Source organism: Mytilus trossulus, chromosome 3 (assembly GCF_036588685.1).
Source record: "Mytilus trossulus isolate FHL-02 chromosome 3, PNRI_Mtr1.1.1.hap1, whole genome shotgun sequence".
In the NCBI taxonomy this organism is placed as follows: domain Eukaryota; kingdom Metazoa; phylum Mollusca; class Bivalvia; order Mytilida; family Mytilidae; genus Mytilus; species Mytilus trossulus.
In genome coordinates, this window is record NC_086375.1 from 41,499,801 (window position 1) to 41,643,979 (window position 144,179).

At 31.5% G+C, this 144,179-nt stretch overlaps 3 protein-coding genes and 1 long non-coding RNA gene across 5 annotated transcripts; 1 reads left to right on the top strand and 3 right to left on the bottom strand.

The window, feature by feature from the left end:
* Window positions 1–25,657: 25,657 nt before the first annotated feature.
* Window positions 25,658–75,001, top strand: LOC134711496 (uncharacterized). 2 transcript variants are annotated; one of them, XM_063572124.1, is made up of 11 exons: window positions 25,658–25,774; window positions 26,214–26,357; window positions 26,895–27,023; window positions 28,688–28,819; window positions 29,298–29,426; window positions 29,899–30,012; window positions 30,584–30,712; window positions 31,761–31,877; window positions 32,333–32,455; window positions 73,201–73,247; window positions 74,953–75,001. In XM_063572124.1, the coding sequence occupies exons 1-10, from the start codon at window positions 25,729–25,731 to the stop codon at window positions 73,212–73,214; spliced, it is 1,077 nt and encodes a 358-aa protein (XP_063428194.1). In that variant the 5' UTR covers window positions 25,658–25,728; the 3' UTR covers window positions 73,215–73,247; window positions 74,953–75,001. The 2 variants fall into 2 exon arrangements, with proteins under 2 accessions (XP_063428194.1, XP_063428193.1); XM_063572123.1 differs by lacking the exons at window positions 73,201–73,247; window positions 74,953–75,001 and adding an exon at window positions 33,756–33,810.
* On the bottom strand, window positions 43,281–53,153 carry LOC134709435 (uncharacterized). Its single transcript, XM_063569596.1, has 11 exons — window positions 53,103–53,153; window positions 52,495–52,656; window positions 51,583–51,711; window positions 50,352–50,507; window positions 49,691–49,819; window positions 48,981–49,100; window positions 48,344–48,472; window positions 45,513–45,632; window positions 44,994–45,122; window positions 44,316–44,378; window positions 43,281–43,333 (listed from the first exon to the last, which is right to left on the bottom strand). The coding sequence occupies exons 1-10, from the start codon at window positions 53,146–53,148 to the stop codon at window positions 44,323–44,325; spliced, it is 1,176 nt and encodes a 391-aa protein (XP_063425666.1). The 5' UTR covers window positions 53,149–53,153; the 3' UTR covers window positions 43,281–43,333; window positions 44,316–44,322.
* Window positions 75,002–84,084: 9,083 nt separating the features above from the next.
* LOC134709436 (uncharacterized) lies at window positions 84,085–85,919 on the bottom strand. The gene is made up of 3 exons (XR_010105966.1): window positions 85,795–85,919; window positions 85,117–85,179; window positions 84,085–84,137 (listed from the first exon to the last, which is right to left on the bottom strand). It is a non-coding gene; the product is annotated as an uncharacterized LOC134709436 (long non-coding RNA).
* A 357-nt stretch (window positions 85,920–86,276) lies between these two features.
* LOC134710788 (uncharacterized) lies at window positions 86,277–113,641 on the bottom strand. The gene is made up of 14 exons (XM_063571187.1): window positions 113,596–113,641; window positions 112,862–113,023; window positions 111,890–112,018; window positions 111,026–111,181; window positions 109,742–109,870; window positions 109,076–109,192; window positions 106,781–106,909; window positions 106,216–106,350; window positions 105,314–105,442; window positions 104,607–104,741; window positions 88,745–88,873; window positions 88,047–88,166; window positions 87,390–87,518; window positions 86,277–86,434 (listed from the first exon to the last, which is right to left on the bottom strand). Exons 1-14 carry the CDS (start codon window positions 113,639–113,641, stop codon window positions 86,277–86,279), a joined length of 1,803 nt encoding a protein of 600 aa, XP_063427257.1.
* Between the last annotated feature and the right edge of the window lie 30,538 nt (window positions 113,642–144,179).

Below are 144,179 nucleotides of genomic sequence, written 5' to 3' on the forward strand. Positions count from 1 at the left end.
TTATATTCCGGAGGTAATAAACTTGCTATGTTTTTTTTTGTATTATACTCCCCTATTTTCAAAATGTTTTTACAAAAGAAGGACGAAAGATACCAAAGGGACAGTCAAACTCATAAATCGAAAACAAACTGACAACGCAATGGCTCAAAATGAAAAAGACAAACAGACAAACAAAAGTACACATGCCATAACATAGAAAACTAAAGAATAAACAAAACGAACCCCATCAAAAACTAGGGGTGATCTCAGGTACTCCGGGAGGGTAAGCAGATCCTGCTCCACATATGACATACATTTAAAATAAAACATGACATTGGTTACATTTTCCTTCTTATCGCCAGTGTATAAAAAATGAAATATCTAGTGTTTTATTCCATAACGTCGACTTGCAAACATCAATAACGAAAAAGGAAAGACAGATCAAAATATTTCGTCGCATTTTACGTAATAAAATGTAAAAAAAACCCGACAACTTACACATTTCAAGACATAACAGGAACATAAAAGGCCATTACTCGTTAAGAAAAAGCACAACATTATCATATCATAATGTCTCATTTTATTGTTATTTTACATACCGGTATTTTTTTTGTATTGAAGTTGAAAACAGTTGTGATAAAATTATATAAATATATAAGACAAATGCACACAAACACATAGATAGTGATATAAAAACCACGTCTAGTCAACCTCTTAGCGAAATGCAAATGTTGATCAAATACTTAAGGTTCATCATAACCTTTTGTCTAAAATGGCCGTATTTACACCCCAAATTTTACTCTGAGCACAGACTAACCTATACACCTGGAACAGTTTTAAGAGATGGCAGGAACTAGATATATAAATTTTAAATGCATTTTATGTTTCAGAAAATTATAAACTTTTCTAGATTTTGCTATCCTTTTTTTTTCGTTCCTGCAGAAGGTGCAAAAATTAACTAAGTAGTGAAAACGATTCAGAAGCTCCCCTCATATAATCAATGTTGTGAGTAGTATTGATTTAAATGGACAATAGATGGACAATAGACACTTGTAGACACTAGGTGATTTAACAGGTTTAAACTGTGTAACTGAGTGGACCGTATCAAATGAAACTCGGGTGTTTGTTTATTTTGCTATCTTCTGCAGACTGGAAAAAAATGCACATCAAAATGCAGGTAAGTTTTTATTTTTCTGAAACGTAGACTTCATATAACTTTTATATATCTAGTTCCTGCCATGCCTTAAAACTTTCCTGGATGTACTAGTTTGTCTGTACTCATAGTAATTTTGGAGGCGTAAACACGGCCATATTTTTCAATTCCTTATGATGAACCTTAATATACAAATTGATTTCAAAAACATATTCGCAACAAATTTGGAGAACTGATACAAAAAATACGTCTCTTTGAAAAAAGCTTAAAAGGCCGATCGGAAAAAAAATTCAACTGTACATCATTCTTTAATAACAGATTACGACAATGACTACTCTCCTGGGGCAGTAGTTGTGAAGAAAACAGTCTATGGTGGCGGGTATCATCTGGGTGACAGCCATGTGGTAACTTACATGGACTACTATAAGAAATACCATGGATTCAAAATCAGTCACAGTAGATTTACATACGGAGGAAAAGGTGATTCAGTTTTATGAACAGTGCATACACATCAATAGCATGTACATACCAACTTAAAGCGTTAAAGTACAAATATATATGATGTAAATTACCAGAAATAATATGTCTTTGTATTGATTTTATTTCATCAGTGTTAAACGAAGAACTAGCAAATAAATGACTATTCGAAAACATGGTATGATAGCCAATAATATGATTATCCAGCTGATTTCGAAAATCTTAGAGGTTATCAACTATAGGCCGTTGTATGGTTGCCGACAATTAACATATCACTTACCACATACAAAATAAGCATCAAATGGTCCCGACAATACAAAATGAAAAACTTATACAGATGAAAACATAAAAAGATAAATAAAAAACATACAGCGAAAAAAAGATGATATATAAAAAAGGACAGCAAATGAGATAATAGGCACCTGACTTAGGACAAGAACATACAGACAGTGGCAGGCTAAACATTTTGTGACGCCCAACTCTCTCTTTCTCTTGAACAGTGAAACAATGGGAAATATCTGACTATCTTTACTTCTATCTTAAATCAGCGAACCCGGACATCAAACTTAAACTCTTAGTTGTTCATGAAACATGCTGAACGCCGAGAACAATTCAAAATGGACAGTCCATTTTTAAAAGATAAAATCAAATGATAAAACACATCAAAAGAATAGAAAACAACTGTCATATTCATGACTTGGTGTTATCATTTTCTCTCGCTGTTTACAATTGTTAAAATATATTTGCAGCATACACACTGAAATGTGGATTACAACGATTTTATAATGTATGGAGTGATTGCTGGTCTAGTTATCATAGCAGAAGTGCCTGTTTTGGTCGACTCCTTAACCAACACATCTTTTCAGTATACCATGGAGGTTAATGTTTTTCATATTTTACATCATGATTTTTTGTTTTTGTGTCAAATTTATTGGAAATTTATTTAAATTTGTGTAAGCTCTGTTGTGTATTTCTTTGTTAATATAGAAAAAAGTATGTGGTTTAGGTATAAAAAAGTAATCAGCATGACTAAAGGAGTAGGTTCAGTAAGACCCCCTTTTGGCCACAAAATATAGCAGTTTTAGAAAATTGTGAAAATGTAATCTTTAAGCTATATTTAGGAAAGTAGAATGCTTCTGCTACACAAATATGAACTGTTTTTGACAAAACAATGCACACATATCGCGTTCTAGCATCATTAAGTTATGCTTAATTACTGAAATTTTCAGAATTTTAGCATTTTGGTTAATTTTTAGACGGTTTCAGTCTAAAATGAAAGTGGCCGCATTCGTGTTCATTCATAATATTGAAATGGAAGTTGTATTTGATGATACTACAAAACATATATAAAGGTTGAGGATGAACACGGATGCGGCCACTTTCATTTTTTGGCAAAAACCATCTGAAAAGTGGCGTTTTTTTGCATATTTGATAGATTTGTCATATTTAAGCTTGAATCAGAGCGTTTTTTAATGACCAAATCAGTTAAAGTCTTTCATATAAACTAATCGAATCAATTGAAATATACACTTAAGTGTTTAAAAAGTGTCCAAAATCGGCCCGTACCGGACCTTCTCCTTTCAGAAATTGAAAAATACAAATAAATATTTTTAATTTTTTTTTAATACTATTAACGCGTAATTTTAAATCATTTGAAAAATTATCTGATCAATATGTTGCAAAAATATACATTAGAAAGGTAATGCAAAAAATGTATATTTCAAGATGAGAATTGCTACAGTTTGTTTTATTTAAAACAGATAACGACGCTGGGTACTCTCCTAAAACGGTGGTTGTGAAAACGGCTTCATATGATGATGATTTGTACTGATAACTGAGGTAACTATAGGAGACAAACCTGAACTCTCCTGTCAATATTTGCACCGTACTGGTCTTCTTCTCTTACTCTTTCCTCTTTATTTATACACCTTGAAAACAAGTTCACTTCTATAACACTTTAGTTTGAAACTGGAACCGTTTTTTAAAGTTTAAATTGTTAGGTTATGTAGTTACCAAGTGACAAGTATACTTCATTAGGACGTTAGAGTAGTTTTCTACGGAATCGAGAAAATATGAAAGAATAATAAGAATTCAAAGAAAACCAAAATTATCACTATTATTGGAGAATAAAGCTTGAAATGTGTAGTGCAATGTAGACTCTTTGTCTTGTGTTCTTTTTTTTTTTTTTTTTTTTTAAATTCAAGAGATATTAAAAATAATTCACAGTTATTAGAATCAAAAACGTGTATGTGAAAGTGCTTGATTCAGGATATTTTTAAGTGTTATTACCTACTGTTTTTTTGTGTTTGACAATAGAAAAACAAAACGCTCATGGTTTCAAAAATTGATTACCATAAGCAATCTTAATGTGTTTATATAGTGTAATCTCAACTCCGAATTTGATATGTAATTGCAACATATGGTGGTTGTGAACTAATTCTTTTCTTATCTTTTTTTGTAGGAAAAGGACTAGTCTGTATATATAGTGAACAATAAAAGAACATAATTCATGTATTCGTTTTTGTGATATATACACTATTTAGACCGAAATACAAAACAAGTTTGATTATTGTGTATACTTACCCTTCCGGAGCATATGATATCAACCCCAGGTTCTAAGTTTTGTTTGTCTGTCTTTTTCCTACTCAAACTATGGTTTTAATGTTGAAAGTTTTTTTTAGAGGCAGTGATATCCGCCAACCGGTTATCATATGTTTGTATTGTGTATACAAAGCTGGATTTATTGAAGTCGAATTCCTAAAATATATTCTGGTAAACTTTTTATGTTATGACATTTAATCACTTTATGATGTTAAGATAATCATGTTCAGCAATTTTTTCAAATTAAAATAAAAAGTTAAAAAAACAAATAAAACTGAAATCGAAGGAAAGTTCGAAACAGAGAGTCGCTTATCGAATATCAAAAACAAATACATGAACACAACAAACAAAAGGAAAACAAAATGTCACATTCTTGACTAGGTACAGGAATTTTCTTTTGTAAAAAAGACAGATTAACCATGGAAAGTAAAGTAAAGGATACCGAAGATACAGTTTTTTTTCTCTCTTTCCTCCTTGACACACAATGAGACATTATCAGTTACAGTTGGCCAGAATAACAATGGTCAGCCAAAAAGAGTTTACCACGGATTTATTTTTAAATTGCATTTTGTGTAAACCGAGATAATAGTTATCAAAGGTACCAGGATTATAATTTAGTACGCCAGACGCGCGTTTTGTCTACATAAGACTCATCAGTGTCGCTCAAATCAAAATATTTATAAAATCAAACCAGTACAAAGTTGAAGAGCATTGAGGATCCAAAATTCTAAAAAAGTGGCAAACATAAGTTGGTTTATATATTTATGAACTTAAAACGGATAATTCATGAAATATATAAAACAAACTGTGTTAGTTCCTATCAGTGATTACATAGCTGGGGATATCCCCGAGGACTAACACTCTACATGCAGTCGAATCCACCCACTGCTAGAAAATTAAAAGATAAAAACATTTAAAAACGTTTCACTTCACATAATAAGTAAGATAGACATAATATTCAAGGAATAGCAAAACTATCAGTCGAAACAAACAGACAATGCAATGAAAATAGTTATCAAAGGCGTATAATTTCATAATTATCAAAGGTACCAAGATTATAATTTAGTACGCCATACGCGCGTTTCGTCTACATTAGACTCATCAGTTACGCTCAGATCAAAATAGTTAGAAAGACAAAAAAAGTACAAAGTTGAAGAGCATTGAGGACTCTACATTCCCCTCAAAAAAACGTTGTGTCAACACGACTTACTCAAGGTTATCCATGCCTGAGATAAGAAAATCCTAAGTATTTCGAAAAATCGTACTTTTGCTAGCATGAAATTTAAAAAAAATGACCATATCATTGATATGCATGACAACAACGAAGTGCTGACTACTGGGCCTGTGATACCCTTGGGATGGATACTTCCACCAGCAGTGGCATCGACCTAGTGATGTAAATAGTACCATGATTATAATTTAATACACCAGACGCACAATTTATTTTAATAAGACTCATTAGTGACGCTCAGATCAAAATAGTTAGGAAGAGTTGAAGAGCATCGAGAACCCAAAATTCGAAAAAGTTGTGCCATATACGGCTAATGTAATCTATGCATTGGATACGAAAAACCAACCAAATGAAAACCAACAGTCCACATAACACAATACAGAAAACATAAGGAGCAACATGAATTCAAAAATTAAAAATTGGAATTATATCAGCAGCTCACACACCAGTCTTTTGTTCAGTTGTCCATGTTTTTATAGATTTCATGGAGAGTTGTCCTTGTTTTAAAATTTGTTACAGAGAGTAGAATATGAGTGTTACTGTAAAACTTTACCTTGAATCAGAGCGTTTTTTAATGACCAAATCAGTTAAAGTCTTTCATATAAACTAATCGAATCAATTGAAATATACACTTAAGTGTTTAAAAAGTGTCCAAAATCGGCCCGTACCGGACCTTCTCCTTTCAGAAATTGAAAAATACAAATAAATATTTTTAATTTTTTTTTAATACTATTAACGCGTAATTTTAAATCATTTGAAAAATTATCTGATCAATATGTTGCAAAAATATACATTAGAAAGGTAATGCAAAAAATGTATATTTCAAGATGAGAATTGCTACAGTTTGTTTTATTTAAAACAGATAACGACGCTGGGTACTCTCCTAAAACGGTGGTTGTGAAAACGGCTTCATATGATGATGATTTGTACTGATAACTGAGGTAACTATAGGAGACATACCTGAACTCTCCTGTCAATATTTGCACCGTACTGGTCTTCTTCTCTTACTCTTTCCTCTTTATTTATACACCTTGAAAACAAGTTCACTTCTATAACACTTTAGTTTGAAACTGGAACCGTTTTTTAAAGTTTAAATTGTTAGGTTATGTAGTTACCAAGTGACAAGTATACTTCATTAGGACGTTAGAGTAGTTTTCTACGGAATCGAGAAAATATGAAAGAATAATAAGAATTCAAAGAAAACCAAAATTATCACTATTATTGGAGAATAAAGCTTGAAATGTGTAGTGCAATGTAGACTCTTTGTCTTGTGTTCTTTTTTTTTTTTTTTTTTTTAAATTCAAGAGATATTAAAAATAATTCACAGTTATTAGAATCAAAAACGTGTATGTGAAAGTGCTTGATTCAGGATATTTTTAAGTGTTATTACCTACTGTTTTTTTGTGTTTGACAATAGAAAAACAAAACGCTCATGGTTTCAAAAATTGATTACCATAAGCAATCTTAATGTGTTTATATAGTGTAATCTCAACTCCGAATTTGATATGTAATTGCAACATATGGTGGTTGTGAACTAATTCTTTTCTTATCTTTTTTTGTAGGAAAAGAACTAGTCTGTATATATAGTGAACAATAAAAGAACATAATTCATGTATTCGTTTTTGTGATATATACACTATTTAGACCGAAATACAAAACAAGTTTGATTATTGTGTATACTTACCCTTCCGGAGCATATGATATCAACCCCAGGTTCTAAGTTTTGTTTGTCTGTCTTTTTCCTACTCAAACTATGGTTTTAATGTTGAAAGTTTTTTTAGAGGCAGTGATATCCGCCAACCGGTTATCATATGTTTGTATTGTGTATACAAAGCTGGATTTATTGAAGTCGAATTCCTAAAATATATTCTGGTAAACTTTTTATGTTATGACATTTAATCACTTTATGATGTTAAGATAATCATGTTCAGCAATTTTTTCAAATTAAAATAAAAAGTTAAAAAAACAAATAAAACTGAAATCGAAGGAAAGTTCGAAACAGAGAGTCGCTTATCGAATATCAAAAACAAATACATGAACACAACAAACAAAAGGAAAACAAAATGTCACATTCTTGACTAGGTACAGGAATTTTCTTTTGTAAAAAAGACAGATTAACCATGGAAAGTAAAGTAAAGGATACCGAAGATACAGTTTTTTTTCTCTCTTTCCTCCTTGACACACAATGAGACATTATCAGTTACAGTTGGCCAGAATAACAATGGTCAGCCAAAAAGAGTTTACCACGGATTTATTTTTAAATAGCATTTTGTGTAAACCGAGATAATAGTTATCAAAGGTACCAGGATTATAATTTAGTACGCCAGACGCGCGTTTTGTCTACATAAGACTCATCAGTGTCGCTCAAATCAAAATATTTATAAAATCAAACCAGTACAAAGTTGAAGAGCATTGAGGATCCAAAATTCTAAAAAAGTGGCAAACATAAGTTGGTTTATATATTTATGAACTTAAAACGGATAATTCATGAAATATATAAAACAAACTGTGTTAGTTCCTATCAGTGATTACATAGCTGGGGATATCCCCGAGGACTAACACTCTACATGCAGTCGAATCCACCCACTGCTAGAAAATTAAAAGATAAAAACATTTAAAAACGTTTCACTTCACATAATAAGTAAGATAGACATAATATTCAAGGAATAGCAAAACTATCAGTCGAAACAAACAGACAATGCAATGAAAATAGTTATCAAAGGCGTATAATTTCATAATTATCAAAGGTACCAAGATTATAATTTAGTACGCCATACGCGCGTTTCGTCTACATTAGACTCATCAGTTACGCTCAGATCAAAATAGTTAGAAAGACAAAAAAAGTACAAAGTTGAAGAGCATTGAGGACTCTACATTCCCCCAAAAAAAACGTTGTGTCAACACGACTTACTCAAGGTTATCCATGCCTGAGATAAGAAAATCCTAAGTATTTCGAAAAATCGTACTTTTGCTAGCATGAAATTTAAAAAAAATGACCATATCATTGATATGCATGACAACAACGAAGTGCTGACTACTGGGCCTGTGATACCCTTGGGATGGATACTTCCACCAGCAGTGGCATCGACCTAGTGATGTAAATAGTACCATGATTATAATTTAATACACCAGACGCACAATTTATTTTAATAAGACTCATTAGTGACGCTCAGATCAAAATAGTTAGGAAGAGTTGAAGAGCATCGAGAACCCAAAATTCGAAAAAGTTGTGCCATATACGGCTAATGTAATCTATGCATTGGATACGAAAAACCAACCAAATGAAAACCAACAGTCCACATAACACAATACAGAAAACATAAGGAGCAACATGAATTCAAAAATTAAAAATTGGAATTATATCAGCAGCTCACACACCAGTCTTTTGTTCAGTTGTCCATGTTTTTATAGATTTCATGGAGAGTTGTCCTTGTTTTAAAATTTGTTACAGAGAGTAGAATATGAGTGTTACTGTAAAACTTTACCTATAGCTAAACCTGTTTTTAAAAATGGCAACACAGTCACTGGGGTAAAGCTGATGACCGTAACTGCATTCACGGTCATCCCCAGATGTCGGATGAAAAATTAGGTCAGTATTTTTATTGTCTGTTAAGGTGTTTCTACATCATTGTCTTTACAAAGCATACTTTGATACGACGTAAATTTATAAAAGATTCACACGGAAGTCACAAATCTCTACCAAGGAACGTGTATAAAACGGGAATTTGGATTTGAAAAATTCGCTAGGATGACCGTGAATCGTAATCGAGATGACCGTAACAGGATTAGCGATTCATAACAAGGCTGACCGTAATTAGTTATTAGATGACCGTAAATTGTTTAGGATGACCGTAATTTATAAAGAATGACTAAATTTAAAAGGATTTTCGTCAATTGAAAGAAATATCCATATGTGTATGTATTGTTTTTGTTGAGTTTGTCGCAATAGGGGCTCGGTTAGTTCTTTTTAACTATTTGGTGTATTTTGAGTTTATATGAAAATGATAGTAAATAGTATAATCGATGTTGTGAGTATTTTTGATTTAAATGGACACTATAGACAATAGACACCTGCAAACAATAGGTGATTTTAACTGTGTAACTGAGTGGACCGTATCAAATGAAACTCGTATGTCTGTTTATTTTGCTATTTTCTGCATATTTAAAAAAAAATGCAACTCAAAAACCAGTTAAGTTAGTTTTTTCCCCCTCAAACATAGACTTTATATAACTTTTACATATCTAAAGGTCCTGCCATGCTTTAAGGTTTATGTGCCCTTCTATATATATTTGTACGAATTTTTTAAACATCAATTGTATCAAAACTACAGATATAATGAATAATAGATACAGTCCATTTTAAACATATACTCGGGGGAAAACTTAATGCAAAGCATTATTATTTACTGTTGAATTGCATTAAATAGAAAAAGAGTACTTTGTGGCAAATAAACCAAGATTTTTTTAGAATATCCACAGCCTTTAATAAAGAGTTTTTTGTTATAAAATTTGAAAATTAGATTACTCACATGCTTTTCTATGATGTGCTAGTGTCTATTTAAAAAAACCGTTCTAACCAACCTGTAAATTTCAAAATACCTCGTGCAGAGTAACTAAAGTCGAGCGCACCCTAAAAGGTGTACTTGATTTGGTCCATATTTTTATTTGTTCTAACCAATAACTACATTAATAAACTTGTTTTAAGGTAATCAATGCTAGCACTGCATGCAATAATCCTATATCTATCGGTCATCACATTGCCAAATATGATAGAACAAGTATAAAAGCTGTGTATTTTCTATAAAATTTCCATATGTTTAGCATTGAAGCAACATAAGGGTACATAATCCTTAATACTTTCCTAGATGCATCAGTTTATCTGTTCTCTTAATAGATATGTGTGTTTAAAAACGGCCATATTTTTCAATTCATTCATATGAACCTTAAACATTATGAATATCCGGTAATTGAGCCCATGTGTATGGTTCCAGAGGAGCAGAATAAAATCTTGATTTGTCTTGATATATAAAAAAAAAACAATTCTGTTTTCTGTTTATACAATTTACAAGGCTCCCTTTGAAATTCGTTATTTATACAAGACTATTTTGGGAATCTATTTTGCTGGAGCTCACCTTAACCAGTTTAAAAGTATTTTAAAAACATTTTCTATTATTTTACTTACAAGATAAAATGGAAGACCAATCAACAGAGACAATAAATGACGGTTTTACTATGAAAGTTACGGTCATCCTTTATAAATTACGGTCATCCTTTCGAAATTACGGTCATCATTTTACCAATCACGGTCATCCTTATTATATGTTACGGTCATCTTGAAAATATTTTAAAGATGATTTACGGTCATCTTATAGAATTTTTCAAATCCAATTTCCCGTTTTATACAATCCTCGGTAGAGATTTGTGACTTCCGTGTGAATCTTTTATAAATTTACATCGTACCAATGTATGCTTTGTAAAGAAAATGATTAAGAAACACCTTAACAGACAATAAAAATACTGACCTAATTTTTCGTCCGACATCTTGGGATGACCGTGAATGCAGTAACGGTCATCAGCTTTACCCCAGTGACAGTAGGGACATTTAAATTGACCACCTGGTATTGTTAGATTTAAATCTACCTTGATGCTACCTGTAAAAATTTTATTCATCTAACCCAAAGTTTCAGCATGCTTTTTTCGTGATTTTTTTTTACCAAGGATTATTCTATTGAGAGATTTATTTTACTGTCATTCTAAATATTATGAGTGATCAAGCCAAACAAGAATGACTATATCATATATTTTTTTTCCTTGCAGTTTATTTAAAATTGCATGGCCTAAAATGCACTACATTTCATCTTAATGTTTGCATTGCCACTACTAGCAGTGTTTCACACCCTAAATAAACCAGTCGTAATATTTTACTCATTTTAATGAAATATCAAAATCATATTTGAATAAACAATTTGATTTATTTTTTTACACTTATATTTGATATCTCATCCAGAATTCCAAAGATTTTAGATAATTCCCAATTTTATTCATTTTTCAGTATTTCACTAGACTTTTTTCTAAATCCATAGTATAAATTCTGATTAACTTCCAATGATATACATCCTAATTTAACAAGTGCAGAATGTATACATAATTCAGAATCATTTCCTCACTTTACAAATATTTTGTTATATCTGATTTATATTTTTAATATATATATATCACTTGATTTTACTATATCCACAGTAAACATTTTATTTCATTTCCCATAATAAATTTCCAAATCAACAATATTTGATCCAGAATTTTATAATGACTATTTCAATTTCACATTCACTTAAACCATTTCCTCACTTTAGGAATATTTTAGAATATTTTACTTTCATTTTTCACTTTATCACTAGATTAGACTATATCCACTGCATTAATTCAACATTTTATTTCATTTCCAAGATCCCATTTAAATGGTAAATCATCTTAAGTTTGTAATAGATCCCAAAATTAAAGATGAATGTTTTTAAAATCACATTTAAAGCCACAGAAACATGTTGGATGAACTCACTACTTGAATTCCAGTTTGAAAATTTTAAATCTTTAACATAACTAAATCCCATCGTATGAACATTTGAATTTCCTTGAATGAACACAGCATTTTATGCACAAAAGTCCCACTAATATAATAAGAGATTTCAAAGAAAAAACACAGCAAGGTATACTCCAAAATTATTTTCGAATTTTCATGTACAACATCATATGTAAGCCCCACAAAACAGTTTGAACAAATTATTTCCTCCTTGATGTCCTTCATGACAATAAAATTCTGAAAAAAACACATCACATTTTGAAGCAAAATTGTTATAAAAAGTCTGAGAAGTGAATTCAAATAAAATAAATCCAATATTGTATGAACAATGACACCAAAAGATTTCAAACATTGCAAATAATAATCCAAAATGAGAATCTTGAAGGGTCATGTGAAGAAATGAACAACATATCCCTCTGAAAATTTAAACTGTAAACACCTGAACAGCTATTTCTTGTTTCACTGGCAGCTGGACAATACTATATATAAGGGTTAGAATTTTAAAGAAGCATTTTGGTGTAAAATCATTATTAATTTTCAAACATAGTAATACATATTTAATTAAATCTTTTACTGATTTGGAATCTTAGGTAAAAAATAGATAAATCATATATATCAGGGATTTAAAACAATGAAAACCAAAACTATTTTCTTACCTATCAATTTTTTTTGATAGAATAATCCTAGGTAAAAAAGAGTTCAGGAAAAAAACATGCTGAAACTTTGGGTTAGGTGAATCACTGTAAGATATTTCACTCCCTTTCAAACTGTTCATGTTGAATTAACATCCCTCTGCATGTAGGTACACTAGTTTCGGATATTGAACAAAACGTTAATAAATCGTGGCAATATTACATTGAAATCTATGTAGGATGTACAACATATGGTATTTAATTCTATTTTTACATTTTCATACCAACTATAATTTGTTTTACCAGAAGATTTTGTCTATTCATAATGAAGTTATTAATAAGGTCTCTGTCGTGAAATCGTAGATAACAAGTCTTACCTAATAGGTTTAAACTTATTCGAATGTGTCTACTTTTTGTGTTGCAAATGTCTGATTATGTAATATATTTCAGTTGTTTCCTGTAATTAGTTAATACTTCAGTTTTATCATGTACATCTTTTGAATAGTCATTTTATAAAATTTACTGTCTACAAAAGTATAAATTTTTCTAAATAATAGTGATGTTCTGGTAACTAAAAGAAAACCCTGGCCCTTTTTGACACAACTTTTTTGATCTTTTGGTCCTCGATGCTGTTCAACTTTGTACTTGTTTCGGCTTTCAAACTTTTGTATCTGGGCGTCACTACTAAAGTCTTGTGTGGACAAAATGCACTTCTGGCGTATTAAAAATTTGAACTTGTTGCCTTTTGTTGGCTGTTGTTCGTGTGTTTCTTTGTCAATTGTGTTCTCCAATGTATTTATATTGTAGTCCTGTGGTGTTGTGTTGTCAATGTGATGCTATATTTCAAATGGCCATAATAGAGGGAGGTTTGGCATGCCACAAAACCAGGTTCAACCAACTATTTTTTCCTTTAAAATTGTCCTGTAACAAGTCAGGAATATGGCCATTGTTATATTATTGTTCGTTTCTGTGTGTGTTACATTTTAACGTTGCGTCGTTTGTTTTCTTTTATTTTGAGTGAAAATTCACTTTGCGATATGACGTGTCACGGTACCTGTCTATCCCAAATTCATGTATTTGGTTTTGATGTTATATTTGTTATTCTCGTGGGATTTTGTCTGATGCTTGGTCCGTTTCTTTGTGTGTTACATTTTAGTGTTGTGTCGTTGTTCTCCTCTTATATTTGATGCCTTTCCCTCGGTTTTAGTTTGTTACCCCGATTTGGTTTTTGTCCATGGATTTATGAGTTTTGACAGCGGGATACTACTGTTGCCTTTATTTACCACAACAGCCATGCATTTGTTCATAGCAGTATCATTCGCTGAGATATTAATGGAATAATTTTGAACAAGATAAACACTATACAGATTTAAAAAGTAATACAGATTTAAATTATGTTGTCGAATTAGGAGTAGAGCATCTGACCAGTTTCCGCAAACGGTCAACTTGTTTTCTCAATAACTAAAATTGAGAATGAAAATGAGAAATATGTCAATGATACAACAACTCCACCAAAGAGCAAACAACAGCCGAATGCCACCAATGAGGTTTTCAACGCAGCGAGAAAATCCCGCACCTAGACGTTGTTCTCTGATGGCCAGTTTATCTACCTTGCTACGACATTTTAAACATAGGACCTAATTGCGCCAACTGAAACACTTTTTAAAACGCTTTTGAGATAATTGTCAGAGTTAGTTAACAATATAGATAATATGTTAACTGCAAACTATCTAATGTAGTAGAAATCTAATTTAATAGGCGTTCAAACGGTGGATTTAGTAATTTTACAAAATTCGCTTTAATCGTGATTTTTGTTTAACGAAATAATATGAGGCAGGCATAACCTGTGAATGGGGACGAAGTCTGTATGTATTATTTTTTTCATTCAAAATGTTGATAAAAGAAAACGAAATACCTTGCGTAACGTTCCCGATTTTGGTTCTGTTGTTAGGGAATTAGCTGTGACGTTCTTTAAGTTATGACGTCATATTCGATGTAAACAAAAGAAACGCTTTCATCAGGTTACGTTTTTTTCATATCAAACAATTATTAAAATTGAATTTGTTTTGAGATCCAATGTTATATTTTACTAGACTGATAAATAAAAAAAATATTCAAAGTCTCATGCAAACAAGACAGTTATATGCGAAAATGCGGGGAAAACCGGAACAGGAAGTAGATCTGAAAAAAAAGTAACGATTTTGAGTTCATTAGTACAATGAAAAATTCGGGAAATTTTCCCGATTTTTTTTTTTTTTTTTTTTTTATTGATTTTTCTACCGTATTTGGGGACTTCGTCCCCATACTACTTGATAACAGTTACTACACTTAATTTTACATAACTTCACTTCTGCATGACAATGGAATAAAAAAACGTGTACATAACGAATACATATACTAATCATTTAAACATATGCACACATACTTCATATACAAGTGCGTCCTCGATACATGAGTTCTGCAACAGCTCCAGAATAAAACATCTACTACACTTACAGCACTATCGAATTTGTAAGAATTATTCATGCACTTAAATTGTTTTACCCAATCGATTTATAGGTCAGCAGAAACATACACAAGAGGTGAATTTTCCTCGGAATTCAGTATTTTTGTAATTTTACTTCTTACAAGGTAAATTCATATTTAGCCTCCTATTTTCATCATATTTTATTTATATTCACTCAAATGTATAAACATTTTAATAAAAGAAAAATCCCCAAAATACTGAACTCCGAGAATTATACAAAACGAACAGTTCCTAATCAAATGGTTAAATCAAATGACAAAACACATCAAACGAATGAAAAAGAACTGTCATATGCTGACTTGGTACAGGTATTTTCAAATATAGAGAATGGTGGATTGAACCTGGTTTTATAGCGCTAAACCTCTCACTTGTACGACAGATCAATTTCAATTATAAAATCAATGATGCGTGAACAAAATGTCACATAAAGGGGTACAAAAACAACACGCACTCCTTAAAAAATCGGGATGATTTCAGGTGCTCTAGAAGAGAAAACGGTTTCTATAAAAATACTCCATAACATTCAACTAACTCTTCCGTAATATTTACGAAGTGATGATTGCAGCTGTACCATTTGTATCTCTAGGTAACAATTAAGGAATCTGAAACCAACTATTTTGTCGTAAAGCTTTGTTTTCAACCTACCTTCATAGTCAATTTCAAGATATAAGTCCTAATCAAATGGTAAAATTAAACGCTCATACACATCAAACGTATGGATAACAACTGTCATATTTCTGACTTGGTACAGGCATTTCCTTATGTAGAAAATGGTGCATTGAACCTTGTTTTATAGCGCTAAACCTCTGACTTGATTGACAGTCGCAGAAGAAAACCGGCATAATAGGTAATATTTGGGTACAGCAGTCATTATTGTGCCACAATCTAAATTAGAACAAAACCAAATGTATAACAAATAAGCACAGAGGTTATCTATCCAAGTTAACATCCAACTGTAATTGCAAAGACTGGTGTGTTTGGCGTCAGAATTTAAACTTCAATATAACATAATTTTGTGGTTGAAAGTATTTCAAAATCATAATTCCACATGGGCTTGTGTTGGTAAATTGTGTTTTAAAAATCAAAAGTTTTGTTAGAAATAATATCAGAAATAGACCGAGATGTGAAATTATCCAGAATTTCTTAATTGTTTTTAAAAAATCGACATATGTTTAATTCTAGTACGCAAGTAATTTTGTCGTTTAGAGTATTTAGTATTATACAAAACAATTAACATAATGGCGGGATCTTTAAAAGAGCCATTTCATATGTTCTAAAGAAACACAAAATCTCACAGGTACTAAATAAACAGGCAAAAATTAATAAATAATTAAAAAAAAAAAACCACATTGACGGGATGTATAAGTACTGGGCCACATCAAATGGATATCACAGAAAACAGACGAAACAGTAAAAGTGACACTTAAAAAAGAACAAAGACAAAACAAAGAACAATACAATAGCAAGTCTCAGTGTATTATAAAAGTAGCATCATCTACATGTAGTAGTTAAAAACTAGATGCGTCAATCAGGATCAAAACATGTCCCATTCGTTTCCATTCTAAAGTGTAAACAAAAAAAAGTACCGATAATTTTATTTTCGAATCGAACGAAAAAAGTTTCTATAAATTTTACATACCGTATATTCTCTTAACCGGTTTGCTTCAGATCAATATACTTATGGTCGGATATGTGGTATATGCAGTTACGTAAGAAAACATATCTGCTAAATGAATACTTTATTGCAAAAGGCATATATATGCTATAGCAACGAAAAACATATTTACAACATGACAAATGATAAACAGCTGAGAACAATACATATAAATCATTACAAGAAAGCAAATAACATTAAGTAATAATATGTGATATGATTGACCACGCAGACATGACTTTATAGAACAATAAAACACATATTTCATCAACCGTAGATATACACAGTTTTAATTTGTATAAAATGCAGCAAACTTGTTTAAAAATATGTACACTGCAATAATTTTTTATCGAATGAAACTCATTTTGACTGGAAAAATTAAAAAAAAACATGATTTGTTTTCTAACTTCTGTATTCTTTAATTTTTCATTTGTATTTACTTAATACAAATGTTGTGTTATCCATGTTCACCTACATTTTTTTTTAACTTTCTTATCATACACAAAAATGGTTACTATTACGAATTGTTTATTGCTGATACATTACCTGGAAATTCATTGCCATCTACTGTGTGTGTAAGATAGGGAGATGTTACATGTTTGCAAATGTGAAAACACTTCGACTGTGAATGTTTGACATATACTATAGATGTAAGCAATAAGAGGTCACATTATGGCTTGCATTGATTGTCTTTATGATTTAAAAAAAAATTAACGAAAACTCGGTATTATGGTCTCTCCAGGGGCAAATTGGTAACAACAAAAGTGTCGAATGTTGGGGATTTGTATTTGCTTTTACGGTTTACATTTGATTTGATACGTTTTAAACGGTTTCAGAACAAATATTAACAATTATTCAATCATGCGAAAACAAGGTAGATTCTTTAATCTATAGTGAGCATCTGCTCTATTACCCTTTCATCTATGTGTTATTTGGTATACACTACTTAATACTCTGTCTTTATATTGTCTTTTGAATTTCAAAATCTAAGTAATTAACTATGAATTCATGTTCATTGCAACGTTAAAGTATTAGAAAAAATTGAAAGCTAGGTTAATTACTTTTGATGTAAATTCAATTCATTTTCCTTTGGATTAATTGATTACGATTGGTCAAGATAAGATGAAAATTTTCAACAAAATGTCTCCCGCTAATTTATGAGATAAAGTATTCTACATCCCTCGTATAAGCCAATCAACATCTGTCATTTGACATGAAGGATAATGCAAAGTTTTGATAATTGATTGAATAGATATTTCAAATGATCTTATCGGGACCTTTTATAGCTGACTACTCAGTATGTGGTATGGGCTTTGTACATTGTTGAAGTTCGTACGGTGATCTATAGTTGTAAATGTCTGTGTCATTTTGGTTTTTTGTGGATAGTTGTCTCATTGGCAATCATACCACATATTTTTTATACCTCCGACACAAAATCCACCAGATAAGCCAAACATAAACCTACATATGATACAAACAAGCGTGTAAATTAAACAGTGTTAAAGATGATGGGTATGCCAGGTGATCAATAAAACCTATTTGCAAACCATTGTCTTTCCTTGAAATGTTGTACATAAAAGTAAAAGAATATATTACCAACAAGAGCGCCACAGTATCCTATTTGATAAAATTTAGGGAGATAATAGTGCATAGTAGGAAATGTATGTGTGCCATTTGATTTAAATTTAATAACATTCACCAGGTTTAATCCACCATTTTCTACATTTGACAATGCCTGTGCCAAGTCAGGAATATAACAGTTCTTTTCCATTCGTTTTTGATGCGTATTTACACCACTGGGTCAATGCCACTGCTGGTGGACGTTTCGTCCCCGAGGGTATCACCAGCCCAGAAGTCAGCACTTCGGTGTTGACATGAATATCAATAATATGGTAATTTTTATAAATTTTCTGTATACAAAACTTTGAATTTTTCGAAAAACTAAGGATTTTCTTACCCCAGGAGTAGATTACCTTAGCCGTATTTGGCACAACTTTTTGGAATTTTGGGTCCTCAATGCTCTTCAACTTTGTATTTGTTTGGCTTTTTAACTATTCTAATCTGAGCGTCAATGATGAGTCTTATGTAGACGAAACGCGCGTCTGGTGTATAAAATTACAATCCTGGTACTTTTGATAACTATTTGTTATTTGATTTTGCCATGTGATTATTGATTTTCCGAATTGAATTTCCTCTAAGTTCAGTATTTTTGTGATTTTTCTTTTTTCTAATTTGAACTTTGGTGGATACTTGTGTCATGTTTTAATCATTTTTCAAAAAAAAGTAAAATCACAGAAATACTTAACTACGAGGATATTTCAAAAGGGAAAGTCCCTAATCCAATGACAAAAGCAAATGATATAACACATCAAATGAATGGACAACAACTGTCATATTCCTGACTTGGTACAGCCATTTTCAAACGTAAAAAATGATGGATAGAACCTGATTTTAATGCGCTAAACCTCTCACTTGTATGACAGTCGCATTAAATTATGGTTTTTTTACAACGATGCGTGAACAAAACAGACGTTATCGGTAAAATAGTCAAAATATGGTTACAGTAGTCATCACTGTGTGTTAATCTGTAAACAAACAAACATTTACATAAAAACACAAAAAGCATCTATCAAATTAAAAACACAGTCATTGTTTAACGTGTTTGGCGTCAGAAAATTTAAACTTCACAGAGGAAGAAATTTTGTCGTATATTCAAAACAATTGCGGCAGTTAGAATTATTATGTCATAATTATTTTGTTTAAAACTATAAATTTCCTATTTCTTCATTTGATGATTTAGATGAAGCTTATTCAGTGTATATTGGTTAAATTGCATAGCTTTTGATGTTTAGAATCTTTGGTTAAAGATATTTATTTATATTGTAAAGTTTAATATTTGCTCTGTCGCAACAACTTTGATAACCTTCTGTGAGAAACCTGGTATATATGATGAGTTTATTTATATATTCTACATAACTGTTTTGAGATTATTATGTTGAAGCATCTGAGGACTGACAATCTGTCCAACCAAGGAAAGCCAAGCTTTCAAACCATCCTTTAGGATAGTGTATTTGTTACATGCCTTCTTAGTACGGGTAATTTGAAGACCTTGAATGCTCCATTTCTACTTACTTTTGGCATATCATGATAGAAGTTGTACTTTATTGATTTAATATATATTGTTTTCAGTTTTTGGTTTTCATTTACTTAGATATATTATAGCACATCTCATTTGGCATCCATCGTCTCCGTTAAATCAGTTCACAAACCAGAACAAGCTGTGTTCCGCATCCCGAATCTCCAGCAGATTTGTTCCTGCTACACAATTATAATTGCACACGGGGCATGGTGGGGAGCAAGATTGAAAAATCCAAAGTTATGTTAGAATAAATTTCAGAAACAAATCCAGATTTAATTAGTTATCAAAAGTACCAGGATTATAATTTTATACGCCAGACGCGCGTTTCGTCTACATAAGACTCATCAGTGACGCTCAGTTCAAAATTTAAAAAAAAGCCAAACAAATACAAAGTTGAAGAGCATTGAGGACCCAAAATTCAAAAAAGTTGTGCCAAATACGGCTAAGGTAATCTACTCCTGGGGTAAGAAAATCCTTAGTTTTTCGAAAAAATCAAAGTTTTGTAACAGAAAATTTATAAAAATTACCATATAATTGATATTCATGTCAACACCGAAGTGCTGACTACTGGGCTGGTAAAATTATCCAGACGTTCTTTAGAATTTTGAAGAATCCATATATGGTCAATACCACTACGCGAGTAAAATAATTTTGTCGTTTGTCGTTCATAGTATTATCAACTTTATGATAGAACAGTAATACAATGATATATAATAGAACAATAACATATTGACGGGATCTTTAAAAGTACAGAGTCACATTTTAAAATGTCGCATATATAGAACACACCAACAAAAATGAAAGATAATACAAACACATTGACGGGATGTATAAGTACAGAGCCACGTCAAAAGAATATCACATAAAACAGACCAAAAAGTAAATGGAATATTTATGATTGAACACAGACAAATAAAAGAACAATGTAACGCGTAGTTAAGATGACGTCAAACAGTTCATTCAAGGCTCAAAACAGTTTCTCGTCATTAAAATAGTATTTATTCATAATGCATTAGGATTTATTTAGTTGTTTGGTTACTAATCAAATTGTTAAATGTATAGACGGTCTAGCAGAAAATCAGTGTTATATCACATCATACTCTGCTAACGGTCATTGCGTTTCTTGACAACTGAACCATGATTATTGCCATATCTTGTATGCAACATCACTAGATATTTCTTGTAGGATTAGAGAATGCAGTACTCATAAATCAATACAAGGAAGTTGTGTCTACAGTATAAACCTCGAAGAAGAAACATATGGTGCTTATGTTGTTTAATACGAAGTGCTTGATTTCACCCTAATTTTATCTGTATTTAAAACAAAGACATATGGCACCTAATGGTGTAACTGATGCATGTATCTGGAATCATAATCCTGTAGTTAGAACATCTTTGAACGTTCAAGAATGTAAGAGAAGGAAATATAACTTTGAATTAATCTGAAATATTGAAACAATGAAAAAAACTGATGGGGTAAAAAATAGCTCTGCCAATTAAAAATGAATTTTAAGAATTCTAAAAAAAGAACACAACGTAGAAATCTTTATATTGTATAACAATAACACAAGAAGGGTGATACCTGGTGCTCCGGAGAGGTTAGAAGATATTGTCCTACGTGCTGAATCAACTATGCTACTCGTGGTCTGGTGAAATATGAAAGTAATATTTTGTGTCATTTGGTCTCTTGTGAAGAGTTGTCTCATTTGCAATCAAACCACATCTTTTTATCTTTTATACTAAGCTGATGTTGTCTGTCGTCGTTATACTATCGTAGGAACGACTTTCACTTTACTACCAGAAACCGGAGGTTTAAAATGATAAAGCAGTAACCCTCTACCAAGGAAGTTACGATACTGTATGTAAGCTCTGGGATAAAATTTAGATATATGCCAAATGAAAAATGAAAAAGCTATGACAGCATGATGTTTCACAAAAGTTAAATGTATATAGCATCTATGTCGTCATTAAGTTTGTTCTGAACCAAACACTGAACTATAAAATTAAAGGGCATCTTATACATGTTATAGGAAGTCTGCAACATAGAAATATAGGGCAAAAGATATAAGAAGATCTGATATGAGTGCCATTGAGACAACTCCCCAACCAAGACATAGTTTCTCCTTTATAAGTCACAACAAGTCCACAAGGAGATTACCACACGCTGTTTTGTTAAGACAAGAGTACTTTGTGAAAGTATGATATTTCCATTCCTAAAGAATGTTCTTCGAACTATGTCCACTTTTTTTTCGAAAAAAGTATTTCTTTAAATCTGACCTTAAATTCGGAATGAGAAATACCTGGGTGAAAGATAATAAATGTTTTTAAAATTTGTATCGCCAACAGCGCAGATTCATCAGTAGATATTTGATAACACAGTTGGAAGGTTATATGAAAACAATGATGAAGACGAAAAGTTATAAAAAAGAAGTGCTGAAATCGGTATATATGCTGCTTAGATAGAGAAATATTTGTGTTTCAATTAATTCAAAACTAAATAAAAGAACATGTAAAGACAGTTACCTGATCATTGATTTGTTATATCAACCAACATATATTGAAATAGGCTTGTGTTGACCTCTTGGATGACGTCTTCATAATTAGTTTCTTCGATAGTTCGCTGAAGCAAACGTTATCATAACACAAGACACGTTTTGCGTCTAAAGAAGTTAAACAGTTACACATTATTTATTGCACAAGACCCCAGTTATCTACCAAGAATGACTATATGAACTTGTGCTAAAACTAAAGGCACACAAAATCAAAATCTGAGCGTATTGAAAAACAACAATTTGGGAAAGGTTAGATGAAAATGATTTCAACAATTAAGTATAAAGACATTTTTCTATACTTGAAAGATCACACTCAAAAAGACAAATTAAAAGAGTTATTCCCGATTTTATTCATAAAAAATTTAGAAACAAGTCTTTCGTGTAAGGGAAGGATAACACTTTGTACAAAATCGCTCAGATTGAAATAAATAAATTCTCTGAAACTGACTTTATAAAGATGCTTGACATTTTGATTGACAACATATTTCATATTCTACATTTGAAAATGCCTGTACCAAGTCAGGAATATGACATTTCTTGTCTATTCGTTTTTTTTTTTATGTGTTTTGCCATTTGATTTTTTCATGTGATTTTGAACTTTCCGATTGGATTTTTCTCTGAGTTCAGTATTTTTGTTAGTTTACTTTTTTAGTTTAATAACCACTCGGCATTTCAATGGAAACCAACTGCCATCGTCTTCTTTGCCAACTTGTTCCGCAATTCATATGAGGATAACTTCATGCATACTATCTTTAGAAGTTCGTAATATCATTTAGATTTTCTTTCCATTATATAGACAGATAGATGGTATTCTCTTACTAAATAATTCAAAATTTGGTGGCTATGTTGAAAGCACCTGTCTGCTAGAACTTCAGATAAAGAATAGATATGTCTTTACTAATTACGTTTAGTTAGCTATTATCTCCGCAGTTGAACAATCAATTTTGTTTCCTTTTAAGTTACACTCCAATCCGTAAACTTTAATTAAAATAATTGTGCGGAGATTACTAAATAGGTTGATCGGAAAGTCGCATATCAAAGAATGTTGGTGTGCTAGAAAAAGAACATACTCCTGTGTAGAGTTGTCTCTTTGCAATAATGATACATCCTAATTCTATATTTTTATTGCAGAATATATATATGGTCCTTCATAGTACCTTTAATGCAAACATACAAAAACAACAGGACGCTTCACATTAGGACCATATAACTATTTCATAACTAAGCGTATTAAATTGTATGATTGGTACATTTGATAACTACTTATAAAATACATATGGAAAAAAGTATTGCAACACCTTGATTTTTTCAAAACCAGCCTCTCTTTTTGGATGATATATAATACGATATTTGTATAATATTATTGAAACATAGTTTATGATAACATTGGCATTGAAACGAACACAAAATGTTTGAAAAGAAATGATTTATATAACCACAATTTTAATAACAAAATGAAGTGTTTTTTGTACAAAAAAAATGCATTTTACAACTTTGACTGTAGTCGAACTTTACAATGTCAGACATTTCAAAATTAATCTTCAGATGACTGTTCGCATCATGGTTGATCGTTATACGCCAAAGAATTAGTACTTTGTGCGCAGTCTCCATTCAAACGGATAACCGCATCTTAACGTCTTCTGATTCCTGCCAAAAATCGGAATATTTGTTGCTACGGTAGCAGCTACCATTTCAGGTGACGGGCATTGTTCATTTCATGAAGTGTTTGAACTGGGGTGTCCTTTCGCGCACTTTCCGACCAATAATGTCCCATTTATGCTCGATATGGTTCAAATCTGGGCTACGATCCGTCCAAGGAAGATGACCTGAATTCCATTGGATCAAAGAATCTTCCTCCACGATGCTAATTTTCAACTTTAGCGAGCTCTACACTACATTGGATACGGATAACTGTGTGTCTGTTCGTAAGCAAAGGTCTCCGAAATGGTCTTATCGCACGATAACCAGGCGATGAGTCGATCTCGAACAGTTCTTGTTAAAAGGCTCCTGTATGCCCACCACTCTCCTTTTGGGATTGTATTGTTTGCAATGGGTTTCCGTCTGACCAACCTTTATTATGCTTAATCTTCCCTAGCAAATGGTATAGGGGGTCTTCTTTATCTCGGAAGGTCTTTAATATCGTTTAGGGCCATTTTTTATTCTCAAAACGACTTATAGTGGAATGGTGATGACCAACAATACGTGCAGTTGTTACAGCGACATCCCTGCTTCTCTCATGCTGATAAGCTGTCAACTTGCTGCAGTTTAGAGTTGTCAAGAACCAATTACAAGGTGGCAATCACATAACTTTAAAAACTTGGTAATTTGTTTTGCTGTTTACGGGTACAGTATCTGCATGTGCAGATAAAAACTTACCGAGTCGATATTTATTGATTAAACTCAGGTGATACTTAAATAATGTTTAAGTTATTCTATTTTACCAAATTATATCACAAAAAAATAAAAAGTGTTTTTTTTTAATTTCAATTTCAATTTGGTGTTGCAATACTTTTTTCCATATGTATAGATGTACACGATACTAGCAAGTAAAACATGTTTTTCCAAACTCCGACGACAGGCACGAAATATCATAAAGCTACGAGACTAACGCAACGTTGAAAAGAATACTGGATTATGGTATGTGGTCCTGAATTTGCTTTCTTGAAAGAGTTCAGTTCTGCAGTTCTAATGTTTAATATAAAACACCACAATATACCATATTCCATCAAAGATCGCTATTATTTTAAATTGAAATAATTAAAATCTATGAATGGATTAAAGAGGGGTAAAACAAACAAACTCACAACGCCATGGCTAAACTTTCTTTAAATAATATACATGTATTCAACGAAATAGAGTGGTAGAATCTGTTTTCCCTAATTATTTTAAGGAAAATGTGGAATGCAATATTTCCAATGGACATGCTACAAGGTCTCATGACACAAGTTATCTCAAACAAATTATCTAAACTGGTGTACACAGAATAAGAAAAAATATCATGTCTAGCATAATAATGAAGCGGGAAACAAATCATGTTTCTTTTCATTACATTAAAGTATGAACAATAGATTACATATAAAAATTATATAAGAACCGACAACAAAACTGTTTAACCGTAATTTAACAAGTAACATGGTAACATATTGTGTTTGCAATTACTATAAAAAGTGGCAACTTAGAGTCAACATCACCTATCATCCTTCAACATGAGTCGACTGATATGCTTACTGCTCCTTGTGGTTGCTGCAACAGGTAGTATTTTAAATATTTTCTGCCTATTTCTACTTTCAAAGTGTAAATTCTTAAATAGATAGTTGTAACTTGAACATTGAAATCACATCTTCTCATCTTGAGATCTATGTTATTTAAATGTATTTTATTAAACAAAATTAAAACAAACTTGACCTCTAATGGTTTACTCTAAAGAAAAAAGTGACTTAAATTGGCATTCATATCACATCTTTTTATATCTATAATGAATACTTTTTAAATATATATAAGTATAAATTCAAAAAGTGAAGAATTGAGCCTTAACTATAAGCTTACCTCGATAGGCAAGCTAAAACGTAAGATTCTTTTTATTTGGATTGCTTACATTAACATGATTCCTTTTAACATACTACACAATATTGTAGTGTAGGAGAGACATTGGTTGTTCTTAATAAATTCAACTGTTTATCTTTATTAACAGCTTACAGGTATAACGATGGTTCTAAGACAGTGATAATAAGGCACCCACTTTATGGTGACGATAATGTAGTCAGTTACGTAAATTACTGCAACAGATTCCATGGATTTAAAATCAGCAACAACAGATTTTCTTATGCCGGTAAAGGTGAGGAAATGTTTGAAATTGTTATTTAAAAAGGGTACATATCTCCCTTATGCAAAGTTCAGATTCTTGGCGGGGTTTTAGTGTTACTTTTTTCCCTTTATAACGCTCTTCATGTTTTCAATATTATTATCACATATGTCGGCCTCAAGCATATAATTTTATAAATAAAATCATATGTGTTTATTAAGTATTTTTTCTTGATTTATGTTAAAATCATATTAAAGGTCATTGGATCAAGTGATCGACTTATTGCACAATTTAAATTTTATACATATATATTTACTTTAATCTTAATGTAATGTCCACCAAGATCGTTCACCTATAAAACTAGGAAATACCCGTAATACATAACGAACATCTAAGTTCAACTGTGAAATCAATATCCTTATAGTATATATCATGTATTAAAATTGTTGTTATGTGCCTTTTCATATTGGATTATCATACCACACATACAAACATAAGCCTACATGTTGTCTATATATGCATTATTCACACTGCTGATAGTTATTAACAAAGTCATGAAATAATTTGTAGCATACCTTCTGAAATGTGGAGCTCAAAGATTTTACAATTTATGGAGCAATTGCTGGAATAGATATCATAGCCAACGTATTTGTTTTGGTCGACTCAGGAAGATAAATCTATTTGCAGTTTACTCTGGAGGTAATTAATTTATTTAATGTTACCTTTTAATTTACAATTATTGAAACTTTCGAGACATAACTATATAAATTTACAATTTCTTAAATTAGTTGGCTTTAGTTGTATAGATCATCTTTAATCGAACACAAAGTTCAAAATGTTTATTGCCAAACAATCCATGTTGCTTTAAATATGGAACGGGACATTTTAAAAAATCAAGTTATGATAGACGAGAAACTAAACAACATCTGAAATCTTTATCAAATAACATAGTTACAAACCTTTTCTTGATTTCTATCCAATTTTTGGAAATTTACCTGCCATCAAAAGGTTATTTGTGAAAATTTAGTAAGAGGTTTATCCAGCTAAAAAGCAGGTTTTATCCGTCATTTTCTACAAATGAAAATGACCGTACCAATCAGTAATATGACAGCTGTTATCATATGTGTATGAGCTTTTAATTTTGCTATTTGATTTGGACTTCATATTTATTTCATTTTATATATTGTATGTGTATCACGCTTTTAAGGTAGATTCATGATATACCGCCATCCGTCATTGTAAATCCCAGTACAAAATCGGTCTAGTTATTTGCCTAAGTCTGCAAATTTAGAGACAAATTTCAATTTATTGGTTAAACTGTTTATTTATATAACGAAAAGTTGGCGATTTATGGATGATCAAAATATTTTAAATAATATCAAATTGTATGTTTTTAGAATCAATTTGTTCATATAAGCCATTTACCGGGAGATAGTTCTTTTAGTAACAAATATATACTGGACTGATATATACATTTTTGGTTTTTGCTTGTAGCAAGAAAACTAGTTCGGCGACACAATTGTTTAATTTTTATTTTCTAAAATCATATCATTAAACCTATCTTCCCACAATTTATTTCAAAATTTTATCTCATAGATTTTTTTTATGCACACAAAAAACAATCATACCAAATTTAGACAATTTTCTTGGAAAATAGCACGGTGAGCCATTCGTTTTATTACTTTTTTGAAAAAAAAGCATAGAATGAAATTCAAAACAGTGTGGCTGTGGCCATTGATTGACACATTAAATGCATCCATTGCCTAGGACAATTTAGGTGAACGTTTGTATGTAACGACCACTGCTCACTATGCACTTTTAAAAGACTCTTAAACTATGGGGTCAACAAAGGTTCTCAACACCTAAATAAAGTAATTCAAAAAATTAATCAGAAATAACACGGTTTTGATTCAATTATATCAATCAAAACATAAAGATTATTCCTGATTAATTTTTCGAATTATTTTATAATTAAAGGCGTTTAGAAACCTTTGGTGACCCCACAGTTTAAATGTCTATCGTTGGTACGTCGTGAACAGTGGTCGTTACAGACAAACGTTCACATAAATTGTCCCAGTCAATGGATGAATTTAATCTGTCAATCAAAAGCCACAGCCACACTGTTTTGAATGTCATTCTAGTAAAATCTTCATATTGGCAAATTATGAGAAAACTCCATTTCAAGAAATTTATACCTATAAACTCTTAAGAAAGAAATGTCGCGTTGATCTGTTTTACAAATACGAAAAGCACATATTCGATATGCTTTCACACGTTAGACTTGCAAAAACATTCAACAGTAGAAAAATAAATAAACATTTTTGTATTAACAATAAATGCAATTTTTTTTTATTTGATAACAGATAACGACTCTGACTCTGACTCTGACTCTGATGATACTGTAGGATCTGTGTCCGTAATAAGTTATTTGGATTACTGCAACAGATACCATGGATTCAAAATTAGAAATAGTAGATTCTCATACGGTGGAAAAGGTGAGAAAATTCATTTGTATAGTTTGAATCAAAAACAAATTTGTCTGTCCCTTTGGTATCTTTCGTCCCTCTTTTAACATATGATAGGTTAGAGGATTAAGTAATCTAGTAATTGCACAGTTTAAATATTTTTATATATTTTGTAGCTTAATAAACATGTAAAAGGTTCTGCAATAGCGTTCGCCCCTACAAACTAGGAAGTACACCTAATTCAACATGGAAATCAATACCATTTTAGTAGATAACATGCATCGAAATAGTTGTTATGTTTCCTTTCATCTTGAATAATTATACCAGAAATAAAAACATTAAAATAAATGTTCTCGATATCTGCATTATTAAAGTATTAAAGTAATTGTTATATGTCTTTTTATCTTGGATTATCATACCATGCATACAAATATAAGCCTACATGTTGTCTATATATGCATTATTCACACTGTTGATAGTTATTAATAGAGTCATATAACATTTGTAGTATACAGACTGAAATGTAAGGCTCAAAGATTTTACAATTTATGGAGTAACTGCTGGAATAGTTATAAAAGCAGAAGTGTCTGTTTTAACCGATTCAGGAAGAGAAATCTATTTGTACTTTACACTAGAGGTAATCATTTTTTTCTTCATTTCAATTTACAATAATTGATTCTTTTAAGAAAGAGCTTTACAAATTTTGAATATATTTAGTTCGTTGACTAAAAAATAAACAAAAAGGTTCAAATAGTTTTAAAATCCTTTTTTTATTATTGTCACATAAATGAGAAGATATACAAATGCGTAAAATTAAATTAGTATGTATATCACACTTTACAAAAAAATAATATCGTGTTGATCAGATTTTTACATATGTGATATAAATACAATGAATTATATTTCATACGCTTGCACATGTAGGACAGACAAAGATTACATAAGTTAGTGAAAATCTATATAGAGAACGATTATTTATCACCAAGTTTCTCGCTGCGTAGAAGACCCATTGGTGGACTTCGGTTGTTGTCTGCTCTATGATCGGGTTGTTGTCTCTTTGACACATTCAGCATTTCCATTCTGAATTTTATTTTATAATTTGACAACAGGTTGGGACGCTGACTATTATGGTACAGGATCATCCGTTGTAAGCTATTTGGATTACTGCAACAAATTCCATGGATTCAAAATCAGAAACAGTAGATTCTCATACGTAGGAAAATGTAAGTAAATTGAAAAAAGATAATTATTGACAAGTATTCAATAATATCGTTATGATTAAAATAGAATTATCGTTCAAAAAGGGGGGCTACAAGAAACATTGTTCCTTCATTCGAATGTAGTTTGAACCCCCCTCCCCCCCAAAAAAAAATAAAAATAAAAAAAACAATTGATGCCACATTAATGGAAGACGTGGATTAATGAATGCACACTTTGTTACAATTGTTTTAATGGTTTTTGAAGCTAAATACGAAAGCTTCTTTTAGTAAACAAAGTAAAGTGATCGAAATATTGGGCAATATACATATTTTCATATGAATATTTTAGCTAAATGTAATTTCCACCAATACCGTTCACCTAACCAAACTAGGAAATAACCATAATGCATAATGTACAACCTGATTCAACTTGGAAATCAACACCATTTTAGTAGATATCATGCATAACAATAGTTTTGATGTGTTATTTCATCTTATCATTATACGAGACATACACACAAAAACCTACATGTTCTCAATATATACATTTTTCATACTGTTGAAAGTTATTAACAAAGTCATTAAATCATTATAGCATACAGACTGAAATGTAAAGCTCAAAAATTTTACAATTTATGGAGTAATTGCTGGAATAGATATCATAGCCAACGTATTTGTTTTGGGCGACTCAGGAAGATAAATCTATTTGGAGTTTACTCCGGAGGTAATCAAGTTTTTTATCTGTTTTATTTTAATTCATAGTTATTGAAATACTAAGGATTTTCCTATCCATAGCATAGATGTCCTAAGCCGTATTTGGCATAATTGTTTGGAATTTTTGGTCCAATATGTGTTTCAACTTTATATTTTTTGGTTTTCTAACTATGCTGATCTGCACGTCACTGATGTGCCATATGTAGACGAAACTATCAAATTATAAGCCTGGTACCCTATTATAAATATTGACCCTTTATAGAAAAAGCTATACATATTTAAATAATCTTCAATTGGTTCTCTTAATTAAGTTGAATGAAAGAGGGACGAAAGATACCAAAGGGACAGTCAAACTCGTATATCTAAAACAAACTGACAACGCCATGGCTAAAAATGAAAAAGACAAACAGAAAAACAATAGTACACATGACACAACATAGAAAACTAAAAAAAAAAAAACTCGAACCCCACCAAAAACCAGGGGTGATCTCAGGTGCTCCGGAAGGGTAAGCAGATCCTGCTCCACATCATTCTCAATCGGTCACAACGTTCAAAATTGAAATTTCCAAAAAAATCAAAGTTTTGTGAAATTCTTCAACTGAAAATTATACAGGCAAGTTATGAAAGACGTGAAACGGAACCACGTGTTATTTCTTATTATATCAGACATGATTAGGCGTATACTGTAATGACAAGTTGCATTTAGAGGTAAAAGCAATTTTTGATCAGATTAAATATTTGCTTCATCAAAAGAAAAAAAAAAAAAAGAGAAAAAAACCAAACCGATTAAATCGTTTTAAAATACTTTTTTTTATATTTTCAAACAAATGAGATGATATAAAAATACATTCCCAAAGTACCGAATTTAAGGTAAAGAGATGTCCTATTAACTTGACAAAACTGAGTAATATCAATGCAAAGCTTTATACTTCAGACGCACGCTCATGTACAACTATCAAAACTTCCGCTAACAGAAATTTGTACATATAAACATGATAAATAGAATTGAAATGTTTTATTAACAATTAAAAATGTAAACACTTATAATTTGATAACAGATTACGACTCTGATGAGGATACTGTAGGATCTGTGTCCGTAATTAGTTATTTGGATTACTGCGGAAAATACCATGGATTTAAAATCAGCAATAGTAGATTTTCATACGGAGGAAAAGGTGAGTAAATTGAAAAAAATAATAATGTCAAGTTACAAACAATATATTGATAATTCAATTCAATAATCGTTTAAGTGATATTGTTCTGCGCATTCGTATTTAGGTTGAAAACAAATAGAATAACATTTAAGCAACATTGGATTGAGTTGACAAATTAGAGTATCTCGACCCCTTACAATTGTTTAAATACATTTCTAAAGCTAAATATTATGTTTTTCAATAATGGTATCATAAAAAACAAAGCAAAAGTTATTATTAACACATTCAATTGTAATTCGCTTGTGAAAAAAATCAAAAACGTTCGAGAGAATATACTTTTTCAGAAAAACATTTGATGTTTTTTATCGTCGATCTGCGTACATAACATAAAAGCGTGATATAAGTTGTTTTCGGTGTATTCATTTATAAAACTTCTGATTTGTGTTATTTGACTCTATCTTGAAATATATTTGTAGCATACAGAGTGACATGTGGACTACAGAAATTTTATAACTACTGGGGTAACTGCTGGAATAGTTATAAAAGCAGAAGTGTCTGTTTTAGACGACTCAGAAATTACTATAAACTTTATCCCAGAGGTAATCGTTGATTAGATTCAATTGAAATCGCATTTGTTAGAACCTGCCGAGAAATTTATTAAAACATTACAAGGAACATATTTTGAACCAAACGAGAAATGTCTTTAGATTATAGCTACATCAATTTAAATATATCTTTTCGCAGGCATTTAAATAACATTGCGTTAAACGCTCTTGGCCACTCACAACATCTAAATCATAACAAAAAAAAAGCAAACACCAATTCTTTGAATAAGGAAACCGCAAAGAACAGCGGTGTGTTATGGAAGACCAAAGACTTAATGAAATTGGGAATGGATATGGGAATATTGTAAAAGAGACAACAATCCGGAGAAAGAACATATTACATATAATTTTTTATTCTATTTAATATAATGTGGCGGCAAATACAACAAAATTACGCAGTTAGATACAAAGAAAGGATACGAACAATTAATATAATGAATACTGACATTTAAGTATAATACAATGAGAACTATGATGTAGCAGCAAGAATATTAAAGTGTTATATCTGACATCAAATTATTATTTGAGACAATTCGTATGCTTAAACACCTTAATATCAATGAAAGCCTTTAGGATTTAATCGCTGCAGCTTATGGGAATGAAAACAATTATGGCAGTAGAACTCATCACTATCAAATATATATTTTGTTATTAACCAAAATGACTATGATAACACCTTTCTTTGATAAAAAAAGAATCGAGACGTACAAACAAGTGTGTTGTTTAAGAAGATAATACATTACAATATGTACAAACCAGTCTAAATCACAAGAATTATCTGAAACTTACACAGTAATGCTTGTTTTTTTTTTATTGACAACGTATCAGTAACGTTCAATAGCACACATGCAACCTTTGCCTTGGAACCAACTGTGCTCCTAGCTTTTCTGGCCTAAATAATATGTGTTATTCACATGAGGCAGGCTTTATCCCGGAGCTTCTTATTTCTAATATATTTTGTTTCAAACAGATTATAAATTAGTATAAATATGAATATGACTGTCTCACACACCAAACAAATTGTTGTATGTTTTAACAAATGGGCATTTGTAATGAATCATACAGTTTATTTAACAATTATCTGTAGACAAACATCTTAGTTATAACTGAATATCTTGATCATCATTCTCAAAAATCTCAAAATCATGACATTATTTGATACTTAATCCTTGTGCTGCATTTATTATAAATCGTTCAAAATATTAAGACCGAAAACACTAACGTTAGAAGAAATATCGTAACAGAAAAATGTAAGATACTTGCTAATAAATCATTTGATATCTCTTTAAAACAGTATACGGATGGTGAGAAGTAAAACTGTCTATAAAGATTACTAATAAGGTAGGTAATCAATGCATTTTATACTGTCAGCCTTTTAAGTTGGAATTGTAATTTTACTCAATATCTTTTCTCATTTTGTTTTATCTACTTAGACAGTAGGCTTTAGATACCAACGGAACTTTATAAATCCTAAGTTGTAAATAAACTGGACACATCTGGGGAATAAAAAGAAAAAAAAGAAACAAGACAAACGGTTTACAAGGCACAGCATGGGAAACTCTATCGGATTTATATCTAAAGCGAAATTAACATTAATCAAAATTCAATTGTTACTAAAAAAGAGATTCGTTCCAACATTTCGATTGCTTTTTATATTTGAAAAATTAGAATAACATTCTTTGGATTGAGTATTTGTCATTGCATACCAATGTTCGTGGATTAAAGGGCTATACGTTAGGCGTGAATCTAAATTCTAAACCTCAATCATCAATTAAAAGGAAAATTAAGGAAAAACTGGAAGAATCTCATGAACTCAAATGACGAAATACCGGGTGTGTCAACAGAACAAGGATCTCCTGCATCACCTGGCCGTCAGTCAAAATGTCAGATCAAATAATCACACTGATATCTAGAGATATAAGTGCACGAGTACATGTCACTAGATAGTTTAATAACCGACACATCGAATTTGTCAACCAATTCCTGATGGTGACTCTGAACACTAATGTGTTTGATCTTCTGTGTAAGGAGCACATATCTGTTATGAAGCCTGCATAGTATGCAAACTAACGAGGTAGACAATTTAACTAATATATTAGTAAAATTACGGTTAATGTAACTAGCATTTCACATCTTTTAAGGTATTTATTTAATTTAGTCTTCCAGCTGCATTGATTCGAGAGCCGACGATGAGTTTTTTTCTTAAGTCAAAAAGTCTGGCGACCTCAGTTAGAAATCTGTTTCTTTCATGAGAATTTTAATATAGTGCATTATCAGTATCAATAAATATATAAACTGGTGACATTGTAATGGATATTAGATTTTATAATCAACTTCCTCCAGCACCAATATTAAGGATATAAGCATACAAAGTTCAAGCAAACAAAAAAGGAGTTAACTAATAATGTTTATATTTTTTGTAGGGTCCAATGTACCAGAACCTTTGAATGACAATAAACATATTTAAATGTTCATCTGTATCTTGTAATTTTTCAACTGTCAACACATAGTTTTGTTATCTCAGCCGAATGTTTTGATTGGATTCAATTAAAGCTAAATAAATAGTGTGAAAACTGCACTTTCCGACAACTGGGATGAGTCTAGCTTTCCAATTGTGAACTTTCAAATTTTATTGGGTTATATGACACTACCTCCTATTAAAGGAGTATATAAATCACGTTGAATTACTTCTCGAGCTTTTGTTTCCTATCACAATTTCTCCGATAAAATGTTCTGGACGAAAATGAAAAAAGTAAAATCACAAAAATACTGAACTGCCTATTCAAAACGGAAAGCCCTAATCAAATTGCAAAATCAAAGAATAAATTACATCAAACGAATGGAGAACAGCTGTCATATAAAAGGATGGATGAATCATAACAAACACCAAAGATAAGGCAAACATACTCAACAAGCAATTTCAAAAAGCATTCACTACTAAATCATCTGCAAACCCGATAACAGTACAAAATGCACAAATGAATGAAATTAAAATATCACCAAAGGCCGTCAACATACTAATATATACATCAATCCAAATAAATGTAATAAACTATGTGGAAAGGTATTAAAGGAAATGAAAGATCGTCTTATTTATTGCATCATACTCATCTTCCAAAAGTCAATTAACACTTAAAAAATACCCACAGACTGGCAACATGCAAATGTCTGTCCTGCATTCAAATAGGGGACAAAACCAATGACATAAATTACAGGCCAATTTCACTTACATGTTTACTTTGAAAAATAATGGTTCATATCATAGCTAGTCAAATAATGAAACATCTCGAAACAAACAATATTCTATTTGATTTACAAAATGGTTTTTGATCAAACATGTGATACACTATTAGTATCTTTCATACAGGACCTTGCAAAAGAAAGCAATAACAATAACATAATGAATTCATAGAATACTCACCGCATAGCACATTAGGGTTATTTGCCGATGACTGCATCATCTATAGAAATATAAAAAACCCACAAATGATGCATCCACATAACAATAGGATTTAGATTCAGCGGCACAACGGGAATACCCGATGAACAGTTTAAATATTTGGGTCTCATTTTAAGAAAAGATGACAGAATTCTGCTAACGACAATTGTAATCAAAAATTTCAACGAAACGAAGAACAGTTTATAAAAAAACTTAAAATAATAAAAAACCGAGCACCATGGATCTGCACTAAACCTATGGGTTATATCAGATGTTCCAAACCGGTAAGCAGTTGCTGCTATACATATTGCACCTAATAGATTGTTTATGGTTGAAAGCAGCTACACACATGATCAATAGTTAAATTCTGTGTGTCAAATGTTAAGAAAAAAAGGACTTAATTCTGGTTACGAAAGTTGATAAAAACCCGTCCTCAGTTGTGAAACATATATTTAATGACACTCAATCAACTCTTGATTTTTTACGTAAAATTTTCGAAGGGATGATTTTTACTTCAAAACTGTGAAGTTTTCAAGCTTACTTGTAAGGAACATCACATTAATATGGAAACCGTAACAGGAAATACAAGCCCTGGATGTCTTATTAACACAGAGATGAATAACACATAGTAAGAAGCTGCCTACAAGTTTCTACATAAACAATGAAAAATGTCACTTATACCAAAGTAAAACAGCTTAAATGAATAAAATTGACACAAATGATTCTATAAAAAATGAATATTTTTTTAGGGTATATACAACTTGATGTTGGACTTTAAGTGTCTTTTGCTATTTATTGGTATGTGTGATGGGGCTTCATGGACGAAACACCCCCTTTTTATTTGATTGATTGATTTTGAAATAGAAAAGAAGTGTTTAGTTCTTTTGAACTATCAAAGATATGCAAGTATAAATGTATATTCACTGCGATTTATTTTCCCTTCAATAATCGATAACTGTTTATTTTCAATAACTAGCACTATTATTGTTTGTTATTGTCCGAGATTATAATTAGTTTATAAACTGTTACTTCGGAACTGAAATGAATTGTAACATACATTTCTTGTTATATAATTAACAATTTTAGATATTGATTCTGCAGAACTTTGATCGACACATCTTTATATTTAAGAAATAATTGATGCAAGCTATACTTTATTGTTGTTCTAACATGATTAGGCATTATTTTCGTGATTATATTTGCCCGAGCGATAATAAGGACTAAAAAAAACACTTATATAATGCCGACCCATACTAAAACTAAAATAAAGTATAGCTTGCATCAATAAATTCGATTCTGAATAGGACATTTAAGGTAATTCCGATGTCCAATGTGAATAAGTGTTCAGCGTTTTTGTAGGCTCTTCCATGAACCTCCTTTTTTTGTTTGTAAACAAGCAGACGACTAGAAATGTTATTTTTTTGGGGATGAATCTTAAACAGCCAACATAAACTGTTGTCGTATCTAGGTCAACTAAATCAATTTCGAATTGCAATGCATTACTGTCATAATTAATGAATTAGTTTTAATATGAGCAGCATTTAAGAGTTAGGACGTGTTTTCAATTAATATAATGCAATATATCAAATGCATGCCAATTGGATAAAATTCATTATTCTACAGTTGTCAATAAACGCATGTGCAAACAAATTTAATTGGATTTAGAGCACGGGTTTATTCACGAAGCGAAAGAAGCACGTCATCTTAGAATTTTGATTTATTATGGTCTTTTAACATCCGCGTGCAGTTCTATTTTATAACGCTTAATAATCAAGCAACAAAAAACGTTTCTATCAACGTTAGCAGTAACTCGATGCCATTGATTACATTAGCTTTTATGTCCAAATATCATAAAAAGATTGTAGATCTACAAGATATATTTCGTTCTTATGTTGTCCTGTTACACCACTGTCCCATGTATGGCGGGATGGGATCCCGATAACATGTTTAACGCCCTCGCATTCTATGTGTATGTGCCTGACCCACACCAGGAGCCTGTTATTCTGTTTTTAACGTTTGTTGCTGTATAGCATATTTGTTTTTGTTTAATTTTGGTACATTTATTAGGCTGCCAGTTTTTACCAGCATCATGTGATCAATATTTTGTAATATAATTACAATAAAATACTTATAGTATGTACACGGAGTCTTCCGAATAAGATTGTTAGCTATCGGAATTCGGATTGATGTTGGAATACGTGGATGTTAGGTGTCACTTTTATTCAAAGTTCATAAAAAAAAATATATGTTTAAAGTCTAGATAAATTGATTACAATATAATTACATTGTAAAGCAATTTATAATTTCATTTGTGAAATTTATTTATCTGTGTATCGATTTAGCCACACTCATACATATTTGTATGTTATATGTGCTCTTTCTGGGGGTTTTCTCATCGATTTTGCCATCGGATTGAGGACTTTCCTTTTTGAATTTTTCTTTGAGTTCATTAATTTTGTCTTTTTACTTTTTTATATTTACTTATATATGTCTGTAAATGTATATGTGTGATTGTATTTTACCAAAACATTTAAAATATAGTAATAAAACAAAATTGAATTAGTTGGAAAGACCTAAATGTCTTATTCCATGATTTAGTTTTATCATCAACCTTGTACTTTTTTTGAAAAATTGCCAGACACTAGTCTATTGAACCAGATCAAAACCCCCGGAAAACGTAAAAAGATTGATTCTTATTGGGATAGACGACTTTTCTGTGTAGTTTGTTCCAAAAACTAAAATAACATTAAAATAAATTTATCTGTATTGAATAAAAATGACAAAGTTGCGGTTTAAGAGTACATCAATTTTATCTTGGGTAGCTTTGCTCGACTTAAAAAAGTTCTCTACTAGAAAAAAGTGAATCGATTTAATCGAACAACAAGAATGTGTCCTAAGTACACGGATGCCCCACTCGCACTATCATTTTCCATGTTCAATGGACCGTGAAATTTAGTAGAAAATCTAATTTGGCATTAAAATTAAAAAGATCATACCATAAGCAACAAGTGTACTAAGTTTCAAGTTGATTGGACTTCAGCTTCATCAAAAACTACTCTGACCAAAAGCTTTAACCTGAAACTCGCACTTCCATTTTCTATGTTCAGTGGACCGTGAAATTGGGGTCAAATGTCTAATTTGGCTTTAAAATAAGAAAGATCATATCATAAGCAACAAGTGTACTAAGTTTCAAATTGATTGGACTTCAGCTTCATCAAAAACTACCTCGACCAAAAACTTTAACCTGGAGCGGGACGAACGAACGGACGAACGAACGGAGGCACAGACCAGAAAACATAATGCCCCTCTACTATCGTAGGTGGGTCATAAAAATAAAAAAAATAAACTTTTCCGACCATTTATATAACTTCATTTACCTGAGTGTTACCAAATGAAGTGATAACTCGAAGAGAAATAACAACATGAATAAGATCATTTGGCTAATAGATGATTTAAGGTGTAACACCACTAATTCGGGCCCGGCCAGAAAACATATACCAGAAAGTAGTACATATCCAACACAAAATAGTCCCTACGCATTAGTGTATCTTTCAAAATATGTAAAATATTTAAGTATTGTTGGCATCAAATGAAAGCTGAAGGACTGGTGATCATTGTAGAACACATTTGGACTTATAATTTTAAATATTAAAAAAAATGCTCCAAATTGTAAAAAGAGGGTACATTTTCTCTGTTTGTCAAATTTGAAGTACCTGTTTTGGTACATCGGAAATTCCGGCAACCAGTTCTTATATGCCATTGAGGTATGTTGATTTTTTCAGTACAAGACACCATAAAGTGTATGCTTTGATATGCAATGATTGCCACTTCATTTGAACTGAAAATGAAAGAGGTGTGCCTGCTTGAAATGGAGGAATTTAACATAGAAGGCAATGGGATCATGAATTAGGGTTGTACATCCTTAATCACATTGGATATCAATAAGATGATGATCTCATCGAACAGCGGTACACTACTGTTGTCTCTATTCATCAATTTGCGTTGCGTTACTAATGTATGATGTCTCATTGGACATCGAGTAAAAATATAAAATATTTTACTATATATTGATTACCTTAAATTTTGACGTAGATTAGAGAAAGTGACGTCGATTAAACTAAACTACATATGTATCCTTACAACCAACTGTATATTGCTAGGTCGTGCTCCAAGAAACCTTTTTCAAATAATTGATATCTATTTGATCAGAAATCAAAGCCGGGCTTCAAAGTTATTGTAATTATCTATTCTAGAAGTGGCGTGAATCAGATGTGGAATCTAAAATATTCCTAAGATATTTCAAGGTACATACATGTAAGGCCGTGTTCACACCATGTACAGTAAACATGTTTAAAATTAGTTTAAAAGAGGGACGAAAGATACCAAAGGGACAGTCAAACTCATAAATCTAAAACAAACTGACAACGCCATGGCTAAAAATGAAAAAGACAAACAGAAAAACAATAGTACACATGACACAACATAGAAAACTAAAGAATAAACAACACGAACACCACCAAAAACTAGGGGTGATCTCAGGTGTTTAATGTATTGTACACTGGTTTCACATTAAATTTGTTCACGTCTATTTATGTTTTTGTGTTCTGTTAAATTGTTCCTTCAAAAATTGTTATACGATGATGACTGATGTACCCATATTTTGACTATTTTATTTATTGTGTCTGTTTAGTTAACGCATCAATGTAAATATAACGGAATTTTATGAGACTGTCATTAAAGTGAGAGGGTTAGCGCTATAAAACTAGGTTCAATCCTCCATTTTCTACATTTGAAAATGTCTGTACGAGGTCAGGAATATGACAGTTCTCATCCATTCGTCTTTCGTGCGTTTTGTTATTGATTTTGCCATGTGATTACAGACTCTCCGTATAGACTTTCCTCTAAGTTCAGTATTTCTTGGGATTTTACTTTTTACCTGCTTTATCTATCTGTGCATAAGTTCTGTTCACACTTATAAACTATGTGTCATTTTAATGTGCATTACATAGAATCGAATACAAATTTTTTGGACAACTTTTCTTGCAATGATGAAAGCTATTTAAATGATTCGCAATTATTTCAAAGATAACTAAAGATGTCTCGATTACCAGAGGCTGATAACGGCATTTATGAATTGCATGGGGTTCCAAACATTAATCGCCCGAAAAGGGGGATCCAACCCCTGGAATCCACCCCATCTGAATCCGCCACTGATCACACATTACATCAGGTAGGCTACAAACGAAGACGAAAGATTGAGATGTTTAGGGCGTTAAAATAATGCATTTATAAGTGAATCGTTGATTGACCTTTGACAAATATTACAATTTACGTCCAATCAATTCGGGAAGACATTTTCAAATGAATTTTGTGGTTGTCTATGATTATGCTTTGAGTCTGGATTAGGGGTAAAGGGGATGACCATTCAACTAAAAAAAGAGGGGGTGGGGTGGTGTTTCCATAAAAATATTCTGATTATATAATTAAAATTCATGAAAACATATTATGTTCAAAAAGGAAAAAAAACTAAATCCAGATTTTCCTAATACCTCATAGTGTTAAGTTTTGAACAAAATTATTTGATTAATAGCTTTGAAAAACTTAGAAAACATGTCTGTGCTATGCGTGAAAAAACTCTGTGTCGAACTTGAAAGCAATAACCCCCTTTCCCCATGTAGATAAATAATTGCTACATAGTTAGGCTATTTAAAATTTTTTTTTTACAAAACAATTAAAATATCGAGTAAAGACAAATAATTCGGTAAAAAAACTACATAAATATTTGTTATTAATATCATTTTCATTAAACAAAAGTTTTTTTCTTTAAATATACATTGCATGTTCTAAATACCTTGTTTTGTGAATAATGAACCACACAAGTTGTACATTGACTATCGACTGCATGTAGACAAAACATGATTTAAACTACATGTAAACATGTTTTATCAACGTGAACGTGATTGTGTTTAGTTTACGTGTGAATTGCACTAACACATCACAGACTTTAGGGCTATGAGAATGGAAATGGGATAGACTCTTTTATCCTGCAATAGTATTTTAACATTAGAATTTTCTACACTTTACACAAGTATTCCCAATTCCAAACTGAAAGACAAACTGAAAGATGTGTATTGCTTTGTTTCATAAAATGAATGGCCAACGATACAATAATCTTGTCATAGGGAGGGATAAATTACTCTAATTTAAACCAAAAAATCTCTGAAATTGACATAATCAAATGCTTGATTCCTGATTGACCACATATATTGGTTACGTTTGGAGGACGTTTGTTTTCTACAGGTATCGGCATTCTAATGGGAATCAATTGTACCCCTCTTCTTGTCAACTTGTTCCTTCTTTGTGAGGCTGACTTCATACAGGAACGTCTTACGAAGACTTTACTTTCCGCTATACAGAGGATGTTATCTCACTAATCAATTCAACAATTAATGACTATGATGAACGCATCAATCCCATCGAACTAGATATAAACATGATAAAGTATACAACTGATACAGAAAAGCCATTCTCATATCTTAACATACATTTAGAAACTGACAATGAGAGTCGGTTGAAAACTAAATTTTTCGACAAAAGAGATGATTTCAGCTTCCAATGTGAACTTTTAATTTATATGTAGCAACATAACAACAGCGCCTGCATACGGAGTATATATCTCCAAATTGATACGATATTCCCGGCCTTGTATTTCCTATCATGATATCCTTGATTTAGGGTTGCTGCTCACAAGGATGCTATTAAACAAAGAGTTCCAAATGGTGAAGTTAAAAAAATTCCTACGAAAATTTTATGGACGACTTCGAGAGTTGGTTGACCATTATTGAATAACCGTTTTATAGCTGATACGACCCCTTTTTCTTTCACGAATGTAACGTACCGAATTAGACTATTTACTGGGTTGTAATACCATGAGTAACACTACGGGTGCCACATGTAGAGCAGGAACTGCTTACCCTTCTGGAGCATCTAAGATCAACCCAAGTTTTTGGTGGGTTTCATGTTTCTCAGTCTATAGTGTTCGATGTCTTGTCTTGTGAAATATTTATATATACATGTCTATTTGTATTTTTCTTTTAAAGTCATGGCATTGTCAGTTTATTTTCGATCTAAGAATTTGACTGTTCGTCTGGTATCTTTTGCCACTCTTTTATGGACAGGACTTCGCTCATAGTATAACATATAAATACGTAGCTGTTGATGTCATGTTGATAATTGGAAATAGAAAGTTCACAATTGAGAAGCTAAAGTCGATCAATTTCTAGTAACCTCTTGTTCTTAAAATATTCTCTAGTCTTGCATCTAACCAAGATATCTAACTCATGTCATATAAGACAGTCTAATTAAAAACAAAAAAAACTCTTCAACATTGAAATGATTTTATTGTCATTTAAATTAACTTGATACTCTGTACTCTACAAAAAAAATAAAGTAGTAGTAAACCGGTGTTTTACAGTGTTAAAAATAGTTCAACGTTTTTTCTCGCTTGCATTGTACATTCTTAATTTTATACTTTAAAGTACTAGTGGAAATTTATTATAAATAACTGTTATATTTTTAGAGTATTTTTTAACGGTTTTTAATTAAAGGGGAATGTTTTACTAACCATCTAAACAGGTTCAACGCACCATTTGTTCTCAAAATGTCAGATGTTATCAAATAGTTTGTTTCTATGTATGTTGTCGTTTGTTTCTGTTGAACTATAGTAGTCATTTTTTTCTTTTGTCGGTTGCAGTTTCTTACCCTGGTTTGTTTTCTCTTAATCAATTTATAACTTTTGAACACGGGCATGCAACTGTTGCCCTTAATTATCACGTACGCTTACAATATTAAGTATAAATACATAATGTTATACACGTGCGTACCTTTAACACAAAAAATCAGAATGGTGTATGGGAAAGAACGACTGAAACTAACACAACACAAGTGAAAAGTAGACAATGACGCAGTAGTTGACTCATACGATGTATTGGTGTCTCAGCCACCAGTTACAAGTTTTCTAATATGAGGTACCAGTTAAGTCGTAGTATAATTTTTGATTTAACCAATTATGTGATGTTACCGATTGTGACTATCGTGGCGGATTATTAATGCAAAGCATATGACGCTTTTCCTATCGACGCGATCAGTGTCGTTAATTTTTAATTCATGCGATTTACTTAATTTGCCTTCATTTTTTGACGATGGTTTTTCCGTAATATATTTTGTGCATTTAAATCTTAAAAAGCGTTACGAACATATGACATTTATAAGGTTTTGTTTCCTTTTTTTCAACATGAATGAACAAAAGTGCAAGTAAAATGTTCATTCTCCTTAAGTTTATTGTGTTTCACTGTATAATGTCTGATAGTTTTTAAAATGAACACAAAGGCTTTCAGAATAAATATATAAAATTACCTTCGTTTTAGTATAGACCATTTTTCAAAACAGTTTTCACAGCACTGCCATCGTAGTCATAATCTGTTTTTAAGAGAAAGCATTGTCTGATTTTTATAAGCAAACATTTGGTTATATTTCAGCTATGGATTTCTTCGTACGTAAAAGATTTTAGCTCTAAATATAACAATTCAATAATCAACACCTTAATTCATAACAATTTGAATTTTGTAAAAGATAGTCAAGACGATTTATATGATTTATGGAACTGTCATTCAAGTAAGCTAGCTTTACAAGCAATTAAATCCATTACACTTTACTTAAGAAAATGAATGTACCCATTCAGGAATATGATAGTCGTTATCCATTCGTTTGATTTATTTGAGCTTTTGACTTTGCCATTTGCTAAGAAACTTTTCGTATAGAATTTTCACTCAGAGTTCGTTATTTTAATTATATTCTTTTGTTTATTTGTTTGTTTTCAGATGCTGTTAACAACCAGTTTGATTTATTACTAACAACCAATTGTTGCACATTTTGATACTGTTAATATCGATGAAACACAGGTATTGCCTTCCGAATGCCAAAATGAACCATTAATTTCCCCCTATTTCTGTTGTTAGAGTGAAATTACCAATAACTCTTTTAAGATAACAATAATGGTTATTTCTGGTACCAGGATCCAAAAAAAATACTTACCGCCTGAGTAAACATCAAAGAGATGTTGCTTCCGGAGTCTACTAAAACAGACACTTCTGCTATGATAACTAGACCAGCAATTACCCCATAAGTTGTAAAATCGTTGTAGTCCACATGTTAAGGTGTAAGCTTGAAAAAAACATGATAATTGTATTACAATCAGCAGTAAAATTAAGCGTTTCTTTAAAGGCGAAGTTAATATGACACTCATTAATCTGCAAGATACAGTTTATCAATTATATTATATTTTATGATTCTCAAGTTATGATGAAAAATGATAGTCATTTTTTTGCATTTATGAACACACCTTCTTCAAATGCGATAAATGAACCTGACTGTCAGCCCAAAATGTTTGTTTGTCAATATAATGCAGTCATCAGCTTACTTTGCCTTTGAACGATTCATAATCAAACTAAAGATTGGATATAGATGCATTGACATGGATAAATACATTTAATTTCATATTCACATTTTACTGATCCTAAACAATGATGATCAATACCTTGTACATTTACTCACCTGAACCTCCGTATGAAAATCTACTATCACTGATTTTGAATCCATGGTATTTGTTGAAGTAATCCCCATAACTTACTACGGAACCTACACCAACATCGTAATCGTCACCATCGACTACATCTGTAATTTAAATATGAAAGATTAGATTTTTTTAGGACTATAAACTACATGTAGGTTCTCTTTATAGGCATAGATTTATACTGCTAATTTATTTTTTGTAATCGTCCAGCTAATGGACCCTCGAGGGAATAAACATTTCTGAAAAATAATAAACATTTATTTTTCATTAGCAATTTTTTTTATTACCTTTATTGGTTGTTACTTTATCATATGGTAAACAAAAATCATTCAAAACATTCAATCCGTGTTGGCCCCAGATGACTTTTAAAATGTAAATATCATTGTAAAAGCTTCAAATTATCTCTCTTTGGTGCAAAAATACCATTTTTTGGCATTAAAATTAAAATATCTTTTTCAAGTCAACGGTGACTATGTTTTTTATTATGATCTTTCAATAAGCTGTACTAAAACTGAACTATTGTAAAATTTAAACGATTTTTGTAATTTAGTTCTTTTTTTTATTTCGATATTACCTCAATTTCTCCTATTAGTTCTACAGAAAAAAGTACCTTCACAAAAATGTATGCTTCTTTCGAGCAAGATTGTTAGCGTAAATGAACCGTGACCCCATTTTTTATTTTATTTTATTTTTCTATTTGGTATAAGCTAAAGTTCATTTCAAGAAAAATATATCGACATTATATATTAAACAAAAAAATAATTTAGGCCCGGAAGCCCCCTTAAGCAATTAAAAAAATAATCGATATACATATTTTTGAAGATACAGATGGTCACAAACAACCATTTAATGTGACATAGGACAATTTAAAATCATTGGCTCGATGTCATATTTATCATAGTTCTACTTTATCAATGTTTTTTAAATTCGGTTTTACAAAATGTAAAAACTATTATAAATTACGGAATGTATCTCCCTCATGCAAAGCTCTGATTCCTTTCACAGAATTGGCTATACTTTTTGGACCTTTTGGATTATAGCTCTTCATCTTTTATATAAGCTTTGGATTTCAAATATTTTAACCACGAGCATCACGGAAGAAACATTTATTGTCGAAATGCGCATCTAGTGCAGGAAAATTGGTATCGTTAATGTTATTATCACAATATATGTGATCTCATTCATTTTAAACGTTGTCTTGTCTCTTCGGTTAATTATTATTGTCGTGTATAGGTTACAATAAGACAGAATATGTTGTCTAGTCTCATGTCCTCGATAATTTTGCTTTGTCATTTGTTGATAGAATTAAACCCATTTTTAAATTCTTCCTAAACATGAACGTTGTCACAGGTCGAAAAAGTTATAAACAATGTTAGCAAACCGAATGAGTAAAGTTATATATACATGTTTTTTCGGAATTTTTTAAAACTGTTTCCTCCGCCTCAGTTTTAGACTAATACCTCGAATTTGACCTACACAGTCATATCAGTACCAGAATCTATGACAAACGAGACGATTTTAATTTTGAAATTATCAATTTTCCCCATCTTAGTAGTAATATACCAACTTCACCTTCATATGGAATATACATTTCCCAATTTATTAGGTTTTCAAGAGCTTGCATCTCCTATTCAGACTTTGTAAAACGTCACCAGTGTCTGAGCAAAAAGTTGATGAACCAGTGGTTTTTATAAAGAACGTCTCATTCTTTTTCTAAAGAAGTTCATCGGAAGATATCCAGAACTTGTTGATAAATATGCCGTATCAACTTCATAAATAATACAATATGGTCTTGAAGTATAGAATTTGCGTACTGACGTTGGTAATCATCTTAATAACGTGTTATAGTATTCTTTTATTTGTCTTTATTAATATTACTTGTACTGTTAAGTCAGTTTTTTGAGATATTCTTTTGAAGTGACTCTGTGGTTATGTAAAACATCATACTTTGAACGACAAAATTATTTCATTTACTAATATTACTTTTACGTATGGATCTTGACATACTATGAATGACAACATTATTTTATTCAATAATACTAAGACTTTTTCTGTTAAGTCTGTTTTTTTATGATAAACATTTGACGTGAAACTGTACTTATGTATCCTGTCATGCTTTGGACCACACAATTAATTTATTTATTATTATTACTTTTACTATTAAATCTGTTTTTGTTATAACTACTTTACGTGACTCTGCATGTATGCATGACGTCATACTTTGAACGACATTTTTTTTTAGTCTACCTGTGCGAATTTCAAACGCGCAATTTTACACCAGTACTGAAAACCTTCTATCCTTTACGGGTAGACTTTACATACATAAATTAAGTCGTATAAGAAAAACAAAATTAGTATTTTAAATTTGATGTATGCCTTTTTGTGCTTCTTCGTTTCATTTGTTGTTTTTACAGTGATATTAAGATGATAACACATTATTGACTGCTGTACCCTTATTTTTGACATTTTTACTCTTTGAGTATGTTTGTTTTGTTCATTCATCGTTGACAATGTAATGGAATTTGATGCGACTGTCATTACAGTGAGAGGTTTAGCTAGCTATAAAACCAGGTCAAATCCACCATTTTCTACCTTAGAAAATGCCTGTTCCAAGTCAGGAATATGACAGTTGTTATCCATTCCTTTGATGTGTTTGGACTTTTGATTTTGCCTTTTGATTTTTGATTTTCTTTTTTGAATCTTCCTCGGTGTTTAGTATTTTTGTGTTTTTACTTTTGTTTCTCGTAAGGTCCATTAGTCACTTAGTTTCGAAACACGATGAGTTCAAATGAAAGTTAAAAAAGTTTATTACCTCCGGAGTAAACATCAAAGAGATGTTGCTTCCTGAGTCGTCCAAAACAGACCTTTCTGCTATGATAACTAGACCAGCAATTACCCCATAAGTTGTAAAATCGTTGTAGTCCACATGTTAATGTGTAAGCTTGAAAAAAAACATAATAATTATATTACAATCAGCAGTAAAATTAAGCCTATGTTAAGAACTTTTCTTTAAAGTTGAAGTTAATATGACACTTATTAATCTGCAATTTACATTTTATCTATTATATTACGTTCTCAAGTACGATGAAAATAAAAAAAAAAATCTTGCATTTAGGAAAATTATATTAGTTTATACACATTTTACACAACTTTTTCAAATGAAATAATTGAACCTGACTGTCAGCTCAAAATGTTTGTTTCTTAGTATAATGCAGTCACCAGCCAACTTTGCCCTTTATCGATTTATAATCAAACTAACGTTTGAATACAGATGCAATAACATGGACAAATACTTTTTTTATGTGTTTTGTTATTTGATTTTGCCATGTGATTATGGACTTTCCGATTAGATTTTTCTCTAAGTTCAGTATTTTTGTGATTTTACTTTTTCATATGCATATTTTACTGATCCTAAACAATGATGATTAATAAGTTGAACATTTGCGCACCTGAACCTCCGTAAGAAAATCTGCTATCACTGATTTTGAATCCATGGTATTTGTTGAAGTAATCACCATAACTTACTACGGAACCTACACCAACATCGTAATCGTCACCATAGACTTCATCTGTCATTGAAATATGAAAGATTAGATTTTTTGAGGACTACAAACTAGGTTCTGTTTACGTCTAGGTATGGATTTATATTGCTACTTATTTTTTTGTAATTCGTCCATCTTAAGCAATTAAAAACAAATCGATTTACATAGTTTTGAAAATACAGATGGTCAGAAACAACCATTTTATGTGAGATAGGACAATCTTAAATCATTGACTCGATGTCATATTTATCATAGTTCTACTTAATCACAGTATTTGCGATCTCATTCATTTTAGACGTTGTCTTGTGTCTTCGTTTGCTTATTATTGTCGTATATATGAAACATTAAGACAGACTCGGTTGTCAAGTCTCATGTCCTCAATAACTTTGCTTTGTTATTTGTTGTTTAAAAATTAAACCCATTTTTAAATTCGTACTAAACATGAACATTGTCACAGGTCGGGAAAGTTCTAAACAATGTCAGCAAACCGACTTAGTAAAGTTACATTTACATTTTTTTTCGGAATTTTTTTAACTTGTTTCACGTAGTCCATTCGTCAATTTCGTAACTTTCTAAACTCGATGAGATCCAATGAAGCACATAGCAAAGTGTATTACCTCCGGAGTAGACATCAAAGAGATGTTGCTTCCTGAGTCGTCCAAAACAGACACTTCTGCTATGATAACTAGACCAGCAATTACCCCATAAGTTGTAAAATCTTTGTAGTCCACATTTCAGTGTGTATGCTACAAATATATCCCATGATATTATTATCAGCAAAAAGCAGTGTGAACTAAGTATACATCGATATCACCTTATATATATATATATATATATATATATATATCGTTATGTCCAGTACAGCGAAACACGATGACAAATAACATTTAACCTATTATCTACAAAATATAATATCACAGAGTAATGGTACTTTTTTCACAAACAAAGCACGATGAAATGGATAGTGTACGGTTATTTACTAAGGTTTAATGTGTAATTAGTATGTGGTGTCTAGCGCAATTACAAACTTTCAATCATGGTATCTATGATGATTTAATAAAAAATATCCCGTTTTAATCTTTTACTTTAAACTGTTTAGAAAACATGGCATTCAGCTTCACAAATGGGTTTGGACAAATCTAAATGAATCAATTATCAATCCGTTTGGTTTGTTTTAACATTTGTACAGATATATATTACTTGATGGATTCTTTCATTTCATTGATGAGATACAGTTTATAACTGATCAATAATCATTAAGTTTTAAAATTTTCTCACCATGTCCGCCGTATGAAAATCTGCTATCACTGATTTTGAATCCATGGTATTTGTTGAAGTAATCACCATAACTTACAACAGACCCTACCCCGATATCGTAATCGTTACCGTAAACTCCATTCTTCACTACCACGGCCCCATCGTCAAAGTTGTTACCTTTTATATAAAAATAGAAGCTTACAGTTATGTTTGTGAGTACACTCTTTAAAACTACCAATGTCTTCTAGCATACTTACAACAGACGCTACCCCAATATCGGAACCGCTATCGTAAACTACATTCTTTATTACCACTGCCTTATAACCATCGTCAAAGTCGTTACCTTTTTTTTTAACGAATAAAAGTTTACAGTTATGATTGTGAATTCCGTGTTTTACTCTCGTTATAAGATACAATGTGTACTATCATAAGTTACTTGTCGGTCTTACAAGTTACCAGTGATTCAAAAACAACGATTTTAATTTTTTTAGAAAGTTACATTACTAATACCACAAATGCCAAATGGGCTGTATCTGATTATATCTCCGAAATACATCTGACCTCCTCTGGTTTTGAGAGGGATCGTGTTTGTAAGTCTTCATTGTTAATTTATGACTTGTATACTGTTGTATCTTTTCCTGTGAGCGTTTATGTTTTTGTCAAAGCAATCTGAGTGAGGTTTTGACTTCTGAGTTTAATTATCCCTTTTATATCTTCTTCTTTATGAAACAGATCAACATAATAATTTTTATTCAATGGTTATTGTACATACATAATGCTACAAATAACCGTTTGAGGTCGCATATGACAATTTCACTTCCTTGCTACGACCGACAACATAGTTATCATTGTACTAATTTTATGTGAATACAGAATCAGTTCGTATCGGAAAATAATACTTCGTCAGGTAGATGACAGTTGCTGCAAGTCGTGAAATTGGTTGATATAGTCAAATGTTAAGTGATGTCTGTGTCTATGCTTTCGTTATTTTTTGTAAATCAATTACTTATATTATCTCATTCATTTGACAATCAAAGTGAAACTGTTTTAAAAGGATTTTACCTGTTTTTTTACAATTTTCTTTTCATAGCAAAAATGACTAAAACCTCAAAACATGCAATATTTCCTAGGCTTAACGTCTTTATTATTATAGTATCTGTCACATACCATCTATTGAATTACAGCAACATATTTTTCTTATAAGGTTGTACTTAAAGCTAATTCAAATGAAGAACTAAACAAAATGTATTACCTCCGGGATAAACTACAAAGAGACTTTGCTTCCTGAGTCGATCAAAACAGACACTTCTGCTATGATATATAGACCAGCAATTACCCCATAAATTGTAAAATCGTTGTGAGTCACAGCTCAGTTTGTATCCTAATAATATATTTGATAATATTGATTATAACAGTAATCATTGTGAATGTAGAAAATATGGGGATTTTTTTGTTGTCCGGTATGCTTGTACAAGATACAATTTAACATTCCAACTTCTTATCTGCTTTTATATTTTCTCAAGGTTAGTTGTGATCACAAACAAATCACAATGCATCGATTACTTTAAATCATTTTCTTGTGTTTAAAGTTTTTAAGAAAATGATAGTTCAGGTAGTTCAGGATCTGCTTACCCTTCCGGAGCATCTGAGATCGCCCCTAGTTTTTGGTAGGATTCGTGGTGTTTATTCTTTAGTTTTCTATGTTGTGTCATGTGTACTATTGTTTGTCTGTTTGTCTGTTTCATTTTTAGCCATGGCGTTGTCAGTTTATTTTCGATTTATGAGTTTGACTGTCCGTTTGGTATCTTTCGTCCCTCTTTTTTTAACAGTATTGGATGATATGACGGTTCATAAAATAAGTAACTTAAAATAATAAAAAAAAGGTAATTGGATTCTCGATCAAATTACGATGATGTTTCGGTGTTTTAGGTAAACACTATAAGTGAATATCAAATAAAGTTTCCCATTATTAACTATACAAATGAAAAATGTATAATCTAACGATGCATTATATGTCTATTCAATGTTAAATACTGCAATATATATGTTATATGTTTTTCAACTCAAATACTTAAATATATTTTTTGATAAATACATTTAGTTCGTTTCATACGGATATTGGTAGTATCTTAACAATGCTTATCATGATTTGAAACTGACCTACCTATACCTCCAAAAGTAAATCTACTGTCACTGATTTTGAATCCATGATATTTGCTAAAGTAATCCGAGTAACTAACAACAGACGGGGACCCGATACCATACACGTCACCCAAGGCTGAATGCTTCAGAACTACAGTTTTAGGATTACCGACATAGTCGTAAGCTGTTATTAAAGGAAAAGAAAAACAAATACTAAAATATATAGTTCTAATAGGTATAGGAAATCCTCTTCTTAAATAGTAAAAATATCATGCCACAAAATATAAAACAAAACAAAACAATATTTTGTTTAATTATTTCAAAAAATTCTCAGTAGACACTGAAATAGAAAACTAGATTACGACTACCGCAAAACGGGTTTAATCATATACAATATTGAAATGATACATTGTACCTTTTGGTTCATGGATCATTCGATCACTTTTTCAAAATATAGTAAAGAAAAAATAGAATCTTAATTAGGACATGATTAGCATTTAAAAAAATAATACAAATAAGGAGATGTGATGTTGACCTTAAAAACTAAAATTATATAACAAGAAATTTAAAGTGAAATTAAGATTCATTGAGAAACTTAATGTTACAATCAGCATATATCGAACATGTTACCTGCAGCAGCAACCACTAGGAATAACACACATATCAATGGACTCATGATGAAGTATTAGTGATTGTTAACCTATGTTTGCACTTTATATAGTAAATGCAAACAACCACATGTTGCCATGTTGCATGTAAAATTAATGTTGTTCAGTTTTGTTTTCCTTTCTTACATATTTAGGATCTCTAATCTACAGTTAATACTTTGATAATATGGGAAAAAACATGATTTGTTTCTCACTTCATTAGAATGCTGGATATCTTTTGCTGTCTAACTTTATACACACCAGTTTTCACCAGTTTGATAAGTTTGTATAGGCCACGCATTGGGATTTTCAACCACTTTCATTCAAGACATTGAACTCGATTTTTTCCCTTATAAAATTGTCAGAACAGAAAGTTTAATAACCTGGTTTATGTAAAAAAACATCTTATCCTCTTTCCTCAAAAAGTTTTTCGAACGATACTAATCGAACGATGAATATAACATCAATATGCAGATAAAAGAGAGACGAAAGATACCAAAGAGACAGTCAAACTCATGAACCGAAAATAAACTGACTACTATGGCTAAAAATGAAAAAGACAAACAGACAAACAAAAGTACATTTGACACAACATAAAAAACTAACGAATAGGCAACACGAACCCCATCAAAAACTAGGGGTGATCTGAGGTGCTCCGGAAGGGTAAGCAGAATCTTCTCCACATGTAGCATCCGTCGTGTTGCTGAAGTGATAACAAATCCGGTAAATAGTCTAATTTGGAAGGTCACATTCATGAAAGGGAAGGGATTGTTGTTACGACGTAAGGAACATATCCGATATCATTTCTGAAACGGTCAACCAACTCGTGATGGCGTCCGTAAAATTTACGAAAGATGATTTCAATTTCAACATTTGGATAACATGATACTCGATTTATCGGGCTGTTTTGCGTCTTTTGAAAGTGTTTTCGTTGTTTCATGCGGAATCAGAAGATGACTTGATAAATTCGGGTTAAAACTCATTATCGTCAGTTCCAACATTATGACGTCGCTGATATGTCAGGGTCAGAGTTATTATTGCCGGGTCAACGTGTAATTTGATAATACAAAGCCGCGATACGAAATTTCATTAAGAACTGGGCAGAGTAATATGGACAGTGGGATGACAGATAAATACCGTATCAACTTTAAAAATAAAACATGATGGTCTTGCAGTTTAGCTTCTATGTACCGACGTAGTTTATCATTTTAGAAATATGTTATAGTATTCTTTTATTTGTCTGTGTAAATTAAACATTGTTGTGACGTCATTCTATTGTTTAACCTGTTCTTTATTTCAGTGATTGTACTATCATTTGTCTGGAAGAAATCATTATGTTATCTTAAACTGCCCAATATTTTAAAGAAAAGCCCTCAACTTTTAAAAACAAATATTGGACAGCAGAAGGTAGAATAACTGATTTGTACAAGTAAATGATAGTTCAGGTAGTTCAGGATCTGCTTACCCTTTCGGAGCACTTGATATCACCCCTAGTTTTGGTGGGGTCCGTGTTGTTTATTCTTTAGTTTTCTATGTTATGTCATGTGTACTATTGTTTGTCTGTTTGTCTTTTTGATTTTAAGCCATTGCGTTGTCAGTTCTTTTTAGATTGATAAGTTTGTCCCTTTGGTATCTTTCGTCCCTCTTCAAGAACTGACAAGACATCATTCCCCACCATGTTTTTCTTCATGTGAATAAAAGAAATACAACTAACAAACAAATGACATGTAAACAAAAAACAACAACATTTTATTAAAGGCAATCTAATTCCAGTACACAATTATGTTGTAAGTAATCAAGACGGTTTCTTAAGAAAAAAAATCACTTTCGAATTAAACACAACTATTTCTTCAATAATTCCGTATTTCTCATCTTTTGGGTTGTCTCCTTTAGGTTGCACTTTGTAAATTCAGCTGTTTCTCAAACCACGCGTTTTTTGGGGGAGATTTAGTATATTCATAGATAAATCATTTTGTTTACATACTGGTTCCAATTTCTGATCTGTAGGTTTAATTTCATAGAGACATAACTTGTGAATGTGACCAGTAAATATACATGTGAATATTGTTTATATTGAAATCTGTGGTAACCCAACAGTCGAGGTAGCGGTAGTTAATAAAAGCGTAAGTTTAAACTCTTACGAGTTCGTGGCCTATACATGTTGAAAATGTGCCGCACAGCCCTATATTTTGACCTTTGAAACAAATAGTAGTCCATATGATCTTTCTATTCTAGGATAAGATTTTTTTCAAAATTTCATAGTAGAAGTGGTACAGTTTTAGCCGTAAGGAGAGTTCCTATGGGCAAATGCATTGTCAATATTTACAGAAATGCAACCTATATCGGGTGAAATAAGAGAACATACAGATTCTAGTCAAATTAACTCAAATATGAAGTTTTATAAATATTTCATGAAGATTAATAAAACCCTGTGCCTTAAATATGATGACTCAGCATAAACTACAGTTTACAGTATGTATAGTTTACTTAAAGGCCGTAAAGCAAAATAAAATTCTTATTTGTAAGTTAAATTGTTTAGAAGTGCTTATAATTATTCTTCACAGTCATTGAAACTCATAGATGATTCTTGAATATTATTTGTGTGGTGTGTTTGTCCTGTTGTTAACCAAAAAAATAAGCCGTTGTACCTAAATCTACTTTTGTGTCACCACGGCATACAAAATACCAGCTAGATATATAAAAATATCTCAACAAAGCTTACAAGAGTGTGTTCTATCCTGAAAATGTACTAAATATTTCATATTGCTAGAAACAGCAGAACAATTTAGGAAATTTGAGGCCCAAAGGATAAAAAAAAAAGAGAAAAATTGCCTACTCCCTGGGTCATAAATCATATAATTTAACTTGCAAACGCTATAGTTTTATGATTTTAAAGGTTTTTATATAGAAACCAATAATTGTGCATGGAATTTATGAAAAAAATAGATGTTAGAAGTCATGTCTATTACATTTTAATTGAATTTTTACATCAGACTGGTATCTGCATACATACAAGTATTGCAAATAAGGCTTTGTTTTAACACTTCTAGTTCATATATTAGCTTAATTGTGTTAGATATATTGTTACAGATGATACTGTTGTGACTAGAATTCTAAATTAACCATTTGAGGCAGAAACTGTGAACTTTTATTGACAAATAGGCATACAGTAAGATGTGGACTGAAGCCAGGGGTAGGATTGGCTAATTCATATACTAATAATCTTTAATGTTGGAATGATTGACTGCTAAACAACACATTTACAGTATTCTCAAATGCTTTCAATATGTTATTAAAACAGTTTTAAACTAGTTCTAGGCATTTTATGTAAGAAAACATGCAAATAGGGTAAGTTAGCAATAATTAAAGTCTTGTTTTCAAATTCTCTAAAAATATGAAACAGGGGAGGGGGTACAAAATTAACAGTGAATAATAATCAGAGTATACGCAGTGATTTCCTTGAGTCTATTTTTTCTGACAAGTGAGTATTTATGTGAAAAAAAGTGTTTTTATAGAGTTTTCTATTTGAATAAATGTTTGCATAGGTTGCACTTTGTTTATACAGCTGTTTCTCAAATCACTCCTCTTTGGGGGAGATTTAGAATATTCATAGATTATTAATTTTATTTACATACTGCTTCCCAGTTCTAATCTGTAGGTTGCATCTCATAGAGACATAACTTTTGAATGTAACCAGTTTTTAAATTGAAATCTGTGATGACCCTACAGTCGAGGTAGCGGCAGTTAAGAAAAAAACTCAAAACAATACTGAACTCAGAGGAGAATCCAATCGGAAAGTCCGAATTTAGTGTTAGTTTAAACTCTTAGAAGTTCGGGGAATATAAATGTTGAAAATAAGCCGCACAGCTCTATACTTTTTCCTTTGAAACAAATAGTAGTCCATATGAGCTGTCCATTCTAGGATATGATTTTTTTTCAAAACTTCATAGTAAAAGTGGTACAGTTTAAGCTGTAAAGGGAGCTCGAATTCCTATGGGAAAATGCATTGTTAATATTTAGAGAAATGCAACCTTAAGCATTAATTTGGTGGTAATGCTCGTTGGTAGTATTAAGTCATATTTTTATTGCTTTCAGAGATTTCTTTTTTAAAATGGTTTATCCTCATCTCGATGTACTTTGGATAACAAAAGCAAGCACTTATTCTACCTCATATTATTTCCAGTAACAAATAAAAACTAAAATTAGATTAAAGTAATGGTTCTGTCAGATGTTTGATAGGTCATACCGCAATACAAGGACCATAAGTAAAATAATTGTTTGATAATAATCAAGATAAAATTGTTCATCTGAGGTAAATATTTTTTAAGTGTTAATGTGCAAGCAACTGGCATATTGTTCCTTGAACAAAACAAAAAAAATAACCACGAATTTGGTTGACAATCTTAATCTCACCTTGCGTACAAAGTCCAAATCGTAAACTTGCTCAATGAACAAGGGGACTACAACAGTTTCTATAATTTTAAGATGTGGGCGTTGATGTACGGTGCAGGAAATGCTTAACTTCCGAACACCTGATTTCACTCCCGATTTTTTGTGAAGTTCGTGTTGTTTCTTATTTCTTTATTATAACTGTTGATGTAAATATCATTTGGTTTTGCGAGTCTATGTTTACTCCTTGGTTTTGATTGTCTTTTTGCACTTTGTTCGTAGTGATATCTTTAACTATTGAAACTAAATAAACGTAGATGCAAGATTTAATCATATGTTAATATATAACAAGAGGATACCAGAGCGTCAGCTAACCGTATTTATTAAAATTTGTTTGTGTCCTGGCATTTTTCAATTTCACAAGAACCATAACTCCTGACTGGTGAAAATGAAAATGGTCAATATCAAATTTAACCTCCATTTGTCATCAGTAAAAAATATTCAAATTTCAAAGCTTTGGTTAAACGGTTTATGAGTAAATGCACGGAAACGACTGGAAGCACCAGTTTATAATCTTCCAAGAACCATAACTCCTGAACAGTAAAGGTAAAAAAAAATATGATTAAATTTGACCGCTATGTTGTTGTCAGTAACAACATATGAAAATTTAAACAGCTTTGGTTAAACGGTTCACAAGTAAATGCACGAACTGCCCGGCCGCACGACTGACTGCCCACCGTACATTTCTAAATCAATAACCGACATTTTTTGTCACATAAATCCGGTTGATAACACTATATACTATAAATAACGATACAGGTATGCAATGGTAGTCGTTTGTTTATGTGTTTCATATTTGTCTTTCGTTCATTTTTTTTTAACAAAAGTGTGGCCGTTAGTTTTTTTGTTTGCATTGTTTTACATTGTCATTTCGGGGACTTTTATAGCTGAATATGCGGTATGGGCCTTGTTCATTGTTAAAGGCCGTATGGTGACATATAGTTGTTTAGAATGAACTTGTCTGCTCAATGTCAATTTTTTTTGATTTAAAATATGATATTTGAGCTATTTTCAGAAAATGTCAAAATACAGATTTTTGCACCTTTTTGAATACCATTTTAGCCTTATATAAAAAAAAAAATTTCACAACCTTAACATCAAAATATATACTGTAAATAATGCCTAATTATATGTTGAAATTATTTTTTTTCTTGAAATTGTCATTATCATAAAATTGATGCTACCAAAAAGTCGACATTTTCCAATTTTCATGCCTGATTTCATCATAAATTCCTCAAAAAAATGGCTGAATGTTTCCATAGCAACCGTTCAATAAAATTGAAAAAAAAAAGCTTGCAAACTTTATTTCAATCTTAACTGCCTATTATATAAAAGAATAAAGCAGTTCTGAGACATACATGAATCACTCCTTGCCTGGCTCTTACAAATAGCTGTACTTAATTTCTGTGTCATGTTGGTCTCTTGTGAAGAGTTGTCTCATTGGCAATCATACTACATCTTTTTTTTTTATAATTATTATGTAACAACACTAAAGAGTGTAAGTACGTTTTAGTTAGGATGGGATTGTGTTATATGAATTTGAACACTTTCATACATTTCAATTTACATGTAGTATAGATCTCAAGGGTTAACTTGAATTAGGGCAAATAATACAGATAAACATCAAACAAAAATATGTACACCTGCAATACTTTGGTATTAACGAAAATAAGAAGCGATATTTTTGTAAATGTAAATCGAGAGACAAAAAAAAATAGCAACACGGTTTTGCAGGAAAAAAACAGAAAACAGAGGGGATACTCAGGTGTTCCCTTGTGTAAAACATAACGTCTTTTGTAAGACAACCACTAAGATAAAATTGTTATGAACTGGACACAAATGGGGCCGTAAAGTCATGCTGCCATACGGGAGATAAATGGAGTGAACAGAGAATTAAAGAGAGTGCATCCGTTATATTGATATAACTAAAGGGAAAATAGCGAATATGTATATTTTTCATGCACAGTACGTGATTGATTTGTTGATTACGTGAAATTTCAAAGCACATTTAATAATACTACGCAAGTAAAAATACCCATATACGAAATCTGTAGAAGTTTCAAAAACTTTTATCTTAAATCACTTTGATCTTTCAATGAATTAAATTCTATCAAAACCTTTGATCTGTCTAACCCTTTATATAACCATTATCCATGTCAAATGATTGTTGTCTAAAGGATACAATTCGCAATGCATTTGTTGCTTAGGAAATGTAAAGTGTTTCCCTCGATTTAATTTGGAACTTGGATTCGTTTTTTCCCAATCAGTTTTTTTTTTTCGAACACCTTTATACGTCTGTTGCCTTCAATCATTTACCATACGGTTATTATCAGTATGCTGGAGTTTCGTTTTTGTTGAATCGTAGGTAGATGTTTTAAAACATTATCGGCGTACAAGTGGAGGTTATGCTAGCTATACAAAAAATTTGCTCTATCATTATTGATATAAGGAAATGATTTTACCAAGTAAGAAATAAGACATTCCTTTTTCCATTTGTTTGATGTGTTTGACCTTTTGATTAAGACATATGGAAAGGGATTTTTCGTTAAGAAGTTTTATTGGACTTTGTTATTCTTGTAATTTTACTTTTATGCAACATTTTACTCATTTTCATCCTCAAATTTGTTTTAAGCATCGTTTTTATAAAAATTTCTGTCAAATACTATCATCTCTCATATCTGTACATAACGACACCTTTCTTTTTAAATTTTGAATGAAATAAGTACTGCAGGATCTAAATAGTGATGACTTTAATTGTAAAAACATTCTGAAATCACCTGTTCTATTTTTCAATATTATTGGTTTTTATTTAGATTGCCACTTTGTTACTGATGATCAAAGCAGTATCAACAACTCCTTTTTGGAACACGAATTTACCAAAGGACCAAAACACTGTGAGCATTCATAAATTCATTTAAGCTTTTATATAATAACGGATTCAGTCGTAGATTATGTAAAACAAGGGTTAAACATGAAAAAAAGACAAAAATACTTCAATTGTGTAGTTTTAGGAATTTATGCTATTAATACAAATCAGAATGTTAAACATTTAATTAGTTTATGAACACTAATGTTTCATGCTGCATGTATCTTCAAAGACACATATCTTTGCTCAACTGCTGTCCAAAATTTCCATGTTGTTCTTAATGTAGATAAACACTATTGTCAAGCTATCCAGCAATTCTCATCCTGCAATTCTCTTGCGATAAAGCTATCCTGCAATTCGTCGTCCTGCAATTGCGTTCGAAAAACTACTTAAGTGACAATTTTATTTTTAGTCAAAATCATGGTTTTTAACTTGTTTTGTAAATAAAAAAATATAAAAATAAACATTGAGTTTTTTTTTATATCCAATTCGCATTTCTAACTTTAGTTTACAATTTTCTAACTCATCATTACAGTTTTATAACTAGAGTTTACAAATAGAAAAATCATGACGATTCATATAGAGTTATATATTTGTACAGTCCTAGATATGATTCGTATGTACATATATGCATGTTTAACAATTTCTTGTGTAATCTTTCTTAAAGGCCCAAAATTTCGTTCGAAACACGTGAAAAAACAAATTAAAAAAGTATCCACTTTCCGACTCCGGCATTGTTTGATAGTTCTTTATATGCTTTATGACTAGGGATTAGAAACTCTGCTCTAATAGGCAAGTACTGGACAGCACTACAACGGGAGGGTGAAGATTTTCTTTGGGAATCATTCTTATAAAAGCCGAAAATTTCGTACGAAACTTGGAAACAAAGCCAAATTGTATAAAATACGTCTCTGGGGTCACTAACTTTCCAACCAATTGTCTAATGTAGTTCTTTTAGGCTAGGGATTATAGACTCTTATTCAATGCTTTTATAATATAAAGTAAAACATCGGTATAGTAAAGAATTCCTTGCGTAAGGTTTCTTAAAGGCCCAAAATTTCGTTCGAAACACGAAAATAAAGCCAAATTCTACAAAATACACATGGTTCCCACTTTCTGACCCTTATGGTTAAGGATTATAGACTGTGCGTATATAAATAGCCATTGGATAGTTCTACATTTGAAGGGTACAGAACTTCTAGGGTAAGCATTCTTTAAGGCCAAAAATGTCGGCCGAAACATTAAAATAAAGTCCAAATCTATAAAATACGCTCTGGGGTCACCAACTTTCAAACCAATTGTCTGGGAAGTTCTTAGTGGCTATAGATTCGAGAGTCTGCTTCATTGAATAGATATTATGTAGTACTACATCGTAAAAGTAAAGAATTTCTGGGGTTAGCTTTCTTTAAGGCCGACAATTTCGTTCGAAACACGGAAAAAAACAAATTCAATAAAATACGCTCTAGGGTCACAAATTTTCAAACGAATTGTCAGACTCTGCTTCACTGAATATCTATTATATAGAGCTACATCGAGAGATAAATTTTTTTATGGAAACGTTTTTTTAAAGGCCCAAAATATCGTTCGAAACAAGAAATTGATGTTAAATTCGATAAAATACGCGCTTTGGATACTAACTTTCCAGCAAATTTTCTGCGTAGTTCTTAATGGCTACGGATTATATGCTTTGATTTAATAAATAGCTATCATATTGTACTACATTGTGTAGGTAAATTATTTCTGGAGTAAGCTTTGTTAAAGGCCCAACATATTGTTCGAAACACGGAAATAAAGCCAAATTCGATAAAATACTAGCCTTTCCAGCCAATTGTCTTGGTAGTTCTTAATGGCTAGGGATTAAAAGCTCTGATTCAATGGATAGCTTTTATATAGTTCTACATCGTGTAGGTAAATTATTACTGGGGTAATATGAAAAAGAAGATGTGGTATGATTGCCAATGAGACAACTATCCACAAAAGACCAAAATGACACAAACATTAACAATTATAGGTCACCGTACGGCCTTCAACAATGAGCAAAGCCCATACCGCATATAGTCAGCTATAAAAGGCCCCGATAAGACAATGTAAAACAATTCAAGCGAGAAAACTAACGACCTTATTTATATAAAAAAAATGAACGAAAAACAAACATGTAACACATAAAAAACGACAAGCACTGAACTACAGGCTCCTGGCTTGGGACAGGCACATACATAAATAATGTGGCGGGGTTAACATGTTAGTGGGATCCCAACCCCCTAACCTGGGACAGTGGTATAACAGTACAACATAAGAACGGACTATAAAAATCAGTTGAAAAAGGCTTAACTCATCAGATATACAACAAATAATAGTGGACGTGGCCGGGTACTTATACATCCCGACACAAAAAGACACAATGAACAAATCTGAGAGTACTCGCAGTTATCTGACAACTAGTTCAAAGCCATTAACAACTAATAAAAAAGCATGCCTCTAAGACTAAGCAATCAATCCGTACACATCCAACATACAGTGGATTTAGTGTAAAGACGTCATAAACAGCCAAAGAAAAACATGACCTTGTGCAATGCCAAGTTAAAGGTATCGACAGATTGTAGATCCATGAAAATGTATATGTATATAACATACTAGTAATATTTAGTTAGCTTTTAATCTACTGATAACAAAGTCAATATTTATACCAATAAAAACAATATTCAATTATCTTATCACAGTGTTGAAAATGTAACCTTTAAGAATAAGTTTATTTAAAGGAGCAACAAGTTTACATGGATCATTTCTAAATTTCCGGGCACGGTTAACAACATTCCCTTAAAAATGAGGATGTGCTATCCCGTTTGAAATAAGTTTTCTACAGGTACAACCAGACTTCAAAACCAAATCTTTATATCTATGGGAAAATTTAGTAAAGGTTTAAAGTAATTTATGGTAACGATATCCCTGGTTTAATAATTTACCAGTAATACATAGGTTACGTTCGTTAAAATCAAAACGTCACAACAGACACGGGCATAGCGAACAAGTTGTGAAATATAAAAACCGTAAGATGGTGCCAAAGGAACATCACCATCTAAAATTGGCAAATTAACAATGGGGAACGAAAAATCATCTCTTTTGTCGTAAATTTTAGTGTGTAGTTTCTCGTTTAAAACCGAAATATCTAAATCCTGGAAAGGACAGTTATTACCGAATACATTTGATTTATTTAAAGTAAGTTCCTTGGGGTATTTCAGCAGTATATTGAGAAAATTCTTGATTATTTAACGAAAAAAAATCATCAAGATAACGGTAAGTGTTGTTGAATTTATCAATTAAATGCAATTTCGACGGGTCTTTACTGAGTTTAGTCATAAACTGTGATTCGTAACAGTACAAAAACAAGTCTACTGTAAGCTTTTTAAAAAGACGAAAATATCGTTCGAAATGAGGAATTAAAGCGAGATTCGATAAAATGCGCTCTAGGGTCACCCACTTTCCAACCAATTGTCTTAGTTGACTAGGAATTATATACTCTGCTTCAATGTATAGATATTATATTGTACCACATGGGGAGTTTAAAGAATTATTGGGGTAAACTTTTTTAAATGCCCCAAATTTCTCGTTCGAAACACGAAGTTAAAGTTACATACAAATGGAAAGTTTACAATTGGGAAGCTGAAATAATCTTTTCTATCATAAAGGTTTGTTTTCAATCGACCCTAATTGTTAACATCTAGATGTATTTCAAGATATGAGGCAAACTTAACTGAATCTGTTGTATCCTTTATCTCTAGTTCGATGGGATAGATGCGTTCAACAGACTGAGAGTCAATTAATTTTGAATTATTTAGTAAGAGAACATAATATATATAGCTGAATGTAAAGTAAAAGGATACTGCTGACTTCTTTTCTTCCTTCCTAAGAAGTTCAAGTATGAAGTAAGACTCATAATGACTGAATATGATAATGTTAACTGAGGTCAGCTTAAAACAGTAATTCTTTCAGGTTAACTCAGGTCACCACTGTTTTACTGTATCGTGTTAAAAAAGAGAGGGGTTGCAGTTTTACTGTACATGATCAGGTTACATTAGGTCAGCACACTCTAGGTCAGCACACTCTAGGTCAGCACTACAATACTGTGCATGGTCATATGATAATTTATGTCTGCTCAACAAAACAGAAATAATTCCAGGTTATCTTAGGTCCTCTCATTATTACTGTACATGGTCAAGTTACATCAGGTCACCACTACAATACTGTACGTGGTCATGTGACCCCATGACAGATTGACAAAACACTCATATTTTTAGGTTACCTCTTGTCACCACTGTATTGCTGTACATGGTCAGGTTGAATCAGATCACCATTGCAATACTGTACTTAGTAATGTTACCCAAAGTCAATTTTACAATACACTTGTATATTCAGATTACTTGAGGTCAATATTGGAAAAGTATACATTTGCATGGTCAGGTTACCTAATGTCACTGTAATACAACATTTGATCGTGTTACCCAATTTACTTTTGCAATGCAAAATTAGACAAGGTTCCTTAATGTCACATTTACAATACCATTTCTAATAGAGTTACCACAGGCATAATTTGCATATACAGTACATCGTCATTTTATTCAAAGTTCACCTTTTAGTCCAAAATCAATTTTATAAAACACAAATATTACCAGGTTACCTCAGGTCACCATTAGAATACTGTACATGGTCAGGTAAACTCAAGTCACCACTGTTATACATTGCATAGGCATACTATTCTAGACAAGCTTTACAAAACACAAATATTTTCAGGTTATCTTAGGTCAGCATTGTATTACTTCTGTGCGTGGTCAGGTTACCCGAATTCAAACATTGGCTGATCACGCCCAAATCCCCTTTCATGGGAAAATTGTTTTAGCGGAAATCACTTAAGCATGACTGTAGCAGGTTTATCAAGGCATTCAGTAAACCCTCTCTTTTAAAAAAAAAAGTTCTGGATCAGCAACTGTCATCATTTTAATACTGTGCATGGGCAGGTTATCTTAGGTCACTATTGCATAACCTATACGGTCAGGTCATTTTTATAATTCTATTTTCCCTGAAAATCCTATCCAACCCCAGTAAACACGCACGCATACCTTAAGATAAATGATCGTTGCAATAGGTAAAAAAAAAATGATTAAATCGCCTGACAATTTGGTTAACATCTTTGGTATTTAGCCACATTAAAATTGAAATAAAGATTGAACAAAATAGGGAACTATATTTTCGTGCAAATTAATTGATGACAAATCCCCTACATTACCTAAGGGCGTCTATTAAACGAGATCATAATTCAGCGGACCTTTTATCCATCTGCATTTAAAGGAGAAAGATTTAATTATAGATACAAACAAATCTGAACATTACTATTAGTTTCAACTTCATTTATATGTAAGACAATAAAATAAATGACATATTCAAAAGGAGAAAGTATTTATTTTAGAAAGAAGACCACATATCATACAGTACCAACATTTTGCACTGTTCATTGTTTCGTTGACAGCAAACAAATTATTCCGATCGTGCCTTCCGTATCACTTAGACTACTTAAATGTCATTTAATGTGCTAGATCTTCATGAAACACATAATAAATTGCAAGGTTCATATGTTCGCATCCGATTATATCTAAATGTAGTGTTAATAAATAACTTTTTCACTATATATATATTTTGACACTCATACTATGAAATGGCCCTCCATACTCTCTGCATCCTGTAAAGTAGTTCCTAAACAATAAGAATATGCCTGTGTTAGATGAATACCTGATGTTATCTGTATTATAGCATAAGTCTTGTAAAACAAAGCTGAAACAGTGTTATACGCATTCATCGTGCAAGTTAATTGCGTTTAAATATAATAAGACGGTGGGTTTATTTTTTGTAATCAATGTATGGCAAGCAAAGAAAAAAATAAAAATTGATTTCACACTATGCCGTTCTAGTTGTAAAGAGTTACCGAGACAATGGGTCGGAAAGTTGGCGCCCCCAATGCGTATTTTATCGAATTAAGGCTTATTTCCATATTTCGGATATTTTCCAATAGCTACTTATTAGAGCAGAGTCTATAATCCCTAGCCATACAGAACTGCCAGGGCAATGGGTTTGAACAAGTGAGGTGACCCCAGTGCATATTTTATCAAATTTGGCTTTTTTTCCGTGTTACGGACGAAAAATTCGGCCTTTAAGAATGCTTACCCCAGAAATTATTTACCCTCACGTTTTAGTACTGTCCAATAGCTATTCATAGGAGTAGCTGCTATAATGCCTAGCCATAAAGAACTACCGAGACAATGGGTCGGAAAGTGGGCGCCCCCAATGCGTATTTTATCGAATTAAGGCTTATTTCCATATTTCGGACGCAATTTTCGTCCTTTAGGAATGCTTACCCCAGAAATTCGTTGTCCTCTCGTTGTAGTACTACCCAATATCTACTTATTAGAGCAGAGTCTATAACACCGCAAATGTGGATTAAACATGCGTTCGTCACATCCTGGATTTAACAGATAATACTTTGTTTGAATTGTCATCATGATATTACGGCAAATTTAAATTACAAAACTGTAAATATGAGTTAGAATTTTGTTAATGGGATATAAAACTTGTTTTATTCACTTTATAATCTTGCAGTGAACAAAAAAGTCAAAAACTATGATTTTAAAGAAAAAGAAAATTGTCGCTCAAGTAGTTTACCAAACGCAATTGCAGGATGACGAATTGCAGGATAGATTTTTATAAACAGAATTGCAGGATGAGAATTGCTGGATAGCTTGACACTAGTGTTAACCACATGTTTGAACTGATGTAGATAATAACACTATTATTCCTTATTTGTAACATAAGGGAAGATTTAAATATAGTTTGTTTGAAAGCTAATAATGCCAGCATAGATACAAATATCTTTTTTTCGGAATTGGTCATACAGATTTTTTATTTGAAATCAGTATCCCGCAGCATATGCTTATCCTTCTTGATCACCTTAGCAAATATAAAAGAGAAGATTTCAAAAACTATCATAAAAGAATTACACAATGGCGGAATGTACAGATCCAAGCAATATATATCAAAGTAACACTAAACGTCGTAAAAACAAAGCACATTATCAAAAATGAAAGATCAATAACACAATGATGGGATGCATAAATACATTAAAATCTCGTTATATGGATATCGTCAAAAGCAGACTAAACAGTAAAAATAATATTACTCAAGATAAACAAAAGAATACTTTAGCACGTTATTAGAATGTTTAACAACCTCAGTACGCAGAATTTATACTTCAAGAATATTGTGTATTATCTGTGAACTTGATACGGAATAGTTATCATCAAGGTCTAGGTACACTATTTTATTAAAAGAACGAGACATTCTTTGATATACCCCTGGTTCAACAAATTTCTTCTCAATAACGTTTTACAAAGTCTGAGTAGAAGCTGCAAGCTCTTGATTACCGAATAGTTTGGTATATTGCTACTAAGGCGAGGGAAATTAATAATTTCAAAATTCACTCGGTCTTGTTTGTCATAGATTTTTGAACTTAGATGACTATGTATGATAAATACGAGGTATAAGTCTAAACATGAGGTGAAGGAAGCAGTGTCTGTTCTTTTGATTTCTAATTCTGAGGAAAAGATTAATGGAACCCAATAAGAAAAGTTCAAATTGTTAATGGAAAGAATATCATCAATATTACTGAATATGAAATTAAATGACCTCGCTTCTTTGATCTTTTTGAAGACTAAAGGAACTCCATATTATATAACATTAGACGTGGTCGACAAGGAGAGGTGCACAGTTCGTTCCCATAGGAACGCCTCCAAATTCAACAATTATGTTGCCTATAGAATCCTCCAGCATACTGATCACTTGTTAATCTGTGTAGCATGTCTTACCCAGTTTTCATTATTAACAAAATATGCCTTATTTTATTCAAAAGTAATAAAGTTATACCATTGTTATGTTGAAAAGCAACGTGGATTTTTTTTTTAAACGTTTCACATGGGGAATGGTGGTATACAGAGTTAAAAATATCAAAAGTTTTGATAGAACTAATTTCAGAAAAAAATACCTAAGTTAAAAATTATCCAGATTTTTTAAATTTGTTTTTTAAGAGTTTTTTAAGAATCCACATATTGTTAATACTAACCACACGAGTAAACAGTTCCATAGTATTTATGAAGACCCTCCTCCGATTTTTTATTCAACGTTATTTTAATGAGGTCACGCTGAACTTATAAAAGGCCTTAATCTCATTCTTGTCAAATGAAATGTTTTGTATGGAAAATTACTTTAGTGCTAATGTATTCCTTAATTTTTTACTAGACACTCGTAGTAATACGATTTACATACAATGACAATATTATATTAAAAAAATTCTGCAGGAACAACACCATACTTATCATAAAGAGATGATAAACATTTTTCAGCCTCTTCAACTCTAAAAAATGGACTTTGGTAGATCATTTACATAGTTTAACAACTTATGAATGCAACGTTTTATCAGAAACATGATTGTTTTGACCCATTCTGACAAAGTGTCAAGTTCAACTTATTCTTGTTCAGCCAATGCTCTGGCGTAATCCTTTATGGAATCCATAACTATTTTTGAAGTTATGTTTCCTATTGATGTGTTGGGGTTCTCTCATTTTAGGACCATAAAAAAATCATCTTTTGGAGATTTTCATGTTGAATTATGTTAAGATCCCCAGTAAAAACATAACAGTGGCGGATCAAGAAAGGGGCAAAGACGGCGTACCCCTCAGCTTGGATTTAAAAAAAATGTAAAATAATTATTCAGACTAGACTTCGTGAACTCTGCTTTTCACCGTGTATTTAATTTTTATGCGACCACTCTTTACTTAAAAAGATATCTTTTGCTGGTATTTGCTGATTATGTCAAAGTCATGTGATTCGCTATGGTGGAGTTGACCATTGCGTCGGAAAAAACGTCACTCAGTCATTTTGAAATTTTAATAACAGTAGCACATTGCTTAGGCTGAGGATGACAATTATGACACCTTCAAAGCGACACAGGATTGAACAAGAACGTTTTTACTTCTATTTCACAATTCCATAAAACTGAAAGTAATACCCTATTACACTCTCATGGAAAAATAAGGCTTCCACAACAGTATTATTTACCTACGAAAACAAATTTATTCGTTCATTGTGTAATCATACGTTTTTTGATTGAGTTAAGTCTGCCAATTGATATTTTATCGTATGTTTTTCTATGTTGTGATGTCATGCTATTCGGAAAAAGGGAGAAGGTTTGGATCCATTAAAACGTTTAATCCCGCTGCAAATGTTTGCACCAGTCCTAAGTCAGGAATCTGATGTACAGTAGTTGTCGTTTGTTTATGTAATATATACGTGTTTCTCGTTTCTCGTTTTGTTTATATAGATTAGACCGTTGGTTTTCCCGTTTGAATGGTTTTACACTAGTAATTTTGGGGCCCTTTATAGTTTGTTGTTAGGTGTGAGCCAAGGCTCCGTGTTGAAGGCCGGACTTTAACCTATGATGGTTTACTTTTTAAATTGTTAATTGGATTGAGAGTTGTCTCATTGGCACTCACACCACATCTTCCTATATCTATTAACCCCAAACGCCCAAGTATATTTTAAAATAACATAGCTGAACAATGATTCTCAGTATAATCTCTAGATAGATTTATAGTCTAAGGTACGAACCATTTGATTTGAGGACAGTCTGAGATATTTGAGAGAAAAAAGTCTGACTCTGATTTTGTCTTTAACAAATTACTATAAACTTTATCCCAGAGGTAATTGTTGATTAGATTTAATTGAAATCGCCTTTGTTAGAACCTGCCTAGAAATTTATTAAAACATTACAAGAAACATATTTTGAACCAAACGAGAAAAGTCTTTAGATCCATGCAATTATAGCTACATCAATCTAAATATATCTTTTCGCAGTCATTTTAATAACATTGCGTCAAACGTTCCTGGCCACTCACAACATCCAAATCATAACAAAAAAAAGCAAACACCAATTCTTTGAATAAGGAAACCGCAAAGAACAGAGGTGTGTTAAGGAAGACCAAAGACTTAATAAAATTGGGAATGGATATGGGAAGATTGTAAAAGAGACAACAATCCGGAGAAAGAACATATTACATATAATTTCTTATTCTATTTAATATAATGTGGCGGCGTTTCAGTACAATACAATGAAAACTATGATGTAGCAGCAAGAATATTAAAGTGTTATATCTGACATCAAATTATTATTTCAGACAATTCGTATGCTTAAACATCTTATAGCCTTTTCATCTAAATTTGGGTTTTTAATGTAAAATTAGAAAAGAAGGTGAAACAGTCTTTGTGAGACCCCGAAATTGAAAGTATTATCCTTTTCCTTTATTAAAGTATTGTCAATCAATTAAAAATCATCAAACAACAAATCTTGATTTGGAACTGGCTGTTATCAAAGGGAAACAAATCAATCTCAATCTCAATGTGTTTAAATCTCAGGAGAGATAAATCTTGTTACACGAGGGGGTAGCTCGTCAACTATAGACTATTTCTAAAACATATTTTGGATATTTATTTTGCTTATCTAAATTGTTTAATAATTAATTCATCACTTTGTGCTCGATAGAAACCCTGAGTATGTATTTGTAATGCAATCTTTGGTGTTTTGTGAAAAGATAGTTTTTATTCTGTGCGTCGATGCCATATAGTTGATAATAACAAATATGCATGGGAGTTAAAAACTGAGATGTGTGAAAAACAAATGTCCATTCACATTAAAGCAAAAAAACCTGACTCGTTATTTGTACATATAAACGTCAGACGCGTTTAGTCTACAAAAATACTCATCAGTGACGCTCGAATCCAAAAAAGTTAAAAAGGCGAAATAAAGTACAAAGTTGAAGAGCATTGAGGACCAATCTTCTTAAAAGTTTTGCCAAACAAAGCTAAGGTAATCTATGCCTGAGGTAGAAAAGGATCCATTATGCATGGGATACAGATCACAGATTGGTCTAATTTGACGACTGAAAATAAAAATACGATGGATGCCTAATGAAATAGCGCTATCTACATAAAATAAATGAAAACAAATTTTTTTTTTTCAATCAGTACAATTTTTATTATGTAGACCAAAAGAAGAGAAATAAAGCATTGTATGACTCCAATAAGAACGCAGCTGGCAGAGCGCAGCTTCCAATGGTCGGACTCCATGGTCGGACTGAACGTCAGGCCACAAACATCTCAATCATTGGATGTTGTCAATAACTACATACAGGTTTACTGCTTTCAATCAACAGGATATTTCCAAACAAGTTATATAACATGATTAAGTCTTTCAACAAGGGTTATAAATGATAAGCAACGATGCAAAAATTGAATTTAAGAACATAGATAAGTCTCTTTAAAAAATGATTTCAAAACAGTAATATCTATTCAATTTAACAAATATGTACTGAATAGTGTTATGTACCAGAAACAACAATGGTTTGGAACAAACTATATCACTATGAACGACAACTCGACCTAGAATGTTACTCACATTTGTTGATAATGTAAACAAACATCGATTCACAAGAAATGATAATATGTAGCAATTTACAACAATCAGAATGCTGTAGTAAAGATCATCAGGAAATTAATATGGTATGCCGCCCGGAGATGCCGATAAATGATATTTTACAAAATCATGTTTTCAGTGGACGTGATGAACTGTCCTTGCCAAAATTACAAATAATTGAGGTATCTAACATTTCTAACATATATTGATACCACGATAATACATTGATAATTCTGCCTTGTTAAATATACCTTATTGTCAAAGAATACAGCAATATTTATGTCGTCAACGGCCAAAGAAAAAATCGTAATGATCAAGCATGGAATTCCGGAAATTGACCGTCTCCAAAAATATTAAATTCTAAAATTGAGTTATCGTCCTTTTCGCGCCAGACGACTATTGAAAAGGCTACATCTTAATATCAATGAAAGCCTTAAGGATTTAATCGCTGCAGCTTATGGGAATGAAAACAATTATGTCAGTAGAATTCATCACTATCAAATATATTTTGTTATTAAATAAAATGTCAACTTTTATATTTGCAAAACATATTACGACTTTGATAAGCCCTTACTTTAATAAAAAAAAAAAAGAAGAATCGAGACGTACAAACAAGTGTGTTCTTTAAGAAGAGAATAAACTAAAATATGTACAGAACAGTCTAAATCACAAGAATTATCTTAAACTTACACAGTAATGCTTGATTTGTTTTTTTTCTATTGACAACATATCAGTAACGTTTAACAACAAACATGAGACCTTTGCCTTGGAACCAACTGTGCTCTAAGCTTTTCTTGCCTAACAATATGTGTTATTCACATGCGGCAGGCTTCATCCCGGAACTTCTTATTTCTAATATATTTTGTTTTCATACAGATTATAAATTGGTATAAATATGTATATGACTGTCTCACACACCAAAAACATTGTTGTATGTTTTAACAAATGGGCATTTTTAATGAATCAGACAGTTTTTTCAACAATTATCTGTAGACAAACAACTTAGTTATTACTAAATATCTTGATCATCATTTTCAAAAATCTCAAAATCATGACATTATTTGAGCCTTTATCCTTTTGTTGCATTTATTATAAATTGTTCAAAATATTAAGACCAAAAACACTAACGTTAGAAGAAATATCGTAACAGAACAATGTAAGATACTTGCTAATAAACCAGTTGATATCTCTTTAAAACAGTATACGGATGGTGAGCAGTAAAACTGTCTATAAAGATTACTAATGAGGTAGGTAATCAATGCATTTTATACTGTCAGCCTTTTAAGTTTGAATTGTAATTTTACTCAATATCTTTTCTCATTTTGTTTTATGTACTTAGACAGTATGCTTTAGATACCAACGGAACTTTATAAATCCTAAGTTGAAAATAAACTGGACACATTTGGGGAATAAAAAAAAAAAAAAAGAAGCAAGACAAACGGTTTACAAGGCACAACCTGGGAAACTCTATCGGATTTATATCTGAAGCGAAATTAACATTAAACAAAATTTAATTGTTACTAAAGAAGAGATTCGTTCCAACATTTCGATTGCTTTTTATATTTGAAAATTAGAATAACATTCTTTGGATTTAGTATTTGTCATTGCATACCTATGTTCGTGGATTAAAGGGCTATATGTTAGGCGTGAATCTAAATTCTAAACCTCAATTATCGATTAAAAGGAAAATTAAGGAAAAACTGGAAGAATCTCATGAACTCAAATGAAGAAATACCGGGTGTGTCAACAGAACAAGGATCTCCTGCATCACCTGGTCGTCAGTCAAAATGTCAGACCAAATAATTACACTGATATCTAGAGATATAAGTGCACGATTACATGATACTAGATAGTTTAATTACCGACACATCGAATTTGTCAACCAATTCCTGATGGTGACTATGAAAATTAATTTGTTTGATCTTCTGTGTAAGGAGCACACATCTGTTATGAAGCCTGCATAGTATGCAAACTAACGAGCTAGACATATTTAAGAAATAATTCATGGGGGCTTGAATATATCGTGATTTACCACGGGTTGGCCCTTTATGACAAATATTTTACCCTGAGCGATAGCGAAGGGTAAAATATCGGCATAAAGGGACAACCCGTGGTAAAATCTAGATATATTCAAGTCCCCATGAATTATTTCGATTCTAATAGGACAAATAGGGCAATTCATGTGGATCGAAGCGCTATAGGTAGAGGCTGATATTTGCCGTTCCCATAAATAAACGCACCATTCAATTGGCGTGAAAGAACGGAACAAACTGAACTAGTGACATGCTAAACTATTTACAATAATGTGTTTAGATAGTTTTAGTTAAATTTAATGATAATTTACTTGTATGTCTTATATATTTTAAAAAAATTGGCTTATATCCAATTTTAGCATGGTTTGTTTACGCTTTCTAGTTGTGATGATTTTCGGTTTCACAAGCGTATATTTTCCCGTTAAATGCTTATATTCTGACGTCGTTGTTCTATGACGTCGGATAGCTCATTCATTAAAATATGTATGACGTGGGAGTACAATAGGAACAGCCCTATCAATATATTCATATTTTACCACGGGTGTGTACTCAAAGCGTTTGAAGGACGTCATGTTAGAATAACTAATATATTAGTTAAATTACGGTTATTGTAACTAGCATTTCACATCTTTTAAGGTATTTATTTAATTTAGTCTTCCAGCTGCATCGATTCGAGTTTTTTTCGAGTTTTTTCTAAAGTCAAAAAGTAAGTCTGGCGACCTCAGTTAGTAATCTTTTTCTTTCATTAGGATTTTAATATAGTGCGTTATTAGTATCAATAAATATTTAAACTGGTGACATTGTAATGGATATTAAATTTTATAATCAACTTCCTCCAGCACAAATATTAAGTATGTAAGCATACAAAGTTCAAGCAAACAAAACACTAGTTAACTAATACTGTTTATATTTTTTGTAGGGTCCAATGTACCACAACTTTTGAATGACAATAAACATATTTAAATGTTGATCTGTATCTTGTAATTTTTCAACTGTCAACACATAGTTTTGTTATCTCAGCCGAATGTTTTGATTGGATTCAATTCAAGCTAAATAAATAGTGTGAAACTACACTTTCCGACAACTAGGATAATTCTAGCTTTCCATTTGTGAACTTTCAAATTTTATTGGGTTATATGACACTACCACATATTAAAGGAGTATATAAATCACGTTGAATTACTTCTAGAGCTTTTGTTTCCTATCACAATTGCTCCGATAGAATGTTCTTGTCGAAAATGAAAAAAGTAAAATCACAAAAATACTGAACTGCCTATTCAAAATGGAAAGCCCTAATCAAATGGCAAACTCAAAGAATAAAACACATCAAAAAAATAGAGAACAACTGCCATATAAAAGGATGGATGACTCATAAAAACACCAAAGATAAGGCAAACATCCTCAACGAGCAATTTCAAAAAGCATTCACTACTGAAATATCTGCAAACCCGATAACAGTACAAAATGCTCTAATGAATAAAATTAATATATCACCAAAGGCCGTCAACATACTACTATAAACATCAATCCAAATAAATTTAATGAACTATGTGAAAAAGAATTAAAGGAAATGAAAGATAATCTTATTCATTGCATCACACTCATCTTCCAAAAGTCAATTAACACGAAAAAAATACCCACAGACTGTCAACATGCAAATGTCTGTACTGCATTCAAAAAGGAGACAAATCCAATGACATAAATCACAGGCCACTTACATGTATACTTTGCAAAATAATGGTGCATATCATAGCTAGTCAAATAATGGAACATCTCGAAACAAACAATATTCTTTTTGATTTACGAAAAGATTTTTGATCAAACATGTGAAACACTATTAGTATCTTTCATGCAGGACCTTGCAAAAAAAAGCAATAACAATAACATAATGAATTCATAGAATACTCACCGCATAGCACATTAGGGTTATTTGCCGATGACTGCATCATCTATAGAAATATAAAAAACCCACAAATGATGCATCCACATAACAACAGGATTTAGATTCAGCGGCACAACGGGAATACCCGATGAACAGTTTAATTATTTGGGTCTCATTTTAAGAAAAGAGGACAGAATTCTGCTAACGACAATTGGAAACAAACTCATGTAATCAAAAATTTCAACGAAACGAAGAACAGTTTATAAAAAAACTTAAAATAATAAAAAACCGAGCACCATGGATCTGCACTAAACCTATGGGTTATATCAGATGTTCCAAACCGGTAAGCAGTTGCTGCTATACATATTGCACCTACTAGATTGTTTATGGTTGATCAGCTACACACATGATCAATAGTTAAATTCTGTGTGTCAAATGTTAAGAAAAAAAGGACTTAATTCTGGTTACGAAAATTGATAAAAACCCGTCCGCAGTTGTGAAACATATATTTAATGACACTCAATCAACTCTTGATTTTTTACGTAAAATTTTCGAAGGGATGATTTTTACTTCAAAACTGTGAAGTTTTCAAGCTTACTTGTAAGGAACATCACATTAATATGGAAACCGTAACAGGAAATCCAAGCCCTGGATGTCTTATTAACACAGAGATGAATAACACATATTAAGAAGCTGCCTACAAGTTTCTACATAAACAATGAAAAATGTCACTTATACCAAAGTAAAACAGCTTAAATGAATAAAATTGACACAAATGATTCTATAAAAAATGAATAATTTTTTAGGGTATATACAACTTGATGTTGGACTTTAAGTGTCTTTTGCTATTTCTTGGTATGTGTGATGGGGCTTCATGGACGAAACACCCACTTTTTATTTGATTGATTGATTTTGAAATAGAAAAGAATTAAGGTTTATGTACCTTTCTGTAGCCATTTTTGTACGAACTTTTTAAATTTCAATTGTATCAAAACTACAGATATAATGAATAATAGAGATAGGCCATTTTGTACATATTCCAAGGGGAAACTTAATGCAAAGCATTATTTTTTACTGTTCCATTGCATTTAATGGAAAAAGAGGACTTTGTGGCAAATAAATCAAGATTTTTATAGAAAATCCACAGCCTTTATCCTTATACTCTCATATTCGGCAATTTGATGACTGATAAATATAGGATTATTGCATGCAGTGCTAGCATTGATTTCCTTAAAACAAGTTTATACATTTAGTTATTGGTTACAGCAAATATAAATATGGCCAAAATCAAGTACACCTTTTAGGGTGCACTCGACTTTAGTGACTCAGCACGAGGTGTTTTGGAATTTACAGGTTGCTTAGAACTTTAAAAAAAAAAAAACAACACTAGCACATCATAGAAAATCAAGTGAGTAATTTATGTGTCAAATTTTATAACAAAAATCTCTGTATTAAAGGCTGTGGATTTTCTATAAAAATCTTGATTTATTTGTCACAAAGTCCTCTTTTTCTATCAAATGCAATGAAACAGTAAAAAATAATGCTTTGCATCAAGTTTCCCCTGGGAATATGTACTAAATGGCATATCTCTATTATTCATTATATCTGTAGTTTTGATACAATTGAGGTTTGAAAAATTCGTACAAAAATGGCTACAGAAGGGTACATAAACCTTAATAAGTTTTTAGTTCTTTTGAAATATCAAAGATATGTAAGTATAAATGTATATTCACTGCGATTTATTTTCCCTTCAATAATCGATAACTGTTTATTTTCAATAACTAGCACTATTATTGTTTGTTATTGTCCGAGATTATAATTAGTTTAGAAACTGTTACTTCGGAACTGAAATGAATTGTAACATACATTTCTTGTTATATTATTAACAATTTTAGATATTGATTCTGCAGAACTTTGATCGACACATCTTTATATTTAAGAAATAATTGATGCAAGCTATACTTTATTGTTGTTCTTGCATGATTAGGCATTATTTTCGTGATTATATTTGCCCGAGCGATAATAAGGACTAAAAAAAACACTTATATAATGCCGACCCATACTAAAACTAAAATAAAGTATAGCTTGCATCAATAAATTCGATTCTGAATAGGACATTTAAGGTAATTCCTATGTCCAATGTGAATAAGTGTTCAGCGTTTTTGTAGGCTCTTCCATGAACCTCCTTTTTTTGTTTGTAAACAAGCAGACGACTAGCAATGTTATTTTTTTGGGGATGAATCTTAAACAGCCAACATGAACTGTTGTCGTATCTAGGTCAACTAAATCAATTTCGAATTGCAATGCATTACTGTCATAATTAATGAATTAGTTTTAATATGAGCAGCATTTAAGAGTTAGGACGTGTTTTCAATTAATATAATGCAATATATCAAATGCATGCCAATTGAATAAAATTTATTATTCTGCAGTTGTCAATAAACGCATGTGCAAACAAATTTAATTGGATTTAGAGCACGGGTTTATTCACGAAGCGAAAGAAGCACGTCATCTTAGAATTTTGATTTATTATGGTCTTTTAACATCCGCGTGCGCTTCTATTTTATAACGCTTAATAATCCAGCAACAAAAAACGTTTCTATCAACGTTAGCAGTAACTCGATGCCATTGATTACATTAGCTTTTATGTCCAAATATCATACAAAGATTGTAGATATACAAGATATACTTCGTTCTTATGTTGTCCTGTTACACCACTGTCCCATGTATGGCGGGATGGGATCACGATAACATGTTTAACGCCCTCACATTCTGTGTATATGTGCCTGACCCAAACCAGGAGCCTGTTATTCTGTTTTAACGTTTGTTGCTGTATAACATATTTGTTTTTGTTTAATTTTGGTACATTTATTAGGCTGTCAGTTTTTACCAGCAACATGTGATCAATATTTTGAAATATAATTACAATAAAATACTTATAGTATGTACACGGAGTCTTCCGAATAAGATTGTTAGCTATCGGAATTCGGATTGATGTTGGAATACGTGGATGTTAGGTGTCACTTTTATACAAAGTTTATAAAAAAAAATATATGTTTAAAGTCTAGATAAATTGATTACAATATAATTACATTGTAAAGCAATTTATAATTTCATTTGTGAAATTTATTTATCTGTGTATCGATTTAGCCACACTCATACATATTTGTATGTTATATGTGCTCTTTCTGGGGGTTTTCTCATCGATTTTGCCATCGGATTGAGGACTTTCCTTTTTGAATTTTTCTTTGAGTTCAGTAATTTTGTCTTTTTACTTTTTTATATTTACTTATATATGTCTGTAAATGTATATGTGTGATTGTCTTTTACCAAAACATTTAAAATATAGTAATAAAACAAAATTGAATTAGTTGGAAAGACCCAACTGTCTTATTCCATGATTTAGTTTTATCATAAACCTTGTACTTTTTTTGAAAAATTGCCATACACTAGTCTATTGAGCCAGATCAAAACCCCCGGAAAACGTGAAAAGATTGATTCTTATTGGGATAGACGACTTTTCTGTGTAGTTTGTTCCAAAAACTAAAATACCATTAAAATAAGTTTATCTGTATTGAATAAAAATGACAAAGTTGCGGTTTAAGAGTACATCAATTTTATCTTGGGTAGCTTTGCTCGACTTAAAAAAGTTCTCTACTAGAACAACAAGAATGTGTCCTAAGTACACGGATGCCCCACTCGCACTATCATTTTCCATTTTCAATGTGAAATTTAGTAGAAAATCTAATTTGGCATTAAAATTAAAAAGATCATACCATAAGCAACAAGTTTACTAAGTTTCAAGTTGATTGGACTTCAGCTTCATCAAAAACTACTCTGACCAAAAGCTTTAACCTGAAACTCGCACCTCCATTTTCTATGTTCAGTGGACCGTGAAATTGGGGTCAAATGTCTAATTTGGCTTTAAAATAAGAAAGATCATATCATAAGCAACAATTGTACTAAGTTTCAAATTGATTGGACTTCAGCTTCATCAAAAACTACCTCGACCAAAAACTTTAACCTGGAGCGGGACATACGAACGGACGAACGAACGGAGGCACAGACCAGAAAACATAATGCCCCTCTACTATCGTAGGTGGGTCATAAAAATAAAAAAATAAACTTTTCCGACCATTTATATAACTTCATTTACCTGGGTGTTACCAAATGAAGTGATAACTCGAAGAGAAATAACAACATGAATAAGATCATTTGGCTAATAGATGATTTAAGGTGTAACACCACTAATTCGGGCCCGGCCAGAAAACATATACCAGAAAGTAGTACATATCCAACACAAAATTGTCCCTACGCATTAGTGTATCTTTCAAAATATGTAAAATATTTAAGTATTGTTGGCATCAAATGAAAGCTGAAGGACTGGTGATCATTGTAGAACACATTTGGACTTATAATTTTAAATATTAAAAAAAATGCTCCAAATTGTAAAAAGAGGGTACATTTTCTCTGTTTGTCAAATTTGAAGTACCTGTTTTGGTACATCGGAAATTCCGGCAACCAGTTCTTATATGCCATTGAGGTATGTTGATTTTTTCAGTACAAGACACCATAAAGTGTTGCTTTGACATGCAATGATTGCCACTTCATTTGAACTGAAAATGAAAGAGGTGTGCCTGCTTGAAATGGAGGAATTTAACATAGAAGGCCATGGGATCATGAATTAGGGTTGTACATCCTTAATCACATTGGATATCAATAAGATGATGGTCTCTTCGAAAAGCGGTACACTTCTGTTGTCTCTATTCATCAATTTGCGTTGCGTTACTAATGTATGATGTCTCATTGGACATCGAGTAAAAATATAAAATATTTTACTATATATTGATTACCTTAAATTTTGACGTAGATTAGAGAAAGTGACGTCGATTAAACTAAACTACATATGTATCCTCACAACCAACTGTATATTGCTAGGTCGTGCTCCAAGAAACCTTTTTTCAAATAATTGATATCTATTTGATCAGAAATCAAAGCCGGGCTTCAAAGTTATTGTAATTATCTATTCTAGAAGTGGCGTGAATCAGATGTGGAATCTAAAATATTCCTAAGATATTTCAAGGTACATACATGTAAGGCCGTGTTCACACCATGTACAGTAAACATGTTTAAAATTAGTTTAAAAGAGGGACGAAAGATACCAAAGGGACAGTCAAACTCATAAATCTAAAACAAACTGACAATGCCATGGCTAAAAATGAAAAAGACAAACAGAAAAACAATAGTACACATGACACAACATAGACAACTAAAGAATAAACAACACGAACCCCACCAAAAACTAGGGGTGATCTCAGGTGTTTAATGTATTGTACACTGGTTTCACATTAAATTTGTTCACGTCTATTTATGTTTTTGTGTTCTGTTAAATTGTTCCTTCAAAAATTGTTATACGATGATGACTGATGTACCCATATTTTGACTATTTTATTTATTGTGTCTGTTTAGTTAACGCATCAATGTAAATATAACGGAATTTTATGAGACTGTCATTAAAGTGAGAGGGTTAGCGCTATAAAACCAGGTTTAATCCACCATTTTCTACATTTGAAAATGTCTGTACGAAGTCAGGAATATGACAGTTCTCATCCATTCGTCTTTCGTGCGTTTTGTTATTGATTTTGCCATGTGATTACAGACTCTCCGTATAGACTTTCCTCTAAGTTCAGTATTTTGTGGGATTTTACTTTTTACCTGCTTTATCTATCTTTGCATAAGTTCTGTTCACACTTATAAACTATGTGTCATTTTAATGTGCATTACATAGAATCGAATACAAATTTCTTGGACAACTTTTCTTGCAATGATGAAAGCTATTTAAATGATTCGCAATTATTTCAAAGATAACTAAAGATGTCTCGATTACCAGAGGCTGTTAACGGCATTTATGAATTGCATGGGGTTCCAAACATTGATCGCCCGAAAAGGGGGATCCAACCCCTGGAATCCACCCCATCTGAATCCGCCACTGATCACACATTACATCAGGTAGGCTACAAACGAAGACGAAAGATTGAGATGTTTAGGGCGTTAAAATAATGCATTTATAAGTGAATCGTTGATTGACCTTTGACAAATATTACAATTTACGTCCAATCAATTCGGGAAGACATTTTCAAATGAATTTTGTGGTTGTCTATGATTATGCTTTGAGTCTGGATTAGGGGTAAAGGGGATGACCATTCAACTAAAAAAGAGGGGGTAGGGTGGGGTGGGGTGGTGTTTCCATAAAAATATTCTGATTATAAAATTAAAATTCATGAAAACATATTATGTTCAAAAAGGAAAAAAAAACTAAATCCAAATTTTCCTAATACCTCATAGTGTTAAGTTTTGAACAAAATTATTTGATTAATAGCTTTGAAAAACTTAGAAAAACATGTCTGTGCTATGCGTGAAAAAACTCTGTGTCGAACTTGAAAGCAATAACCCCCTTTCCCCATGTAGATAAATAATTGCTACATAGTTAGGCTATTTAAAAAAAATAATTTACAAAACATTTAAAATATCGAGTAAAGACAAATAATTCGGTAAAAAAACTACATAAATATTTGTTATGAATATCATTTTCATTAAACAAAAGTTTTTTTCTTAAATATCAGTGCATGTTCTAAATACCTTGTTTTGTGAATAATGAACCACACAAGTTCTACATTGACTATCGACTGCATGTAGACAAAACATGATTTAAACTACATGTAAACATGTTTTATCAACGTGAACGTGATTGTGTTTAGTTTACGTGTGAATTGCACTAATACATCACAGACTTTAGGGCTATGAGAATGGAAATGGGATAGACTCTTTTATCCTGCAATAGTATTTTAACATTAGAATTTTCTACACTTTACACAAGTATTCCCAATTCCAAACTGAAAGACAAACTGAAAGATGTGTATTGCTTTGTTTCATAAAATGAATGGCCAACAATACAATAATCTTGTCATAGGGAGGGATAAATTACTGTAATTTAAACAAAAAAATCTCTGAAATTTACATAATCAAATGCTTGATTCCTGATTGACCACATATATTGGTTACGTTTGGAGGACGTTTATTTTTCTACAGGTATCGGCATTCTAATGGGAATCAATTGTACCCCTCTTCTTGTCAACTTGTTCCTTCTTTGTGAGGCTGACTTCATACAGGAACGTCTTACGAAGACTTTACTTTCCGCTATACAGAGGATGTTCTCTCACTAATCAATTCAACAATTAATGACTATGATGAACGCATCAATCCCATCGAACTAGATATAAACAGGATAAAGTATACAACTGATACAGAAAAGCCATTCTCATATCTTAACATACATTTAGAAACTGACAATGAGAGTTGGTTGAAAACTAAATTTTTCGACAAAAGAGATGATTTCAGCTTCCAATGTGAACTTTTAATTTATATGTAGCAACATAACAACAGCGCCTGCATACGGAGTATATATCTCCAAATTGATACGATATTCCCGGCCTTGTATTTCCTATCATGATATCCTTGATTTAGGGTTGCTGCTCACAAGGATGCTATTAAACAAAGAGTTCCAAATGGTGAAGTTAAAAACATTCCTACGAAAATTTTATGGACGACTTCGAGAGTTGGTTGACCATTATTGAATAACCGTTTTATAGCTGATACGACCCCTTTTTCTTTCACGAATGTAACGTACCGAATTAGACTATTTACTGGGATTGTAATACCATGAGTAACACTACGGGTGCCACATGAAGAGCAGGAACTGCTTACCCTTCTGGAGCATCTAAGATCAACCCAAGTTTTTGGTGGGTTTCATGTTACTCAGTCTATAGTGTTCGATGTCTTGTCTTGTGAAATATTTATATATACATGTCTATTTGTATTTTTCGTTTAAAGTCATGGCATCGTCAGTTTATTTTCGATCTAAGAATTTGACTGTTCGTCTGGTATCTTTTGCCACTCTTTTATGGACAGGACTTCGCTCATAGTATAACATATAAATACGTAGCTGTTGATGTCATGTTGATAATTGGAAATAGAAAGTTCACAATTGAGAAGCTAAAGTCGATCAATTTCTAGTAACCTCTTGTTCTTAAAATATTCTCTAGTCTTGCATCTAACCAAGATATCTAACTCATGTCATATAAGACTGTCTAATTAAAAATAAAAAAACTCTTCAACATTGAAATAATTTTATTGTCATTTAAATTAACTTGATACTCTGTACTCTACAAAAAAAATAAAGTAGTAGTAAACCGGTGTTTAACAGTGTTAAAAATAGTTCAACGTTTCTTCTCGCTTGCATTGTACATTCTTAATTTTATACTTTAAAGTACTAGTGGAAATTTATTATAAATAACTGTTATATTTTTAGAGTATTTTTTAACGGTTTTTAATTAAAGGGGAATGTTTTACTAACCATCTAAACAGGTTCAACGCACCATTTGTTCTCAAAATGTCAGATGTTATCAAATAGTTTGTTTCTATGTATGTTGTCGTTTGTTTCTGTTGAACTTCAGTAGTCATTTTTTTTTGTCGGTTGCAGTTTCTTACCCTGGTTTGTTTTCTCTTAATCAATTTATAACCTTTGAACACGGGCATGCAACTGTTGCCCTTAATTATCACGTACGCTCACAATATTAAGTATAATTACATAATGTTATACACGTGCGCACCTTTAACACAAAAAATCAGAATGGTGTATGGGAAAGAACGACTGAAACTAACACAACACAAGTGAAAAGTAGACAATGACGCAGTAGTTGACTCAAACGATGTGTCGGTGTCTCAGCCACCAGTAACAAGTTTTCTAATATGAGGTACCAGTTAAGTCGTAGTATAATTTTTGATTTAACCAATTATGTGATGTTACCGATTGTGACTATCGTGGCGGATTATTAATGCAAAGCATATGACGCTTTTCCTATCGACGCGATCAGTGTCGTTAATTTTTAATTCATGCGATTTACTTAATTTGCCTTCATTTTTTGACGATGGTTTTTCCGTAATATATTTTGTGCATTTAAATCTTAAAAAGCGTTACGAACATATGACATTTATAAGGTTTTGTTTCCCTTTTTTCAACATGAATGAACAAAAGTGCAAGTAAAATGTTCATTCTCCTTAGGTTTATTGTGTTTCACTGTCTAATGTCTGATAGTTTTTAAAATGAACACAAAGGCTTTCAGAATAAATATATAAAATTACCTTCGTTTTAGTATAGACCATTTTTCAAAACAGTTTTCACAGCACTGCCATCGTAGTCATAATCTGTTTTTAAGAGAAAGCATTGTCTGATTTTTATAAGCAAACATCAGGTTATATTTCAGCTATGGATTTCTTCGTACGTAAAGGATTTTAGCTCTAAATATTACAATTCAATAATCAACACCTTAATTCATAACAATTTGAATTTTGTAAAAGATAGTCAAGACGATTTATATGATTTATGGAACTGTCATTCAAGTAAGCTAGCTTTACAAGCAATTAAATCCATTAAACTTTACTTAAGAAAATGAATGTACCCAATCAGGAATATGATAGTCGTTATCCATTCGTTTGATTTATTTGAGCTTTTGACTTTGCCATTTGCTAAGAAACTTTTCGTATAGAATTTTCACTCAGAGTTCGTTATTTTAATTATATTCTTTTGTATATTTGTTTGTTTTCAGATGCTGTTAACAACCAATTTGATTTATTACTAACAACCAATTGTTGCACATTTTGATACTGTTAATATCGATGAAACACAGGTATTGCCTTCCGAATGCCAAAATGAACCATTAATTTCCCCCTATTTCTGTTGTTAGAGTGAAATTACCAATAACTCTTTTAAGATAACAATAATGGTTATTTCTGGTACCAGGATCCAAAAAAAATACTTACCGCCTGAGTAAACATCAAAGAAATGTTGCTTCCTGAGTCTACTAAAACAGACCTTTCTGCTATGATAACTAGACCAGCAATTACCCCATAAGTTGTAAAATCGTTGCAGTCCACATGTTATTGTGTAAGCTTGAAAAAAAACATGATAATTGATTACAATCAGCAGTAAAATTAACATTTCTTTAAAGTCGAGGTTAATAAGACACTGCTTAAACTGCAAGATACAATTTATCGATTATATTATATTTTACGATTCTCAAGTTATGATGAAAAATAATAATTATTTTTTTTGGCATTTAGGAACACACCTTCTTCAAATGCGATAATTTAAACTGACTGTCAGCTTAAAGTGTTTGTTTCTCAGTAAGATGCAGTCACGCGCTAACTTTATCCTTAAACGATTCATAATCAAACAAACGTTTGAAAACAGATGCAATAACATGGATAAATACATTTAATTTCATATGCATATTTTACTGATCCTAAACACTGATGATAAACAAGTGGTACATTTGCTCACCTGAACCTCCGTATGAAAATCTGCTATCACTAATTTTGAAACCATGGTATTTATTGAAGTAATCCCCATAACTTACTACGGAACCTACACCAACATCGTAATCGTCACCATAGACTACATCTGTAATTGAAATATGAAAGATTAGATTTTCTAGGACTATAAACTACATGTAGGTTCTCTCTATAGGCATGGATTTATACTGCTACTTATTTTTGTAATTCGTCAAAGTTATGGAGGATATTTTTTGACAGTAAAATTGAAATATCTTTTTTAAGTCATCAGTGAGTCAGTGCCCTACATTTTCTTTTATAATTTTTCAATAAGCTGTACTTAAACTGATCTATTGTAAAATTTGAACGATTTCTGTTATTTAGTTCTTTTTTTTATTTGGATATTACCTCAATTTCTCCTATTAGTTCAACAGAAAAAAAGTATATTCACAAAAATGTATGCTTGTTTCGAGCGAGATTGTAAACGTAAATGAACGGTGACCCCCTTTTTTATACTATTTAATTTTTTATTACGTATAAGCTAAAGTTTATTTAAAGAAAAATGTAGCGAAATCTTATATTAGAAAAAAATAAAAATGATTTAGGCCCGCGAGCCCCCTCAAGCAATTAAAAAAAATCGATATACATATTTTTGAAAATACAGATGGTCACAAACAACCATTTAATGTGACATAGGACGATTTAAAATCATTGGCTAGATGTCAATTTTATTATAGTTCTACTTTATCACACTATCTGGGATCGTATTCATTTTTAAACGTTGTCTTGTCTCCTCGTTTGCTTATTATTGTCATGTATAGATTACTATAAGACAGAATATGTTGTGTAGTCTAATGTCCTCAATAATTTTGCTTTGTCATTTGTTGTTTTAGAATTAAACCCATTTTGAAATTCTTCCTTAACATGAACGTTGTCACAGGTCGAGAAATTTCTAAGCAATGTTAGCAAACCGACTGAGTAAAGATATATATACATTTTTTCAGGAATTTTTTGAAACCATTAGTCACTTTCATAAGTTTCGAAACACGATGAGTGCAAATGAAGTACATATAAAAGTTTATTACCTCCGGAGTAAACATCAAAGAGATGTTGCTTCCTGAGTCGTCCAAAACAGACACTTCTGCTATGATAACTAGACCAGCAATTACCCCATAAGTTGTAAAATCGTTGTAGTCCACATGTTAATGTGTAAGCTTGAAAAAAAAACATTTTAATTTTATTACAATCAGCAGTAAATATAAGCATATTTCAGGAACTTTTCTTTAAAGTCGAAGTTAATATGACCCTCCCTTATCTGCAAGATACAATTTATCTATTATATTATATTTTACGATTCTCAAGTAACGATGAAAAATATTAGTTATTTTCTTGCATTTAGAAAAATGATATAAGTTTAAACACATTTTATACAACTTCTTCAAATGCGATAATTGAACCTGACTGAGAGCTCAAAATGTTTGTTTCTCAGTATAATGCAGTCACTAGTTAACTTTGCCCTTTAACGATTTGTATTCAAACTAACAACGTTTGAATATAGATGCAATAACATGGATAAGTAATTTTAATTTTTTGATGTGTTTTGTTATTTGATTTTGCTATGTGATTAAAGACTTTCCGATTAGATTTTCCTATAAATTCAGTATTTTTGTGATTTTACTTTTTCATATGCATATTTTACTGATCCTAAACAATGATGATTAATAAGTTGTATATTTGCTCACCTGAACCTCCGTAAGAAAATCTGTTATCACTAATTTTGAAACCATGGTATTTATTGAAGTAATCCCCATAACTTACTACGGAACCTACACCAACATCGTAATCGTCCCCATAGACTACATCTGTAATTTTTATATGAAATATTAGATTTTTTGAGGACTACAAACTAGGTTCTCTTTATAGGCATGGATTTATACTGTTACTTAATGTGTTGTAATTCGTCCATCTTAAGCAATTAGAAATAAATCGATATACATTTTTTTGAAAATACAGACGGTCACAAACAACCTTTTAATGTGACATAGGACAATTCAAAATGTTTGGCTCGATGTCATATTTATCATAGTTCTACTTAATCACAATATATGTGATCTCATTCATTTTAGACGTATTGTCTCTTCGTTTGATTATTATTGTTGTATATATGATACAATAAGATAGACTCTGTTGTCAAGTCTCATGTCCTCAATAACTTTGCTTTGTCATTTGTTGGTTAAGAATTGAACACATTTTTAAATTCTTACTAAACATGAACGTTGTCACAGGTCGAGCAAGTTCTAAACAATGTTAGCAAACCGACTGAGTAAAAGTTGTATTTACATTTATTTTCGGATTTTTTTTAATGGTTCACGTAATTAGTCACTTTCGAAAGTTTCCAAACACGATGAGTTCAAATGAGGCAAATAGCAAAGTAAATTACCTCCGGAGTAGACATCAAATATATGTTGCTTCCTGAGTCGTCCAAAACAGACACTTCTGCTATGATAACTAGACCAGCAATTGCCCCATAAGTTGTAAAATCTTTGTAGTCCACATTTCAGTGTGTATGCTACAAATATATACCATGATATTATTATCAGCAAAAAAGCAGTGTGAACAATATATCGATATCACCTTATATAAATATATCGTTATGTCCAGTACAACGAAACACGATGACAGATAACATTTAATCTATCATCTACAAGATATAATCTCACCGGGTAATGGTACTTTTTTCACAAACAAAGCACGATGAAATGGATATTAGTCGGTTATTTACTACGGTTATGTGTGTAATGCGTATGTGGTGTCTAGCGCAATTACAAACTTTCAATCCTGGTATCTATGATGATTAGATTAAAATATCCCGTTTCAATCTTTTACTTTAAACTGTTTAGAAAACATGGCATTCAGCTTCACAAATGGGTTTGGACAAATCTAAATTAATCAATTATCAATCCGTTTGAGTTTTTTTTAAATTTGTACAGATATATATATTCCACTTGATGTATTCTTTCATTTCATTGATGAGATACAGTTTATAACTGATCAATATTCATTAAGTTTTAAAATTTACTCACCATGTCCGCCGTATGAAAATCTGCTATCACTGATTTTGAATCCATGGTATTTGTTGAAGTAATCACTATAGCTTACAACAGACCCTACCCCGATATCATAATCGTCACCGTAAACTCCATTCTTCACTACCAGTGCCCCATCGTCAAAGTCGTTACCTTTTATATAAGAATAAAATCTTACAGTAATGTTTGTTAGTACACTGTTTTACTCTCTTTAAAACTATCAATGTCTGCTATCATTCTTACAACAGACCCTACCCCAATATCGGAACCGCTTACCGTAGTCTTTATTACCACTGCCTTATAACCATCGTCAAAGGCATTTTTTTTTAAAGAATAAACGTTTACAGTTATGATTTTGAATACCGTGTTTTACTTTCGTTATAAAATACAATGTGTACTATCATAAGTTTCTTGTCGGTCTTACAAGTTACCAGTGATCCAAAAACAACGATTTTAATTTATCAAGAAAGTTACATTACTAATACCACAAATGCCAAATATGTTGTATCTGATAATATCTCCGAAATACATCTGACCTCCTCTGGTTTTGAGAGGGATCGTGTTTGTTAGTCTTCATTTTTAATTTATGACTTGTAAACTGTTGTTTGTTATTCTGTGAGCGTTTATGTTTTTTGTCAAAGCAATCTGAGTGAGGTTTTGACTTCTGTGTTTAATTATCCCTTTATATCTTCTTCTTTATGAAACAGATCTACATAATAATTTTTATTCAATGGTTATTGTACATACATAATGCTACAAATAACCGTTTGAGGTCGCATATGACAATTTCACTTCCTTGCTACGACCGACAACATAGTTATCATTGTACTAATTTTATGTGAATACAGAATCAGTTCGTATCGGAAAATAATACTTCGTCAGGTAGATGACAGTTGCTGCAAGTCGTGAAATTGGTTGATATAGTCAAATGTTTAGTGATGTCTGTGTCTATGCTTTCGTAATTTTTGTAAAACCTCAAAACATGCAATATTTCCTAGGCTTAACGTCTTTATTATTATAGTATCTGTCATATACCATCTATTGAATTACAGCAACATATTTTTCTTATAAGGTTGTACTTTATGCTAATTCAAATGAAGAACTAAACAAAATGTATTACCTCCGGGATAAACTACAAAGAGACTTTGCTTCCTGAGTCGATCAAAACAGACACTTCTGCTATGATATATAGACCAGCAATTACCCCATAAATTGTAAAATCGTTGTGAGTCACAGCTCAGTTTGTATCCTAATAATATATTTGATAATATTGATTATAACAGTAATCATTGTGAATGTAGAAAATATGGGGATTTTTTTTTGTCCGGTATGCTTGTACAAGATACAATTTAACATTCCAACTACTTATCTGCTTTTATATTTTCTCAAGGTAAGTTGTGATCACAAACAAATCACAATGCATCGATTACTTTAAATCATTTTCTTGTGTTTAAAGTTTTTAAGAAAATGATAGTTCAGGTAGTTCAGGATCTGCTTACCCTTCCGGAGCATCTGAGATCGCCCCTAGTTTTTGGTGGGATTCGTGGTGTTTATTCTTTAGTTTTCTATGTTGTGTCATGTGTACTATTGTTTGTCTGTTTCATTTTTAGCCATGGCGTTGTCAGTTTGTTTTCGATTTATGAGTTTGACTGTCCGTCTGGTATCTTTCGTCCTTCTTTTTTTAACAGTATTGGATGATATGACAGTTCATAAAATAAGTAACTTAAAATAAAAAAAAAAAGGTAATTGGATTCTCGAATAATTACGATGATGTTTCGGTGTTTTAGGTAAACACTATTAGTGAATATCAAATAAAGTTTCCCATTATTAACTATACAAATGAAAAATGTATAATCTAACGATGCATTATATGTCTATTCAATGTTCAATACTGCAATATATATGTTATATGTTTTTCAACTCAATTACTAATATTTATTTTTTGATAAGTACATTTAGTTCGTTTCATACGGGTATTGGTAGTATCTTAACAATGCTTATCATGATTTGAAACTGACTTACCTATACCTCCAAAAGTAAATCTACTGTCACTGATTTTGAATCCATGATATTTGCTAAAGTAATCCGAGTAACTAACAACAGACGGGGACCCGATACCATACACGTCACCCAAGGCTGAATGCTTCAGAACTACAGTTTTAGGATTACCGACATAGTCGTAAGCTGTTATTAAAGGAAAAGAAAAACAAATACTAAAATATATAGTTCTAATAGGTAAAGGAAATCCTCTTCTTAAATAGTAAAAATATCATGCCACAAAATATAAAACAAAACAAAACAATATGTTGTTTAATTATTTCAAAACATTCTCAGTAGACACTGAAATAGAAAACTAGATTACGACTACCGCAAAACAGGTTGAATCATATTCAATATTAAAATGATACATTGTACCTTCGTTTTCATGGATCAATCTCTCAACATTTTCAAAAAATGATAAAGAGGTAATAGAGTCTTAATTATGACATGATTAGCATTTGAAAAATAAATACAAATAAGGAGATGTGATGTTGACCTTAAAAAATAAATGTTTATAACAAGAAAAATGAAATTAAGATTCCTTTTGAAATTGTATGTTACAATCACCATATATCGAACATGTTACCTGCAGCAGCAACCACTAGGAATAACACACATATCAATGGACTCATGATGAAGTATTAGTGATTGTTAACCTATGTTTGCACTTTATATAGTAAATGCAAACAACCACATGTTGCCATGTTGCATGTAAAATTAATGTTGTTAAGTTTTGTTTTCCTTTCTTACATATTTAGGATCTCTAATCTACAGTTAATACTTTGATAATATGGGAAAACACATGATTTGTTTCTCACTTCATTAGAATGATTGATACTTATGCTGTCTAACTCTGTACACACCAGTTTTCACCAGTTTGATAAGTTTGTATAGGCTACGCATTGGGATTTTCCACCACTTTCGTTCAAGACATTGAACTCGATTTTTTCCTTTATGAAATTGTCAGAACAGAAAGTTTAATAACCTGGTTTATGTCAAAGAACGACGTATCCTCTTTTCTCTAAAAGCGTTGTGGACGGTACTAATCAGACGATGAATATAATATCAATATGCAGATAAAAGAGGGACGAAACATACCAGAGGGATCAGTCAAACTCATAAACCAAAAATAAACTGACTAGTATGGCTCAAAATGAAAAAGACAAACAGACAAACAAAAGTACCCATGACACAACATAGAAAACTAAAGAATAAGCAACACGAACCCCACCAAAAAATAGGGATGATCTCAGGTGCTCCGGACTGGTAAGCAGTTTCTGCACCACATGTAGCACCCGTAGTGTTGCCGAAGTGATAGCAAATCCGGTAAATAGTCTAGTTCGGTAGGTCACATTCATGAAAGGGAATGCGACGTAACGAACATATCCGATATCATTTGTGAAACGGTCAACCAACTCATGATGGCGTCCGTAAAATTTAAGTACGGATGATTTCAACTTCAACATTTGGATAACCTGATACTCGATTTATCGGGCTATTTTGCGTCTTTTGAAAGTGTTTTCGTTGTTTCATCATAAATCAGAAGATGACTTGATAAATTTGGGTCAAAATTCATATTCGTCAGTTCCAACATAATGACATCGCTGATATTTCCGGGTCAGAGTTATCATTGCCGGGTCAACGTGATGGTCTTCCAGTTAAGCTTCTATGTACCGAAGTAGTTATTATAAATTAGAATCCTGGTACCTTTGATAACTATTAACACCACTGGGTCAATGCCACTGCTAGTGGACGTTTCGTCCCGAGGGTATCACCAGCCCAGTAGTCAACACTTCGGTGTTGACATGAATATCAATAATGTGGTCATTTTTATAAATTTCCTGCTTACAAAACTTTGAATTTTTCGAAAAACTAAGGAATTCTTATCCCAGACAAAGATTACCTTAGCCATATTTGGCACAACTTTTGGAATTTTTGCTCCTCAATGCTCTTCAACTTTGTACTTGTTTTTGTTTTTAAATATTTGATTTGAGAGTCACTGATGAGTTTTGTGTAGACGAAACGCGCGTTTGGCGTACTAAATTATAATCCTTGTACCTTTGATAACTATTAAAGTAAACTTTTATTTGTCTGTTTAAATTAAACATGGTTGTGACGTCATTCTATTGTTTAACTTGTTCTTTATTTCAGTGATTTTACTATCATTTGCCTGTTATAAATCATTATGTTATCTTAAACCTGTCCAATATTTTAAAGAAAAGCCCTCAACTTAAAAAAAATAAATTGGACAACAGAAGGTAGAATAATTGATTCGTACAAGTTAATGATAGTTCAGGTAGTTCAGGATCTGTTTATCCTTCCGGAGCACCTGAGATCATCCCTAGTTTTAGGTGGGGTTCGTGTTGTTTACTCTTTAGTTTTCTATGTTGTGTCATGTGTACTATTGTTTGTCTGATTGTCTTTTTTAATTTTAAGCCATGGTGTTGTCAGTTTATGTTAGATTTACGAGTTTGACTGTCCATTTGGTATCTTTCGTCCGTCATCAAGAACTGACAAGAAATCATTCCCCACCATGTTTTTCTTCATGTGAATAAAACAAATACAATACAACCAACAATCAAATGACATGAACACAAAAAAAAACGACAACATTTTATTTAAGGCACCTTATATTTATTCCAATATAATTATGTTGTCAGTAATCAAGATGGTTTCTTGAGAAAAATAATCACTTTCGAATTAAACACAACCATTTCTTCAATAAATTCTTAAGAGGCTCCAGGGATAAAAAAAATAAACACAGAAAATTGCCGACACCCTGGGTCATAAATCAAATCATTTAACTTGCAAAGGGTTTTTATATAGAAACCAATAATTGTGCATGGAATTTATTAATAAAAATAGATGTTAGAAGTCATGTCTATTACATTTTAATTGAATTTTTACATCAGACTGGTATCTGCATACATACAACTATTGCAAATATGGCTTTGTTTTTACACTTCTAGTTCATATATTAGCTTAATTGTGTTAGATAAATGGTAACAGATGATAATTTTGTGACAATAATTCTAAACTGACCATTTGAGGCAGAAAATGGGAACTTTTATTGACAAAAAGGCTTACAGTAAGATGTGGACTGGATACAGGGGCAGGATTGGATAATTTATATACTAATAATCTTGAATGTTGGAATGATTGACTGCTAAACGTAACATTTACAGTATTCTCAAATGCTTTCAATATGTTATTCAAACAGTTTAAAACCAGTTCTAGGCATTTTATGTTAGAAAACATGCAAATAGGGTAAGCTAGCAATAATTAAAGTCTTGTTTTCAAATTCTCTAAAAAAAAAATTGAAACAGGGGAGGGGGGTAAAATAACAGTAACAAATAATCATACTTTATGCAGTGATTTCCTTGTGGCTATTATTCTGATAAGTGAGTATTTATGTGAGAAAGAGTGTTTGTTTTAGTTTTTCTATTTGAATAAATGTTTGTATAGGTTGCACTTTGTTTATACAGCTGTTTTTTAAATCACGCCTCTTTTGGGAAGATTTAGAATATTTATAGATAAATAATTTTGGTTACATACTGCTACCCAGTTTTAATATGTAGGTTGCATCTCATAGAGACATAACTTGTTAATGTTACTAGTTGTTTATATTGAAATCTGTGGTAACCCTACAGTCGAGATAGCGGTTGTTAAGAAAGGAGTAAGTTCAGTAAGACCCCTTTTTGGCCCCAAAATATAGCAGTTTTACACAATTGTGAAAATGTAATCTTCAAGCTATTTGTTGTAAAATGCTTCTGCTACACAAAAATGTTTTTTTTTAAAAATACAATGCACAAATATCGGGTGTTAGCATATTAAGTCATACTAAATTACTGAAATCTTCACAATTATAAAAATTCAGTTAAATTTTAGACGGTTTCCGTCTTAAATGAACGTGGCCGCATTCGTGTTCATTCATAATATTGAAATACTAGTTGTATTTGATGATAGTACATAACATATATAAAGGTTGACGATGAACACGGATGCGGCTTCTTTCATTTTTAACAAAAATCATTTGAGAAGTGACGATGTTTTGCATATTTGAAATATTTTTCATATTTAAGCCTGAATCGGACCGTTTGAAATGACTAAATCAGTTAAAATCTTGCACATAAACTAATTGCAAAATATGCAACTCATCCCTATATTTTGACCTTTGAAACAAATAGAAGTGCATATGAACTTTCCATTCTAGGAAATTATTTTTTCAAAACTTTATAGTAAAAGTGGTACAGTTTTAGCCGTAAAGGGAGCTCCTATGGGAAAATGCGTTTTTAATATTTACAGAATGCAACCTTTAGCATTAATTAGGCGATGATGCTCGTTGTTAGTCTTTTTTTATTGCTTTCATTTATTTCTTTTTTGTGGAGTTCGTGTTGTTTCTTATTTCTTATTTATAACTGTTGATGTAAATATCATTTGGTTTTGTGATTTTTTGTTTACTCCTTGGTGTTGATTGTTATTGTCTTTTTGCACTTTGTTCGTAGTGATATCTTGAACTGTTGAAACTAAATAAATGTAGGTGCAAGATTTAATGATATGTTAATATATAACAAGAGGCTGCCAGAGCGTCAGCTAATCGGATTTATTAAAATTTATTTCTGTCCTGGCATTTTTCAATGTCACAAGAACCATAACTACTTACTGGTGAAAGTAAAAATCGTCAACATCAAATTTAACCTCCATTTTTTCATTAGTAAAAATATTAAAATTTCAAAAACTTTGGTTGAACAGTTCAGGAGTAAATGCACGGACACGACACGACTGGAAACACCAGTTTTCAATCTTTCAAGAACCATAACTCCTGAACGGTAAAGGTAAAAAAAATCATTATTGAACTTGGCCTATTGTTGTTTATTTCTGTATCATTTTGTTCTCTTGTGGAGAGTCGTCTCATTGGCAATCATACCACATCTTTTTTTTTATAATTAATATACAACAAATCTACAGAGTTTAGGTACGTCTTAGACGTGTTGGGATTGTGTCATATCAATTTGATCACTTTCAATCATTTGAATTGAGTGTGGATCTCAAGGGTTAACTCGAATGAGGGCACATAATACAGATAAACATAAAATCAGTCATAAAAGTGGGAGGTTATGCTAGCTATAAAAACAAGTTTGCTCTACCATTTTTGATATAATGAAATGATATTACTATATTTAAAAAAAAAAAAAAAAAATTTCCATTTGTTTGATGTGTTTGACCTTTTGATTTAGACATTTGAGAAGGGAGTTTTCGTTGAGAAGTTTTATTGGAGTTTAATTATTGTTATTTTGCTTTTTATGCAACATTTTACTCAGTTTCATCCTCAAATCTGTTTTATGGGAGTTTGAATCATCGACAAAAAAATATCACGGAACAAACAATCTTTAATTGTTTAACAGTAAGTGTTAGACATGGGAACTGTGACATCCAATGTCGAGAGCAACAAAAATTATTGTTTTTTTTAAATTGCATGCATATCTAGTCACTCTCCAACCGCATTATATGCCATGCATATTTTTACTTCTGCTACTTGATGTAGGTGCAGCCATGTTGGTAATTATTATAAATCACATGATGTTTATTACTGTTCATGCTGTCATATACACAGAAAGCTATATTTACTCCCCCTTTTGAATCTTTCGTCTTAATTTTTTCTTTGCTGAAACCGATGTCAATGTTTTACTTCTCAATCATACAAAACTTTACTGTTATTATCTTGGATATTGCCCGTCATAAATTTTACAAACTGTCTGCAATTTGAAAAGATGACAAAGAGAAACGAAATCATCAAAACTTTTTCTTCGTCAAAAAAGTTTTTTTTAAAGCATCAATTTTATGAAAATTTCTGTCAAATACTTTCATCTCTCGTATCAGTACGTATACGTAACGACACCTGTTTTAAATTGTGAATGAATCAAGTACTGCAGGATCTAAATAATGATGACTTTAATTGTAAAAACGTTCTGAAATCACCTGTTCTATTTTTCAATATTATTGATTTTTTTTAGATTGCCACTTTGTTACTGATGACCAAAGCAGTATCAACAACTCCTCTTTGGAACACGAATTTATCAAAGGACCAAAACACTGGGAGCATTGACAAATTCATTTAAGCTTTTATATAATAACGGATTCAATCGAGGATTATGCAAAACAAGTGTTAAACATGAAAAAGAAGACAAAAATACTTCAATTGTGTAGTTTTAGGATTTTATGCTATTATTACAAATCAGAATGTTATACACTTAATTAGTTTATGAACACTTATGGACCATGCTACATGGATCTTCAAAGACAAATATCTTTGCTCAGCTGCTGTCCTTAATTCCCATGTTGCTTTTTATGTAGACAAACCACATATATGAACTGATGTAGCTGATAACACTATTATTCCTTATTCGTAACGTAACATAAGGAAATATTTAAATGTATTGTTTTTGAAAGCTTATAATGCCAGCGTAGATACAAATATCTTTCTTTCAGAATTGATCATACTGTGTTAAAAATCACTCTTATTTGAATAAAAAATCATAAAGGATTTTATACGGAAGAATCATATATATATATGAACCTTTTGATCCGTTTCGTTCATAATGGCCTCTCATGTTATTTTTTCAAGTTTGGTTACAATGTATAACGCATTTATCCCATCAAACTGAAAATAAGCATACTAATTAATTTCTGGTTCGTATTCATCAATATCAGAATTATTGACAATTAGGGTCTGTTTAGAACTACATTCTCAGCAAAACAGTTTATTTCAAGATTCAAACTTTGTGTAGAAGTTTCTAAACAGCGGCTTTAAATGACGAAAGTTTCTCAATACAGATACTTTATTTGAGAGCTTGAGTATACTATCATGATTTATGTAAAAGAGTGATACTGCTTATCAGGTACATTTTGAACCTTTTGACAAAATGTTCCTATTATTGAAGTTGATGTCGGCTCTTTGAAAGGGGTACATACATCATCATGATTTGGTTGACCGTTTTGAAATATTGATCAGATATCAGATTAGACATGTTGGACATATCAGAATGCAACGTATTTCCAGATTTTTATTTGAAATCAGTATCCCGGCGTTTTCCACACGACAGGCAGCATATGATTGTCCTTGATCACCTGATATCACCCTTAATGGATTCGTGTTGTTACTCAGTGTAACGTTTTCGGTTTGCTGTTTTTATGGCATGGTGTTGTTGAATAAGTGTTTGTTTAACTAATGATTTGATAATTTTTACCTATTTGATGGATCAGTTGATCAAAGATACACAGGTAGATATACTATTATTTTTCGTTTAAAGACACAATGGCGGAATGTACAGAGCCAAGCAATATGTATCGAAGAAACCCTTAAGGTGGTATGGGTGTCTTCCTCCATCTTGGATTGTAAAAAACAGAGAATCAAAGGTCCAGATTTTCTATCAAGTTAGCAAAATTTGTTGCAGGAATGAGATATTTAATGTGAGTTTTCATTTAAAAGAACCAATTTACAAGAATTTAACTTATTAATATTAATATTTTTTCAAATATTGATTATGTTTTGCTGTTTATAAAAAGAAATAAATTGGCATTTTAAGGGGAGGTAACTCTAAAACAGTGCATTTTCTGAAGGATTCTACATGGAATTTTCCTATTTTGTATTTTAGCCGGAAAAAATGTGCGGTGACCCTATCTTTACTTTTGATATCCTCAAAGCATTGTCTGAAAGCTATCTTTTCCTTAAGTATTTAACAATTCTATCATTTTGTTTAGTTTCTAATCACAAAATGGTGTTTTTTCCTGTACAATCCATACAAAATGTGTCATTTTGTCACGCCCTGTAACTTGAGAAAATGTGCGGTGAACTATCATTTTTATTATATTTTTCAACATTAATCAATAGATACTATATTTTGGCAAAGTATGTACGAATTCTATCATTTTTATTTAAGACTCCCATACCACCTTAAACATGTAGAAGTCGTAAAAACAAAGCACATTAGAAAAAAATGAAAGATAAGAATACAAAGTTATAGACCAATAACACGATGACGGGATGCATAAGTAAAGAGTCTCGTTAAATGGATATTGTCAAAAACAGACTAAACAGTAAAAATCATATTACTAGTTATCAAAGGTACCAGGATTATAATTTAGTACGCCAGACGCGCGTTTCGTCTACATAAGACTCATCAGTGACGCTCATATCGAAATAGTTATAAACCAAACAAATACAAAGTTGAAGAACTAAAGATAAACAAAAGTATACTTTAGCACGTTATTAAATGCTAAACAACGTCAGTTCGCAGAATATATACTTCCAGAACATCGGTCAATACCTGTGAACGTGATTCGAAATAGTTATCAACTAGGTCTTGGTGCATTTCGATGAACTATGTTATCGAAAGAACGAGACATTCTTTGATATATCCCTGGTTCAACAACTTGCTTCTCCAAAAAGTTTTAAAAGTCTGAGTGGGAGCTGCAAGCTCTTGAATACCGAATAGGTTAGTATATTGCTTCTAAAGTGGGGGTAAATTGATAATTTCAAAATTAAATCGTCTTGTTTGTCATAGTTTCTTGAATTTTAATGACTATATATGTCAAATACGAGGTATAAGTCTAAACATGATGCGAAGGAAGCAGTGTCTGTTCTTTTAATTTCTAGCTCTGGGGAATAGACCAATGGAACCCAATTAGAAAAGTTCAAATTGTAAATGGAAAGAATATCACCAACATTACTGAATATGAAATTAAATGACATTGATTCTGTGATCTTTTTGAAGTCTTAAGGAACTCCATATCATAATACACTAGACTTGGTCGACAAGAAGAGGTGCACAGTTCGTTCCAATAGGAATGCCTCCAACAATAATGTTGCCTATATAAACCTCCAGCATACTGACACTTGTTCATCTGTGTAGCATGTTTTACCCAGTTTTTAATATTAACAAAATATGCCTTATGTTATTCCAAAGTAATTAAGTTATACCATTGTTATGTTCAAAAGCAATGTGGATGTTTTTAGACGTCTCACATGGGGAATGGTGTTATACAGAGTTGCAAATTTGAAAAGTTTTGATAGAACTAATTTCAGAAAAAATACCTAGGGTTAACATTATCAAGTTTTTTTTTAAGAGTTTTAAGAATCCACATATTGTTAAAACTAACCATCCGATTTTTAATTCACCGTAATTTTCATTGAAGCCACGAATAACTAATGAATGACCTCAATCTCATTCTTGTCAAATGAAATGTTTTGTTTGGAAGATTACCTGAGTGATAGTTTATTCCTTATTTTATTTACTAGACACTTGAAGTAATACGATTTACACACAAAGGCAATATTATATGAAGATTTGTCCGCAGGAACAACACCATACTTATCATGAAGAGATGATAAACATTTCACAGCCTCTTAATCTCTAAACAATGGACTTTGGTCGATCATTTACATAGTTTAAAATCTTATGAATGCGATGTTTAAACAGAGACCTGATTGTTTTGACCCATTCTGACAAAGTGTCAAGTTCAACTTATTCTTGTTCAGTCAATGCACTGGCGTAATCCTCCATGGAATCTATAATTATTTTGAAATTATGTTTCCTATTGGTGTGTTTGGGTTTCCTTTATGTTAGGGCCATGAAAAATTAGCTCTCAGAGATTTTCTTGTTGAATTATGTTAAGATCCCTAGTATCGAAAAAACGCCACTCAGTCATTTTGAATTTCAAATTACAGTAACACTTTGCTCAGGCTTAGGGTGACAATCGTGACACCTTCAAAGCGACATAAGATTGAGCAAGAACGTATTGACTTCTATTTCACAATTCAACCAAACAGGGTAATTCTCTTTTAAACTCTCATGAAAAAAATGTTCCACAGCAATATTATTTACCTGCCAAAACATGTTTAACCTTAAACACCCAGTCTATTTTAAAATAACATATATTGAATCCTTTTTTCAAGACCCAACTGCAATTTGACGGCTGAGTGTGGCCTTTATGTATCCATTTTTCTACCGGCATTCATAGCCTTTGGTTGATTTGGAACCCCCTTTCCCTTGTAGGGTGAATCATTTCACCCAACAATTTGAATAAACATTGCTTGTTTGCTTTTTTTAACTCGACTCAGTCGTATTGTAAATTTCAATTAATAGCCTGGCGTATATATATTATTAATATGAGGTTAGGCTAACTAAACTTACAACACACGATAATACGAACGTCTAGATATCACTAACAACGAAAAAATTTCTAAATTTTATTGTCATTAAAATATACCTGCAACTCTGCAATCTACAAAAATATAAAATGTATTAGTTAACAAGTTAATGCATTTAAAGAAGTGTGCAACAAAGTTATCCGAATAAACGATTAGAAAGATCGGTTGAAATTGACACTGCAATAGTTTTTACGATCACCATGAAGAATCGGTTGACTAACACGATGCATTGTTGTTTCAACTCACTAGTGACATATTTTTGCGGTCTTTGGTCTTGAGATACCATTAACGTTCTGTAATTTTTGATTTAACCGATTATGTACTATTACCATTGTGACTATCATAGCGTAAAGTTCATGCTTAGCAAATGACGTGTTCCTTGTCGATGCTGAGAGTTTATATAACTCTTGACCTGTTTCGGTTATTAATTATGACTGCCTTTCAAATATTCGGCTTTCACTGTTCCTAATAAAGGTTCATCTGGAAAATTCCACCGAATTCATGACATTCGGAAAGTGCTGTTTTATTTGTTTTCTCCATGCAATATAAGTTATAGCAGAATTGTTCATTCTCATAAAGTGTTATGTAACCAAAGTATACTGGTGCATTAATTATGTCATTCCAATTTTTCAAATAAAAACAAAAAAAATATATAATGAATATAAAATTACCTTTATGTTTAGTAGAGATCATTATAGACTGCACTTTTGACAACAGCATGGCCGCCATCGTAGTCAATATCTGTAATAGAGAAAACATTGATTATTGTTTTCAGCTAGTATAACATTTTCAGTTACGAATTCTTTCGAACATCTGTTCAGTCCTAACGTTTGGTGTGATTAAAAAATAAACAGTAGAATGTGCTGAATCTTTTAAATCAATTTATAATATTTTGAACTTTCTGAGAAGGTCAAATTACTTTAGATGAGTTAAATATTTTGTTGTCTTCGGATGATGTTAAAAATCAAATAATTTTATAATAAATGACTATTTGTTGCAGAACTCGACAATTTACAATTTCGCTGCAACACAGATATTGCAATCCTTATACCATATAGATGATGTTTTCTCAATAAATAATACAAAATTTCGTGACTATGTTGAAAGCATATATCTAGAAATTGACAATGAGGGTCGCTTGAAAAGAAAGATTTACGACAAAAGAGATGATTTTAATTCTTAATTGTGCACTTTCCATTTATATGTAGCAACATTCCATCAGCGCCTGCATACATAGTATATATCTCCAAACTGATCCGATATTCCTGCGCTTGTTTTTTCCTATCATGGTTTCCTGGGTAGAGGTTTACTTCTCAAAAGGAAGCGATTCAACCATCAGTTCCATCGTGAAGTTCAAATCACCCTCTTCGTAAATGTTATGGGTGCCATCACGAGTTGCATTGATTGATCGTCATGGAATAACTGTTTCATAAAGATATAGGATTTGTTCCTTATGTCGTAACTACAATTTCCTTACCTTTTCACGAATGTGACCTACCGAATAAGATTTTTTACTGGGTTTATAATAAAACTAGCAACACAACGGGTGCCACAGTAGGATCTGCTTACCCTTCTGGAGCACATGAGATCATCTCTAGTTTTTGGTAGGGATCGTGTTTCTTAGTCTTTAGTTTCTGTGTTGTGTCTTGTGAACTATTATTTTCATGTCTTTTTTAGCCATTATAAAATAGTTTGCAAGGCGAGCGCAGTTTCACAGAAATATTTGTTTGAAAATAGACTGATTGTTTTACAAATTGTGTTTGATGCTTTCCAAAAACAAGATTTTTTTTTATCAATTTGGGTACAAAATTCTATCAATCCTCATTTAGTTTTTCTTATAAATTAAGGAAGCTGATAATATTTAACTTTATTGCAAAACACCGTATGATCTTCAATTTGTCTTTATCTTTGAACATCATTATCGTTATTCCTGCATCTAAAAATAAGATATACTACCATCGTGGTATCTCATTGACAATTTGGATTTCATATTTTCGTGTTTGACCATACAAAAATTGATTCTTATCATACATAGTCTAAACCTAAAACTGACTAAATTACAAACCTATTTTACATTAATTGCTGTTTATTTACTAAAATTAACAATAACTTTTGTTATAACAAAAATCGCAGTTTCTGGTATCATGAACACAAAAAAATTACTTACCACCTGAGTAAATATCAAAAAGATGTTGCTTCCTGAGTCGTCCAAAACAGACCTTTCTGCTATGATAACTAGACCAGCAATTACCCCATGAGTTGTAAAATCGTTGTAGTCCACATTTTAATGTGTAAGCTTGAAAAAAAAATACAGATTATTGTTACATCATAGTTCGTTTCTCTGTTTGATTCGGTGTTGTGTCTCTGTTGTGTCGTAGTTCTCTTATATTTGATACGTTATTCTCAGTTTAAGTTTGTTACCCGGATTTGTTTTTTGCTCTATCGATTTGTGAATTTTGCACATCGGTATACTACTGTTGCCTTTTTTTATTACGATCAGAAGTAAAATTAAGCATAATTTATGTAAAGAACAATCCTCAAAAGTCGGAGTAAATATAAAATTTAATAATCTGCATTAAACAATCTATCCAGTATATCATGATTTAATCTTCTCAAACAATGATGAACATAAGTAGTGATTCCTGTTCTGTAATTCGGAAAAAAAATGATTCGTAAATATTGTATTCCTCTTGTTACACATATGTAATGTGTCTAAGTTATCAAATAAAAGTTGAAAGTTGAAAATTTAGACACTACTTCTTCAAGGGCGATTCTTGAACCTCACCTTCAGCTTAAAATGTATGTTTTACTGTGTTATGCAGTCATCAGTAAACATCAACTGATATGAGTCATAAAATAATTAAACTTATCTTTCAATACAAATACCATTACATTGTTTTGAAATTTTTTATGCATATCATACTGTTCCTTAACACAGATAATCACCGAGTTATACATTTACTAACCATGTCCTCCATATGAAAATCTGCTATCACTGATTTTGAATCCATGGTATTTGTTGAAATAATCACCATAACTTACAACAGAACCTACGCCGAGATCATAATCGTCACCATAGACACCACCGTCAACATCGTAACCTGTTATTAAAGTATTAAAGTTTACATTTTTTGTAAAACCCAAATTGTACCCGTATATGCATGGATTTCTACCGACACATATTTTTGTTTGAAACGGTCAGCTTAATCAATTAGCTATACACTCGATAAACATACTTTTGTAAATACATATTTTCACCAATAACCATTAAATGTCACATATATATGACAATTTCATATCCTTCATTTGCTGTCAAAATTATTGGAGTTCTACTTCAATATTTTTTTGTTCCTTCAATTGCTTGATACTGACGTGTATATGATAAAATAAGACAGAACACGTTGTTACGTCTTATGTCTTCAATAACTTACCTTTGTTTTTTTTTGTTTCAGAATTTAACCCATTTTTGAATGTTTACTTTAAACATAAACATGAACATTGTTACCGGTTAAGAAAGTTCTAAACAATGTTAGCCATACGACTGTGTAAAGTTATATTCATAGTAATGTCTTTTTCGCCTTTTAAAAAGAGATCCTCGTAAGATTCATAAATTATTTCTATTCAGTTTCTAAATAGGACGAGTTTTAATGCAGCACATAGCAAAGTTTATTACCTCCGGAGTAAACATCAAAGAGATGTTGCGTCCTGAGTCGTCCAAAACAGACACTTCTGCTATGATAACTAGACCAGCAATTTCCCCATAAGTTGTAAAATCTTTGAAGTCCACATTTCAGTGTGTATGCTAAAAAAATATATACCATGATATTGTCAAAACAAATCAGCAATGTGAACAAAGCATATATCGATAACACATGATATATTGTTATATAGATCTAAAATTGTGGTATGAGTGCTAAAACGACAAGTTTCTATCCAAGTAACAAATTTTAATAATAGAAAAGATATAATTGTTCAAAGTACGGTCTTGAACTCATACAGAACAATCAGCTTTTTTAATGTTATAAAAATGTCTAGTGTAAAACCTTTCAAACGGGAAAACCAACGTCAAATCTATATAAAAAACGAGGAACGTGAAACGAGAAACCCTTATGAGCCGCATTCACAGACAACAACTACTGAACATCAGGTTCCTGACTTAGGACAAGTGCAAACAAATGCAGTGGGTTAAAACGTTTTGTCCGGTACATTAATACAAGATGAAACATAACATTATAACTATCATCTGCAAGATATAATTACAAGAGACAAAGCACTGTTACATGAATATTTTACAATTATTTCCTATTGTTTTGGTGGAGATATGTAATGAGTTTAAATATCCTTTGGTATTTTCTTTTTCACGTAAGTTAGAAGACATAATAATTAAATTCATCAATGTGTTTTGACGAATTTGAATTCAGCAATTAACAATCAACTTAATCAAATGTGGCTTCATATACTTTTTTGTCATGCGTTTTCATCTTTAGTACATAGATCTCTTTATGGAAAGATAAATACATTTTGTTGATAATGATACAGTTTATATCTTGTCATGAAGTTTTAAAATTTACCCACCGTGTCCTCCGTATGAAAATCTGTTATCACTGATTTTGAATCCATGGTACTTGTTGAAGTAATCACCATAACTTACAACAGAACCTACACCAAGATCATAATCGTCACCATAGACTCCACCGTCAACGTCGTAATCTGTTATTAAAGTAAACAAGTTTAAATTTTGTAATAAAAAATGTTCTCTTTATTGGTATGGAAACACATATTTATCTAAGTTCCTCTAGCGTAAGTAATTTAAAATCAAATCGATATACATATTTGTTAAATGAATAGAGATGTTAACAAATAATTATTGCATGTCACAAAGGACAAATATACCCCCTTGCTTCGATGTGATTGATATCATAGTTCGACTTCAATGTCAATATTTGTTTCATCGTTTATTTAAAACGTTGTCTTGTTTCCTTCGTTTGCTTATCATTGTCATACTTATGTTCAGATAAGACATATGTTAGCACCCACATATTTATATTACTTGAGCTTTTTTTCGAAATGTTTTAAAGCAACTTGTCTTCGGATTCTCAACAATACGAGTTCAAATGAAGCACATATCAAATTAAATTACCTCCGGAGTAGACATCAAAGAGATGTTGCTTCCTGAGTCGTCCAAAACAGACACTTCTGCTATGATAACTAGACCAGCAATTACCCCATAAATTGTAAAATCTTTGTAGTCCGCATTTCAGTGCGTATGCTACAAACATATACAATGAAATTATTTGAAACAAAATGCAGTGTGGACTAATAATATATCAATAACACCTGATATGTATTGGTATGTCCAGTACTGTGATACAAAATAAAGGATACCACTTCAACTGTTTTCTGATAAATGATATCTATGATGAGTTTATTTATCTGCAAGATATACTAATAAACCTCACAGGGTAATTGTAATGTTATACATGTTAAGCACGATAAGATACATATTGTACGTTTATGTGCTACGGTTATTTACCAATGTTATTTCAACTGATCGGGCGGAGCTAGGTTTTAATTTGCATAAGGACAGTCTATTTGAAGATGTGTGTGATAAGGATGATTGCCGTTATAATTATTACTGATTTCTAATCACCTATCAGTGTCGTCAAAGGAATTTACAAAAGAATTACTCGACACTTTATTGATGAGTTTATCCTAATACACCTATCTATAGATGGACTGGTTTATAATGAACCGGTTAAACTCCGCCCAGTCAAGTGAAATAAATCGAGAAATATATACACCTGGAAAAAATTATTGCAACACCAAATTGAAATTGAAATTAAAAAAATAGTTTTTATTTTTTTGTGATATAATTTGGTAAAATAGAACTACTTAAACGTTATTCAAGTATCACATGAGTTTAATCAATAAATATCGACTCGGTAAGTTCTTATATGCACATGCAGCTACTGTACCCGTAAACAGCAAAACAGATGTTTTCATTCTCATTGTTTTCAACACTTTAAATAACCAAGTTGTTAAAGTTATGTGATTGACACCTTGTAATGGGTCCTCGACAACTCTAAACTGCAGCAAGATGACAGATTATCAGCATGAGAGAAGCAAGGATGTCGCTGTAACAACTGCACGCATTGTTGGTCAACACCATTCCCCTATAAGTCGTTTTAAGAATAAAAAATGGCACTTAACGATGTTAAAGACCTTCCGAGATAAAGAAGACCCCCTATACCATTTGCTAGGGAAAATCAAGCATAATAAAGGTTGGTCAGAAGGAAACCGATTGCATACAATACAATCCCAAAAAGAGAGTGGTGGGCATACAGGAGCCTTTTAACAAGAACTGTTCGAGATCGACTTATCGCTACTGGTAATCGTGCGATAAGATCCTTTCGGAGACCTTTGTTAACGAACAGACACCCAGTTTTCCGTATCCAATGTAGTGCAGAGCTCGCTAAAGTTTAAAACTACCATCGTTGAGGAAGATTCATTGTTCCAATGGAATTCGGGTCATCTTCCTTGGACGGATCGTAGCCCAGATTTGAACCATATCGAGCATATATGGGACACTATTGGGCGGAAAGTGCGCGAAAGGACACCCCAGTTTAAACACATCATGAAATAAACAATGCCCTTCATCAGAAATTGTTGCTGCTACCTTAGCAACAAATAAGTCGATTTTTGGCAGGAATCAAAAGACGTTAAGATGCGGTTATCCGTTTGAATGGAGGCTGCGCACAAAGTACTAATTCTTTGGCGTATAACGACCAACCATGATGTGAACAGTCATCTGAAGATTAATTTTGAAATGTCTGACATTGAAAAGTTTGACTACAGCCAAAGTTGTAAAATGCATTTTTTTTGTACAAAAAACACTTCATTTTGTTATTTAAATTGTGGTTATATATATCATTTTTTTTCAAACATTTTTTGTTCTTTTCTATGCTAATGTTATCATAAACAATGTTTCAATAATATTATACAAATATTTTATTATATAACATCCAAAAAAAGAGGCTGATTTTTCAAGTTTTGAAAAATCAAGGTGTTGCAATACTTTTTTCCATGTGTATATGTGCAATGAATATGAAACGAATGTCTGGCTCAATTACAACATTTCTATCCTGGTATCTATGATCCTTTTTTTAATATCTCGTTTGCATCTTGTACTTCTCTCTTTTTTGAAGACATTACACAAGCCATAAGAAATATATTTGTTCAAATTTAAACAAAAATTATCAATCTATTAAATCCCATGATCGATGCATGATATATTAATTTGTTTTTCACCATTTGAACAGAGATCTATTACTAAATGATAATCCTGGTACCTTTGATAACAATTTACTCAGTATATCATATCATTTAATTAATAAAGATACTTGTCAATAATCATGAAGTTTCAAAATTTACTCACCATGTCCTCCATATGAAAATCTGCTATCGCTGATTTTGAATCCATGGTATTTGTTGAAATAATCCCCATAACTTACAACAGAACCTACACCAAGATCATAATTGTCAACGTCGTAATCTGTTATTAAAATAAACAAGTTAACATTTTGTAATAAATAATGTTCTCTTTATTGGTATGGAAACACATATTTATCTAAGTTCCTCCAGCGCAAGGAATTCAAAATCAAATCGATATACATATTTGTTAAATGAATAGAGATATTAACAAATAAGCATTACTTGTTACAAAGGACAAGTATACACCCTTGCTTCGATGTAGTAGTTATTATAGTTCGACTTCAATGTCAATATTTGTTTCCTCGTTCATTTAAAACGTTGTCTTGTTTCTTTGTGTGCTTATCATTGACATACTTTTGATCATATAAGACATAATTTATTGTTAAGTCTTATGTCTTTTGTAATTTGTTGAATCGAATTTTCAAATTCTTAAGTTATACGCCAACAAGAACGTTGTCACTGGTTACGAAAGTTGTAAGCAATACTTGCAGCCCACAGAGTAAAGTTATTTTCAAATTAATGCAGCTTTTTTTCAGAATGTTTTAAAGGAATTTTTCGTCAGGTTCTTAACAAGACGAGTTCAAATGAAGCACATATCAAATCAAATTACCTCCGGAGTAGACATCAAAGAGATGTTGCTTTCTGAGTCGTCCAAAACAGACACTTCTGCTATGATAACTAGACCAGCAATTACCCCATAAATTGTAAAATCTTTGTAGTCCACATTTCAGTGTGTATGCTAAAAACATATATCGTGATATTATGAAAAACAATCAGCAGTGTGAACTAAGAATATATCAATAACACTGAATATATTGCCGTGATCACATTGGCTTATACGCGGTGTTGTGTTAGTGTAATTCAAATATAACCTTAACACAATCACGTTCCCAATGATTAAACTCAATGTCAACATGTAGTTTAAATCATGTTTTGTCTACATACAGTCGATAGTTAATGTAGGCCTTTTGTGGGTATTGTGTACACAAAACAAGATATTTAAAACATGAATTTTACAATGTAAATTTTAAGAAGAAACGTTTAAAATTAATTAAATTGATATTTCTAACAACAATAAATAAAGTTCTTTACTGAATAAACTAGAAATATTGCTTTGTTATAAAACAAAACTTAAGGTAACGTTATTAACTCCCTTTATCAAGACTCAAAGCACCATCATTGCGCAACACAAATTTCATTTAAAAATGTCTTCCTGAATCGATTGTCCCTTGAATGAACAACTGGATGAAGTATTAGGGACAAAAGCAAGTACAAATCCTTCTTTCTTATTCGACATAAGAAACAAACTTCAATTATATATTTATAATACCACCTATTTATATCACGAGTACAATGTTTGAAATATGCATGAAATATTTGCCACTGGTCTTTACTCCATACATTCATGAATGCATTACTATAAAAAGTGTGCGGTAAATTGCATTGCTCGGCTAGTATCTAGTTGTTAAGAAGTATTTGCATGGTAGTATTGGTTCAAAATAATATATCATGCAAAGAATTGCATATCGTCAAAAGGACAGTCATAATTATTAAAATGTTAGCCAATTCGATTCTGTGTAATTAAATCTAAATGACATATCGGCTACTAATGTGAACAAATTTCATGTTTTGGTAATTAAAAAAAGTCGTATAAATGGTGACACATTTATTGTGAAACCAGTGTACATTACATTAAACTAATTGAAAACAAGTTTATTGTTCATGACGTCTTAAATTATTTAAGCAATTATCAATTCACTTAATTCTGCGACGTCATATACTAATCTGTTGTCATATGATTTTCATCATATGTAAAATCTATATATATTCATTTCATTGATAAATATACAGTTTATAACTTGTCAATAATCATTATGTTTTAAAATTTACTCACCATGTCCTCCGTATGAAAATCTGCTATCACTGATTTTGAATCCATGGTATTTGTTGAAGTAATCACCATAACTTACAACAGACCCTACCCCGATATCGTAATTGTTACCGTAAACTTCATTCTTCACTACCACTGCCCCATCGCCAAAATCGTTACCTTTAATAAAAAAAATAAAAGCTTACACTATTGTTTGTGAATACACTGTTTCACTCTCTTCAAAACTATCAATGTCTGCTATCATACGTTTTTCGTCAGTCTAACAAGTATCTAGGGATTCCAAAACAATGATTTTATTTAATATTGATATTTTTGAAACTTACATTACAAATACCACAAGTGCAACACGTGGAGCTGTATTTGATTCTCTCTCCGAAATTCATTAAACCTCATCTTTTTTGATAAGATTTGTGTTTTTCAGTCTTCATTTTTTTTAAATTTTCATCTTGTATACTTTTTACTACTTTTGCGATCGAATTTTGTTTGTGTCATGGCAATGCGAATTTTCTTTCGACTTCTGAGTCTTAATATTCCTTTGGTATCTTTACCTTCTCTTTATGAAACAGATCAACACAATATTTTTTTTTCTAAATGATTCCTGTACAAACAAATGTTTAAACAACATAAAGTCACACATGAACATTTCACGTCCTTCTAATAAATCATAGTTCATTGTAAAACTTATATGTCAATAGACAACTATTTTGTATCGAAAAAATGACTCTGGTGACTTCATTTCCTAGTCTAAACTACTTTTTGTTATAGGATTTGTCATATAACATCTATTTAGATAAAGCAGAGAGCTTTTTCTTGTTAGGCTCAAATAAATGCGAGTTCAAATGTAGAACAAAGGACAAAGTGTATTACCTCCGGGGAAAACATTGAAGAGATGTTGCTTTCTAAGTCGATCAAAACAGACACTTCTGCTATGATATATGGACCAGCAATTACCCCATAAATTGTAAAATCTTTGTGAGTCACAGCTCAGTTTGTATCCTACAAATATATTTGATAATATTGATTATTACAATAAGCAATATGAATTTAATAATATGGGAACACCTCTTGTTTTTAATCTTATCTCCGGTATGGGTTTTTCAGTTGCATTAACCATTTCTACTTCTTTTATAGGGTAAGTTGTGTTCACAAGTAAATTGAATTAAGATGCATTGATAACTTTTATTTCCTTATGTTTGAATTTAACATTATTGGAAGACATGACTGATGACAGTTAGCTTCAAAGATGTTTGATACATGTTGGTATCAAAGATGGAAGACAGTTTAACAACTTTTTGTTTATAGAAAATGTATCTTAGAATAATAAACTTATGGTAATTGAATTCTAGATTGAATTTGATGATGGTTTATTGTTTTAGGTGAACACTATAAGTGGAAATTGAGTTAAGGTGGTATCCAACACCTTGAGTAAAATTAACTTGGCTCGTTTAATTTTCATAAAATTTTGACTTACTTTGACCCCTTGACAAAAATGTAAAATTTTCAAAAAAATTGAACCAACCATTTAACTAGAAAAAAATACACTGGTTATATAGCAGTTAGACAGACAATAATTTTGATCATTGAAAAGCTTAATATTCTAATAATAACTACACAACGTAATTAAAACGTTTAGCTGATGTTTAAAGAGTTATCTCCCTGTAGTGTTAGGTACCACCTTAAGATTCAAATGATTAAATATAAAGATCAGAAATGTATAAACGTATGATGCATGATATGTTTTTCAACTTGAATAATGAAATCTATAAATACATTTAATTCTACTCATAAGTTTATATTTAGTAACTAATCAATAATTATCATCATATAAAACTTACTCACCTATACCTCCAAATGTAAATCTGCTGTTACTGATTTTAAATCCATGGAATTTGTGGCTGTAATCCAAGTAACTTACAACGGACGGAGACCCAATGCCATATACGTCACCAAGGGCTGAATGCTTCAAAACTACTGTTTTGGGACTACCGACATAGTCGTAAGCTGTTAATACAAGAAAAAGAGTTTACATTTTTTTTTGTTAAAACAAATTTTCAATCATATTTTCTTTATTATATCAGTAAAATAGTCTTCTTGCAGATCAATACATTCATGCCACAAAATATGTCACAAAATAACATGTTGATTGATAATTGAAATACATTCTCAGTAGACACTGAAATACAAAACTGAATTACGAGTGCCGCAAAACAGATTTAATCATAATTCAAATGATACATAGTACCTTAATATTTATGAATTATTTAATATTTTCAAAATATGGTATAGAAGAAACAAAATATAAATCATGTTTCTATTTTATCACCACATTGAGACATGAGCTTTCAAATTTCAGTTACTTGTAATTTTTACAAGAAATAAAAACTATATTTTATGGAAAAACACTTCAGAAAAATACTTTTATTCATCATTATAATATCAAGCATGTTTAGCATTTGAAAAATAGATACAAATAAGAAAATGTGATACACTATAAATCAATAAAAGTAAAATTTACATTCATATTAAAATATTATTTTAAATTAAAATCAGCATAATAATATCAAATATATTACCTGCTGCAGCAACCACTAGGAAAAGCACAGATATCAAAGGACTCATGATGAAGTATAAGTGATTATTACTCTATGTAGGTACTTTATATAGTAAATGAAAACGACCATATGTTGCCGTATTGCATATAAAATTAATGTTATACAATTTTGTTTTGTTTTCTTACATATTTAGGGTGTCTAATCTACAGTTAATACTTTGATGTTATGGAAAGAAACATGATTTGTTTCCCACTTCATTAGAATGTTGAATACTTTATGCTTTCAAACGCTATATACACCAGTTTTTACCAGTTAATAATTTTGGTAGACCACACATTCAGGACGTTGCGTCATTGGATTTTCCATGATATCAAATTAAAAAATTGCACTCAGCATTTTCCTTCAAATAATTCAAACAAAGATTTCACCACTTGTCCTGTCATATGCGTTCGTTTTTCACTTTTATTTGCTAATTTTTAATTGTTCAAACTCATCAAACTAATTTAAAAAAACTGTCATAATAAAGACATTTATGTATGTACATAATGCATGGTTGATTAAAACTGATAGTTTTGTTAGTATATTCGAATTGACGATGTTATTATGTAGCCTGTCTATGACTTGAACTATATATTGTAAACGTTTAGGTACAGATTATCTTGTATCCTTTTTCTTTTCTAATTTGCTACCAATTAAAATTAAAAATAGTAAAATAGCATTTACCGAACTCCAAGGTAAATTCAAAACAGAAAATCTCTTGATGGAAAAATCAAAATCTTAAACTAATTAAACGAATGGAAAACAACTGTCATAGCATTGACTTGACACAGACATTTCCATGTGTAGAAAATAGTGGCTTTTCATATGCTCGATATATTTTGCCATTGATTGCTTCTTTGTTGGGTTTTTGTTAGTGATTCAGATTAACATAAACTGTTGACTGCTGTACACCTATTTTTGATATTTTCATCTGTTATGTCGGTTTGTTCTGTTCACGCGTCGTTATCAACATAACGGAATTCGATGCGACTGTCAAACAAGTGAAAGGTTAAACTAGCTATAAAACCAGGTTCAATCGACCATGTTCTACATAAGAAAATGCTGTACCGAGTCAGTTATATGAAAATTGTTATCTATTCGTTTGATGTGTTTGTGCTTTCGATTTTGTCTTTTGATAAGGGACTTTCCGTTCTGAATTTTCCGCGGAGTTCAGTATTTTTGTGATTTTACTTTTTCACAATCATAGGTTTTTTGAGTGGATTAATATCTACGATGAATTCGGGTACATTATTTATGACTTCAGTTACAGAATTGTGTATATTTAGTTACAGATTACAAGCAATCCTTATTTTAATCAAGCAACCGTTCATCGTTTTATAAATCAGCGGTCTCGTATTTTTATTTCATAGTTTTTACATAATATATGTAGTAAAAACATGCTTAAAATTTTTTGTTTTGTTTAACTTTCTTGTTTGTTTGTATGCACTTTGAGTGTCACATGACGGAAAATTAATAATAAACAACAGGTTCTTGGAAATGTACTAAGAAAAAAAAATTTCAACACAGATCAAATTATCAAGTCTACGGATGGAAGCATCTGTTAAGCAGAGTAGTACATGTTGATGAAGTAAATGATATGTTAAAAACAAATGTGCGATCAAGATTCAGACAACCATATTATGTTAAGAATATAAATGCAATACTCATACTATCTTTGATGTCCCTTTTTTCCCTTCTGAATTTGTTATCGAGGCCGTATTGTATTTTTGCCTTCTGTATTTTTATACCGAACCCGTTATGTGGTTTCCCAATCTCTCTTAAGTATACCAGTCCTATTTACAACCCTTTTCGAATCGTCATTCTTTGTACAATTGTTGTTTAAAAACCATTAAAACAGATGTACATTCCCAGCCATCATAATTTACAAACCGAATAACATAATGAAATATCACTAAACTTTACCTTTGCCAACAGTTTTGTGACGCAACCATCTTAGTAATGTCTGTCTTATTACAAAAAATTGTACACAACAATCATCTCTTATATCTACCTATTGCAACTCAATAACTTCAAGTCTTAAGTTTACATATCATGTGTTCATTTCTTCATAAAAGAGTGACGAACGATACCAGAGGGATTGTCAAACTCATAAATTGAAAATAAACTGACAACACCATTGCTAAAAATGAAAAGGACAAACAGACAACAAAAGTACACATGAAACAACATAGAAAACTTAAAATAAAAAGCAACACGAACCCCACCAAATACTGGGGGTGATCCAAGGTGCTCCGGAAGGGTAAGCAGATCTTGCTCCATATGTAAATTAATAAAATATTGTTTGTCTGGCTAGATTTTTATTGATAACCTGCACACTGTCAACATCAACTCTCTTTAAAACAGGTAAACAAAATGGTCGAAACACCGTGTGCCTAAATCCATAACTATAAACATAACTTTTTTATTAAAAATTTATATAGTATTAGACTCAATTGCTTATTATACAAGACCAGGGCTTAATTTGATCCTATTTTCAACTTGATACATACCTCCAATTTGACATACACAGTCATCCCAGTACCAGAATCTGTGACAAACGAGACGATTTTAATTTTGAAATTATTAATTTCCCCCACATTAGTAGCACTTATTTACCAACTTCACCTGCATATGAAATACACATTTCCCAACTTATGTGGTCGCGGTAATAAGCAATACAATATTTGTTTTTGTTTGTTTGATGAATCATATGTGGATGCTGAAAAATGCAATGTTCAGTTGGAGTAAGTTCTATCTTGGTCTCTTTTTGAGTGCAAAAGTGTAAAACGTTTCACTTTTCTATCTGTTCCCAAAATGTTGGTTTTCAAAGCTCTTTGTAACTTATTGTCTTGTTGAAGCACATATTCTGGTGACTACATTTAGCCCATTGAACTGAAAATATGATATAGTTAAATTTTTTAATTATTTTGGCTTACATCTATATACTAACAAAAAGGTCGGTTCAGATAAATTTAACGCCAATGCAAAAGAATAAGTAGAACCATCTTAGCATTTTAAAGAGTATATATTTGAAAGGTTAAAACGATATACCAGATATTGCATATACTAGTAATGATTTTTGTGATAAAGGGTTGCAGCTAAAAAGGAACAATTTGAATCTTTCGAACCGAGGTTTATATAAGCGAAACTGATTTTGTCCCTTCGACGTGTATCATCAGGATTTGGCTAACGCTTGTGTAATATCTTGGTCAGCGAAATTGATGTCGTCCCTTCAAAAGTAAACAGTACATCATAATGATTTGGTTATACCTTATGTCATATCTGAATTACAGATGAGCACAGATATAGTCCAGATATCAATCTTAAATATTTCGTGGTAATTAGTCTGAAATGTTTTTTGTACGTTGTTCGTTTTGTTGTCATTATTGATTATTGCTTTAATGGTGTTGTAGTGACAGTTTTTCTTCCACTTATGATTTTTGATGTTTCTACTTTGAAGAATAAATTGCTGATTGACAGTGCTGTTTGTGTAAACGTCTTCGCAATATTGATGCTTTTGTTCATCTTTGTTTGAATTCAGATTGGTGCATTATCCTATTTGAAACTTTAACTTTCTTGAACTATAAAAATAGTGTTTATTGTTCTTAATACAGGATTACAATTCATTTTACATACTTTATTTAACATCATGAGGTGTCATATGCTATGGTTATTCGCATACTAAAAGGAGATGCAATCAAGCAATACAAATCAATTAAAACATGCTCTCATTATTTCATCTGCATAAAGGTATTTAATAAAGAAACATGATGTCTTTTATATTGATTAATGTGTATAACATTTTCCTAACAAGGTATTTTTCTGTCAAGTGATTTCGTACAATATATGAAATTACTCATGGTTCGGTTATCCACTAAAGCATTATTATTGACACTAAATTTAATACCAACATTGTACCCAAATTATGAAAAGTGCATGTATCAACGCTTTGAACAAACATTAAAAAACAAATATAACTTAATGAAACATAAAACGGCGTTTTATTAATAAACGTTAAACGCGAACAGACAATAAATGCTCATGCATTTGACAATACAATAGTGAGGCAACTGCTGTGAATAAAAGTATGACATGATAAAAATGCCAAGCTGAGTTCGTGACTAGACCAGCATCCTTTTTTGCAGAATGCTTTATAGTGTTGTCCTCTCAATTCAAATACATTTGTTTTTATTAGAAAGATGCATAGTTAACAGAAACCAAATGGTTTCATGAAGCACTTGGCAGACCCAGCAATAATAAACTGTTTTGGGAAACATTTGTGTGACTTTAATAGAGGTCAAAAGTTCAGATAGCTTAAAAAGCAAGTTTAATCTACCATTTTATACATAATTTAATACCTGTGCCAAGTCAGGAATATGACAGATGATTTCTATTTGATTGATATGTTTGAGCTTGATTTTGACTTTTCATTAGAAACGTTTTGCTTAGAACGTTCCTCGGAGTTCGGTATATTTGAATTGTTCCACAATAGATGTAAAAGTTGGAAACGAATCATCTTTTCACAATGGTAAATTAAATTTACATTTTATTTTTTTTATCGAAAAACTAAGGTCAAATCAAAGTAACACTTTATAAACGTGCTTCATATGGTGCGCAACACGCCTAACTGCATGGAAGTCAATGGGGATAAATTGATAGATTCTTTTTATATAAATAAAGAGAAATATTTGCATTTTCATGGTTGAAAGACATAAGTTTTTCAAAATATGCAACATTTTACTTTATTTAGTCTGAGGTCGAAACTGTCTCCTTGACAATTATTCCAAATCTTATTTTTTCAAATACTATAATGAATTGAAAAATAAACGGAAATGTCAAATGTATAAGCAAATCTACAGTTGAAGAGTTATATTATCAAAACTTACCAAACCATTTGAAATTATCCATTTTCATGGACTGTCCTTTTTTATTTATTTTTTTATCATATTTTCCTGAAAATGTAAGGCAACCTTTCGCATACAAATATTTTTGCAGACATATTTTGTATGAACGAATCATTGTGGAAGGGGTTGCGTTTTTCATCCACACGGCTAAAATGATCTTAACTTTAAAAAAATAAATCTTTATTTTGTGCTCTGACGTAAGAATTTCGTACGATAATATTTATTTTAAACGTTTTCAATCCCCCTTTTACAAAATGGTATTTTAATATATTTGTTTACATTTAATTCATATGTTTTTATCTAAGCTATAATAACATTTCAAATTATTCTTTTAGTATTCAATATTGCTTTCAGTCAATTAAATTTACTAAGCTTTGACTGTTCAACAGATAATTAAAATTACTTCCTTTTTCGCTATTATGCACACATGTTTTCAATCGATTGCATATACACAGATTGTTTGTTTGTTTGTTTATGTTTATGTTTATATTCTTTTTTTCAGAAGTCTAATTGTATAAAATCAAAGTTATTGACGGATAGTTTCAGTTTGAATTCCGCGGTTCGTCTAGTTTTGAAACTGACTCCCTCGAGTGCTCAGAAAAGACGAAGTTCGTTAAAGTTTATGCAGTGCAGTATATGCAAAAAGTGCATCTACTGAAAGTGCAAGTCAATCTACTAATTTAGGAAAAATGAATTTTTGTACCTAAAAAGAATAAAAGATTGGATGAGGTGTACATTAAGGTTCTAGATGTATTTATTTCATTTGTTAGTTGTCAATTGGAAGAATTGCAGGAATCGTTTTTGCTACAAAAATCACACAAGTAAACAGATTTGTTTCCTTTTTAAGAGTGAGGAAGCTTTTAACCCGACATTTAATGACGACAGACAATCATCCGACTGTTGTCTATCAGTTTTGAGTGTGTGTACGCGGTCTAGAATGCAGAAGTTCGACCGGAGTTTTAGTATGTTTTGTTGCGACAAATCATTTTAGAAAGTTTAAACCAGATGAGAGTATCAAGAATATGTAAGCCTCGACAAAAAGGTATGACGATTATTCGAAAGTTGAAATTGTTTCTAAGTTAGAATGTTCAACTTGATTCTGCAGTCTAAACTCAAGGCTTTCTATAGAAATTCAGTTGTCATACAACCACAACAAGGTCAAGGCAAGTCCAACATAATATTCAGTGGTATCAAAACTATTGGAGATGCCATGTCAGCTGCTAGTAAATTAAAAACTGACCTCAAAATCATTGAGATGCAGGCATCAATGTCATCGGTAAAAGACACAAATAAGGAACATATATGCATTCCTTTGTAAGCATACTTAGAAAAAACATGGAAACTCTACAGATGTCAACAGAAGAATACACAACTTCTTATGAATTGTCTCTTCCTTTTCAGTCTACATTGAATATGCTTTCGTCTTTATTGCAATTCATTGCATGGTAACTGGATGATACTGCATACAGCCAAATCTATTCTAAGAAAGTATACGTATCCAGCAGAGAAATTTCGAATCTTTAATTAATTTTAATTAATGCACTTTAATGAAGTTTTAAAAATGCGTACACCAAAACGTTGTGATTTGTTTAAAACGTTCTAAACAATAGAAATTTAACCAATGACGTACCGTTTTTTCCATTTGTATGTATAAACAATGAGATAACTCATACTATTTAGATTCTAAAGAGGCGGAAAACAGTTTTACTCGTTTTTATTTAGGGTCGGCTTTACAAATGTATTATAATTTTGGTTCAAAATACTTTGCTGAAACATTACATACCAATGGATTTCGAGATTCGTAAAGTGAAGTACGACACTACCTAACAACTATTGCCAACCATGAGATTAACGAATTCAAGATAGTATGCACATCCAGTATCATGTTTCCCAGGTTGAAAACGGTGGGGGTATTGATTAAGAGGGTGCTAATAACATTGATTTGCATACAGAAACAATAGAGGGAAAACACATGTCATTCAATGGCACTGGTAGCTTTTGAAGTCAAGTAATGCAAAAGAATCTACTATTGAACCGGTTAACAAAGAGTGCACAAGAGGATGAAGAACCTAACACCACATAAGGCAATTGGACGAGATGCTATACCTTCATGTATAACAAAGGCAACATCGGCAAACCAACATGCTCCAAGTCTTACAAAACTGTATTAAGCATCCCTCAACAATGGAGAAGTCCCTCTAGATACTAAAGATACAAATGTAGTCGCACTTGTTTGTTGTCTGCTGTATAGCGGTTTGTGGTCTCTTTGACACCTTCCCCATTTTCATTCTCAATTTTATTACAACCGCAAAACATGAATTCCGCAAAAAGACGATCTTCCGAATCCCAACTAATCATCACCATACATAATATTGCATCAAATTTAAAAAGAAACAGCCAGGTAGATATCATCCTACAAGACTTTACAAAAGCATCTGATAAAGTGCCACACCATCTCCTACTACATAAACTTGAGTATTGATAAGTGCACCCTAAAGCAAATTAAACAAGTCGATAAGATCATTCCTACAAAATAGAATACAAAGCGTTATCCTAGAAGAAGCTGTTTCTGAACAAGGACCAGTACTCTCTGGTGTACCTTTAGGGCCAATTCTTGAGCCTCTTCTGTTCCTGGTCGCAGAATGTAACATACTGCAGAAAGATCTTAAATCATTAGAGGACTGGGGAAATAAGTTTCAAATGAGCTTCAATACGACAAAATGCAGGGTAGTACGAATATAATATAACCTAGAGATCATCCTATAATATCAACTCTATACAAATTACGTGGACTCACACTCGACATTAAAGCTAGCAAATATCTGGGAGTAGTAACCATTCCTGTGTCAATTGGGCTTTTGTTGAGAGTTGCATTGTCACAGTGGCAATCATATTACATCTTCTTATTTTTAATATTGAATACCTTTCAAGTTTGTGGTACGTTGAAAGTGAAACAATGGCTACTGGGTATAGGTACAAAACCGATCACGTAATAAACATTAACCAGCGTTAAATGCAAAACAAGATATAATGCTATAAAAGCAGTAATAATTGTAAAAAGGAACTGTTCCGGTACCTGAACATGAAGAACACGGAGTTTTATCGAGCACCTATTGTATAGTTTTATTGTTGATATTCACCCTATATGTACCAAGTTTTAGATAAGTTGTATTGGTATTCAAGAAACTTATTGGTATTTCTAAACTGAAGATTATACACACTACAGAAAAAGTATACTTAACAACACTATTCTTTTCATGTAGCTGTGTATAATAGGACGTAATTCCTTTTCAAAATTGATGTTTTTTTAAAAGATGTTTAATATTTCACAGCGGATGTAGACTTTCACATTAGTTTAAACCTATTTGTTAACTTTTTACCTTACATCTTAATTATTTATCCTTTATTTTTATTACTTGTAACAAAGATCAAATTTATTCGTTCATTGTGTGTTGATTTGTATGAATATGTTTTGTGATTGAGTTAAGCATTCCAATTGATATCTTATAGTGTGTCGTTCTATGTTGTGATTTTTTACGATTTTCTTAGAAAAGGGAGTAGGTTTGATACCATTTAAACGTTAAATCCTGCTGCAAGTGTTTGCACCTATCTTTAGTTTCTCGTTTTTATATAGATTAGACTGTTAGTTTACCCGTTTTAACGGTTTTACAATAGTTACTAGTTACACTGAAAAAAAACCAGCCACGTGTGATCAAATACCTCAACTTGTAGGTGATAGCGATGTGAAATACGTTAATGATATTTGACTGACCGAATAAAATATGAATCTAAGTGTTTTCGTGTTGGTCAAATATAGTTTTGTAGATTGTCATTTGTCTCTTTCGTGTTTTTTGTTTTTTTGTTTTGTTTTAATCAAGATGTTGTCGCTTTCTCTGTCACATAATACAGTGTTGTGCTTTTTATGATTTTTAGTGATAAATACCAAATTTTACGGACCCGGAACGATTTAATGAACGAAGACCATTCACCAATTATTTTCTTATTAATGAATGTCATTGAAAGCTTGTTCAGTTATATTTACAAAAAGGAGAAAGAAAAGAAGCCCTTAGTAATTTAAAAACCTAACACATAGTTCATTGATTAAACTCATTGTAGATAGCACAGATAAATGTTATATATGCACATCATTAAAAAAGAAATTTCAGTCACGGTCGAATCAAACGAATTTGAAAAGGATATCAAATGAACATAAGCTGTCTTTGATATTATATTCATGTCAAAAAATCAAATATGCCCATTTTATTATTAACGTTACAATCAATATTTTACCGCTAGTACTACACTGATATAGAGACGAAAGATACATATAGGGCATACGTTGAACATAAAGTTAATAAAGTAGAATAAACCGTTGGTTTTCCTCTTTGAATAGTTTTAAAACTTGTACTTTTTGGACCCTTTATAGCTTGCTGTTCGGTGTGAACCAATGCTCGTTGTTGAAGACCGTACTTTGAACGGAAATGGTTTACGTTTTCGGATTGAGACTTTGAAAGAGATTTGTTTCAATCTTACGCATAAATAATCTTCTTCACAATGTCATTGTGAAATGAGAAAAAATCGAGGCTCTAAAGAGCCTGTGTCGCTCACCTCGGTCTATGTGCATATCAGACAAAGAACACAAATGGATCCATGGCAAAATTGTGTTTTGGTGATGGTGATGTGTTGGGAGATCTTACTTTACTGAACATTCTTGCTACTTACAATTTTCTATATCTAAAATAAATTTTGCCTTTTAGGTACAGGGGACCAAAATGGTCTATAATCTGGAAAATATTTTGTAAAAATTTTGTAAAAATTTACAATAATTTACTGATTTAATGAAAATTGTTGAAAATTGATTATAAAGGGCAATTACTCCTTAAGAGGTCAACTGACCATTTTGGTCATGTTGACTTATTTGTAGATCTAACAATGCTGAACACAATTGCTGTTTACAGTTTATTCTATCTATAATTATATTCAAGATAATAACCAAAAACAGCAAAATCTTCTTAAAATTACCAATTCAGGGGCATCAACCCAACAACGGGTCGTCCGATTCCTCTGAAAATTGCAGGGTAGATAGATCTTGACTTGCTTAACAATTTTAACCCAATCAGATTTGCTACAAATGCTTTGATTTCAGAGTTTTAATCCAAAATCTACATTTTACCCCTATGTTATATTTTTAGCCATGGTGGCCATATTAATCAGTTGGTCGGGTCAACAGACACATTTTTTAAAACTAGATACCCCAATGATAATGAGTTAATTTGGCCCAACAGTTTCAGAGTAGAAGATTTTTGTAAAAATTAACGACAACGACGGACGACGGACGCAAAGTGATGATGAGAAAAGCTCACTTGGCCCTTTGGGCCAGGTGAGCTAAAAACCAGACAAACAACAGTTCACAAAACACAACAAAGACAACTGAATGAACAACTGTAACTCCACTAACACTGTTTGTGATCGCAGAACCTCATGAAGGGAAAGCAGATCCTGCTCTACATTTTGCAACCGTCATGGGTTCACATTCGGGATAAAGAGGACGGGATCGTAAATCTTTATCATCTAGGTTATGCAATATATGTTTCTGAAAGAAACTCAAACACATTTTGTTTACTTAAATTTATTTTCTCGTACCAATTCTTTTTTCTTTCAACTCTGAAAATAAAATAGATATAATTGTAACAAATGGTCAAATTAGAAATATCAAGTCTTATATTTATTTTTTTTAAGAAAAAGCTGCTTATTGTCGTTATTAACGTTTGTCTGCTTATCAAAACAAGAACAAATAGTAGAATTGTCATGCTTAGCAGTTTAAATGACTATTTTGTTGTCATATGATGGAAAGTATTGTTTGGCATATTGACTAGATATTTGTGTATATCATAGATTAAGAATTTGATCTGTATGATATGCACATTATATCATGATATGGCATAAAAGTACAAATTTTACTGAGGTAGGTTCACATTTCTACTAATAAAGTCTTTTAAGTGTTGCATAAGGTTAACAATATTGGAAAATCCGAAACCTACAATTTCATAGAATCATTTATATGATTGGTGTAACTTGTTGTATCTCAATTTTTTTTTAAATCTTCTCTTTAAAATGTCCTGTATATCTGTTACTGTTATATAAAGGTGACTTTAGACGAATTTAGCTATCAATTTTAGTTTTTTAGTCATTTAGCTCTTTAACGGTTTCGGTACTTATACATCCTCGGATTTCAAATATTTGACTTTGAACGTTCCTGCTAATGGTAAATTAAGTGCTTCGAACGCATCGAAATTATTAAACGTGTTGTTTTCAATATTCTCTATATTCTGGCGTGAATACAAAATTTAATCCTGGTATCTATGATTAGTTTATCTGTAACATACTTTTTGTTTTTATATTGATTAAAATTATAACACATTGTTGACTGTTGTACCCCACATTTTCATATGTTTATATAAATGAACCGATAAAACTATAATGATTAAAAGTTAAAACCAGACAAGGAAAAACAGATATCTATAAATTTTTAAACATTTGAAAATAAATGTTTCTTCAGTTAGTTGTTCTGAAGCAATATAGGCTTGTTTATGCTTGTACTGAATACACATAAAAATACTTTAAGATAATACTACCAAATTCTTCTATTTGCATTGAAGGTATTTATGTATTAATTCTTGTCTTGTAAATAAATTACTCACATAAACAATCTTTCTTGATAAGTTATGGACACTTAATAGTGGGAATTAGGTCCTTGTCTAACTACAACTTCGTGTATATGGTGAACAACAACATCGGCCCGGCGGTTTAATCCAAGAATATGTCCTTTATGAAGAGAAAATATAAATAATAAAGTTTTTATTTTCAAAACTTTCATATACAGAAAGCGTTTGATGGACACAAAATATATTGATGCAACGCTATTGGAACGTATTTTAAAATTTATTTAACCTATATTATCAAATAATATTTTCATGTTCATGATAAGAAACACTATGATATCGAATTCAAATCTAAATGTTTGTACACCTTAGTTTCTATGAGTTTTTTCTTAATCACTTCAACATTCATGATTTAAATTTGTTTACACAAACACATTGTAGAAACAGGGAAAAACTAGTTTTTGCACTTGTCTCCCATAATACATTAATCTATCAAAAAATTCTACTTTTCCTTTCCCTCATTTAACTCGTAGTAAAGTTCTAGTTAAACAACAAATAAAGCATTATTGTGAGATTTGTTTAACAAGGAATAACACAGTTTACCTCCAAATCGTGCAAATAGTCCTTGTGTCCTCAGATATTCAAAGCATCTACTTCTGCTATGGAACTTAGTATAACAGTTACCCCATAGACTGTAGAAACGTTGACTACTACATGAGAGTCGATAAGCTGTAATGTAATAATAATAAGTAAAACATCAGTAATGTATCTGTAGCTAATTATAAATCATTTCATAATGCCAAAGAAAGCAACGATAGATAACAATACGACCCTCTGCTACGAAAAAAATCAAGAACAAACAGCAAGCAATATGGATTCCGAAATTCCAAAAAGGATACATTTAAAAGAATAAACAAAATGGCCTGTGTACAAAACAATAAAGAGAAACACTAAATCAGAAGCTCTTCGTTTGTGTAAGGGCTTTACACAAGGTGGGGATTACAATGTTTACGACCAACAATCCATTTAAATTTATAGCTTGGAACAGTACTTTAAGTCACAGACTTTCCAAACTAGTTTAAAGTAAAATCACAAAAATACTGAACTTAGAGGAAAATCAATTCGGAAAGTCCATAATCACATGGCAAAATCAAATAACAAAACGCATCAAAAACGAATGGACGAGAACTGTCATATTCCTGACTTGGTACAGGCATTTTCAAATGTAGAAAATGGTGGATTAAACCTGGTTCTATAGCGCTAACCCTCTCACTTTATAATGACAGTCTCATCAAATTCCGTTTATTTACATTGATGCGTTAAACAAACAGACACAATAAACAAAATAGTCAAAACATGGGTACATCAGTCATCATAGTATAACAATTTCAAACGGCATATCTCATCAAAGCAAGATAACATTAACATTCATATTACTTAAATAAAATATTTTAATACAAACCGTAAAGTATTATTTTTTCTACACATTCTATGAATGTAATACGTTCATCGGACATAAATTGCGTTAGTTCAAATATATAATAGAAGACAATGAATGAGTGCTGATGAGATAACCCTCCATGCAAGTCAAATCTTGCAAAAGTAAACCATTATTGATAAAAGTACGGTCTTCAACACGGATAATTAGCTGACTCCGAAAAGCACGTTATAGAAGGCCCCTAAAATGACAAATGTAAAACCATTCAAACGGGTAAACCAACGTTCTTATCTTTATGTATATATATTTATATGTAAACGAATACCGAGAAACACGTATGCACCACATCAACAAACGACAACAATTGTACATCAAGTTCATCGTCATATACTTATTATAATTGTTTGCCAAGTGCAGTTAAAGAAAAAACCTTTTCGACTCTTTTGAATGATACACATGAATTTCGACAAGAACTTATAAGGATTCTGAGAGGATTTAACCGTCAATGTAGAGCTCTCATTTCTATAATATAACTTTGACGTTTCTTTGTTTTTGGGCCCTTTCCTGGAAAAGAATATGAATCTCATTTTACTCACAGAAAAGTTGTCAACTCACCTGAGCCGTGGTAATTAAATCGACTGTTCACGATTCTAAATCCATGATATCTGTTGTAGTAATCGTTGTAACTTATATGATGTCCACTGAAAAATTTAGTATTGACTGCTCCAATGCCATGTCCTGTAAAACATGATAAAATATATCAGCACTAAAACATTTTCATATCTAGAAAATATTTTGAGCATGAAATATGCAAACAAACTTTAGATTCGTAAATTGCTTTTCTTATGTATTAATATATTAAAATAAAGTAACATTAATACGATAAAAGGACGATTCTATGGAAATAAGTTATATGATTCTGTATTATTTGCCCTCAAAATAATAAACAAAACAAATCACGGATCTCAGAACTTCTTGAAACCACATATGATTCCGGCAACTTCATGTTACTTCTGTAATTCATTTTACAGATACATTCAAATCATCCCTGTCATGTACACAATCACATTTCTAAAGCTTATGAATATTTTCCTGAAAAAATGTTGAAACGTCAAATCTTTCGCTTTTTATTTTTGAATCTAGTTGATTTGTCACGAGCTTCAATATTCTTTGTATAATACAACTTTTACCTCCGAATGGTGCAAATAGTCCTTTTGTCCTTAGATATCCAAAGCATCTACTTCTGCTATGGTATCTAGTATAACAGTTACCCCAAAGACTGTAGAAACGTTGACTACTACACGACAGTCGATACGCTGTAATGAAAGTTAAGGGTCTTACATTAGCAATTACCTATAATACACACATTTCATCATATAAGGTGCTTTTGATAATCATGCCTTCATTTAGACTAGTTTAATATATATTTTAAATTGGTATGACATGTTGATATTTATTTCTTTTATAGAATAAAAAAGGAAAGAAGCGGAAACGTAAAATATGCATTGCCACAACAACATATTGACAGCACAATGGATATTAATGTCTTTTGTCTTTATCAATATGAAAGAAAACTAGCGCATTTGTAAAATATTGAACTTATCATTTGCATACAAGCTTTGTACGAGAAATACGCATTGGTCGCCATCTTCCCTCATTAGAATATTCATTTTTTAAAGACTTTCACAAGTGAAAATTAAGGGTATAGTCTTTGCTTTTTGGTAGAATGTATTTTATCTAATGAAAGAGTTTATTCGTGAACTTTGTTATCTTATATCTATCATTTAGTAAAGATAATTATTGAATAAAAAGTTAAATTACATAGACCATTTTAATGAAATTTACTTATAACGATTCATTTGTACTCGGCTCGAAACAGGTAGAAATGCTCGGCACTGCCTCGTTCTAAGCCTTGTACAAATAGCATTGCTATTTCGAGACAATGCATGGTTACTTCATCTTGCATTTATTAAAGATAATCATTAAATATATTACTAACTTACCTGAGCCGTGGTAATTAAATTGACCGTTTACAATTCTAAATCCATGATATCTGTTGTAGTAATCGTTGTAACTTATGGAATGTTCACTGATCAATCCAGTATTGATTGCTCCAGTGACATGTCCTGTAAAACAAGATAAAATATATCATCACTAAAACATTTTGATATCTATAAAATATTCTGAGCCTGACATATGTAGACAATACTATCGATTCGTAAATTGATTTTCTGATATATTAATATTAAAAGAACCAGCAACCTTAATACGATAAAAAGCGGAATTTATGAAATAAATCATAAGACGATGTATCATTTGCCCTTTGAATAACTGACGAAAAAACACTAATATCAGCGCTGCATGAACTACATTATGAGTCTGATAACTTGTTACTTATATGATTAATATTACAGATACAGTCATATCAACCCTGCCATGCACACACCCACATTTCTGAAAGAAATGTTTTCTTCCCGGAGCAAAATATTGAAATTTATTGCGATTCATATTCTTAAAACTGGTTGATTTTAAGAAATGCCATGTTTGTTCTTCAATATACTTAGTATAACACAACTTTTACCTCCTAATGCCGCAAATAGTCCTTGTGTCTTCAGATATCCAAAGCATCTACTTCTACTATGGTATCTAGTATAACAGTTACCCCAAAGGCTGTAGAAACGTTGACTACTACATGACAATCGATACGCTGTAATGAAAGTTAAAGGTCTAGAATTAGCAATTACCTATATGACACACAGTTTATTATTATATGTGACGCCGCTATTAATACTATTAATAATCATGACTACAATTAGTCTAGTTTAACATATATCTTAAATTGTTATGACACGTTGATATCTTATATTTTATTAGAATCAAGTAAAAATAGCGGAAACTTCAAGTAGGCATTGCCACAACAGCAAACTGACATCACAAGATATCTTTTATATCTTTTATTTCTTTATTGATATCACTCAACGTAAACATTTGCAAAATATTGAGTTTGTCATTTAAATACATTCTTTGTACGAGAAAAACCGATTGAGTGCACCCTTCTCTTGTTTAAATGTTGATTTGTTCAAGTCTCCCACAAGTGACAATAAATAGAATATCTTTGCATATTTGGAAGAATGACTATTGTCTACTGAAATAGTCTGTATGCGATTCGTAGAAAATATGTGTACTGTCTAGGTAGATCTCTCATTCCTATTATATAATTTCAATCAATGTTTTATTCGTGAATTTTATTATCTCATATCTATCATTTATTCAATAAAATCATAAGGTATATAGTTCACTTACATACGCCGTTGTAATGAAATTGACGGTTTACGATTCTTAATCCATGATATCTGTTGTAGTAATTGTTGTAACCTATAGGATGTCCACTGATCAATCCAGTATTGATTGCTCCAGTGACATGTCCTATAAAAAATGATCAAAATAAATAATCACTAAAACATTTCGATATCTATAAAATATTCTGAGCATGACATTTGCAGACAATACTATCGATTAGTAAATTGATTTTCTGATACATTAATATTAAAAGGACCAGCAACCTAAGTACGATAAAAAGCAGAATCTATGAAATAAATCATAAGAAGCTGTATCATTGCCTTTAAATAACTGACGAAAAAAAAAAACTCAGCACTGCATGAACTACATTGTTTCTGAAAAATTGTTACTTTTATAATTAAATTTACAGATACAGTCATATCAACTCTGCCATGCACACACACACACAAATGTCTGATGGAAAAATGTTTTTCTTTCCGGAGCAAAATAATGAAATCAATTGCGATTCATATTCTTCAATCTAGTTGATTTTAAGAAATGTCATGTTCTGCAATATACTTAGAATAACACAACTTTTACCTCCTAATGCCGCAAATAGTCCTTGTGTCCTCAGATATCCAAAGCATCTACTTCTACTATGGTAAATAGTATAACAGTTTCCCCAAAGGCTGTAGAAACGTTGACTACTACATGACAATCGGTACGCTGTAATGCAAATTAAAAGGTTTAGCATTAGCAATTACCTATATGACATACCGTTTATTATTATATGTGACGCCGCTAATAATAATCATGACTACAATTAGTCTAGTTTAATAACATCAACGGTACCAATTTTCTTGCACCAGATGCGAATTTCGACAATACATGTCTCTTCAGTGATGCTCGTGTATATTAACATATATCTTAAATTGGTATGCCATGGTGATATCTTCTATTTTATTTGAATCAAGTAAAAATAGCAGAAACTTCAAGTAGGCATTGCCACAACAGCAAACTCACATCACAAGATATATTTTATATCTTTTTTTTCCTTTATTGATATCACTTAACCTAGGTATTTTCAAAATTTGAGTTTGTCATTTAAATACATTCTTTGTACGAGAAATACCCGTTGATCGCACTCTTCTCTTGTTTAAATGTTCATTTGTTCAAGTCTCCCACAAGTGACAATAAAAGGGATAGTCTTGCATATTTGGAAGAATGACTTTTGTCTACTGAAACAGTCTGTTTGCGATTTTGTCGGAAATTTGTACTGTCTAGGTAGAGCTCTCATTTCTTTGATGTAATTTCAATCAATGTTTTATTTGTGAATTTTATCATCTCAAAGCTATCATTTATTCAATATAATCATTAAATATATAGTTCACTTACATACGCCGTTGTAATGAAATTGACTGTTTACGATTCTAAATCCATGATATTTGTTGTAGTAATAGTTGTAACTTATTGGATGTCCACTGATCGATCTAGTGAACATGTTGACTCCAATGCCATTTCCTTTACGAAATTATAAAGTATATTATCGCTAAAACATGTTCATATATAGAAAATATTCTGAGCATAAAATATCCAGGAAATGCTATCGATGTGTAATTGATTTTCTGATATTTGAATATTAAAAGGACAAGCATCATAACTATGATAAAAGGCAGAGTCTATGGAAACACATTATGAGATGCTGAATCATTTGCTCTCAAATTAACTGACGAAAAAACACGAATCTCCGAGCTGCATGAACTACAATCGAGTCTGATGACTTGTTTCTTGTGTTATTCATTTTTACAGATACAGTCATGTCAACCCTGCCATGCACACATCCACATTGATGGAGGAAATAATTTCTTTCTGGAGCAAAATATTGAAATTTATTGCGATTCATATTCTTCAATCTAGTTGAATTTAAGAAATGCGATGTTCTTAAATTTACTTAGAATAACATAACTTTTACCTCCTAATGGTGCAAATAGTCCTTGTGTCCTCAGAAATCCAAAGCATCTACTTCTACTGTGGTATCTATTATAACAGTTACCCCAAAGACTGTAGAAACGTTGACTACTACATGACAATCGGTATGCTTTAATGAAAGTTAAAGGTTTAGCATTAGCATTTATGTTTATGACATACAGTTTATTATCATATGTGACGCCGCTATTAATAATCACGACTACAATTAGTCAAGTTAAACATATATCTTAAATTGGTATGACATATTGATATTTTCTATTTAATTTGAATCAAGTAAAAATAGCGGAAACTTCAAGTAGGCATTGCCGCAACAGCAAACTGACATCAAAAGGTATCTTTTATATGTTGTATTTCTTTTATTGTTATCACTTAACTTAAGCATTTGCAAAATATTCCGTTTGCCATGTTAATACATTCCTTGTACGAGAAATACCCATTGATCGCACTCTTCTCTTGTTTAAGTGTTCATTTGTTCAAGTCTCCCACAAGTGACAATAAAAGAGATAGTCTTGCGTATTTGGAAGAATGACTTCTGTCTACTGAAACAGTTTGAATGCGATTTCGTAGAAAATTTTTACTGTCTAGGTAGAGCTCTAATTTCTTCAATATAATTCCAATCAATGTTTTATTCGTGAATTGTATCATCTCATATCTATCATTTATTCAATATAATCATTAAATAAATAGTTCACTTACATATGCCGTTGAAATGAAATTGACTGTTTACGATTTTAAATCCATGATATCTGTTGTAGTAATTGTTGTAATTTATAGAATGTCCACTGATCGATCTAGTACTGAACCTGTTGACTCCAATGCCATGTCCTTTACGAAATTATAAAGTATATCATCACTAAAACATATTCAGAAAATATTCTGAGCATAACGTATCTCGAAAACGCTATCGATGTGTAATTTATTTTCTGATAATTGAATATTAAAAAGACAAGCAACATAACTATGATAAAAGGCAGAGTCTGTGGAAACAAATTTTAAGATGTTGTATCAATTGCTCTCAAAATAACTGACGAAAAAACACGACCTTCAGCGCTGCATGAACTACATATGAGTCTGATAACTTGTTACGTATGTAATTTATTTTACAGATACAGTAATATCAACCCTGTTTAACACACACACACACCCACATTTATGAAGGATGTTTTTTTCCGGAGCAAAATATTGAAATCTATTGTGATTCATAATCTTCAATCTAGTTGATTTTAAGAAATGTCATGTTCTTCAATATACTAAGAATAAGACCACTTTTACCTCCAAATGGTGCAAAAAGACCTTGTGTCCTCAGATATCCAAAGCATCTACTTCTACTATGATATCTAGTATAACAGTCACCCCAGAGGCTGTAGAAACGTTGACTACTACATGACAATCGATACGCTGTAATTAAGGTAAGATGAACAATCAATTACTTACTACATGAAATAGATTCAATTAGTGTTTGCAACACTGTTATCATAATTATGCTATAATCTAGTCTCGATCTTATTCATATCGTTAACTGACTTGAAATTTTGTAATTTTCTTTTAGATCTGGTAGAAGATTACCACGTATATTGTAAAGATAGCAACCTAGCAACACATGCATTCATGATCTTCCCTCGTATGAAATATTTATTATGCTTAATTTTTACGAAAATGGTAGTTTCAGACTAAACCATACCCGTTTAGTAACTCGTTTTTTTTCTCTCAGAAAAAGCACCTTGTATGTAAGTCTAGGTTGTGTCTTGTTATTTATCTGTTCGCCTTTCTTTAATAGCCATATGCATTGAGCTGTCAGTTTATTTTCGATCTATGAGTTTGACTTTCCCTTCGGTATCTTTCGCCCCTCCTTTGTAAGTTCGAATCCTCTATGTAAAGCTCTCATGTCTATTACTTCTATTATCTATGTTGCATGATCTGAATTCTGAATTTTTATCATTTATTAAATTACACCAATATAATTACTAACCTAAACCATTGTAATAAAATTGACTATTCGCTATTCTAAATCCATGGTATCTGTTGTAGTAATCGTTGTAACTTATAGGATATCCACTGATCGATCTGGTATTGAACCTGCTAACTCTAATACCATGTCCTTTATGACACAAACAAAAATGTTCCATAAAAAAACATTTTCATATCATATATTTTCTTAGAACACAATATGAACTAACTAATATCAGAATAAATTTAACTGTCTTGAGTATGAATATTTAAAACATTTTATATTTAGCAAAACATCTTAAATAAATCATTAAACAAGAAGGTAGAAAATCAAATTATAAAATGCTTCTATTTTGGCTTTTTAAATGTATCGACAAAAATAACTACGGATCTTAGTTTCAGTTTTACAAGAAACATTTATTTACATAACATCAAAATCGTGTTACTTCCTTCAATCTTTTTCATACATACAAAACACAAAAAAAAGAAATACCGTAAAATAATCCATAAAGCGTTTACACATATTGATTATAACTTTGATGTGGTAGTTTTTGTGTAGAATTTTCAAATGTAATAGATTAGTTATGTATTTTTGATCCAAGTGTTTCTAAGATTATATACAACTATGGCCCGTTGAAGAGGTGAATATCCAAAATTGTCAACACTAGAAGGTTATTCCAATGAGGGCACAGCCCGAAGTTAAATAACTTTCAAGGGTTGACAATTTTGGATATTCATCGATTCTAAGGGGCCACAATTGATTTATTATACCGAACTAACAGTGGAAAGGCCTTTCGTAAACTTTCTATACGTTTACATAACAAAGTCAAAGACAAGTTGACGTCAGTTGAAAATACATTTGTGTTCTAGAATTTCTAGAATGTACAACAAAAGTAGAATCTTCTTGTAAAATATTGATGGCCCTGAAGAGGACCGTTACTCTATAAGAACTATCATCAGCTGCTGGCACTCTATTCATGTATAATGCCTTATTTCCTCGTCTCTCGGTTAGCTTCAAGTGTAACCTGAACGCTGCCATTTTGTTTATTTCATCTGTGACGTCATAATCATGGGAGATAACTCAAGTACAAATCAACAATCTCAAAAGGTTATTCGCCGGTGAATAATAGGGTTATTCACTGCTGGTGAAAATTTTTAGGGTTATTCGTTCTTCCTTGCAATTGAATGAAAAACAACTGAATTATTCCTTGTCACGTGATAACGTATCACCCAATAGAATTGTTTAAAATATATGTAAGGTATAATAATAGTATTTATTTAAACTGTCGCGAGAATTTGATAACTTGTTCCATGACAATATTACCTCCAAATGATGCAAAAAGACCCCGTGTCCTCAGATATTCAAAACATCTACTTCTACTATGATATCTAGTATAACAGTCACCCCAAATGCTGTAAAAACGTTGACTACTACAGGACAATCGATACCCTGTAATGGAAAGTTAGATGAACAATCAGTTATCAACTACGTGACAATCGATAACCTGTCATAAAAGTTAAGGTTGGTAAACAGTTATTATCAACAACAATTATATAATTGAATGCCACAGTGTGATCGTAATCATGCTTTAGATTCTTATCTATATCGGTAACTGACATGAAATTTTGTCATTTATTTTTTGATTTGATAGAAAAATGATCAAGAGGGCATTACGTTGAAAGCAATCCATCAACAAAAACATGCAACATATGTTCTTTATGTTTTTGTGTCTTGAATGATACGAAAAGTGTGTAATATAATCCAGATTCGCACTTTGTATGGAAAACGCTCGTTATGCATAATCATCGGTTAAATATTTATTATTCTAAATACTACAAACGTGGTAATTTTGGACTTGCCCATACCCGTTTCAGTATCACGGTTGTTTAAAATAAAGTACCTTTTATGTTATTCTAGGTGAGTTTTGAATCGTCTATGTAGAGCTTTAATGTCTATTACTTTTTAATTATCTGTGTTTCATGACTTAAAATTTGAATCTTTAATATTTATTCATTAAAACAAATATATATCAGATAGGTTAACTGACCTAAACCATTGTAATGAAATCCTCTATCTACGATTCTTAATCCATGATATCTGTTGTAGTACTCATTGTAACTTATAGGATGTCCACTGATCGATCTGGTACTGAATCTGTTAATTCCAATGCCATGTCCTTTATGAAACGAAAAAATATTTTTTAAATAAACATTTTCATATTATATATTTTCTGTGAATGACCAAATTACTGTACTTTTTTTTTTTTTTTTTTTTTTTTTTTTATCTTTCTCGAATATAAATATGCCAAACTTTAAACAGTCAGATACCATATCAAACACAATACCAGCCAACAATATAAAAAGAGTATATTATTATATTGGCTTTCAAATATATCAACAAAGAACCTACGGATCTTACTTTCAGTTTTACAAAAGACTAAACATCTTCCTAATTTCTAGAAAATGTTTTACACGTCCCAAAATACAAATACATTTACATAATCACTTAAACGCTCACTCAGAAATAGTTATACATATTATTTTTAAGTTCTTGTGCATAATTTTCAAACGTTATAATACGTATTCAATACAATCGTCAATGCTCTTCTTCAACTTTGTATATGTTTGGCTTTCTTACTATGTTGATCTGGGCATTACTGATTAGTCTTATGTAGACGAAACTGGCGTCTGGTGTATTTGAATTATAAGCCTGATGCCTTTGCTAACTACTACAATAACTTGGTCCAAGACATTTTTACCTCCATATGGTGCAAATATTCCTCGTGTTCTCAGATATTCAAAGCATCTATTTCTACTATGGTATCTAGTATAACAATCACCCCAAAGGCTGTAGAAACGTTGACTACTACATGACAATTGGTACGCTGTGATGAAAGTTAAAGTGAACAATCAGTAATAAACTACATGACAAAAATGCCATCATTGTATGTATTATTGTTATCATAACTGAGGTCTAATTTAGTCTCGACGTTATTTAAATCGTCAACTGACATGAAATTTGGTAATTGATTTTTTGGTTTGATAGAAAAAATATGAAAGGGGCATTACGTCGAAAGCAACTCATCAGCATATACATTCCACATATGTCCTTTATTTCATTTTCTTTCTAGAATGAGAAAAACATATAAAAATGGTGTTATATCATCTGCATAAGTACTTTGTATGGCAAACGCTCGTTATGCATGATCTTCCCTCGATTAAATATTTATTAGGATTAGTCTTACAAAGCTGATAGTTTTCGACTAACCCATATCTGTTTTAGTAACAATCACGATTGTTCTCTTATAAAGTACCCTTAATGTAATTCTAGGTGAGTTTTGAATCGTTAATGTAGAGCTTTCATGTCTATTGCCTTTAAATATCTTTGTTTCATGACTTGATTTTTTTTATTTATTCAACTAAACAAATATATAACAGATAGGTTAACTCACCTAAACCATTGTAATGGAATCCTCTATCTGCGATTCTAAATCCGTGGAATCTATTGTAGTAATCGTTGTAACTAATATGTTGTCCACTGGCAAATCTATTATTGAATCTGGTAAATCCTCCGCTTTGTTCTGTATAAAGCGAAAAATATTTCTTTAAAAAAACATTTTTATATTATATATTTTCTTAGAACACAATTGATGAAAAGATATCAGTACAAATTAAACTTTCTTGAATAGGGATATTTAAAACATTTTTAAGTAAGAAGAACATCCCAAATACAACTTTAAACAGGAATTTAGAAAAACAAAGTATATGATGTTTCGACAGTAGCTTTTAAAATGTATCAACTAAATTATCAACGGACCTGACATTGTGTTTTACAATAAACTTTTTTTTCATAATAACTTTTTACCTTCTTTAATCTTTTTATGCACACCAACCACAAATACAATAATATGATGCATAAAACGCGCACACAATATATATATATATATACAACTCGTCTAAACATCAACCCAACAATGTTAGATCTGTAAATTTGCTTTCGCAAATTTTTGGTTCTTCCCTCGCCGGGATTCGAACCCATGCTACTGTGATATCGTGACACCAAATCGCCTGCATATATATATATGTTTATAGATATAATGTATTAGTCACAGTTATTAATATTGCAATATATATTTGATCGAAATAGTTTAATTGATTATATTAGCTCTTTCATTGTGCTGTTCCGAGTATTCAATAACTTGGTTTAAGACAATATTACCTCCAAATGGTGCAAAAAGACCCTGTGTCCTCAGATATCCAAAGCATCTACTTCTACTATGGTATCTAGTAAAACAGTCACCCCAAAGGCTGTAGAAACGTTGACTACTACATGACAATCGATACGCTGTCATAAAAGTTAAGGTTAACAATCAGTAATAAACTGCATGACAAAAGTTTCATTATTGGATGCTACACTGTTACATAAGCATGCTTAAATGTAGTCTCGATCTTATTGCTATCTTCTTCATACATAGTTTGTATGACAAACGGTCGTTAGGGTATATGATATTCACTCTTGAAAATATTCATGAGGTGTAATTTATTACAAGTGGCAGTAATGTCCTAACCATAATCTTTTGAAAATATATTTTTTAAAGAATCCTGATTGCGAAATTGTGTGAACTTTGAACTATCTATATAGAGCTCTCTTGTCTGTTATACAACTTCTATATTTGTTTGTTTCATCGATGTTTATCTTGATTTATTATTGTTTGTTACATTTAATAAATAAAACAGTTGACTTACCTAAACCGTTGTAATAAAATCTACTATCGACAATTCTAAATCCATGATATCTGTTGTAATAGTCGTTGTAACTTATTTGTGGTCCATTAATAAATCTTCTACCGATTCCAATACCATGTCCTAAACAAAATAAAAAATCTTCACAAAAAACTTGTTCACATATTATATTTTTTTTCTCACAAAATATAAAGGAATACTATTTCTTTAACTGGGCAAAGAATCAATTTATGAGTTAAATACGTTTTGTTATCTAATGGATTATAATTCATACAAAACAATATCCACGGGGTTTTACTTCGCGTACAAATATCAATGAACGTAATTTGTTAGATTCTTGAACAATTGAAATACGTAATAATACTGCTTTATATCTTCGCTAAAAAAATGTTTTAAGATTATAACAGTATATATGACACTGTACTATTAAGGACAATATTACCTCCAAACGGTGCAAATAACGCTTGTGTCCTTAGATATTCAAAGCATCTACTTCTACTATGGTATCTTGTATAACATTCTCCCCAAAGACTGTAGAACTGACTACTACTACATGTCAGTTGATATGCTGAAATAAAGTAAATGGGTAAAACATTAGTAATGTATCTACATAACTAACAAATAACCAGTTAATAAAAGCTAAATATTTGTTCATACAAGTGTAATCATGCGTTTAGTTACAGATTTCTTTCTTTTCATATGATGCAAAACATATCCGCAGTAGATTTCAATAAGTCAGCATCCCAACAACACATCAGCACTCAAATATTAGCTCTTTACCATTTTTCTCAAGAATTATATGACTATAATAATTCATTTTAAAATATTCGTGTATTTCAACATAAGGTTAATCAATACGTTTGTTTGTCCTAATTAACTGTGAAAAAATATAGCTGTTACTGTAGAAAGCTCTCATTTCTATGACACATCTTACAAGTATTCATGTTTAATGGCCTGTTTCCCTAACATACCATTAATGTCATTAAACTAATTAACAAACAGTTGACTTACTTAGTCCATTGTAATGGAATCTACTATCAACAATTCTGAATCCATGGTAACGGTTGTAGTAATCGATGTAACTAAGATGGTGTCCATTGATAAATCTGGAATTGTGGCTTAAATGGTGTTCATGGATAATGGGGTGGTGACTTATATGGTGGCCATGGATAATAGGATGGTGACTTATATGGTGTCCATGGATAATGGGATGGTGTCCATGGATAAGGGCATGGTGAAGTATATGCCCTCTAGAAGTGTGACCTAACAATTTACTGCATGAACTGTGTTCTACAAGAGAAAAACTAGCTCACTTTGTTATCTAGATAATATCTTAATCACATAACATCAATATATAAGTTATCAAACGCGTTCCGTTTTTTCGAGATATGAGTTTTCAATAGTAAGAAAACAATCCCGCATACGATGTTAAAAAATCCATTACAGTATAGTATGCTTGAAAATAAGCTTTAAAGTATTTAAAAAGACAATAACTGATCTTATATTCAGTCCCATATGAAGCTAGTTATGTCTTGAGAACATTTTATTTTTCTATCATCTGTTTCAGGCATACAAAACAAATAGAAATACATTTGCATAAATTCCTCACCCAACATTGAAGGTGCAATTATTCAAATATTCCTGAACAGAATACTAATACGTATAATAACAATTGCCTTATTTTCCTGGATCGAAATATTTTTGAAAGAATACGTATCTATTTCTAATTACTATCCAGAATTGTGTATACAACTAAGTATAAGATAATGTGATCTACCGAATTAGACTTCGTACAATCTATGTATTAACATGAACAATATGACGGGTGCCACAGGTAGAACAGGATTTAATTACCCTCCGGAGGATAGCTTGCAATGTTGAAATTTGTGTACAATTAAAAGTAAAAACACAAACATACTAAACTCCGAGGAATATTCAAAAAGGAAAATCAAAATCAAAAGGCAAAATCAAAAGTGCAAACACATCAAACTAATGGATAACAACTGTCATATTCCTGACTTGGTGCAGGCATTTCCTAATGTAGAAAATGGTGGATTGAATTAGCCTGGTTTTATAGCTAGCTAAACCTCTCACTTTTATGACAGTCGCATCAATTTCTATTACATTTTCAACGATAAATGTACAAAACAAAAATATACTCAAAGAGTAAAAATGTCAAAAATAGGGGTACAGCAGTCAATAATGTGTTATCATCTTAATATCACTGTAAAAACAACAAATGTAACGAAGAAGCACAAAAAGGCATACATCAAATTTAGCATACTAATTTTGTTATTCTTATACAACTTAATTTATGTATGCAAAGTCTACCCGTAAAGGATAGAAGGTTTTCAGTACTGGTGTAAAATTGCGCGTTTATAATTCGCACAGGTAGACATAAAAATAATTTTGTTGTTCAAAGTATGACGGCATACATAAATGAAGAGTCACGTAAAGTAGATATAACAAAAACAGATTTAACAGTAAAAGTAATAATAATAAATAAGATAATTGTGTGGTTCAAATTTTGACGGGATACATAGGTACAGTTTCACGTTAAATGTATATCATAAAAAACAGACTTAACAGAAAAAGGTAGTATTATTAAATAATACAGTTTTGTCATTCATAGTATTCAATATCCATACGTAAAAGTATTATTAGTAAATGAATTAATTTTGACGTTCAAAGTATGATGTTTTACATAACCACAGAGTCACTTCAAAAGAATATAAAAAAAAACCTGACTTAACAGTACAAGTAATATTAATAAAGACAAATAAAAGAATACTTTAACACGTTATTAAGATGATAACCCAACGTCAGTACGCAAAATATATACTTCAAGACCATCTTGTATTATTTGTGAAGTTGATACGGAATATTTATCAACAAGTTCTGGGTATCTTCCGATGAACTTTTTTAGAAAAAGGATGAGACGTTCTTTGACATACCCCTGGTTCATCAACTTTCTGCTCAGACACTGGTGACGTTTTACAAAGTCTGGATAGGAACTGCAAGCTCTGGAATACCTAATAAGTATGGAAATGTATATTCCATATGCAGGTGAAGTTGGTATATTACTACTAAGATGGGGAAAATTGATAATTTCAAAATTAAAATCGTCTCGTTTGTCATAGATTCTGGTACTGAGATGACTGTGTATGTCAAATTTGAGGTATAAGTCTAAAAATGAAGCGGAGGAAGCCGTGTCTGTTGTCTCTTTAATTTCTAGTTCTGGTGGGTATATAAATGGAACCCAATCAGAAAAGTTCGGATTGTTAATGGAAAGAACATCATCAACATATCTGAAAGAGAAATTAAATAACCTGGCTTCTTTGATCTCCTTGTTTTTGACAAGTGTCTGAAGGAACTTCGATTCATATGAAAATAAGAATAGGTCGACAAGGAGAGGCGCACATTCCGTTCCAATAGGAATGCCTACAATTTGTTGAAAAAGTCTACCTCCAAATTCAACAAATATGTTGTCAATAAAAAACTCCAGCACACTGATCACTGGTTCATCTGTGTAGTATGTCTTACCCTTTTGTTCCTTATTAACAAAATATGCCTAATGATATCCCAAAGTGATCAATTTATAGCGTATGCTATCATTTTTATGATGAAAATCATTGTGGATTATTTCTTTTAGACGGTTTTTCAATTTCACATGAGGAATGGTTGTATACAAGGTTGAAAAATCAAAAGTTTTAATAGAATAATTTCAGAAAAAGACCGAGATTTAAAATTATCCAGAAGTTCTTTAGAGTTTTTCAGAATCCATATATGGTTAATACCACAACGTGAGTAAACAGTTTCACAGTATATCTGAAGACCCTCTTTAACTGCGGACAGAATTTTAGTCAATCTAATAGACAATTCTTTAGTAGAACAAGCAGATGAGCAATGTACCGTTGTTTGTACGGAATTTTGTGAAATTTAGGTATCCAATACAAACAAGGTAAGTCCTCTGATTTGATGTTCGATTCAATGTTCATAGAAGCCATGAAGGACTTATGATTCGCCAAAATCTCATCCTTGCCAAATGATATGTTTTTGTATGTGGGATTACCTGAGTGCTCATTTATTCGTAAATCTTTTATAAGACAATCGTAGTAATACGATTTACATACAAAGACAATATTATTTGAAGCTTTGTCCGCAGGAACAACAACACACCTATGTTGAAGAGATGATAGATATTTTACAGCCTCTTTGTCACTGAAAATGGACTTAGGTCGATCATTCACACAGTTTTTCAACTTATGAATGCGACGTTTTATCAGATACCAGATTGTTTTGACCCATTCTGACAAAGTGTCCAGTTGAACTTATTCTCGCTTAGCCCATGCTCTGGCGTAAATTAATTGTCTTTTTGTCTTTTTTTGTTTTTAGCCATGACTTTGTCTGTTTATTTTTTATCTATTAGTTTGAATGTCCCTCGTGAGTGTTTCATTTCTAAGTATTAGACAAAAGTTACCTCCCACCAGCCTAAAAACATTTCGTTTCCTCATCTCTCTGAAGCATTGTATTACAGTATTGTGTCTATGCAAACAGTTATTCCAAAGACTGAAGAGTCGTCTTCTACTGCATGTCACTAAGAATTCTGAAAAAAAAAGATAACAATAATACCCGATCTCTGATGAAAATTCTAAACAGAAAGTTCCTAAGTAAATGGCAAAATCAAAATCTCGAGCAGACCAAACAAATGGAAGATAACTTTAGTATTCCTGACTTGGTACATGCATTTTTTTCTTATAAAAATCAATTACAATCAGAAAGGTAAAGATTAATTTCTGTGAATAAAAAACAATAAATGTCAAAGTTTAGTTTTAAATATAGCTCATTTGTGAAATATAACGTGACTACGTCGTTGTTCATTTATCGGCTTTTCCTGCCTACACTTGAATGTCAATATATGTTTGTTGTGTTGTCTTTTGCAGAAGATATTGTGATTGTTGTGGTTTAGTCGACTTTCATCTATTTGCTATGGCTTCGTCACTTTGTCGTTAAATTAAATACAATGGATACACGTTTTGCTATTGGATTTTCTGCCCCTTTTCATTTTCTTTTACATTAATCTGATTACTAAGTCACTTACGATTTCCATGGTAAGTGAATCTACTATTGACGATTCTGTATCCTCCTTGAAATCTACAACTGAATGTTTGGATGTGTCCGTGGTGAACATGGTGAACAGATCCTTTTTGAAAAGATAAACTACATATTGGACTGAATGTAACATTGTTATATAGTAACAATATTAAAATGGATAAGATATCAAGTAATGGCGTTTGTCTTGATTATCAAGTTATAAAAGCTTCCGTAGATATCAGACAAAAATGTATATAATTGAACATGTGCCGATGCTGAAACACTGGTTTTTGTTAAGTACCAATGCTAGCTTTTCAACATTAAGGGAAAGCGTTACTAATAATTCGTATTTATTTCTTAAAAAAACAAATATGACTGAATATGGTTATGGCTTGTTACGAACAAGGACGACATGCTTTATTAAGGTATCGTGTATCAGTTGCTGCATGTGACGAAAATTTTGTTTAATACAATACAATGTGCTTTATTTCAAAAACACTCCATCACATT

Bases quoted from the DNA above. Each gene is read 5' to 3' on its own strand.
- LOC134711496 (XM_063572124.1), top strand. From the start codon at position 25,729: ATGAGTCGACTGATATGCTTACTGCTCCTTGTGGTTGCTGCAACAG. The intron at 25,775-26,213 runs GTAGTATTTTAA...CTTTATTAACAG, and splicing joins CCTTGTGGTTGCTGCAACAG to CTTACAGGTATAACGATGGT. The intron at 30,713-31,760 runs GTAATCAAGTTT...ATTTGATAACAG, and splicing joins ATTTGGAGTTTACTCCGGAG to ATTACGACTCTGATGAGGAT.
- LOC134709435 (XM_063569596.1), bottom strand. From the start codon at position 53,148: ATGAGTCCATTGATATGTGTGTTATTCCTAGTGGTTGCTGCTGCAG. The intron at 52,657-53,102 runs GTAACATGTTCG...CTTTAATAACAG, and splicing joins CCTAGTGGTTGCTGCTGCAG to CTTACGACTATGTCGGTAAT. The intron at 51,712-52,494 runs GTAGGTCAGTTT...ATATATTATTAG, and splicing joins ATTTACTTTTGGAGGTATAG to GATACAAACTGAGCTGTGAC.
- LOC134710788 (XM_063571187.1), bottom strand. From the start codon at position 113,641: ATGAGTCCTTTGATATCTGTGCTTTTCCTAGTGGTTGCTGCAGCAG. The intron at 111,182-111,889 runs GTAATACACTTT...TTTTTATTAAAG, and splicing joins CTTCAATGTTTTCCCCGGAG to GTAACGATTTTGGCGATGGG. The intron at 109,871-111,025 runs GTGAGTAAATTT...ATATGTTTTTAG, and splicing joins ATTTTCATACGGAGGACATG to CATACACACTGAAATGTGGA.